Source organism: Sciurus vulgaris (assembly GCF_902686455.1).
Source record: "Sciurus vulgaris genome assembly, chromosome: 5".
In the NCBI taxonomy this organism is placed as follows: Eukaryota; Metazoa; Chordata; class Mammalia; order Rodentia; family Sciuridae; genus Sciurus; species Sciurus vulgaris.
This window is the reverse complement of record NC_136465.1, coordinates 130,717,241-130,832,422: the sequence shown is the minus strand read 5'-3', so window position 1 is coordinate 130,832,422 and position 115,182 is coordinate 130,717,241. Positions and strand designations below refer to the sequence as shown.

The 115,182-nt window shown below is 38.3% G+C and overlaps 2 protein-coding genes, 1 long non-coding RNA gene and 1 pseudogene across 6 annotated transcripts; 1 reads left to right on the top strand and 3 right to left on the bottom strand.

The window, feature by feature from the left end:
- Positions 1-21,542: 21,542 nt before the first annotated feature.
- LOC306660745 lies at positions 21,543-28,058 on the top strand. Its single transcript, XR_013763728.1, has 2 exons — positions 21,543-23,839; positions 23,915-28,058. It is a non-coding gene; the product is annotated as an uncharacterized lncRNA (long non-coding RNA).
- On the bottom strand, positions 27,605-44,976 carry SLC35E3 (solute carrier family 35 member E3). 2 transcript variants are annotated; one of them, XM_079139182.1, is made up of 5 exons: positions 42,455-44,439; positions 41,463-41,573; positions 37,675-37,833; positions 32,245-32,327; positions 27,605-28,839 (listed from the first exon to the last, which is right to left on the bottom strand). In XM_079139182.1, the coding sequence occupies exons 1-5, from the start codon at positions 42,854-42,856 to the stop codon at positions 28,653-28,655; spliced, it is 942 nt and encodes a 313-aa protein (XP_078995308.1). In that variant the 5' UTR covers positions 42,857-44,439; the 3' UTR covers positions 27,605-28,652. The 2 variants fall into 2 exon arrangements, with proteins under 2 accessions (XP_078995308.1, XP_078995309.1); XM_079139183.1 differs by lacking the exon at positions 41,463-41,573 and having other exon boundaries at positions 42,455-44,976.
- A 5,355-nt stretch (positions 44,977-50,331) lies between these two features.
- Positions 50,332-92,425, bottom strand: NUP107 (nucleoporin 107). 2 transcript variants are annotated; one of them, XM_079139180.1, is made up of 28 exons: positions 92,289-92,425; positions 90,772-90,863; positions 90,207-90,293; positions 89,448-89,563; positions 86,517-86,661; positions 84,459-84,562; positions 83,247-83,374; positions 82,545-82,593; positions 78,013-78,084; positions 77,546-77,634; positions 74,989-75,067; positions 71,233-71,346; positions 70,225-70,315; positions 69,998-70,074; positions 68,228-68,287; positions 67,407-67,552; positions 67,224-67,272; positions 64,044-64,113; positions 63,598-63,716; positions 62,339-62,377; positions 61,568-61,718; positions 60,732-60,844; positions 59,650-59,752; positions 58,712-58,872; positions 57,760-57,885; positions 57,079-57,192; positions 50,966-51,133; positions 50,332-50,577 (listed from the first exon to the last, which is right to left on the bottom strand). In XM_079139180.1, the coding sequence occupies exons 1-28, from the start codon at positions 92,294-92,296 to the stop codon at positions 50,470-50,472; spliced, it is 2,778 nt and encodes a 925-aa protein (XP_078995306.1). In that variant the 5' UTR covers positions 92,297-92,425; the 3' UTR covers positions 50,332-50,469. The 2 variants fall into 2 exon arrangements, with proteins under 2 accessions (XP_078995306.1, XP_078995307.1); XM_079139181.1 differs by lacking the exons at positions 77,546-77,634; positions 84,459-84,562; positions 86,517-86,661; ... (2 more) ...; positions 90,772-90,863; positions 92,289-92,425.
- On the bottom strand, positions 73,081-74,721 carry LOC306661469 (neugrin-like; annotated as a pseudogene). The gene is made up of 2 exons: positions 74,569-74,721; positions 73,081-74,159 (listed from the first exon to the last, which is right to left on the bottom strand). The product of its transcript is annotated as a neugrin-like (transcript).
- Positions 92,426-115,182: the final 22,757 nt, after the last annotated feature.

The window sequence follows — 115,182 nt, the reverse complement described above, 5'->3', positions numbered from 1 at the left end:
AGAATTTTTTAAAAAATGTACTACAACAGGAAATGAAGATGAAAAAAGTGAGAAAGTTGAATATGAGCAGCAAGAGGGCCCAGGCTCTTGGCCACCTTGGGCTCTGCCTGGGCTTGTCCATCGTCGTATGTTGTAGTTCCGTCCCATGTTTTCTTCAAATATTTGACTATCTCAGCTTCCCTTATTATTACAGGGGGAAATGAAAGAGCAAGGACAGTTACAGGCTGAGGAGTAATTGCTGGGGTCAAAATGAGAAATCAGTGTAGAATGCCTTCTGTTTTAAAGGGAAAGCCTATGTGTTGCAACTTGCTAAATGACCAGGATTGTTGTACTCTGACCTTCAGACTTAATCATTTCTTTCTTTAAACAGCTCCCTCCCTGCTTTTCTAGCTGGTCATTGTGATGATAAACATAGCAGGGCCCCTCAGAACCTTGCAGAAAAGTCTGATAATGAATTCAAATTCTGATGAACAACATTTCTGAATGTTAAAATTTATAGGAATTAAATATCTCTATCTGTATCTGTCTATGTGTGTGTGTGTATATATATATACATATATATATACACATATATATATATATACATATATATATATATACATACTTTTTTTACTCTCAAGATCTTTTCTACATAAGGGAATTTACTGATCTAAAATGTAATGTTAAATACTCTTAACATAAATTCATCAGAGGCAATGAATTTGCACTGGGCTCAATAGATCAAACAGAATCATCGATCAAGTGATTGATTCATTACTAAGGATGGAACCCAGGGTGATTTACCACTGAGCTACATCCCCAACACTTTTAATTTTTTATTTTGAGACAAAGTCCTGCTAAATTTCCAAGACTGTCCTCAAATTTACGATCCTCCTGAGTCAGCCGCCCCAGTAGCTGAGATTACCATGGCACCCCACTTAACAGGTGGGATTCAATCTCAGTAACTGAAGTTTGGTTGGTTGCAAAATATTGTATAACCATTGAACTAGTTAAGTTGTATCCAGTTGACAGATTGTAGCCAATTAAGATGTTTTCAGTCTCTCCTGAGCTTTTCTGTAAACGCTTTCTACTCACTGGTTGTCTAGAGTTTTCCTTTTCACCAATTGCATTTGTTTGGTTTGGTTCAAATGAACTCTGTTGAATTCAAGTAACTTATGGAATTTTCCTTTTAACAATACTTTCGAGAGGCTTGGGTTATAAAGTGACTAAGCGCAAGTTTGTCTATAAATAGGTTTAAATTTTGAAAGCAGTGGCTCCACCTAACGACCAGAAAATGACACAATCTACTTGTGGTTTTGTTTTCAAACTTGGAAGCTGTCCTCTGCTTTAAAAAGTTCTCTGTAAAGCTCCATTTCATATCTTATCACCTGAGTTAAAAGTATCCTTGTCGTTTCTACATTAGACATAAATCCAAATAGACCACATAAAGAATGAACAAAATTTATTATTTAAAAAAGTAAATTGTAGTCTATTTTTAATATTTTTTTAGTTATTGATGGACCTTTATTTAATTAATTTATTTATTTATATGAGGTGCCAAGAATTGAACCCAGTGCCTCTCACATGCTAGGCAAGCACTCTACCACTGAGCTGCAGCAGCCTCTGTAGTTATTTTTAAAAGTGACCTGTGGCTATTATGTATACTGTTATCATTTTTACTGGTAATAACATGGAATCCCCCTAAAGGAGTTAAGGGTCACAAAGACCAGTTATCCAATCTGAACACCCTCCTTCTTGAGCCTTTATACAGTGAAAAATAAATAAGTTGTGGACTGGGGATGTAGCACTTACCTGGCATACAGCAGGTTGCGTGTTCAACCCACAACACCACAATAAATAAATAAGATTTTAAAAAGAAGAAGAAGAAGAGGAGGAGGAGGAGAAGGTGGAGGAGGAGGAGAAGGAGGAGGAGGAGGAGGGGAGGAGGAGGAGGAGGAAGAAGAAGAAACTAGAGTCTTGACTAGAATTTGCCCAGTAAAAATGAAACCAATCATCTTAAGCTCCATGAGAAACGATGAATCCTGTGTGACCACTCACATCAGGCGTATACCTTCAATCAGTTTCTTGAATTATTGCTACCATCCCAGGTATTGAAATATTTGAATCAGAAATTTGGTCCTGACCCTTAATTCATATATTTAACAAGTAATTTTTGGCACAGTGCAAGACATTTGAAATGTAGCCTGATTAAAACATACAGAGTCCCCACCTTTTTTGAGCTTCCAGTACAGTGAAGGAGAAATGTAAGATGCAAATAGATATATAATTGCAAACTGTAAAGAGGCATTAGAAGGAAAAGAACCAGTTCCTGAAAAAAGTAGTTGGTTCAATGAAAACTCTGATAGAGACACCATGAGTAATGGTCACTTGATTTCTCAGAGCCCCAGCATTCTGGTGTAGTTGATGGTATGGTAATATTTTGTTCATAGGGAACTCAATTCATACTGCTGACTGAATAAAGGACTACTTTTTAAAATTCTCATTAGTTGGAAAAGTCTCCTGGGTTAGATTGCTTCACCATAAATTTTGTATTCCTAGCATCTGAGTGCCTGATACAACCAGTGCTCAATGAATATTTGTTAAATAGTGAATAAAAGGTCAAATGAATGAACAGTTTTTTCACGGTACTGGGGTGTGTCCAGTCAAACACTCCTTGAATCATCCAGTCATTTAACAGATAATCACTGAACACACTATGTGCCAGGCATTGAGCCAGCACTGGGGATACAAAGGCAAACAGAAATGGGTTAGACCACGATCTTGTGAGGCTTATGGTCTACTAAGTACCACACAGGTCAGAGAGACAGTTCTGACCTAGCAGATCCCATGTCTTTATTGCTGGGAGGGAAAGGACACATGTCAGTGGCTTGATTCAACCATGTAACTTCCAGAAGCTTAGAGCAAGCCTCTGTAGTATATAAATGCTACAGTCTGTTATCAGGGTTGAATTGTAGGTAACTGAACCCCAATTCCGTTGGCACCCTGGTGACAGAATAACTACAATTTAAGGACTAAGTCTGACCTCAAGTGATAGTGATCTTTTGTTGTGCCCAGTGGCTTGAGACCCCACAAAGACCACCAGAGACCACGATCAATGCAAGCAACAAAGAGTCATTTATTAGCAAGCTCGAGCCTGGTCCTCCGCACACTCGGTAACCGGTGATGCTAAGAGGCCCCGAGCCCTTGCTTAGCAGGGTTTTTATAATGAAAGGCAAGCAGTTTTACAGTGTTCTTTTTAATTGGTTAACATATAAAATTGTATACAAAGCATGTTATTTTAAGTTCTGGGTCACCCTGACCTCCGAGAGGAGGGTTGTCATTATCTTTAAGTTTGCTTTTGTGCCAGCAAAGTTTGTTTTTGGGTCAGCCACCTAGTCTTTACAGATAAGATAAGAGATGAAAATTCTTTGTGGCTTTTATGAAGGGTTGAGGGCAGTTTGGGAAGAGCCTCCTATTTACACAGATGCGGGCTCTTTCTATCTTTACATTCCCCCCTTTCCAAGAACATTTAGAGAGCCAATCTTGGGTCTCTATAGTTTTAACCCTTGCTGCTTCATGGGCTGATATTGGGCCCTTAGCATCATAGCTGTACTGTATTTATTCTATCTTTAACAAAAGCAATTAACTTATTGATTATACAAGGTCCTATAGTTAAAGCTAGTAGCAACAATATTAAGGGTCCCACTATAGTGGACACCAGAGAAGTTAACCAAGGGGAAAAATTGAACCAGGATTCAAACCAGCTCTGACTAGCTTCCCGTTCTTTCTTTCTGTTTGTTAGTCCTTCTCTGACTTTTGCCATATTATCTTTGATTATTCCAGAGTGATCTATATAAAAACAACATTCTTCTCCTAGGGCAACACATAAGCCTCCTTGTTGTAAAAATATTAAGTCCAAACCTCTTCTATTTTGTAAGACCACTTCAGCTAGGGAAGTTAAAGATTGTTCTAAATGAGAGATTGAATCTTCTAAATGCTCTATGTCCACATCTATTGCTGCTCTTAGATTGGAATAATGTCGGTTCTGAGTGACTAAGGATGCTACTCCAGTTCCTAACCCTCCCAAGCTAGCCCCGAGCAGCAGACTAAGAGTTAGAGTGGTAAAAGGTTCCCGTTTTTGTCGAATGGGGTTCCGTTTCATGCCCCATCCTTGTTCAATCATAGTCATAAAACTCTGGTGCCCATGGTAAATTAGCCGCGGAACCAGTCTGACTAGAACACAGTAATCCTTTGACTGTTTTAACACACTCCAGTGGACACAGGGGGTGAGTCCAGAGGAGCAAGCCCACCAGGTATCATTGTGGGGTATTATAAAAGAGTTTTCTGCCTCAGGTTGGATTCCCCATGTTGAGTGACAGAGGGACCGGCTGGCATGGGGCACTGTTCCTAAACAGAGCCCTTGCCCTGACACTTGCTCTAGGGTTAGGGACTGTTTAGATCGCCAACGGCAATCCTGGAGCTTGGTGGAGATAGTAACATGCGCTTGTACTGCTACTCCCTCATAATATGGGGGAACAGTGTCATAGCAGAGCCAGCAGGACCTGGTCAAATTAGGGTAGGTGGCATTGAGCACCAGGAAGGACCAAGACAAAAGACTCAGAAGGGGATGAGCTTCTGTTTGAATTGGATCTATAATCGACTGTTCATGGGGTTGTGTAGTCCTTAAGTAGGGGGCACTTAAGGAGTGGGTGGTCAGTTGTGGGGTATTTGGGAAGCTAGTAACTGATTTAATAATTTTTGGACCTCGGGTAGGGAGGATGACCGGAATTCTTTGGGCTGGAGGGCGTAAAATTTGGTTTGGCCTTAATTGCTGGGTGAAAAGCTTTATAATCATCCGAACAGTGAACACAATCCCTAAATCAGGTCCCACAGCATAGAGGCGTAACCCCCATGATCGGGTTCTTATCCATTGTCTATCCCGCTTTCCCTTATCGGTGAAGGTGATTAAGAGGGGGCTACAATTGTTGTTACATGAAGCTTTTTTACCTCGCTTGACTTCAATTAAATCACGAGAGGCTTTTATCCAATAAGCCTGCCCTGTAGTTTCACATCCCCATTTAGCGCAGAAATAAGATTCTTCCCCTCCACATTCTTTCTGGTGAGAATAACCAGGACACACATAGAAGGGGAGACGCTGAAGTTCCTCCCTCCCACGAGTATAAGCACAGTTAAATTTCCTTGTTCTCCCACTAACTGTATCTGAAAGGGCCCGTTTACTTAGGTGTAATTCTTCATTAACACTAATAGTGCCTGCTCCCACAGAAAAAGCTCCATTTGCTAAAGTGCAAAGGTCTACTTGCAGTTCAGGCCACCATGTCCATAATGGGTGGTATTCAGTCACAGTCAGGCTGGGAACTCCTGCCGCCGGGTTGGTTACTTCCCAGGTGATTTCATAAGGCTGATGTGGGCTGAGGTTGGTGGCTCCAAAAACTGGAGCTACAGCTGCGGTTGTGGCCAGGGCAAAATAACAAAGCAAAAGTAAGAACATAGTCACAGTCTGTGGCGGCAAAGCTTGATCTTTAGCGGGTTGTCTTTGGACCTGTCCACTCTCCACGTAGAGTCGTCTAGGGCAGGAAGCACAAGGTCGGAAAGGGGTTCAGTCGGCTTGACGTGGGTGTGATGAATCCAGGAGGCGACGCCGTCAACTTTTAGCGCGGTGGGTGTAGTCAAATGACCATGTAGGGGCCCTTCCACCGTGGTTCCAGGTTACTCTGTCGGTGTCGCTTCACTAGGACCCAATCACCAGGATGGAAGTTGTGAGGAACAGGAGGCGGGCCTGACTCATACAGGCCTTTGAGCTTTGGCCAAACTTCTCTGTGGGCCCTCTGCAGGGCCTGGAGGGAAAATAAAAGTTCAAAATCATCTACATTTTCTTCTTTTAGGAGCCGCTCAGTCAGATCAGGGAGTATTGGAGGTGGGGTGCCAAACATGATTTCATAAGGGGTGATTCCCATCTTTTAGGGAGAATTACGCACCCAATATAGGGCATAGGGAAGGAGAGCCACCCAGTTACCACCAGTCTCCATGGTTAATTTAGTCAAGGTCTCTTTTAAAGTTCTGTTCATTCTTTCTACCTGTCCTGAGCTTTGGGGTCGATAATCACAATGTAGTTTCCAATTTGCCCAAGTACTGAAGCCAGCCCCTGACTTACCTGTGAAGTAAACGCTGGCCCGTTGTCCGACCCTATCATTACGGGAAATCCATACCTTGGCAGGAGGTCTTCTAAAATCTTTTTAGCCACTATTTGCGCCGTTTCTCACTTGGTGGAAAACGCTTCGACCCATCCTGAAAAAGTATCTACAAAGACTAATAGATATTTATACCCATACTTTCCAGGTTTTACTTCAGTGAAATCAACTTCCCAATATGCCCCTGGCCTATCTCCCCTTAATCTATTTCCTGATTCCCACTTACTATATCCTGCATTTGTTAACTTACAAACCCTGCAACTTTTGACAATCTGTTCTACCTTATTTTGCACACCTTTAATTCTAATTCCTGCTTGCTGCATCAAGTCCTGTAATTTTCTTGTCCCCATATGGGTGGTCTGGTGGAGCCTGCGCAACACTTTCTGCCCCATCAGTTCTGGAAGTATTATCCGGCTTTCAGAGTCTTTCCACCATCCATCTAAGCATTGGGCTAGTGGCTGCTGGCGAATCCATGATAAGTCCTCTTCCGTGTAGGTTGGGTCTTTTGGAAGGGTTCGTGGGCCAGAGTCTGGGAGTTGAGCAACCGTAATCAAGTCTCTCTGGAGGGCTATTTCTCGTGCCATCTTATCTGCTAAACAGTTGCCCCTAGATACTGGATCAGTTGGTTTTTGATGCCCAGGGTAGTGTACAATAGCCAATTTCTTGGGTAACCAGAGGGCGTCTATCAGGGACACAATTTCTTCCTTGTTTTTAATAGATTTCCCTTCTGCGGTTAGCATTCCCCTTTCCCTATAAATAGCCCCATGAATATGGGCAGTTGCAAAGGCATAACTGCTGTCCGTGTATACAGTCAATTTTTTGCCTTCTCCCATCATTAGAGCCTTAGTCATGGCTATTAGTTCTGCCTTCTGGGCAGAGGTGCCTATTGGTAGGGGCTCAGCCCAAATCACCTCTGTCTCAGTTACTACTGCTGCGCCTGCATACCTTTGACCCTGATGTAAAAAGCTGCTCCCATCTGTGAACCACACTGCATCTGCATCGAGCAGCAGATGATCTTGCAGGTCTTCTCTAAGCCCATGAACCTGGGCTAGGACTTCTGAGCAGTCATATACGGGTGTGTCCAGGTCAGGGTCAGGCAGCAGCGTAGCAGGAATGAGAGCTGAGGGTGCCTGAAAAATAATCCTGGGAGGGTTAAGCAATAGGCTCTGATAATGTGTGAGCCGAGCATTACTGAGCCTTCGATCTGGAGGTTGTCTCAGGATTCCCTCAATAGCATGTGGAGTGATCACATGTAATTCTTGTCCCATAGTCAATTTATCAGCATCTTTTACCACTAGGGCTGTGGCAGCAATCATACGTAGGCATGGGGGCCAGCCTGCAGCCACCGGATCCAGTTTTTTTGACAGGTATGCTACTGGTCTCCTCCAGGGGCCTAGGTATTGAGTCAAGACTCCTTTTGCTATCCCTTTACTTTCATCTATATAGAGAAAGAACGGTTTAACGACATTGCGGAGTCCCAGGGCTGGGGCTGACAAAAGGGCATCCTTGATTTGTTGAAATGCGTTATCTGCTTCTATTGTTCAATTGAAGGGCTGCTTGTCTTTTGTGGCCTCATACAGTGGTTTGGCTAATTCCACAAACCCTGGAATCCATAGTCGACAGAAGCCAGCCGACCCAAGGAATTCCCTTACTTGGCATGGAGACTGGGGCTTTGGGATTCTTAGAACAGTCTCTTTTTGGGCTTGAGTTAACCATTGTTTACCTCCCTTTAGGAGATAGCCCAAGTACGTTACCTCAGGTCTGCAGATTTGGGCCTTCTTTGCTGATGCCCGATATCCCAGGTTGCCCAGTGTCTGGAGTAAATTTTTTGTTCCTTGGATACATTCATCCCAGTTTTCAGCAGCTATAAGGAGATCATCTACATATTGTAACAAGGTTAGGTTGGGATGATTTTGCCTAAACTCACCCAAGTCCTCATGTAGAGCTTCATCAAACAAGGTAGGAGAATTTTTGAATCCCTGCAGCTATCTTGTCCAGGTAAGTTGTCCATTGATACCCATATCGATGTCTGTCCATTCAAAGGCAAATAGCTCTTGGCTCTTTTGGAGCTAGAGGCAAGCTAAAAAAGGCATCTTTTAAATCCAGCACCATATACCATTGTCTGTAAGGAGGAAGCGCACTCGAAAGTATATATGGATTAGACACAGTAGGGTATATGTCCGCCACCCTTTTGTTTACCTCTCTTAGGTCCTGTACTGGGCGGTACTCGTTTGAGTTGGGCTTCTGTATTGGAAGCAGGGGGGTGTTCCATGCCAACCGGCAAGGTCGTAGTACCCCTTGGTTCAGCAGTCGCCTTATGTGGGGGGTTATTCCTGTTCGAGCCTCCCTGGTCATGGGGTATTGTTTAACCCTAACGGGGTTAGCTCCTGGTTTTGTTTCTATATAGAGGGCGGGCCAATGTTTAGCTAACCCAATTCCCCCAGTCTCTGCCCAAGCGTCTGGGAACCACTGTACCCAGTCTTCAATGTTTTTATCAGGGGATTGCGGCTGCTGGTGTAGCTGATATTCATCCTCCAAAGTAAGAGTTAGCATAGGTAATTTTCCTTGTCCATCTGTTACCTGGGCGCCTTCAGGGTGAAAATGAATTTGGGCCCCGATTTTGGTTAATAAATCTCTTCCCAACAAGGGATAGGGGCTATCCGGTATGACTAAGAACGAGTGGGACACTTCCCATTCCCAAGTCTATTGTTCTTTTGGTCGTCCAAGGGCACTTTTTAAATCCCGTAGCTCCTTGCACCCATGAGGTGCTTGTTGAAATCTTTCCTTGAGGGTCAGTCAAAGCTGAATATTGAGCTCCTGTATCCACCAAAAATTGCACTGGAGTCCCCTCCACTTTCAGAGTTACCCTAGGTTCGGGGAGGGGTTCTGAACCCCGTCGCCCCTAATCGCGCATTTCATCTTGGGTGACCAGGACCGATGGTCTCCTAGTCATCCATTTACTATCTCTAGATCTATGGTTTCTTTTTTTAGGGCATTCTCTAGCCCAATGACCTTCCTCCTTACAGTAGGCACACTGATTCTGACCCAGATCATGTGCCCTGGAGTTCCCAGGTGGTGGTCGATTGCTCAGGAGTCTGTTTCTTTCTTTTTCTGTCCTTCCACCCTGCACTGCTACTGCTAATGCTTTAGTCATTTCCCTAGTAGCCCTAAGCTGTTTTTCTTCTGGTGCATCTCTGTTATTGAATACCCGCTGGACTATTCTCATTAAGTCTTGAATACTTTTCCCTTCTAAGTCCTCTATTCTCTGTAACTTATGCCTTATATCCGGTGCTGCCCGGTTAACAAAGCTCATTACCACTGCAGCCTGATTCTCGGGTGACTCTGGATTCATAGGAGTGTACTGTCTAAATGCCTCCATTAATCTTTCTAAATAAGCTGAGGGTGATTCCTGCCTTTCTTGCATGACTGAATACACCTTGGCCAAATTAGTGGGCTTATGAGCTGCTGCCCGGAGACCCCCCATTAGAGTCTGGCGATAAACCCGGAGCCTCTCCCTACCTTCAGCCGTATTGTAGTCCCATTCATCTTGTGGAGGCCTGGACAAGGGGAAAGAAGCATTAATTAAGTCAGGGTTTACAGTGGGTTGTCCGTTGTTCCCTGGGACCAACTTTCTGGCTTCCATCTGGATTCTTTCACACTCCTTGCTTGTAAACAGGATTCGGAGTAACTGCTGACAGTCATCCCAAGTAGGCTGGTGAGTAAACATGATGCTATCTAAAAGGGAAATCAAATCTTTAGGATTGTCGGAAAACTTAGCATTTTGATTTTTCCAATTATATAAATCGCTTGTAGAGAAGGGCCAATATTGAAGCCGGGGATTGCCAGCGTTGTCTGGTGGCCCAATTTCTCGGAGCGGCAGAGCGATTGTAGAATCTGGAGCTTCTGGTCGGGAGGGGCAGGCTGCCTGCTGAACTCGTCCTCCCGTTCTCCTTGCCGGCCCTCCCGAGCCAGTTCTTTCTTCTTCATTTGCGGCTGTGGCAGCTTCTCTTTCTTCTGCAGCCTCCTGTCCTGGGTCCTGAGGAGGAATAGGGGCTTGCATATAAGGAGGGGGGTTAAAGAAAAGGGGGTCTGGATCTTCCTCTGGGAGAATAGGATGAGGAGCTGTGGGCTTTTCTGACGAGTCTAACTTCTTTAGGGCAAGCATTTTAGTTGTGGGGGAGGGCGGTGGCGGTAGGAAGGGAAAAAGCCAGGTTGGAAGGTCACTGTCTACTAAGCTTTCCCAGGTTAAAATATATGGAATTTGATCTGGGTGTCCAATTTTCCCTGATTGGAAGATTTTATCTTTGACCTTTCAGATGGTTGGAAGGTTGAAGGTTCCCTCTGGGGGCCATCCCACTTGGAGGGTGGGCCAATCTGACCTGCAAAAGGTTATAAGTTTTCTTTTATTGATTTCAACTGACAAATTACGTGCTCTGGCTTGAACCTCCCCAAAGTGGCTGACCACTATGGCCAAAGGGGTACTTTGAGTTTGGCCCATCTCTACAGCAACTAGATAGCCCACTATCGAGAGGAGAAGAAATGTAAAGGTTAGATAAAAAAGAAATTGGACCAGACGACGCCGATGTGGGTTGGAGATGTCGTTACAGCAGAGAGCCATCGCTGGTTGGCTATCCGGCTGAAAACCTGTTCCCTGTATAATTCTAAAAGGATGAAATGAATTTGACCATTGATTAGTATTTCTCCTTTCTATCAGGAGATTTATAGACCTGTTTTCCTCCAGATTGGAGATGAGAAATTTAAGAATAAGAAACAGTGAGAATAGTAGCGGACTAACACAATGAAGAATTTAATAGGAGGCAAGAGTAAAGACCATACGGTATAATACACAAACAGACAGACATATAGCGCACTAGATCAAAATTGGCTAGTCGGTATTTTGTCGACAAAAACAAAAATTTCTGATTGCGACACAGAGTCGCCCAGATGCAACACAAAGGTTGCCCAGATGCAACTCAAAGGTTGCCCAGATGGGTCGAGGGGACGTCTCCCGAGACCCTGCTGGGATCCTATAGCGCGTCCGCCAGGACTTTACCAGCCCAGAACCAGAACCTGCAGGCAATCCAGACAAAAATGCGGCAATGCCTTACTCACCGGCCAATGATGTCACTTATGACTCTATGATCAGGTGTCTGGGTGGGCTTGGGGTATCCTGGACGAGCCCCCATATGTTGTGCCCAGTGGCTCGAGACCCCACAAAGACCACCAGAGACCACGATCAATGCAAGCAACAAAGAGTCATTTATTAGCAAGCTCGAGCCTGGTCCTCCGCGCACTCGGTAACCGGTGATGCTAAGAGGCCCCGAGCCCTTGTTTAGCAGGGTTTTTATAATGAAAGGCAAGCAGTTTTACAGTGTTCTTTTTAATTGGTTAACATATAAAATTGTATACAAAGCATGTTATTTTAAGTTCTGGGTCACCCTGACCTCCGAGAGGAGGGTTGTCATTATCTTAAGTTTGCTTTTGTGCCAGCAAAGTTTGTTTCTGGGTCAGCCACCTAGCCTTTACAGATAAGATAAGAGACAAAAATTCTTTGTGGCTTTTATGAAGGGTTGAGGGCAGTTTGGGAAGAGCCTCGTATTTACACAGATGCGGGCTCTTTCTATCTTTACACTTTCAAGCTAGGTGCCATCCTTCACCTGGTGCCTGTGGACTGGGGTGAGGGTGGGTTGAGAGGAAGCAAAGTAGTGAAGATTCCACAAAGAGCAGCAGAAAAATATCAAGAAAGCAACAGAATGGTCTTATTGCCCTTGTTTGGAAGAACATTGCCTTTCAATCAAAGCTGAGAGTTGGGTGGCCATACCCTGGAGTCTCAGGTGAAGCATGCTCCTAGAGAGGGAATTCTACCTTTTTCCTGTGTAGATCTGACAGTAAGGAGTTATACCTGGTTGTGGTTTAGATATTAAGTGTCCCCCAAAAGCTCATGTGTGAGGCAAGGCAAGAACATGCAGAGGTGAAGTGATTGGGGTTATGAGCCTTAACCCAAGTTACCACTGGAACAGAAGGCGGGTAGGGTGCGGCATTGGGGTGTGCCTTTGGGGGTGCATATTTTGTATCCGGCAAGTGGAGTCTCTCTCTGCTTTCTGATCATCATGTGAGTCACTTCCCTGCACCACACTCTTTTCACTTCGAACCCCAGGAATGGAGCCTGCTATCTATGGACTGAGACCTCTGAAACCATAAGCCTCAAATAAACTTTTCCTCCTCTAAAATTTTTCTTGTCAGGTCTTTTGGTTACAGCAGCGTAAAAAGTGACTAAAACATACCTTTGTAACCTAATTGTTGGACAATCACTGAAGTTAGAAAAATCACTCAGTGGCCAATCTATACTAAGAGAAGCCTTGTCACATGGTGGACTGCTCCGTTCTACAACTCTTTTGTTTATAATTCATTTAGAATCAGACAACAGCTTCAAAAAGAATCAATGCATTGTGATTGTGCAAATTAAATTTCTCAGGGATTGTTCAGAAAAATTCCTTTCCATTGAGTTATGGCTACTGTTTCTTCCCTCATGTGACAGACTCTGACGCAATAATGTGTCAGAGTGGTTTCAATAGTTTCCGGTTCTCCAGACCCAAAGCCACAAAGGAAAAATAACATACACACACTCTTCCCCACCCCTCACTCTCACACACACACACACACACACACACACACACACACACACACACACCCTTTTACATGCATTAACAAGGAATTTTTTTATCCAGGGAGTAATTTTCTCCAAAAGAGGTTTTGAGGATTATGAATCTAGCAGAACCTATGGCCAAACTTCCTTAGTGTTCTGACTGGGACACCAGTGTCCTCAGTGTGGGGAATGTAACAAGGTTGTTGAAGGATTAAATGGCTATTATGTAGACTGTTATCATTTTTACTGGTAATAACATGGAATCCCCCTAAAGGAGTTGTGGGCCACAAAGACCAGTTATTCAGTCTGAGCACCCTCCTTCTTGTCTCTCCCTAATGCCAAGCTTTTCCCTGCCTCAAGGCTTTTTTCCTTGCTGTATCATCTTTCCAGAAAACACTTCCTGGTTTTATGCAGGGTGCACCGCCTTGGTTCTGAGCTCCTGGCTCTGATGTCATCTCAAAGTGGCCTTCTGTAAAGCAGCCTCCCCACCCAGTTACAGTCTATCCCCTTATTTTCTTCATGGAGTTGATCGCACTCTGAGGTCATCTTGTTTCTGTCTTGTTATTTGTCGGTCTTCTCTAACCTATGTTCCACAGTCCGCAGGGACTGTGTCTTGTTTACCATGAGACCCTGAAAACCTAGAGCAGCTGTTCCCCAAACAGCCTCGGGCCCCTTGACAGCTTCTCCCGCAGTCAAAATTCTTTTCATACTAATACTAAGACTTTATTTGCTTCCCTTACTGTGTTGACTTTAGCACTGATGGTGCAAAAGCAGTAGTGGGTAAAATTTGTCACCTTGGCATGAATCAAGATTGTGGCTTTGTATGTGTACACAGGAAAATGATGTTACATTTACTGTACTGACCTTCCTATTCCTATCCCCCCTCCCTTCTTTTTGTTCCCCTTTGCCTAATCTACTGAACTTCTCTTCTCACCCACCCCCATCTTTATTGTGGCTTAGTATCCATATATCAGCAAAAAATTTCAACCTTTGGTTTTTTTGGAATTGACTTATTTCACTTAGCATGATAGTCTCCAGATCCATCTATTTACTGGCAAATATCATAAAGATGGTGTCCCAATTAGAAAAAGATATATTCCATGCTTGTATAATTTTGCCAAAATGGATTCTATTCTCATGTATAATTAAGAAAAGCCAATTAAAAAAAAAGGGGGGGGAGAACATCAGGTGCTGAGTGTCAGTTTGCCAGCTCCTTGTAAGCCCAAGGACTAGCTGATAGTACTGGGCCAGGTGTGACTCTCAGGGAGACATTTGTCTTTTCTCTACCAGCTAAAAATATTCATTACAAACTACTGATTGCTAAGATAGACTGTCTGCAACACACTGATCAAAACTGGAAATAAATTCTTAACAAATGCAAAAAATAAATAAATAAATAAATAAAGGTAAAAAAAAAAAAGAAAAAAGAAAAAAGATTATGGCTCCAATGTAATCCCCCTTTTTAGTCACAATGCACTCAACAGTTTTTTAAAAGAGCCAGTTGCACTTAGGATTCAGTTAGAATGTCCTTGAAGAAGACGTCAAAACAATTTTATTTAGTCTTGACCCTTGAGGGCACACCTTTTTAGTGTTCTGTCTGGTAAAATGGGAAGTGCACACATTGAGAGCACTTCTCCTGCACCTGGAGCTGGGCACGGAAAAGCTCTCTAGGGAAAGAAATGCAAGCGGGAGCAAACTGCTTTTTCTCATGGGATCATTTTTACTTGAAGAACAACCAAAAACCACAGACAGGAGTACAAAACAAAAGATGTGGTTTTGAGAAATATCACCTTAGAGATGATAGTGGAAAAAGAAAAAAAAATCTAATGTGTCTGACACCGTTTTACTCACTAGGACAGACAAGTTTTCTGCTCTCAGGGAACAAGTAAGAGATTAAAAAGGAGTAGAGGTCAGAGTCATGGTTGACTGAATACTGTGTTCAAAGCTAGGGGCTAGGAGGAGACAGGTCAAAAAGAAACACTCTAATTAAAGAAACATCTCTGCAAAGCAGTGTTGTTTATTATTAACCAAGCACAGTGGTTATGGGCTATCAGCCAAAATGTAGAAACAATTCTATTATGACTATAATGGTTTCATTCAGCAAAATGATATTCTACTTACACTAATAAAAGCCCTTACTTTTCTCCTTTTAGAGAGAATTCTTCCTCACCCAGACAATTTTCAGCAAAAGAACATTAAGAATTTATTGGTGCCGGGCATGGTGTTGCATGCCTGCAATCCCAGGGACTTGGAAGGCTGAGGCAGGAGGATTGCCAGTCCCAGACTCAGCAATTTAACAAGTATAAGCACAGGAGCGCACAAGTGATGAAGGGAGATGGGAAGCAAACCTCGGATCAGCAAGCTTTCCTTTATTCTGCAGTCGCGTCAATTCATCAGGCACAGGAGGGCTCATTTTCTGAGTATGGAAACGAGTCACAAGGAATTCAGAAGGACTCTGAGTTTTATACTTTACAATGAGGATTAATTAATCATTGGAGACTGCGGACATGCTGTTCAGTCAGGGACCTAGTTATGCATGTTAAAATTTTAACTCAGGAAGGCAGTTGTAAAAAGTTCGAAACTCATTGTCACTGGGAAGAGCTCACAACTCGGCGTTCACTGCTTATCTTCCTTCCTCTGGGACCTGTTGTTACCTAGAGCTTCACTATGCTTTTCTCCTCCCAGGACTCATCTGTAATGGGCAAGGGTAAAAGTCCAGGGCCCAGCTTTCAGTATTTGCCTCTTCCCTTCAGGATCCATTGTGGTTGGGAAGGGGTAAATGTTTGCTTTTAGTGGAGATGCTGGGGATGAACCAGGGAAGGGATGAAAGTTTTCTCTTTCCCTTTTGGCCCATTGTTACTGGGAAAGGATGCAGTGGGAGAGGTTTAATGTTTGATTAATTTCCCCCGGTTCCTCCTGAGCCACACTGTCCCTCTGTTTTCCCAGGAGGTGGGGGGTACTGTCTTATAGGAATATTATTTTCCATAATCCCTTGTCAAGGCCCTCAGCAACTTAGCGAGACCCTGTCTCAAAAACATAAAAAGGAAGATCTAGGGATGTAGCTCGGTAGTAAAGTTTAATCCCCGGTGCTAAAAAAAAAAAAAAAAGAATTAATTGGCAAGTGGTATTATCACAGATACCCTTAATTGTGCCTTGTCAAATTTACAGGAGTGATGGTTGATTTTTCATCCCTGTGTCTCATACACTGTTATATTCATCCCCGAGTAATTCGTTTATACTACAATCACAAATTTTATACCTAAAAAATAATGCTCTGAATAAGCTCAAACTAACATTTTCTCTTCCAAAAACATTTGTTACAACCACAGTTGAAACAAGCTTTTCCTATTTCCTCCCACTGTCCCCGCCCCGCCATTTTGCAACTGTGCATTCATTCTGCATGAGCCCTGAGCCCACATCTGTTCCTTCTGAATCAACACTCTGTCTAGAAGGTGGACATTGGAGAAGACAAGCCTCCTCTTTATAGGTTGGAGGGCAGCAAACTACATTCCTTCAGCCCCATGTGTGATGGAGAAAATTCTCCAAATTAGAAAGCAAGTAAGGCTTTCAAAATAGCATACTGAATTTTTTAAAATCTTTAATAAAAATGTGACAGTAGCCATTAAGTTACACTAAAATTCAAAACAAAATTTTAGGACAAATTTAATGTAAAAAAAGTAACTAATCTAGGATAACAGATGTCTTGAACTATGGTAAAAAACTTTCATTGGTATATATTAATTATATAGAATGACAGATTTCATTGTGGCATACTGATACCCTCTTATAACATAATTTGATCAGTTTCACTCCCCAGTACCTCCCCTTAAACCCCTCCAGGCTTCCTCTCCATTTCTTCTACCCTATTGTTATCCTGCATACTTTCTATATTATTATTATTATTATTTTGGTACCAGGGATTGAACCCAGAGGCACTTTACCATGAGCTACATCCCCAGCCCTTTTTATGTTTTGTTTTGGGACAGGTCTCACTAAATTGCTAAGGGTCTCACTAAATTGCTGAGGCTGGCCTTGAACTTGAAATCCTCCTGCCTCAGCCTCCCAAGTCACTGGGATTACAGGTGTTTGCCACCACACCTGGTGCTCCCTTCTACTTTCATGATGCCTTCTCTCTGTCTCTTTCTCTCTTTTCCCTTCTTTTCCTGAGTCTGGCTCACTTTACTTAACATAATGCCCTCTATTCATTTTCCCACAAAAGATATAATTTTGTTTTTCTGTATGACTTAATAAAACTCTATTGTGTGAATGAAACCACATTATCTTTATTCGTGCATCTGCTGACAGACACCTAGTCTGGTTCCATAACCTGGTTATTGGGAATTGTACTGTGATAAACATGGTATGCATGTATCTTTAAGTGGGCTGACTTTTAATTTTATGCCAAGGAGTAGTATGGTGAATCATATGGTAGTTCTATTTAGTGTTTTTGTTTTTGTTTTGTTTTGTTTTCTGAGGAAACTCCATACTGCTTTCCATAGTGGTTGTACTAATTTACATTTCCACCAACAGAGTATAGATGTTCTCTTTCACCCCACATTTTTTCCAGCATTTATTGTTATTCGTATTCTTGGTGATTGCCATTCTGACTGAAATGAGATGGAATCTCACTTCATTTTCATTTTCCTGATGGCTAAAGATGTTGAACATTTTTCCTATTAATTATTGGCCATTTGTAATTCTTTTGAGTAGTGTCTCATTTGCCCATTTATGAAATGACTTGGGTTTTTGTGTGTGTTGAGTTTTCCTTTCTTTTCCTTGCTCCCTACATTCCTCCCTTCCTTCTCTCTCTCTCTTTTTTTCTCTTTTGTTCTTTATATATTCTGGATACTAGTCCTTTGTTGGAAGAGTAGCTGGTAAAGATGTTCTACCATTTTGTAGGCTGTCTCTCTATTGTTTCCTTTGCTGTGCAGAAGCTTTTTAATTTGCTGTCATCCCATTGGACAGTTCTTGCTATTATTTCCTGAGTTATTAGAGTCCTATTCAGGAAGCTTTTACCTCTGCCTGTGTCTCCTAATAGTTGCAACGTTTCTGATATTATACCTAGATCTTTGATCCATTTTGAGTTGACTTTACAAGGTGAGAGGGATCTAGTTTCATTCTTCTATATGTGGATATCTGGTTTTCCCAGTACCATTTGTTAAAGAGGCTATCTTTTCTCCACTGTATATTTTTGGCACTTTGTCAAGGATCGAATGACTGTATCTGTGTGGGTTTGTCTCTGTGTCTTCTATTCTGTTCCATTCTGTTTTTAGGAAAATCTCTTACAAAAATATAGATTTTGCTTATAAAGTCTTCATCTCTAAATAGGTTAACTTAATATGAATTTAAAATAGTTATGATTATCAGGAGGCTAAGGCAGGAGGATTGGAAGTTGGGGCCAGCCTCTCTAATTTAGCAAGGTCTTCAGCAACTTAGCAAGATCCTGTCTCACAATAAAAAATGTAAAGGACTGGAGATGTAGCTCAGTGGTGAAACACTCCTGGGTTCAATCCTCAGTACCAAAATAAAAGAAAGAGTATGATTATTGTTATGTTTGAATGTAATTATGCCTTTTTTTTTTTTTTTTTTTTCTGTACTGGGAATTGAATGCAGGATCTCACACATGCTAGGCAAGTACTCTGCCACTGAACAACATCCCTAGCTCTTTTTTTTTTTTTTAATTTGGGATAGGGTCTAAGTTATCCATGCTGGCCTCAAACTTGTGATCTTCCTGCCTCAGTCTCCTGTTACCGATGTGACCAGCATTAGCCTTGAGTTTTAATGCTAGCTCTTTTATTTCTCCTTCTCTCCTTCTGCCTTCCCTCCTCTAAGGTAAACAGCAAGGGTTGGAGGATTCAAGGGAATTATTAAGAATGGTTGCAGGGAGATTCACTTGCTAATTCGCCCAGTATTTAACTGCCTGGCTTTGAACACATCAATGAATAAAACAGATTCCGACCTTTGTGAAGCTAACATTCTGAGGGGAGGAGATAGGTAGTAGACTGTACATATGTGTATGTGTGTAAATTAACATGGTACACAGCAAAAGTTCTATGAAAAAGACAAAGTAGAGCAGGGGAGGGAGACTTTAAAGTACTGGTAGTGACTGGTAGAATACTGGTAGCCGTGATTGAAAAAAAAAGAGAGAGTGCTGGGGATATAGCTCAGTTGGTAGAGTACCTTCCTTGCATGCACAAGGCCCTGGGTTCAATCCCCAGCACCAGAAGATAAAAAAAGAGAGAGATGTGGATGGGGTGTGGCTCAGTGGTAGAGTATTTGCCTAGTAGGCTGCGCGTTGGATCCCCAGGTCTGGGGGGCGCGAAACTTTTGAGGAAGGACTAGAAGGAAGTAAGAGTTAACCAAAGGAAGGACTGCTGGAGGAAGAGCTTCCAGGCAGGGCTTGAGCAAGTGCCCTCAAGGTGGGGGCCTGCCTGAAGTGCTCAAGGGCCAGCCTGGCTCAGCAGAGGAGACGGGGAGAGAGGAAGCAGATCCTATATCTGGTCCTGAGGTCACTGTGAGGGTTTGACTTTCTGAGTAAAGCAGGGCATCCATGTAGGGTTTTACTGGGGGACATAATGGGACCACTCTGACTGCTGAGACCTGGCAATCTGAGCACAGGCTGCTGGGAGCAAGGGAAACAGTGGGGAGATCCTTCAGGAGGCCATTGCAGTAGCAATGGGAATGGTGGGACAGAGGGGACTCTGGATGTTTAGAAGGCACAGTCAACCAGATTTCCTACTACATGGGTAAGACGATGTTAATGACCACTTGAAGATATTTAATCTGAGCATGTGGTAAGATAGTGTTGTGGATTGAGTGGGTTTGGAAGTAGGAGATCAGTTGAGCATGTTTTGAATTTGCAGCATCTATTAGACTTCCCATGGAGCTGTTAAGTAGGCCACTGGAGGAATGAGATGTGTATGTAGTGCCCCAATCTTATTGTCCCACCCATTCTTCTTGTTCTTCCACTGAACTCCAAGGCTCCAGGGAACTAGGGAAGGTCTAGAAGTTCAAAGTTCCTAACATAAGACCTGTTGTAAGCCAAGCAACCAAGAAGGCCAGGCTGACTCAACCACAAAACTCCTTCTAATCTACTCACCTTGTGGCCCAAGCTCTGGCTACCTCCCCACATGAATGGGGCAGCCCTTCTCAAACTGTCTGTGGAGAAGGATCAGTGTTTCACTTTCAACCCTTTCAAAGAATATAAAGTGATACTTGGGGAAAATATAAACACGTGTTTGGCTGTCATAGCAATGTTCACATGCTATAAAAGTTTCCTAGTATTTATTCTCAGTTTCTGTACTTAATCTTGTTTGAGTTGGTAACAAACTGTAGACTGATGCAGGTGCATAGGCCCTATCTTGAATGGTTCTGGTCCACAGGAATTTTATTAATTATACAATCCTGTAGTTTATAAAATTCTATGGTGATCATTCCTGGAGTGAGTGTTGTTTCTAGAAGGTTGCAGGTGAGAACTGGAACTTCCTGAGATTCTCTGACACTTTAGTTAGGGGAATTCATACTGTCCCACTTGGGCTGTACATCTTCACACAGGAAATAGGCAAATATTCAGATGGAACAGAGATTAACATGATGACATTCAAGAACACTGTGTGGCAGACAAGCCCTGTCATATTTTTCTGGAGTCACATGGTGCAATATCATGAAAGGAGTGGATATAAGTTGTGGCTCATGGCTTCCTTAGCCAAATCTCTTGAATTTCAGAATATTATTGAGCTTTTGGGTGGTTTGAGTACAAACACCAGATGTCCTCATAACGTTCTTTAAGATTTAAGAAGCAGTGCTGGGGAAATAGCTCAATTGGTAGAGTGGTTGTCTAACAAGCACAAGGCCCTGGGTTCAATCCCCAGCACTGCAAGGGGAAAAAACAACAACAAAACAAAACAAGACCTCACAAGATTTGAGAAGCAGCCTGGTGCAGTGGTGTACGCCTGTAATCCCAGCAACTCAGAAGCCTGAGGCAGGAGGATTGGAAATTCGAGATTGGCCTGTGCCACTTAGTGAGACTCTGTCTCAAAATTAAAAATAAAAGGAAACTGAAGAAGTAACTCAGTGGAAAGGACCCTGGGGCCTGGGTTTGGGCCCTGGGTTCAATCCCCCATACCATAGAACAAGCAAACAAAAAAATGACCCTGTATTTGGCTGAAGATCAAATATTTAACCCTGTATTTCTCTTCAGTCACTCCATGATAATCCACAGACATTTCCTCCCAACAGTTTCTCACCCATGTCCATAGTCCTGTGGTGTATGGGTGTTCCAGAAGAACCTGGTCCCAGTGAGAGCCAGCCACATAGATACCACGAGCCTGAAGAAAGGGCGGACAGAGCCTTGTACAGAATGTACAGAGTGCAATTTATTTGGGACTCACTGACAGAAGCATGGCCAAAGGGTGACAGTAAGACCAGTGGATCCTGCAATTTGGGTCAGAGGGACAGGGCTTATGTACTGGTCAGGACAAAAGTTCCTTTTGCTGAAATTTAACTGGTTTATCTGAAGTTAACATCAAAGACCTCGGGCACATTCCTGGTGCTGACGGCATGGGGTCCTGCCATAAAGTTCCACATACCACTCTCATAGTTTTGTTTATTTGAAGTGTTCTGAAAAACACTTCAGACTGTTTTCCCCCTGTGGGGGAAAAACAGGCCAGGGGTTACTCAAGAGCAATCATGGCTGTCAAAACTCAAGATGGCTGTGGTCAGGTCAAACTGGATCCCTACAGTGGGCACTGGGAAGCCCTCTAGTGCAGTGCTAGCCTTCTATGGTTTTATGGAAGTCCTGAAATATTATCAGAGTGGGTTTCTCCTCATATTGAATGTATGAAGAACTTCTACACTGATGGCCACTTCCAACACTTAAGCATGACCTCCCAATCATTGGTGATAGTGCTTTCGTGGTTTATTAGTCAACTTGAATCCAAACCAGGGAACTTCCAGGGTGAGGTGGTGACTGAATAGGAGCAAGGCCGTTGCTGGGAAAAGGGGAGTATTGGGTAATTGAGGATGATCAAAATCAGGGAGTACAAAGATGGTGGAGGAGAAGATAAGCCATCTCCCACTTGTTTGAAAAGTTCCTCCTGGTTGGAACTGATCTATTCACCCAAAGCCAGTAATAGTCCAGGTTCGGATTCCACCTGAGTTCGTGTCCACCAGACCCATCTCTCTCTCCTACCCATCCCATCACCCAGGGTTTGGTGCTCTATGGAATGGAAAAATGGCTGGGGTCAGGCTAGCCACTCTTGCTTTTAACCAGCTACACTTAGTAGTTGCTTCCTGGGTTCACAGTCTACCAGAGCAAGTCCTCCATGCTCACCCCTTTTTACCCCCAGATGTTCATTGGCATGCCTGTAGCCACAAGTAATGAAACAACTAAAAATGCCTTAACCAAATAGGTTTCACTTTTCATTTAGAACAGAAAGGCATCAGAGAGCATTGTTTTAATAGCCCAACATGGCTCTACTACTGATTAGGTTCTCTTCACCTCTCCTTTAGTCATAAGCCGGTTGGCAAAATTCAAATCAGGAAAGGAGGCAGGAATAGGCAGGATCAATCACATTCCGTTCTTTTATCAGGAAAGCTTCCCCAGAAATCCTCAGCAGCTTTCCAGTAATGTTTCACTTGTGAGATGTCACATGACTACCCTAAATTATGAGGCAACATGGTAAAATGATTAGCATTTCTAGTCTCTAGAGTGGAGGTGAGCAAAGAATAGGAATGTGTATTTGCCTGGAAAATCGACTGTCCTAAAACAGCTTTGGTTTTTCATATTGCTAAACTGTATACAATATTTTGATTCTAACAAATGTGGTTAATGAGTCCCTTCATAATTCTCTAAGAACTTCAATTCAAAGGGTTGGTCTTTCTTTCAAACTCTGGACAGAGAAAGGCTTGGAGAACCTGATCATTCCCACAGAAGGCCTAATTGTGGAGATTCCATTAGATTTCCTCAAAAGACTGACTGATTTCGGCCTCCCAGCTCCTCTGTTAGAGCCCACCTATTCCTCTCTTGCACCAAACTGATTTTAAACTGAGAAAAGAGGAACTGAGAAAACAGGAAACTGACCTGGGGGTAAGACAAACAGGAAAAGGAAAACGAAGACATATGGTTGATACAGAATGTTTGATTTTAAAAGGAAACTTTATTTTTCAAGTTTTTTTTTCCTCCTAAGAAATCCTTAGTCCTCCTGCTTCCTGACTGCCACATCCTGAGCTGTTTTCCTCTTCCACACACTCTGCCATGATGTTCCGCTTCACCTCAGGCCCAGAGCAATGGAGTCAGTCGTGTATTGACTGAGACCTCAGAAACTTTCCTCCTTTCAAATAAAACTTTGTCTCCTTTAAAAATTCTTCTTGTCAGATCTCTTGGTTACAGCAGTATAAAAGCTTACTAAAACAAAAATTGGTACTGTGAAGTGGGGTCATTGCTGTGAGTACCCTGACCATGATTCTGAAGTTTTGGGGGCTGGTTTACCAGAGGAGGAATTTTGAAACAATTAGAGATACAAGTTGGAAAAGCTTTGGAATGTTGTAAGCAGAGGTTAATGGGTGTTTCTGGGAGCTCAAAAGACCAGAATGCCAATAGGACTGTGGATAGAAAAGACTGAGCTCATGAGGTTTCAGAGGACTCGGAGGACTCGGAAATTTGTCTAGAGGTCATTCTTGTTATGTTCTGATAAATGTCCTGAGACTTGGGGAGGCTAAATTTAAAAGTGATGAATTAATTAATTTGGCAGAAGAAATTTCAAGGCAGCACAGCATTAAGGCAGTGGCATGGATATTGCTGGCAGCTTTTAGCTAAGTTTACTGTGGTAATCAGGAGCAGAAAGCAGAGTAAAAGATGTGTGAAAAACTTAGTTTGGCCAGAAAAGTGTGAGTAAAACTAAGGCTAAGGAGGTTGTAGTTGTTATACTTTACCCAGAGACAACATGAAAGATGGCTTGAGGGCATCTCAGGAATTAGCAAGACCACATCAATCTCATGTTAAAGGGTATCAAAGTAAAAATTCCTTTGAGACTAGTGGGACACCCTGCTTGCCCAAGGCAGGGGAGCGGATGGTGTTTAGGAAGTTGCTTCACCATGTTCAGCAACCTCTGAGTTTGCCATAGCTGCAGTCCCTAGAGGTTTGGCTACTGCTTGAGATGGTGACACTGACCTTAGTGGAAACCAGATGGTGCTGTTTCTGCAGGTATGCAGGATACCAGTCAGTCGTGGAGGCTTTCACCCAGATTTCAAACAAGGCCTGAGAAACCAGGCAAAGTGTGGCAGGATAAGAATTCCTGAGGGCTGCCCCTAAGAGGGCAATATGTGAAGATGTGAGAAGGAAGCCAAAGTCCCAGTAGAGACCCCAAGATCAAGAGATGCCAGCTATGTGGGATATCTGCTGAGGAAACTTCAGGAGTCAAGCAGAAAAAAGGAAAGATAGAGACTGCCTAGGCTGTGACCAGCATGGCCATAGGGATAGAGCTTTTCAAACCCTTTGGAGAGAACGTTACGCCTTGTGCCCCAGATGCTGGACAGGGAACTACAGGTGTCCAGCTGAGTTTTGGTCTTGATTTGGTCCCATCTCTTATTTCTATGCCCCTAATTTTCTCTTGTGCAATGGAAATGTTCACTCTCTGCCTTTATATATAAGATACATGTAACTTTTGATTTTTATAGGGGAAAACATTTAAGAGTTTAAGTCTCAGAGGAGACTTTGAACTTGGACTTTTGGGCAATCCTGGAACTGTTAAGACTATAAGGACTCTTGAAAATGGACTAAATGTATTATGCATTGTGAGATGGGCATGAACAATTGGTGTCCGGGAGCAGAATGTTATGGTTTATATATGAAGTGCTCCCCAAAAGCTCATGTGTGAGACAATGCAAGAAAGTTAAGAGGTACAATGATTAGGTTCTAATAATTCAAAAACCAATCAGTATATCAATCCACTGATAATGTATTAACTGGGCAGTAACTGTAGGTAGGTGGGGAGTGGCTGAAGGAGGTAGGTCACTGGGGGCCATGCCTTTGGGATTTATATTATTACCTGGTGAGTGGAGCTCTCTCTCGCTCTCTCTGCTTCCTTGTTGCTATGTCCTGAATGGCATTCCTCCATCATGCCCTTCCATCGTGATGTTCTGCCTCACCTCAGACCAAGAGCAATGGAGTTGGCCATCTATAAACTGAGACCTCTGAAACTGTGAGCCCCAAATAAACTTTCCTCCTCCAAAAAGAAAAAGAAATCCATAGTTCTAGCTGATTAAATAAATAAATAAGCATATTTGTTCTTGGGACATGCATAATATTTATGAGATATTTTTATTTAAGTAGAAAAATATAGATTATTATGGATTGGTTGATGTGCTATTTTCTAAGTTAAAAATAGCATAGCAAAAATATTCCCAAAATCCATTGAGTTGGCAATAATTCACCTAATGACTTCATATGAAGTATAAAGCAGCTTCGAAAAATCAAAAGAAATCACGTCTTCTAAAGAAATTAAATGAAAATAAATCACATTATTTTAGTTTTTTTCACTTACTTTCTTAAAACACAATCCATGAAAAAAAAAATGCACATGAAGGAAATAGTTATTAAAAAGTTCAAACAAAATCTTTCTAATCTGCTCTTAAACAAACAATGGGAAATGGTAATTTCTTGCATAATCATCCACCCACCAAGTATTTATTTATGAAGTAAACATGGAGTGCTTGATCAATGGTGTTCCTCTGAAATAAATTTTGACATTCACAATTTAAATATAAGAATTGAAAAGTACTTTTAAGAAATGAAACAAGAAAGGACTAGGGATGTATCTCAGTGGCAGAATGCTTACTGCTAGGCCTGGGTTTGAGGCCTTGGGTTTGATCCCCACCACCACCATACACAAAACAAACTGTCTAAAAAAGAAATGAAACATGTGAAAGTTTGCTTCCACAGAGAAAGATTTGTCCTTCAGGTTATTTTACAGAAGAGATGGAATTTGGCTTTGTTGGCATCTGCACATCTGGAAGTTGAACAGACTGACATTGCCCTGTGCACACACAGAAGCTAGTCTTCCACTGACTCTAAAATCCAAGACAAAAGTAAAAACAAGAGCTGCTCTTTATTTTTAATAGGTGGAACTTGAAATTTTGCCATTTAACATAGATGAAAAATAAGTTCAGTTACACTGGTAACAAAAGGACAGCAGGACAGCAGGCTTCCTTCTTATGTGTTTGGTCTGTCTCTGTGATTGGTTCCCATCATCTAGTGCACTTTTCCCAGGAATTTTTTCAATGTGATGATCATCTTCAGGACAAACACAATATCAGACTCTAGTTCTAGCAGTACATATTTTATTCATTTATACACAAGTATCCTTCACCTGTTGTGCTCCAACTTTGTCACTGCATTCCTATCAACACCATTTATATTATAACCTCACACATTTACTCTAACTACCCTCTGTCCCCAATTTTATTTGTGGGTAAAAACTTGTATATGGTACATATCAAAATTCAGTTGTTCTTAGTATACACAAATCAAATACTCCTCACAGTGATGAAACATTTTTCTTCAGCTTTTGGGATATAATTTATGTTCATTTAAACCTACACTAAGAACAATTTCTTAGATAAATATAATACCCAAGGTTCACATGGTAATGTGAAGTGCTCTGTACTTCTTAGCACAATAAAATATATCTTTGTAAAGTGAGAAAACCCCCAAAATATTTAAGACAAAAATAGAATACCACATATGCTAATAATACAACAGATCAACAAACTGAAACTTTCCAAACTAGATTTTCAGTGAGGCTTTTTATTCTGAATGGACCAGGAAAAATAATCCAAAAAATCTGTATTTTTTATTGTCGTAAAAACATTAACATAAAATTTATCATTTTACTGAAGGTATATTGTATACATGTGCTCTTTGCCTTAAGTAACTTTCTCACAGAAAATTTATAAATAATGTTTAGAAAAAAATTATTTTTATAAGAATGATCTATCTCAATTTATTGTGAGATTATCAACAACTGCTTTTAATGTTCAAATATCAAGACACTGGAAGGCAGGAATACATTTCACAATTAAGTATGTGGCACTATATTTGCTCAAGATTTCCCCAATACCTGAATTTAAAAAAGTTATTCCTTTAGAAACTCAAAGAACTAAATACTATTTTCTACTTTTCTTTCAAATCTTTCTGCATATTTTCACCAAGTTTGTGCCTAGCATTTGGAGAGCATTTATCCTCACTTGCTGCATTAAAATGAACCTTGATTTTATTAGAGGCAGGACATAATTCATTCCAAATTCTTCAATGCACCACAAAGCTCCATGGCTGCTGCATATGTAGGGGATAGAGAGTGATGGGAGGAAGGTATTATGAAATTACCAATACAAAATAAATGCTCATGGAGGTCAAGACAGCAGTTACCAGGAAAATTACTCACTAGTAGTCTTTGTTGTTGTTGTTCTTGTAGATTGAACATAGGGCTTCCTGTAGACTGATGGAAAGGAAAGCCTTATAATCTTTTCTTTGGGCTATTTAAATATGGGTTTATTGTTAATTATTATTATTATTATTTGGCACCAGGGATTGAACTAAGGGGCACTCAACCACTGAGCCACATCCCCAGCCCTATTTCATATTTTATTTAGAGACAGGGTCTTACTGAGTTGCTTAGCACCTTGCTTTTGCTGAGGCGGGCTTTGAACTCTCTATCATCCTGCCTCAGCCTCCCAAGCCACTGGGATTACAGGCATGCACCACTGTGCCCAGTTATTATTGTTTTTAACTCCACAGTAATTTCTAGAGTTTATTAAAAGCTCAAAAAGAAGACAAAATAGCAGTTTTTTTTTTTTTTTCATAAATGTATGACTTTTTTTTTCAAAGACAGGGTCTCCCAATACTGCCATAGCTGGTCCCAAACTCCTGCGCTCAAGTGATCCTTCTGTCAGCCTCCTGTACCAAGCCTGGTCTGAAAATGCATGACTTCTTCTTCTTTTTTATTGTTACTATTTTTTTAGTTGTCAAGGGACCTTTATTTTTATTTATATATGGTGCTGAGAATCAAACCCAGTGCCTCATGCATGCTAGGCAAGTGTTCTTACCACTGAGCCACAACCCTATCCCCAAATGCATTACTTCTTACATCAGTTTTCTACTAGAAAAGTAGTACTTTTAGAACTTGATTTGGTTTTTATTGCTGTTTTCTCCTTTACATTTTGCTTTTTATAAAAATTTCATTTCCAGGAATGAAATAACCAAAACATTGCACTAAACCAATTAAAACAGAAATGCTAGATTTACGTTCTGATTTGAGGCTGGGCTGGGGATGCAGTTCAGCAGTGCAGCACCTGTCTAGCAAGTGTGAGGCACTGGTCTGATCCCCAGAACCCCTTAAGCACTGTGAACAAAATTATAATAAATCTCATTGGGAAACCATCTACTAGCAAGTAGGAGTCCAATGCACCCTTCCTCAGAAGAGCATGAACACTGAAGAGCCGCAGCAGGTCTGCAGTGCTGGAATACAAATTCCTCTGTCATCACTTCAGAACTTCCAATTTCAACTATTTGGCATAACCAAACCATTCTATATATTTCACACAACCAACTTTGAAAAGAAGCATAAGTCATTTGGTTTTAGAGAATTAAGTTCAAAAGAAAGGTACTTAAAGAAAGTCATATTGATGACTAAAATTTGCATTACTATTTATTTATAAGTCATTCAGTGAATTTTGCACTGTAATTTTTTTTTTCCTTTTTTGAAAGTAACACACTTTGTTCTTTGTCTTCTTGAGGGCAACTTTCTTTTCTCCACAAAATCTCAAGGACGTTGTACCAGTTTACTTTTACTTCCCTCCTGTTCACTGAGTTTAAAGTGGGTATAAGCAAGAATGCCAAATAATGTACATAAAATGCCAAGACCCTGATTAATTGATAGTGGATCCTTAAATAAAACATATCCTCCACATAAAGTAATGCAGAACTTGAAGTGTCCGAACATGTTATAGCTGAGGTTTTTGGATAAGGATAAAAGGCAGTAATAAGCTAGATACTGGGCACACACACACAATAGGGGCTTCCCATGGCTGGAAACAACAGCATTAAACATGGACTAAACAGCAGCCGCTCATTTAAAGAACAGAAACTTTAGTGAGGTGCTGGGTCAGCTCTAGTTTCTTCAGGTACGTTTTAGCAACTTAAAAGTGACAAGATGGTGATGCTGTGCTCTTCTGAGCAGGTCCTAAGCACCTCTCCTCCCACCACGCACACACACACATGCAGTGTAAAAGACTGCCTCAACTGTTCTTGTTGACTTTTTCAAAGAAGAGCAAAGAGGTTACAATACAAGGTTAGGAAAGAAATTCAGAACAAGGTACAGAGAAGATATTTTGTACAACAGTTTATGGTTATGTTGCAGAGTGCATTTCTAATAAACCTTCCCTGGCAAATGAGGTGAGATGTGGAAGGTGCCAGGGAGGTGACTCGTTGCAAACACTTTCAGTATGCTTTCGGCTAAGAGGGAAAAGGAGAGGGGGAGCAGGAGTGATACTATCTACTAACCATGCCACGCTAGGCATTTTATGTAACACCATCTTGCCCACATTTACCTTCACTGCACTCCCACTTTACCCGTTTTACAACTACAGAGGCACAGGGATTTTAAGTAACTTGTTTCAGATCACAGAGCCTTAATGGCAGAGTCAACATCCAAACCTAGATGAATCTATTTAACTCCAAGCCCTAATAGTAAGTCCAAGCTCTAATCTAGTATACTGCCAGTAATTCCCCCTGGGATTAAGGTTTTTCCAAGTCATTCATATAAAATCCATGCACAGGCTTCAATGCTTTAGTTTTAAATTTTACTCCCCAGCCTCTCTTAAGCAGTTCATGATAGGTTATATATATTTATAAAGGGAAGGCAAACTTGAACTCTTCCGTGGCTGTCTTTATAATATGAGAGTGAGAGAGAGGGGGTGGGGCACACGCAGTCTAGCCCTGGTAGTCCAGTTCTCCTTTCCTCTCTCAATCCTCCACTCTGCTGCAGTCAGGCTTTGCACCACCCCTGGAGTGCCCCTGCCAGTGCCCTTCACCTTGGTAAGCTCACTGTTCCATGACCAGCCTTCCTTATACTTGACCTGTCAGTGACAACTGACCCCGTAGTTTACTCCTGCCCCTTCACCACTCTCCTTCCTTCCACCTAGTTCCGTTAAACACTGAAGTGCCCCAGGACTCAATCTTTGGACATGTTTGCTTGTTAATCTCAACCAGGCACCTATGCGCTACCAACTCTGAAATATCCCTAGCTGAGACTTTGTTCTTGAACCCTCAGAACCGTTTATCCAAAATTAAGCACCCTGCCCTCTTTCCACATCTCAAGTCACCTCTGAGCTGCTCTATCTCAGCCACCTTATCTCAGTCAAAACCACATAAGTCAACCTTGTTTCCTCTTTCTCCACATCCAACTGGTCAGCAAAACCTATTGGCTCTACTTGGAAATATATCCCAAATCTAACTGGTCTCACCATTCTACTGCTACCATCCTAGCAATAAACTACAGTAATTTCTAAATTAAAATATTGTAGTGGCCTCCAGTCAGTTTCCTTTCTTCTCTTAGGTCTTTTAGTCCAGTAGTTCTTAATCAGGATGATTTTGCAACATGAGCCATGTCTGGAGACATTTTTGGTTGCCACAACTGAGGGGTGGGTGTGCTATGGGCAGAGACTTGGCATGTGGTAAACAGCCAGGAACATACCAGACAGGCATCCACAACAAAGCACTGTCCAGCTCACAAGGTCAACAGCTCTGATGTCACCTTCTTGCTTCAAACTCCAATGGCTTCCCATCTCACTTAGAGAAGCAGTCCTTATGTGGAAGTCCCATTCAGTCTGGTTCCGTTACCTCTCAGCCTACCACATCCCCTCCTCTGCACATGCTGCTCCACTTGGGTATCCTTGTTCCTCGGGTCTCTCACCTGCTGTTGCTTCTGCCTGGAATGTTTCTCCCAATTTGCATGGAAAAACCTCATTTCCTTCAGGTCTTTACTCAGTCACCTTCCTGTAGAGGCCCTCTGACTACCCTTCCTAAAACTTCAATCCTGCCCCCAACATTTCACATCTACTTTCCTGCTTTCTTTTTTCTCCTTGGCACTTAACACTACCCAACACTGCATATGTATATTTAAAATCTTTTTGGTATAGTCTGTATTCCTCACTAGAATTTAAGCCTGTGGAGGCAAAGACTTTCTTCTATTTGGTTCACTACTGTATCCTGGGTGGCTGGCATATGTAAGTATTTATTAAGTCAATGAATGGTTTATAGTGGGTATTCAATAAATATTTGTTGAATGAATGAATATCTTTAATTAGAACGCATTCTTGGGTGCCTTGATTTGGCAACATGATCCACGTGAACACATGGGACTAGACTATGATTTCAAATCTGGACATCACACTTCTCACCTGCGTGGCCTTAAGTGAGTGAGTTATTTAACCTCTCTGTGCCTCTGTTTTCTTGTCTGTAAAATAAAATGAGAGAATACACTTCAAAGAGCTGTTGTAAGAATTAAAGGGACCAATATACACAAAATGTTCCTAATAGTACCTGGTATAAATATTTATTAAGAATTTTTTTTTAAAAAAGTGCCATCATTGTTATTTATTGATAACTTTATTTATTTATTTTACTTTAAAATATAAAAAACCAAACAATTACATAGCTATGTATTTTCTTCTGTTGACATCTCAGCATTTCCTCATTTGTATCAATCAGTATATTCTGATAAACATTACCAAACTACTTCTAAGATCTAGATCTGCATTTGCCTAGGAGTAGGGGCAGAATGAAATACAACAGAAACAGAATGACAAGTTGAGTGGTGAAAATGGGCAGCTAAATTTGACCTTCAACAAATGAATTCATTTTTTAGATAAAATTTTGAAATATTGAAAACAGTAGAAATACCCATATCCAAATAAGTACAAAGACACACTTCAAATCAGATGCCAGGAATCTGAAATTATCTTTTGTTATGTGGGTTAACAACTCCTCTACTTTATTACTGTATATAACTGAAAACTGATTGAAACTCAAGACTCCACCCTGCTATTCATTCAACAAATATTTAAATCCGCTATCCGCAAGGAATGGTATTCTGATTTTTGTAAGAGAAATGGTCACCAGTTACTTAAGAAAATTCAAAAACATTCATGCTACAGCAAGTGAACTCATTTCCTCAGTTCTTATTTCTTTAAAATTCTGAAGACTTTAGTGTGAAAATAAACAGAAAAAGAGTAAAAATAACCAACACTACTCAATTTAGGACGTGCATATAGTTAGTATAAGACTCAAAGGAGGTACTGAATGTGAATTTTGGAAACACAAAAGGCATTTGTAAGTTATTGTGAAAAGGATACGTGACTGGTGAAGTGTTTCCAATGATCCAATAAATGGACAAGTTCACCATGAAAGCTATTACTCCAGATAGCAGCACCATAACCTACAAATAAATCAAAAGAATCATTAATGTGAAGCACTGCACTATAATCAAGTAAAAATACATTTCATTAGGCATTTTAAAAACTCAAATAACAGGCTGGGAGACAGTTCAGTGGTGAAGTACTTCCCTAGCATGCACAAGGGCCCGGGTTCAATCCCCGGCACTAAAACAACAAACACGCTTCAAATACCAATCATTAAAAACAAGATTAGAAAAAGAGAATCCATATGGGAAACCACAAAAATTGAGAGTAGCCAAACACAGTGGCACATGCCTGTAATTCCAGTGACTTGAGAGGCTAAGGCAGAAGGATTGCAAGTTCAAGCCAGCCTCAGTAACTTAGCAATGTCCTAGGCAACTCAGCAAGATCCCTGCCTCAAAATAAAAAATAAAAAGGGCTGGGGATGTGGTTTCAGTGGTAAAGTACCCCTGGGTCAAATCCCAGTACCAAAAAGTTTTATAAAATAAAAAAATTGGGAGTATAAGAGCACAATGAACAGTATTTAAAAATATAACTGTCCACAAGAATCAACAGAAAAGTCTGTAATAACAGCCTGTCTCTGAATGTGAATTTTGGGTTCATTTTTCTTACTCATCTAAGGAAGAAAGATTTTGTAACTTTTTTTTTTTTTTTTTGTTACAGAGTCTTGCTTTGTTACCCAGAATAGCCTCAAAGGCCTGTAGTCAAAGAATACTCCTGGTCAGCGAATGGCTCACTGTAATCCCAGTGGCTTGGGAGGTCCAGGGACAGGGACTGAGAGTTAAAAGCCAGCCTCAGCGAGGTCTTAAACAACTCAGGGAGATCTGGTCTCAAAATAAAATATAAAAAGGGCTGAGCATGTAGGTCAGTACTTAAGCACCCCTGGGTTCATGGTACTGAAAAACAAAAAAACAACAAAAGAAAGGATCCTCCTGCCTCAGCTTCCCAAGTAGCTGGGACTATAGGCACACACCACCATGTCCAGGCATAATAAGTTCTTATTATAAAAATAATACTCATGTATTTAGGAGAATCAGAAAAAAAAAAGAATAATGAAGTCTTATAATTCCAACCCCTATATCTATAAATATTTTGGTATGTACCTTCTAGGTCTTTTTCTGTTGAATTGCTCATGTTTAGTCTTATTCAAATAAAGTTAATGAATATTCATTTACTATCAAAAATATTAGTTCAGGCCTTCTGAAAAACAAAATATATACAAAGTTCCTGCCCTCAAAGAGCTTGGAAACTGTAGGAGACATGATAATCAAAGTTTAAACTTATGTAATACTTATGTGACCAGAATTGTTCTAAATATTATACATGTATTAACTCATTTAATCTTCATAAGCAGCCATGAAATAGGTATGAAAAAAATATCATCCCTATTTACACATGAGAGAGCAAAGGACAGAAAGGTAAAGTAAAGATCACATAGCTAGTAAAGGGCAGCACTGAGATTCATACCCAGGAAGATTGGTTCTGGAGTCCTGGCCTTTAATCCGCTCTGCTATGCTACCTCTCAATCACATGAAAAATAGTGCAATACAAGATTTGCAGCTCATGGGATGAAATAAAACAAGTCTTGAGTTTTACCTCATTAGCAGGCAAAGAGACAATAGGTTCTACATAAATCTCAAGGAAGGAGAGGTCCTTCTGGGATGGGGCACACAGAAAAAAGCATGTATAGATTAAAGAAAGATCATAGGGTTCAAGCAGAGGAACAGTACAGGTCAAAGTGGAGTCATGAAAGTACAAGAGTATGCTCATGGGACAGGGAAGAAACCAACCTGGCTGAGGATAGGGGCTGTACCACTGTATACACAATAAGTGTTTTGTTCACATTTACCCCACAACTTTAATAAGTGTAGAATCATTTTCTCTTTCTGTATTTAGATAAAATATTAGCTATGATTTAAATTAAGAAGTTTAAGTTCATTCCAATGAAAATGCCATATATGAAGATATTTTCTGTCCCATGTAAATTTTATCAGTTTTTAAATCAGTATAGTTGTAAGATGACCAGGAGTTGAATTTGTGTCCTATTTAGGTAAACACCATAATACCTCATTTGATTTGATTTGTGATGTCTGCTAACAAGTCAAGTAGGAAAATGCACGTAAAATGCATCACTGTTAATTTTACTGAGTTCATAGAATGTTACACACCTATTTCTTGATGACTTGGCACATGATGAAAAAGACAATTACGTGTTCTACTTTAAGTCAATGATGCCACCTAGGGACATCAAGGAACCAAGGTGACCTTCCCTTATACTACTTAGCCTCAGCTGGCTGTGCTCTTAGTTTCTTTGTGCTTTTTTTTTTTTTTTTTGCAGTGCTGGGGATCGAACCCAGGGCCTTGTGCTTACAAGGCAAGCACTCTACCAGCTGAGCTCTCTCCCCAGCCCTCTTTGCGCTTTTTATGGACTTCATGCTGTTTTCCTCTTTCAAAACCTGTCAGGGGGCTACCATGAAAAGCCTCTCTCCTAGTTTCAAGTGTCTAAGCTGTAGTAGTTGAAGACCCAATAATCCAGATGGTAGAACTTTTGCAAAGTAAGAGGAAATACTATTTGAGAGATGAGCTAATGGCTTCTACTTTAGGAACAAGCATATATGCCAAAGTATATGAATTTATAATAGCAAACTATGATAGCAACACAACGGAATATTACTCAGCCATCAAGAAGAATGAAATTATGGTATCTGCCACTACATTGATGGAACTGGAGATGATCATTCTAAGTGAAATAAGCCAGTCCCAAAACCAAAGGCTGAATGTTCTCTCTGATATGTGGATGCTAACACAATAAGGGGGTGGGACAGAAGTTCATTGGATTAGACAAAGGGGAGTGAAGGGAAGGGATGGGGGATGGGAATAGGAAAGACAGTAGAATGAACTGGACATAACTTTCCTATGCTCATATATGAATACACAACCAGTGAAATTCTACATCATATACAACTATAAGAATGGGATCCTAATTAGAATAAGTTATATTCCATGTATGTATATGTCAAAATACACCCTACTGGCATGCATGCAGATATATATTTTGTTACACACACACACACATGCATATATGTGCGTATATATATATTTATATATATATTATAAAAAACCCAGTATATGAATTTGAAACATTATTGATCTCATGGGCAACACAGTAGAGTACTCAAGAATATGGAGATTGTGTGATACCTGCCTACAGTCCCAGTTAGGTAGGAGGATGAGGCAGAACACTGCTTGAGCTCAGGAGTTAAAAGAATAGCCTGGGCAAGAGCCAGACCCCCAATTCAAAAACAGGAAAAAAAGGAGGGGGACAAGGTAGGAAGGATTCTGGGAGCATAACTCAGGGGTAGAGCACTTGCCTCGGGGGGTTTAGTCCCCAGCACTGTGAGTGGGGTTGAGGTGAAGAACATGAACGCTGGAGTCAGAATGCATGGATTCAAATTCTGACTCTGCTGTGGGATTAGGCCGGTTATGTAACTGTTCCCTCAGTTTCCTCCTGAGTAAAAATAGTAATACTAGTATTAGCCTCAAAGAGTTATGAAGAGTAAGTAAGTTAACATTTGCAAAGTGTTTTGAACAGTGCTTGGAAAAGACGAAGGGCTACGTAGGTATTTGATAAAAAAGACATTCCCAATGACTGTTTCAGACGCTAAGGTTGTTGGAAGTGAAAGTTCCTGATAAGTAAGGTATTGTGGACTGTTTTGTTTCCTCCCAAAATTTGTATACTGAAATCTGAACCCTCAATGAGATAGCATGCGGAGATGACTAATCAGATTATAAGGGTCCTCACTAAGGGGATTAATACTCTTATGAGAAGAGACAAAAGAGAGTTTGCTTCTTCTCTCTTTCTCCCTGGTGGGGATACAATCTTCACTGCCATTTGTAAACAAAGAGAGCCACGTCACCAAGAACCCAACTGAGCTGGCACCCTAACCTTAGACTTCCAGCCTCCAGAACTGTGAGAAAAAACATTTGTTGTTTAAGCTACAAAGTCCATGATATTTTGGTAAAAGCAGTTTGAACTGACAATGGTGATTAGACTTTCAAATTTAAGTGTCCCTAAAGTACACTTGATCTGCCAATGCTCCTCCTAGGACTCTGTCCATAGGGGGAAAATAAAAAGTATCAGGGGATAAAATAAATGCCTAAGAATGTTTATTAAAACATTGTTCATAATGGTCAAGGACTAGAAAAAAATTGAATACCTAAAAGGAATTATTTATACAGACACTAAAAGTATGATTTGGAGAGATTTTCTTGATATTGTTAAAAAAGCATGTGCAGGGGCTGGAGGTATAGTTCAATGAGACAGTGCATGTTTCAGCTGGTTCAATCCCCAAGAACTCCCCACACGCCCCCCCCAAAAAGGCCAGTATAATTTCACTTTTGTCAAAAAACACAATCTGTGTGTACTACATCTTTACATGGGTATGTGTAACAGGGAGAAAGACATTAAAGAACACTAGGTACACTTGGGGAATGGGAATGGATAGGAGGGACAGGGAAAAGGAATCCAGGATAAAAAGAGAGTATGATATGATTCTATTAGATAAAATTACACACACACATGCATGTGTATATTAAGAGAGAGAGAGAGAGAAAGAGACAGAGAGAGAAAGAGAGAGAGAGAGAGAGAGAGAGAGAGAGAGAGAGAGAGAGAGAGAGAGAGAGAGAGAGACACACACACACACACACACACCCCCTCATGAAATGGTCAATGGTCAATGTAATATCTTAGTGTGGTGGGATGTCAGGGGGCCTCCACTTTCTCTTTTCTTTACACATTTTTATGTAAGTTCAAAATCCATAAAATGACCATGTACTTTTTACTTACTTATTTAAAAAAATTTTCTTTGGTACTGGGGATTAAACCTAGGAGTGCTGTACCACTGAGCTACAACCCCAGCTCTTTTTTTGAAATAGGGTCTCACTTAGTTGCCCAGGCTGGCCTTGAACTTGCAATCCTCCTGCCTTAGCCTCCCCAGTTGCTGGGAATACAGGTGTACTATTTATATTAAAACAAAGTCAATAAAATTAAATGCCCAAATTATTTGTTGGCTATAGCCTGGGATGGTCAGAACAGTAACCAGGCACAAGAAGATCTGAATTGTAATCCTGGTTTTGTCATTGACTGGCTGTTGGACCCTGGGCAAATCCCTTTACCTTTTGTGTCTCAGTTTTGTTGTCTGGAAAATAATCCTTACTCTGCCTTCCTTAAACAAGGGTGATTATGAAGATTAAACATGAGAATGGATTTGAGATAGTGCTCTAAAACTAAAAAAAAAAAAAAAAAAAGCATTAAAAATGGAGATATCATTACACTGCTTCTTAGGCACTGAAACAATTAGAACTTACCAAAGCAGAAACTGACCAGGGACCAAAAATTCCTCCCTCTCCAAACACTGGCTCAAAGAAGGGCACAGCAACCAGCAACATGGCAGATGACATTGGAGCCTGGTAGTACAGCAGCTGCATTGAGTTTACTTGCAATTCATGCTGTTTGGCTCCTACCCACTGAAAATCAGGAGATAAATAAGTCAGGCACAAGAGAAAAGCATCACTTAATCAAAGGTGCAACTCTAGACACACTGACAGAAACGTGGGGTACAGGCTGGGGGAAGAGGAAATGCCTAATTATTCTACAAGATTTCAAAGATTAGTAGGATATCTGAATGCCCTGTAAGTACCATGGACAAGAGGAGGTCTACACATTCAAATTCTGATGACCTATTTTCCTCTCCATTCCTTACAAGGAATGCTATCTTCCTGATCCTACTAAACAGGGAAAAGTAAATGGAAACAGGAAACCATATAAATCAGAGATCTTCGAAAAATAAGGCAGGAATGGAAATTTAGGGAATAAATAGGAATATAGATGCAGTGACAGACCTCATTTCTTTCATTTCTTTCTAAAAATGGCCAAAATAAAAAATTTTTAAAAGGGGGCACAGGGCAATTCAGAGACTAAGAGCTTAACCTCAGTTATTCCAGGTGGCTGCCAAAGTGTGTGGTTTTTTCAGTTCCTTCCTCTCTTTGGATGACTTTTCTGTGGGCAGTATTCCCCATCCCCCAGTATACCCAGGTATGCTGGAAAATCACAAACCCCAAAATACTGTCTTTCAGTAGAAATAACAACTCAAAACTTCAAATCCCAACAGGCCTCAAAATGCTTCACAAATATGACTGAAAAAGCTTTGAAGGACGCTCAGTGAAACTGAGTAAGATCTGGCAGGAACAGTCAGGTTTCGGAATAACTCCTACATGCCTTTCTCCTGCAGGTCTGGGTATCTTGTTACACAAACTCTTAGTCTATAGAAATTCACCAAGACAAAAATAGAAGAGCAGGAAATTTGAGCCATATTCCTGCTAGTTTTAACTAAGAGTCTTCTGTGAATATGGAGGACAAAGCATTGATTCTTCTGCTGCCAGCTACTGGGGGAACAGCAAGTAAGCAAACATGGATGGATGCAGAGCCACCTTCCCTTTCGCAGCCTCACTAGGCCGCATCAGGCCTCCACCTCTGCCACAGGAAGGCCTGGAATGGTGGGTCTTGCTGTCCCTCACTGCAGTGCAGTCTGGCTTCTGTCCACAACCCGTCTAATGGCCTCCCAAAGGGCACTATCATGTCTGATTGTCACATTCAAAGGACAACCCTGACTAATCTCTTTTCCTATCTGTTGACATCTTTAGCTCTGACCTCCTTCCTCTCACCTCCCACTCTTCTCACTCACTCCACAGTGTTGGGGTGGAACCCAGGGCCTCACACATGTGTGGCAAGTGTTCTACCACAGGGCTACACCCACTGCTTTCCTTGAGTATCTTTAACCTAGCACCTTCCCCAACTTTCTGGTCATTTTTCCTTAGTCTGCAGGAACTTCTTTAAAATAAATTCCTTCTGTCCACCAAGGAACTCCTCTTGTGTCACCTCAATGATTAATGCCATCATCTCCCCCAAGGAGCCGACGCCTTACTTTCACATTTAGTCAGATCCCACTGATACTTCCTCTCAAAGGTCTCTGGAGTTTCTTGCAGCTTCCCATTGCCTACCCAAGCCCCTCCAGCCTTCCCCTAGAAGAAGGTGTAGGTTCCTGACTGCCCTCACCCTTTCTCACCTCTCTTATGCACACTTCATTGCCACCAATGATCTTTCTTAAACACAGGGAATGACCAAGTTACTCCCCACCTAACTTCTTTATGTGGTGCCTGCAGAATGAAGACACTTCTTCAGCATGACATCAAGACTGCCATCTGATTTCACCCACTCCTCGGCCTCATCTTTCCACAGTATACCTATAGTCTAGCCTCACTCACAAATCGAGTTCTCCCAAAGGGCTTTGTACTTTCACACTGCTGAGCAAACTCCTGTGCATCCTTCAATTTAAACTGTTAACTTTCCCTCAGGTCTCGCCTCATCACCCTGGGTGTAGAGCTGCCAGTTCTCCTTGGTCTTCCTCAGGAATTGGCTCACATGCTGAAGTGACCAGCTGTCTACATGTGTTTCTATAATGACGGATTATAGCTGATGTTCATCTTTGTATCCTCAAGGAAGAGCATAAAGCAGAAAGATGTCAGCTGAGTAAATGAGTGAGTCAACTATTTTCTACAACTAACGTTAACAGCTCATCACTCTTCCTTCGACTCCTTTTAATTACCCCAGCAGTATAAGAAGAAATAACTTAGAACCACACTGGGATACAATGGGCAGAGAGAAATTTCTTTAAAAGGAATTTTCTTTGGGAATCATTATATTGCACTATATTACATCTACTATTTACTGATAATAGAACATTTACCCACTAGTTAATTTACAATCACTCCTTGGTCAGTCTCATTTCAAATATCTGTCTTAGAGATAGAGAATTCTTTGATTCTAATCTATAGTAGTTTTGAGACTTTTGTGAACAAAAATGGTCATAACGACATAGTGAGTACTCTGTACTGAAATTATGTATATGTACAAGAAATTCTAATATTCAACAAATAAAATTTCTTGCTATTATTTAGTAAATATTTAATCCGTACTAGGTGAAAATGAATTTAACAAAAATGATACATAGTAATGTTCTCTATGTCTAAGTAACAGAATTCAAACCCAATGAAGTGTACCCAAATACGATTTTTTTAAAAGAATGAAGCTAAACTCCCTTATCGTTTAGATCATTCTCTGTACTAAAACACAGCATAACGTGGGGCCAAGTAACAAAAGTAAGAGAGTGCTCCATCCTTTTATGCCACTGGTCTTGTCTTTCATTTAAATTGCTTCTCTGTCACTAAAAAATGTATTCATGACTATACTATTTTTTCATGACAATGCTGCTGAAATGATCGTTACCAGAGAATTTAAGATGCTAGGGCTGCAATACTGAACTCCTAACATTCCCAACAAGAATGCCTCCGTTTATAACCAGTAGATGTCTGTGAAAAAATAAAATTGGTTACACATTTTGGCTTTGATTCCCCATGTAGGCACACCCAGCAAAAAACCAAGGTTTTCAGTATAGAGAGAATACTGTTTCACTGCACTCTGTATCATGTTCTTTCTCACCACTATATGAGAAACAAAAAAAACCTTGTTGGGATTTTATGGTAATGAAGTAAGTGAATCCACAAACAAATTTTTAATGAATGCTACTACAGGCAAGACACTGTGCTTGAACAAGAAGTGAAATACCCATTGCTACAAAAACCTCAATTGATAAAAACAAATGATCAAAAGCCAATATTTACACTTTTTGTGGCAAAAAACATATGAAAGTAAAAACTTCCTTTCCTGTTCAGATTTCTGGAAGTGCACTCACTTCTTCACAGCAATTTTAAAATTAAAGAGTAAATAATAAACACAACCAATGAACTTAGGAAGTAAAAGTCTCATTTCACATGTTGTAAAGATTTCCCAGAAATCTCACTGCAAACTCACACTCCTAAGCATGGGTATTATACACTTACAAACAGGCAGGTATTTGGTGATCATCATACACCCAAGTTTCTCTGTTTTCTTCTCTTCACCTTGAGTCAATTTATACAATTATGCTTTCTTCCCAACAGTCTATTGTCTCTATACTGTATTTTCTAAACCTTGGGATACAGCTTCAAAACTTATGACATCTGCTAAAAAGGCACATAAAGAAAATAAAATTACCAACCACTTGATAAAGAGATGTAACTAAAACACCAAGAGCAGCAAACACCATTCCAAGGAAATTAAACTTCACATCGTAATAAGAATTTAGGATTACACCTAAGGTTATAGGAATCTGTAAAGAAAAAGAGGTAAATTCTGTTCAGATTAGATTCAAGAAACAAATTTAAAATTCCTTTCACAGTGTCTTACAAGGCTAATCATAAACACATAACTGGGAAACAATGAATCTATACAAATGTTTCTTTCACTTTTGAAAACTGTTAATTCCTTTTCCTAAATGTGAAATATGATACTTCCATGTTGACGCTCATATTTTGTTCTATTTTACATTTGGGGTAAAATAATGAGTCTATGTATTGTTTTGCAAAAAATACCACGTGCATGCATGCACAGGTAACTATATAGAATACAAAAGTAGTGTCTAAGCAACATGTAAGTGTAAACACATAACAATGAAAGCATTAAGATCTTAAGTATTAAAAGTTACTACGTGCTAATATTATTCTAGTGAATCTCCTTTGATTTAAAGATGCAGATGCCTCTGCAGTATGTCGCTGCAGTCATATTCTGAGACATTTTATTCTAGACCTTTTCACATTCATTATCTGTGGTTTGATTCCCCTCGGGAGGTGGGCTGGTTTTCAGTTTGAGTTTGCACAGATATCCTGATACACTGGACTGCACCACTCTTTACAGTTTTCTCTTCTTTACAATCAAAGAATCTAAAGATTCCACTAAACAGTAGTTGCTAAAACCCACACAAGCACACCCTTCTGGGCTAAAAGCCCAACGAAGGCTTTCTTACCCCGGATTTCCCAAATAAACACGAAGTTCACATGCTCATAGAACATGACTCATTTGATTCAAGAAGATGGGAAAGAGCGTGACGCAGGTTAAACAAAGTACATTCAAATTTCCCGGAAAGACGTCCAGGAGGTGAGGCCCAGGAGGTACGTGTTTAGGGATGCGTCTGGGTCAGCCGGAGTTACTCACCAGCGTGAGCTGTATCCTTGTGGAGAAGCTTTTCTGGTAGCAGAAGGTCTGGATGGCTATGATCACCGGCGTTGTCATGGCTTTGGCCAGCTGATAGGTGCCTATGGTGTTGTTCTGCAGAGAGAGATTGGTGAAGACCACAAAGCCACAGAAGCTAAGGGCCAGAAGGAGGAGCTTGGTGGGAGGCAGACTTTTGGGAGCAAAGATGTCCAGCTTCTGGCAGATGTACAAGCCCAGCCAGGTGACCATGAAGTGCACCAGGGTCAGGCTCATGTTGGGGAAGCCGTGGTGCACATAGATCCATTTGTTCAGGAACACAATGCAGATGGACACAAGCAGGTTGAACAAGAGCCCGGCGGCTATTCGCCCGTTGCCCCGTACTCGGTCCGCCAGCGATGCCATGATCCCCGCCGCTGGCTGAGCGGCAACCCCCGCGAAACCGGGGCCGTCCAGCTTCCGAGAGGGCTGCCCGGCCGGTCTCCGGCTACCCTTTCCCTCCACTGCCGCGTCCTCGCAGACGCCGGCCTCACGGTCCGGCCAGGCATTCACTAGTCGAATTCCGAGCCAGCAACAACCTCAGCAACTCACACATGCTCCGCAGCCGCCCAGTGAGCTGGTGAGGACGCGGCAGCTCGTCCCTGCCCCGCCCCACCTCCGCCCGCGGCCACGTGACTCGGGGCGCCCGCGCTTCCGCGGTGCCTGGGTAGGCGGAGCCCGCTCCACACTGCGCAGGCGCATTGGGCTCTGGGCGCGGAACTACTGCCTTTCGTTCCTATCCTGTAGGTCCCGCGCACTTTGCCCAACTCCAGTCTTGACTGGCCAGTCGGGACCCCTCTCTGACGCTTTCCCGTGTGTCAACTGACTGGAGTTGCTACATTGCTTCTCTCGAGCTTGCGGAGTGGGCTGTGCAGATATTATTGGCCAATTTTACCTATGAGGCAGGTGGTGAGCAATTTTGAGTCTTCAGAGGGAAAGCTTTACGTACTTGAAAGCATATTTTAAAACGATTTACTTAAAACATCCGAACATACAGAAAAGTAGTTTGATGGCCCGTCACACACTTATAGTGTAGATACAACAATATTTTGGCACATTTGCTTCAATTTTTTACTCATATACCAGTCTTTATTACCCTCTAATACTTCGGTGAGCCTAAAAAGTAAGCACATTTCTCTGTATTATCCCAATACTGTTTTCACTCCTGATGCTTAACAAGAATACCTTAGTAGTATCAAAGAGCCAGTCCAAGTTCAAATTTCTGGTTGTGGAGGGAATTTTAGGCTTTGGGTGTATACTCCCTAATTAGTCTCTAGTGTGTGTGCGAATTTATATCACACGGCTACAGTATAAGACTGATTTTCCTTACTGTCTGAAAAACCAGGTGTGATTTTTCAATATTTTGATAAAAATAGCGAGAAACTGTGCTTTTAATTTGTATCTTTTTAAATTTCCAATGACTTGAGCCGTCATAGGATTAGATGAGTTATGATAAATTTCTTGTTTCTATCTATCCTCTGCTCATTTTGTTGAGTACTTGGCTTTTTGTAATTGATGTATAAAAGGACTTTTATGCTTTAGAGGCACCATAGGTTCTTGATGACTTCTCCAAAGTCATGGTTAGCAAACAATTCAGAGTTCCTTCCACATTTTAAGTCAATGTTGAAATTTTATTTTTCTAGAAAATTGTCCATTTTACTTAAATATTTTAATATACTTGGTTAGAGTAGTATATAGTATTTCACCTGTTGTCCTATATCACTTCATTCTAAAATTACACATTTGGGTTTGTCCCTTGATTAGCATTGTCAATGCCTTATGTATTTCATTGGTCTTTTCTACTGATTTTGTTCCAAGTGATTAATTTTTTTGTAGTTTTATTTATTTATTTTTTTGGTAATGCGGAGACTGAACCCAGGGATGCTTTACCACTCAGCCATATCCCCAACCCTTTATTTTGAGACAGGGTCTCACTAAGTTGCTGAGGCTGGCCTCAAACTTTGTGCTCCTCCTGCCTGAGCCTCCCAAGTCATTGGGATTACAGGTGTCACAGATATTTAAAAAAAATTTTTTTTGTAGTTGTAGATGGACAGAATGCCTTTATCTGTTAAGTGGTGCTATGGATTGAACCCAGTGCCTCACTAGGCAAGTGCTCTGTCCCTGAGCCACACCCCATCCCATTACAGATATTTTTATTTAAATGAGAAAAGTTTGGAATAGCTTTGGCCACAGTCCTCAAATCAATGTAATATTTCCATTGTCTTTAATTTCTTAGTAGTTTGATTGAAGGTTTTAATTTTCTCTTTGATGTAAAAATCATTCAAATATTTATTGAACACTTGCTATGTATCAGGCAATATATCTGAACCAGACCAGACCCCCTTTCATAGAACTTGAGAGAAGATTGGTATTAAACAATTAGAAATTATAATGAGTGTTCTGAAGTAATAAAACATGATTCTAAGAGTATATAAGAATCTGTCCTAAACTTGGGGAAGATGGTCAAAGACTTCTTTAAGGAAATGGTTCTTAAGCTAAGAAAAGAATGAGTAAAAGCTGATTCAGTGTTGTCTAAAGTCTAGCTCTCCTTGATATATTCTATTGTGTGTTCTTCTTCCTGTCATCAGACTTTACTAATTCTTACTGTACTGCATGCCTTTTCCGTTGTATATTTTATTTTCATCTTTCCTTCCAGTTTGGAACAATACAAGCCCATCTGATTGATTTACAATGCTTACCCTTAGCTATTCCTTTAGGAGCCCAGGAACTCTATTCATTTAGTCACTTCAATTCACTTATCGTGATTAGAAATTTGGGCTGATAATCTTAGCATGTCTGACAAACTATATTTTTGTAATCCCTCTATTTCTAATATTTGAAACTACAGACTGTTATGATTTGGATATGAGATGTCCCCACAAAAACTCATTGTTAGATAATGCAGGAATGTTTAGAGGTGAAATGACTAGATTATGAGGCTGTAACCTGATCGGTGGATTGATCCATTTGATGGATAATTTGAATAGATAACTGGGTGGGAACTGCAGGCAGGTGGAATGTAGCTGGAGGAAGTAGGTCACAGGGCATACCATGGGGTTATATTTTGTCCTTGGCTCCTTGAGTTCTCCCTCTTTCTCTCTCTCTCTGCCTCCTGGTTGCAATGAGCTGAGTAGCTTTCCTCCATCCTGCCCTTCAGCCATGATGTTCTGCCTACCTCAGGCTGACAGCAATGGAATCAGCCAACCATGGACCGAATCTCTGAAATTGTAAGCCAAAATAGACCTTTCCTCTTCTACGTTGTTTCAGTCACAGCAATGAAAAGCTGACTAACATGAAGATGGTTCCTGGATTACCATAGTTCAATGTAAATCATTTGACATTTTGAAGGTACAGAAGTGCTAACACATTCAGCAGAAGTTATACTTCAAATTTTAATCCCCAGGACTAGCAATATATGATACAATGCTCTTCCACCATGCTGAGCAAACGGAGATCTGTAGTTCCTAGTCAGCCATGCAATCACAAGCAGGTACAACTTTACACTCCATCGTGTACAGTGATGGCTAAGCTATAATGTTCAGTAGGTTAAGCGTGTTAGATGCATTTTCAACTTATGGTATTTTCAATTTATGAAACTTTATTGGGATGACCTCCTCCAAAATCAAGGAGAATCTGTAGTTAAAATATGCACTCTGAAATTTGGGCTAAAAGATAAAAATATTAGGACTGAGGGTGTACCTCAGTTTAGAGCATCTGCTTAGCATGTGCCAGTTCCTGGGTTAGATTCCCAGCACAATGAAAAACGAAGAACAAAGCTATAGTGGATCTCAACTGACTTACATTTACTAATCTTGTTACTAAAGGCCTTCCTGAGTCTGTTAGTCAGTTTTGTCAATGTGACAAAAATACCTGAAGAAATAACTTATTAGGAGCAAAGATTTTGGTTCACAGTTTCAGAGATTTCAGTTCATCGGTCACTTGTACCTGTGGTGGCACAGAACATCATGGCAGGAGCATGTGGCAGAGCAAAGATTTTCATGTCATCGTGGGCAGGAAGCAAAAGAGAGAGAGTAAGCGGTCAGGGTCCCAATACCTACTTTGGAGCTTGCCCCAATGACCTAACTTCTTCCACTAGGCCGTACTTCCACCACCTCCCCGTTGTGCCATAGGCTGGCAACCAAGTCTTCAACACGCAGCCTTTGGTTGGACATTTAAGACCCAAACCGTAACATTAAAAAATTTTTTTTTGGTGGTGGTGGTACTGGGGATTGAACCCAAGGATACTTTACCACTGAGCTACATCTCCTGCCTTGCCCCCACTTTTTAAAAAATATCTATTATTATGTGGTGCTGAGGATCAAACCCAGTGCCTCACACGTGTCAGGCAAGCACTCTACCACTGAGCTACAATCCCAATCCTCCTCTGCCCTATTTTATCTTTTATTTTGAGATAGGGTCTCACTAAATTGCTCAGGCTTGCCTCCAACTTGGGATCCTCTTGCCTCAGCCTCCCATCACTGGAATTACAGGCATGAATCATTGTACCCTGCACCTTAACACCATTTTTGACAATCATCCAGTTTTTCATTATTTCTGAGTCTATACCTCTTCGGGCCAACTTAGTTGGTTAAGTATATTTATGTAAAGTGCAGGTGCCCTCATCCTAACTACAGTCCTGAAATGTGATTATTAGTCTCACTTAGGTATGTCAAAACAGTGTAGCCAGGCGGGATGTAATTCCAGTGGCTCAGAAGGCTGAGACAGGAGGATTGCAAGTTCAAAGCCAGCCTTAGCAACGGGTGAGGCGCTAAGCAACTCAATGAGACCCTGTCTCTAAATAAAAATACAAAATAGGGCTGGGGATGTGGCTTAGTGGTTGAGTGTCCAAGTTTAATTCCCCGTACCCAAAAAAACAAAAACAAAAACAAAACGAGAGTATAATCTTGAAGCTAGAATGGGATGAGAGTAAAATAACCCAAATCTCTGGTTCTACAGTCCACTTTCCTTTTCTTTCCTCTTTCTTCTTCTTCCTTTTTTTTTTGAGATAGGGATCTCATCACAGTTGCTTTGGTTGACCTTGAACTCCTGGGCTCCATCAATCCTGCTTCAGTCTCCCAAGGAGCTGGAACTACAGACAATCGGCACTGCACCCAGCTCTGTTAGTTTTTGTTTTGTGTGAACCCAGGTGCACTTTATCACTAAGCTACATTCTCAGCTCCCCCTTGTCCCTTGAAACAGTGTCTTGCTAATTAGCCTCAAACTTCAGCTCCTCCAGTCTTAGTCTCCCAAGAAGCTGGAATTATAGGCATGTACCACCATGTCTAAGTACATTTGATTTTTCCTTCCATTTGATTTTTAAAAGGTAAATTTACACTTAAACGTGTAAAGCATAACTGTTTGGGGTGGGGGTGGGGTGCTGGGGACTAACCCCAGGGTCTTTCACATGCTAAACACATACTCTACTACTGAGCTAAACACCCAGGTCTGAACTGTACATTTTTTGACAACTGATACACCTTTTGTAATCGCTATCAAGATTCAGGACATTTCCTTTACTTCCCAAAGTTTCCTATGTTCCTTCCCAAAAAATAGGGGTGTCCCTCCCCTGTAAAGGAAATCACTATTCTAATTTTTTTCACCATAGATTAGTTTTAACTTTCCAAGAACTTCATATAAATGGACAAGACAGCATGTAGTTTGGCTTCTTCTGTTGAATTTATGAGTAGTTATTTCCTTTTTATATTATTCAGTATTAAGATATCACAAGTTGTTTAGCTGTTCTTATTAATGTATATGTAGATTATTCCCAGTTTAGAGCTGTTATAAATAATGCTGTTACAAATGTGTGTGTGTGTATGTTGCTGTGATAGAACCAGGGCCTTGCACATGCTATGCATTGCTATGATCATTTTTTAATACGTGTTTTTGTGGAATTTATTTTCATTTCTCTTGGGTGTGTAGGTTGAAATTTCCAAGTAAATTACAAAAATGTTTGAAAATTTTCTCAAACAGGCTGACAAGCTAGTTCATACCTATAATCTCAGCTACTGGGGAGGTTGAGGTAGAAGGATCCCAAATTTGAGGCCAGCCTGGACAATTTAGGGAGATCCTGTTCTCAAAATCTAAAAAATGGTGGAGAGATAGCTCAATGGTAGAGGACTCCTGGACTCAATTTCTAGGCAGGGAAGTACAGGACAAATTTTCCCTAAGACAGTGTCATTTTACCTCCCTCTTCAGCAATGTATCAGTCCATAGTCTATTCCACATCCTTGTGTGAAGATTTGGTTTTATCAGTGTTTTGGGTTTTCGCCATTCTGATGGATATGTAGTGATAGTTCATTGTAGTGTTGTGTGTGTGTGTGTGTGTGTGTGTGTGTGTGTGGTGCTGGGGATTGAACCCAGGGCCTTGTGCATGCAAGGCAAGCACTCTATCAACTGAGCAATATTCCTAGCTCACTGTAGTTTTTAAGCAAAATATTCCATCTTTGAATCATTTTAGCTGGCATAAGTAAAACTTGAGATAGAGTTCCTTGCTTCTACACTTCTTTTCTATTGATGTCTAGAGGGCAATGTTGTAGAGCAAGTAGTGTTGTCTGCCTTGGGTACAGGAGGAATGCCAACCTATCTCTGATTTAAGCCATAATTCCCAAATGGTTAATTAGAATCACAAGTGGAATACTGTGTTTAAAAATACAACTTCTGTGACCCATTCCCAGACATCCCCAGGGTGTCATCTATAAGTAAATATTTAAGAAATTCAGATGACTAGTCAGCTTTGGTAAAATAGTATTCTTTCAGGTATCTCCCATTCATAAGCCACATAGTCTAGTTTATCTGGCCTACTTGCTAGTTTATAAATATGCCTAGCACTCACCATCTTTGGCTTTGCTTCTATTGATTTCCTAATCTACAGTGCCTCACCATACTTGCATTTTATCTTTATGGTTTTGTAAATTCAGTGCAATACCCAAACTTCAGGTTGCTCAGAGACTTTTTAACTGGAGACAGCTTCTTTCTGTTCAGATTTTTTCTCCCCTTGAGACATGATCCTGTTAGGTTTCCCAGGCTGGTCTTAAACTCTTGATCCCACCTCAGTCTCCTGAGTAGTTGGGATTACAGGAGTACACCACCAAACTATTTGTATTTTTTAATGGCACCTTTCTTTTAAAAATGTATATTTCCCCTACAAGAAGGACTTGATTAGATCTTACTTATTTTGTATTTCCCAATGTATTCAGTGCTTACTGTGTATCAGATACTATTTTTTTATATGCTCTTTCTTTTATTCTCCCCTAACTTACCTGAACAGCAGGTTTCTTAAGTGAGAGTTAGTAAACTAGAAATGTTTTCCAAATAAAGAAAATAATAGTATGTTGTTATTATTATTGTTGAAACATTTTTGCTATATTCATTTTAGTAACTGTAATACTTTTTTTAAATTACTGAATTTTATAATAAATGAAAAATTACATACCTGGCTTGAAAATGAATCTACTCTCCATCCTCTTTATAATTTTAAGATATTAAGAGTGTATAAGATTACATGAAAAAATTGGAATAAACAATTTAATTTCCTTATACATAAAAGAGATAATCTTGAAATTTTAAAGAACGGAATATTTTAATTTTTACATAATTCTATTAAAAAACATACTTAGGGGCTGGGGATATAGCTCAGTTGGTAGAGTGCTTGCCTTGTAAGCATCAAAGCCCTTGGTTCAATTCCTAGCACCGCAAAAAAATAAAAAAACACTTAGGGAAATAACAATAGAATACATAAGATTTTCAAAGTGTTATCATATTATTCTGGTTTGTTTTTATTTTTTGTGGTTAGCACTCTACCACTAAGCTTATACCCTCAGCAATAGTCTGAAAAGTACAAAATTCAAATGTCTAAATTTTACATTTTCCCTCAGAATAATGCAAAGAAAAAAGTCCAGTAATTACAAATAGGTATATTATATTTAAAAAAACTCCATTTATCATGGGAATTAGTAACAATACAAAGAGTGAATGAATTATGACTGAATTTCATATCCTAATGGGTCAAGTCCCTGGTCTAGAAGCATTAAAGAGGATTCCCTTAACTTCTGCAGCAATTTCCTTAGTTCTTCCTTAGAAAATACCTGATATTAAAAAAGAAAAACAAAATTAAGAATGAGAAAAAAGGGTATGAACTTGTAGTTACCTAATTAATCTGATGATTTTAATTAATATCAGAAGAAATTCCTCTTTATGATTTATATGAACAGAAGCTAGGAAACTGGAGAAGTTTAGGAACCTCAGGCTATTTCTCAGAGTTAGTCCATATATTTCTAACTGCTTATACATTCATATACATATTTAGAAAAAAAAAGTATATACATTCAAACTAGATTGTTACTTTCAGGAAATCCACGAACAACTAAAATCCAAAAACAACTAAAAATGTAAGTATGTCTTCACAAAATTAAGTATCACCACAGGGTATATCAAATCAATAAAATTCAAAACAGCAAGCAGTCTAGCACTTACCAGATACAGTTTATGGCGCTCAGAGGATACCATATCTGCTAACTGCAGGCATTCCTGATATTGACCAGTACTATGCAATATGGTGTGAAGCAGAAAACACAACATTGGCAAACATAGCTTTCTCAATAAAACCATCTGATGTGTTCTTTCGTGGTCTTCTTCAGCATCCTACAGACAGACCTCAAGTCATCATTTTAACAACTTTAAGCTAAATACCCTTACAAATGGATAAGTCATGTACAGTTGGTCCTGTGTATAATGGGTTCCGAATCTCTAGATTCAACCAATATTTGGGGAAAAAAAGTTGCATGTGTACCATGTATATACAAATTGTTGTTCTTGTCATTATTCCCTAAACAATATGATATAAAAACTAATTACATAGCATTTACGTTGTATTAGGTATTATAAGTAATCTACAGATGATTTACAGGATATGGGGGGGTATGAGCAGGTTATATAAAAATACTATGCCATTTATATAATGGTTTTGAGTATCTGCAATTTTATTATCCACAGGGATTTTGGAACCAAACCCTCATAGACACTGAAGGATGACTGTGCTGAATCAAAATCAAAACTGGTAGAACTACAAGATTTCATTTTTGCAGTGCTGGGGAGTGAAACCAGGGCCTCACGTATGCCAGGCAAGTGTTCAATCACTGAGCCCTTTTTCAAAAATTTTTTTATTTTGAGACAGGATCTCATTAAATTGCCCAGGTTGGCCTTGAATTTGTAGTCCTTCTGCCTCCACATCCCCAAAAGCTGGGATTATAGGTCATGTTACCATGCCTAGCTAAAAGGTTCATCTAAGGCTTATTTAGCTGTATTAAAAATAAAATGAGGCAAGGTTTTGATCATGTTATTTAGCAAACGAGATTTTATGCCAAGAAAGTGTGACGATGAACAAGGTATACTACAGAGGGTACAGTATAATGAAAATGCTATTGAATGTGTTTCTAATAAATTTAATATGTCTATAATAACATGTATAAAAGGAATAAGAGAAACTGAATACCATCAGAGCAAAAATCAGAATAGAAAGCATCACCATTTCACTGGATTTGTACAGATGTAATTACAGATAGATATAAGGAGATGTAAGAAGACACATCAAACTGATAGCAGTGATTATGACTGGGAAAAAGGGTTAGGATGCAGAGAGAGGTGCACAGGGAGAGAGAACTATGTGGCAAATTTCTGGTTTGTTTTTAAACAAGGAGAATAAATTTATGATTTTCTTGTATAATTTTTTTAGAAACAAAAACTGAAAAAACCTATAGTTACGAATAATATAATTAATGAGGGAAGAGAGATGTGAGGACAATCTTATGTAAAGAAAAAGTCTTTCAGTCCTTTTCTGAAGCAAAACTGCAGAAAAAAGTGTAGGCCTTTTACTGCCACCATGTTTTCTCACTACACACTTGAAAATTAACATAGTGAAAATAATAAAAAGGTACTCAAACACATTAAAATTTCTGAAAAAATCTTTAAAACAAGAAGGAAGGGCTGGGGTGTATTTCAGTGGTGTAACATGTGCCTAGCATGCATAAAGCCCCGAGTTTGATCCCTATAGCAAAAAGTAAAATCAGAAGGAAACCCACAAAACTCATAGTGTAAAATACACACAACAAAACAAAAAAGCTGGAAGAAGGTGAAGCAATAACTGGTCCTTTGAAAAGCTTAATAAAATATCTAAAAATATTTTCTTGGGAGAGGCTATAAAACTAAATTGCTAAAACATTTTTCAATGGGGTGTGGTGGCACATGCCTGTAATCCCAGTTGCTCGGGAGACTGAGGCAGGAGCAAAAGCGAGGTGCTAAGCAACTCAGTGAGTCCCTTTCTCTAAATAAAATACAAAATAGGGGTGGGGATGTGGCTCAGTGGTTGAGTGTCCCTGAGTTTAATCTCCAATAGCCCCCCACAACTCCCCCAAAGAACTCATTGTCAAATGTAGATATAAATGGAGTAAAGCAACAAAACATGGCTTGGCAATTCTACCAAGAAGTAACCGTACTAACTTAGGCTAAACTATCTAACTTAATGCCAGGCTTCAACACACAAGAAAAATTATCACCTATTAATCTTTTAGTCTTGTTTTGAGGTATAAATACATAAAAGCAAATATTAAAATGCATGCTTCATATTTTCTTAGCTTTAAAAATGAAAGGACTTTTCTCAAGGTGAGGCACTCACTGGGGAAAGAGGAGGGTAGGGAAATGAAACATACTGGGCAATGAGAATAATCAAATTATGTGTACATACAAATATGATTAATAAATCCTACTATTATGTATAATTACAATGCACCAAATAAAAAAATAAGGTACTTATTAGATTATCTAAATGTGTTAGATTTAAAATATAATTTAAAATTCTTACTCATCATTTACATTAGTGATCCCTATGCAGAACCTATTAAGAATGATGAGTACTGCTGCTTTCTGGGGCTTTCCATTTATGCTCTAATACAGTCTTTCCACTGTGCTAAGAAGGCAAAGTACCCCTGGTTCCTGGATTCCTTATTACCTAAAAGCCACAAAAGGCTTAATAATCTCATCTCACAAGATGAATTGTGGTACCTGCTCCTCCTAAATCCTGTGGTTGCTGCCACAATATTGGGGGGTGTTGCAAGCGATCTCTTTTCCTATTATTCCCATACCAGCAGACTACCTGCTATCAACCATCCAGAATCACACCAAACAGGCCCAGCAATTTGCCATAAGCTAAAAGAAATAAACTGCTGTACTACAACCTATTTCTCTTGTATGAATAATTTAAAAAGTTTTAAAATATACTGCAACATTTACAACAAAAATATTTTTACCAGGGGCATTATAGTACCTTCTATGTGAGAAAAACTCATTAACTGACACGTTGACAGAAGTTGACCTGTACTGACATTACAGAAATCCCTAATCTGAAGACAGTGCATTCATGCCAGCAATGCAGTACTGTTCATTTACCATGTGCTAGGCATTAATTTAAGTGCTAAGATCAAAGAAGTGAAGAACCCAAGGTTGCTCCCTTTGTGAAGGTTATACTGTAATGGGAGTAGACTCAAAAAACAGTACATATCAGAATGTGGTAGGTGCTAGAAAGAAAATTAATATAGGACAAGGAGACAGTGCAGATGTCTATTATATATGCTATATAACATAGGGTAGTTGGGCTAGGATTGTAGTTTAGTGGTAAAGCGCTTGCCTAGTGCATACTGGGTTTGATCTTCAGCACCACATAAACAATAAATAAAGGTATTATATCCATCTACAACTAAAAAATATTAAAAATAAATAAATAAATATAGCGTGGTTAGGGCAGGGGACATAGCTCAGTGGTAGAACACTTGTCTAGCATGCACAAGTTTGATTCCCAGCACTGCAAAAAACAAATAAGAGTGACTTGATGGTGGGGCAGAGATTCTCTAAGGAAACTGTTTGAGGAGACTGCTGAGAACATTAAGAAGCTACCCATGCAGATATCTTGGGGAAAGAGCATTCTAGGCAGAGAGAGAATAGCAAAGAGGCCCAGAAGTCAAGAACATGAGGGGCAGAAAGATATAAGACAAGGAGGTAGTTAAAAAAAAAAAAAAGGTATATGTACAGTTTTGTATGTCAAGAACAGAAACAAGGATTTTATTCAAGTTATAATGAGAAACTATCAGAAGGTTCTGGGTAAGAGAGTGACATATTTCATTTTTAAAGTATCACTAATTGATAAGGAAGGAAATATCTAGAGGAGGAGAATGGGAAGCAAAGGAGACACAATAGAAGCTTAGACTAGAATGTAGTAGAAAAAGAGGTAGAGATAGTTGTAGTAGTGGAAAGTAGTTATAGATGAACTGCCTAACTCCACTCCAGCTGCCACCTACCTCTAATACTAATGGGAACATTCTACAGCTACTCACAAATTTGAGGTGTTGCTATACAAAACAGTGTATAACGCCAGAGATATCATGTATAGTTGTGCACTATACAAGGACAGCTGGCCAAATGAGTGAGTGGAGCTGAAATCAGCCTATGCTCCATTCTACAGGTCATGTGCGCCTAGCGTGGAACCTATCTGTGTAAGGGAAGGGGTTCAATTTTCTAATTCATATACAAATAATCTATGTGATAGCAGGAGCCCTAGATAATTCCCTACTTTGTTGAATGTCTAGGAGTAATAAACTAAACTCAGTAGAGTAATTAAAATACCATTATCATCTGACTGTTAAAGGAATCTCCTTTTCTAGATTAGTTATGAAGAAATGACTGAGACAAACTACTGATTTATAAAATGCTCAAACAATACAGTATCATTTGTTGTCTGCCATTCCAACATCATTTTTGTAAGACTCCGCACTGTTTTGTGGCTTTCATTACTCTAAGACTAATTAATCAGCAAAGACTTATGCATCAACAAGACACTCAAGTTTTTTTTCAAAATTCAAGTGACAATTAGCATTTTGTAATAAGGAAAATTTTATTTTCACTAACACCAGCATGCATCAGAAGAGATAGGTTTATCCTAAGGAAACTGCTGAAGGTTTAAAACTAGTCAGGGGAGTTCTATTATGAATTTTAGGATTAAAAAGTGGACACTTTCAAGATCATTAATCTAAGCCAGGCACCCTGGCGTGCAACAAGCAATCCCAATGATTCATGAGGCTCAGGCAGGAGGAGAGCACGTTCAAAAGCAGCCTCAGCAACTTAGCAAGGCCCTAAGCAACTTAGTGAAACTGTCTAAAAATAAAAAAGGGCTGAGAATGTGGCTCAATGTTAAGTGTCCCCAGGTTCAATGCCCAGTAAAAACAAAAACAAAAACAAAAAAACCTTAATCTATCAGTAATAACAGCAAGCAGAAGTTCCAATCTAGTCTTCTATCCTTATTGCTTTTTGCTTCTGGTCAGAAAAGGGAAACTAGAGGAGAGAGAAATCTGTAGTAGCTAAAATTAATGAAAGAATAAGAGATAAATAGAAGAGGATATTAGGAGTGGTAAAAGAAAAAGTATCAAGAACACTGTTGTTCTCTGTTCAAAATAAATATCCAATAATCTAAGATTTCCAGTTCTCCTTGGATATCTGTCTATAGACGCAAAACTGAGCTACTATTCTGTTGTGTCCCAGAATCAGGCCTCAGTGTTTTTCTCTGATGTTATTATCATTTGTAGTATCCTTCTGTTTCCCCATTTCATCTCATCCAAATTCTACCTATTTGTTCCAAGATTCAGTTGAATGCTACAGCTCTCAAGCTTCCTGTCAGAGCCCTTCCAGGTAAAAAAAAAATCCTATTTTTTCCTTTTTCTTTTTTTTTCATTGTGTGTGGGCCTCACTCATACTAGATAAGCTTTCTATCTCCTGAGTTATATTCCCAGCTCAAAGCAATCTTTTCTTCACTTGAACTAAAAAAAATACTTAATTTGTACTATCTTTATGGCATTTAATACTTTTGTAACTGGTTCTCAATCTAGGTCACACATTATAAAATTTCTAGATGATTAAGAAAATAGTCCAGCCACCAGCTGCAGGGCACACATCTGTAATCTCAGCAGCTTGGGAGGCTGAGGCAGGAGGATCTCGGTTCAAAGCCAGTCTCAGCAAAGTGAGGTGCTAAGCAACTCAGTGAGATCCTGTCTCTAAATAAAATACAAAATAGACCTGTGGATGTGGCACAGTGGTCAAGTGCCCCTGAATTCAATCCCTGGTACACCCCACAAAACAAAACAACCAAACAAAAAACGAACAGTCGAACTCTGCCTCAAACTAATTAAACCATAATTTCTGGGGATAGACTCCTGTACTTTTAAAAAGCTCACCAAGTCGTTTAAATGGACAGCTCAGAAATGAAAGTCAATGCTTTATATGTGTCTTATGCTACTAGACTTATCTATCTCTAAATTAATACATGTATAATTAAAATTTTAGGTCCAGAATTTTTAAAAATGAGATTTAGTATCCTGGGTGAACATATTAAATGTGAAGTAATAGTTTACCCAAGAATATATGGGATATTCAGTCATAACTACAAAGGTTATATAAAATCTTTAGATTCTCCTATTCAGAAAGAGCACATCTGACCAAAAAAAGTATATGTATATATATTTAGGCTATATGCAAAACACACAGCTTACCTCTCTGACATCTACCATCCAGCCTCCATCAACAAACAACAAGACGTTGTACATTTTTTCCTTCACATCAGCAGTTAGGGCATCCAAATGCCCTTTCCAAATACCATAATCCATCTGCAAAACAAACACAAGGCAGACATAATGGACAAATATCAATGAAGAATGTATTTATAATGTACAGGCAGAAATATACATGTGGAACATCAATTCAAGAGTTGATGTTTCAGTAGCCAAATATCAACAGACAGCAGTTGAATAAAATGCTAAAATGTTAACTTTGTAAATGAATGCTAAAGATACCTGAAGGTATTTTTCAAGATTAATTACCCACAGAAAAGTAAGTAAACAGCTGGGTACAATGGTGCAAGCCGATAATACCAGCTACTTGAGAGGCAGGAGTATGATCAGGTTTGAGGCCAGTCTCAGCAACTTAGTGAGACTGATTCAAAATACAAAGTAAAAAGGTCTGGGGAGGTAGCTCAGTGATAGGGTGCCCCTAGGTTCAATCCCTGGTCCCAGGGCAGGGGAAGGGAGGTAACAAAAGAGATGACTTTTTTTCAAAGCAGAACATTAACACAAAGAGTACCTGTTAATATAGCTGTTGAAAAAAATGACCTTTAGAAATACTAACATACATTTTTAAGATGCAACGGACTCATTCTAGATCCATATTCAACTTACTTCATATTTCTTTTCTTTATGTTCATAAGCTACTTTCTCAGTAAAAGTTGGCTGGGGTATCAAAGTAGGTTTTTGTGGAGCTGAATTCATATGCTTAAACCATTCATTAAATGTTTCATGAGCTTCCTAAAATGTAAATTTAAAAAAAAAGGTTTCCACTTTTATTATTCAGTAAGGCTTTTAAAAAATGTGGTTATTAGAAATAATTTTGCAGCACCAGAACACGAAACTGTTCAATATGTATATTTTACACACATACACAAATGATTGGAACATATAAATGCTTTATGAAATGACTAATACCACCAAAATATAGTGTTTTCTAGCACCTACTCCTATCTCAGCATCCTAATTATTTATGTATCTTGACATCTCTCGAGTATGCATGTTTACTTATCTACCTTCTTTTGATTGGCCTACTGGTTATAAGAGGCAAAGATAAGAGTATTATCCATAAATTTAGCTCTATTACTTAGCCCACTGTAATCACTTGATTATTTGTTGAATAAATTTTGAATGAATAGGCTATTATTTTAGTTCCAACAAATACAGAATATTTTGCTATTCTAAGTTATTGCCAAAAGCAAAAATATTAAAGTTGAGACAAGCATTCACAGAATCTGTTTTTTCCCCAATCTCTTCAGAGCATTTACTTTGAAGCTAGAATCATGGCAGCTCAAAGGCACATGGTTTCATCATGACAGCATTCACAGAATCTTAATAAAAACATCAGTTCCAGACATCATATATACTATCTGATCTTGGTTGGTTAGCAATGAATAGAGAATCATGCTAATGAAGATAAAGTCATGATTTCAATTCCCTGTGGATCAGTCATTGCTATCATCACAAGAGAGATAAGATTGATCAGTCACTTCTGGAAAAAAAGTTAAACTCTGAAAGTGAATCAGAAAAGTTGTTACTAAAGTTGTGGTTTTCTTTTCAATCTCACCAAATAAGCTCTAATGCACAAATGTTCTCTGATAGCATTATCATCTTCAGCAGGAAGTGGACTTTCCATTCCTTGTTCCTCCCACTGATTATAAATTTCTGCTATAGAATCCTGAGGAATTTTCACAAATACTTCTTTTGCAGCTTCATGCTTTTTTGATGCTGTGAAAAAACAAATGTACAATTTTCACTATATATAAACTTCTGTGTAATGGTTTCTCAAAGAGTCCAATGATTGGTTTACAACTTTTATTGTGAGCTGCAACCAATAGAAGTACGGAAGTTACTTCTATTAAAGATCTTAATGATCTTTCTACCTAATGAGCTGGCTGTCTTCTTAGCTTCATGCAACAGTAACATAAAAGGAGATATTAAATGCAGTTAAATTTTTCAAAGTCTGACAGCCATGAGATTATGTGCAAAATTGGTTAGGATAATGAAAACCCACCATTAAAGGTTTTAACAACAACAACAAATATATATGGTTGCTGATGGGCCTTTATGTATTTTTATGTGGTGCTGAGAATTGAACCCAGTGCCTCATACATGCTAGGCAAGTGCTTTACCACTGAGCCACAAACCCAGCCCTTCCATTATAAGTTTTTATATAACGAATGATATATAAAAGAATAGGTGGGCCAGGCACACTGGTATATGCCTATAATTTCAGCAACGTGGCAGGCCGAGAGGCAGGAGGTCTGCAAGTTCAAAGCCAACCCCAAAAACCTGCAATACCCTCAGCAATGTAGTGAGACCCTGCCTCACTAAAAAATTAAAAGGGATGGAGATGTGACTCAGTGGTAAAGTGCTCCTGGTTCAACCCCCAATACCAAAAGAAGAGTAGCTGGATTTTCTCACCTTCAGTAAAGGATTAAAAAAACAAAAACAAAACAAAATTCAAAAATATATGGATCTGAACAAAGAATAAAAATAAAATACCTAAGAATTTTCTCATTATCGCATTGCCTTGTTTCAGTGCTTCTGCCCTCTGTGCTGGGTCAAATACCAACCAGTCGATTACATCAATCTTTAAACGGTCCTCCTGTTCATTTAAAGGGAGAAAAAAGGAAAAAGAAACACCAATTTTACCTCTACAATAATCTGCACATTGGTAGAACTTGTATCTGCACTTCTAGTAAACATCATTTTCCCTCGAATTATTTAATTTATTTTCCTACTTAACAGCGCTCTACTAAATAATAGAAAAAAATTCAGCGGACTGTGATATCTGGATTATATGCCCCACCAATTTAACCATATGATTTTTTAAAAGAGCTACTTTAAAATTATTTTCTTGTTGGGCATGGTGGTGCATACCTGTAATCCCAGCAACTTGGGAGGCTAATGTGGGAGGACCACAAGTTCAAGGCCAGCCTCAACAATCTATAGTCTAGCAAGGTCCTAAGCATGACCCTGTCTCAAAAAAAAAATTTTTTTTTTCTTTTTTCTTTTTTCTTTCTTTCTTTTTTTTTTTTGCGGTACTGGGGATTGAACCCAGGGCCTTGTGCTTGCAAGGTAAGCACTCTACCAATTGAGCTATATCCCCAGCCCCCCAAAAAAATTTTTTTAAAAAAAGAGCTGGGGATGTGGCTCAGTGGTAAAGTGCCCCTGGGGGGTTTAATCATCATGGGGGTATGAAAAATATAAATGCAATAAAATAGTTTTTTTATTTAGATATAACTTCTCTCCTGAAAATATAAGAGTTACTGATTTAAAAAATATCTAAAATAACCTCATGAACAAAAAGCCAATGCTCAGACCTGTTCTATTAGAGAAGCTTCCTTTAACATACTACTAAGTAGTATAAATAATCCCTTATATAAGACCTTAAATTTGTTGCCAATTTTTGTAAAATGCCTGGTTGACAAAGAAACATTCTTATTTAAGAAAGATTCTTTCTAGGGGATGGGGGTGACAAATAGAAATTAGTATATTTTAAAACAGAAATTCACCAAGGAACAAGATGAAGGATTATCAGAAGTTACAATACTCCTCACCCGCTACCCCATACCATCAATTACCTCAGTAGTGGCAGTATCTAGGGCTGGAGCCAGGTCATGGTGACTAAATTCACCATTATCTTTCTTTCGAATATTCTCAACTACAGTTTTTGTTATTGTTGCAACATCCAAATCTAAAAAGGTTTTTAAAGTAACAAGAAACACAGAATAATCATTGATTCTATATTCTCTAAATAGCCCCAACAGTTTGGTAAATCAATCCCCCCCCCACCCCCCCAACTAGGGATTGAACCCAGGGCCTTGTGCATGCTGGGCAAGTGTTCTACCACTGAATTACACTCCCAGTCTCTGGAACTACAATTAAAAAAAAAAAAAAAAAATTGGTGGCACATGCCCATAACCCCAGTAACTCCAGAGGCTGAGGCAGGATAATTTCAAGTTCAAGATCAGCATAGACAATTTAGTGAGACCTTATTAAAAAATAATTTAAAAAGAGCTTAGAAGTGTGACCTAGTGGTAGAGTGCCCCTGGGTTAAATTCCCAGTATTGAACAGGGATATAGATGTACACACATGCACACACACACACACACACACACACACACACACACACGTATATTTATATAAAGTATGTAAAATCTAAAAACATTATAAAAGAAAATGCCAAAATTTATAAAATTTACACATTACGGTATAAGTTATTTTATTTATAAAAGAAAATGCCAAAATTTATAAAATTTACACATTACGGTATAAGTTATTTTATTTATAAAACAGAACTTGACTGGAATTTTTATTCCTCCACCTCTCCAAGAGTAATATGATTCAAAACTTAAAGAACAAATGTTATAAGAACCAAAATGAAAATTTGACCAATGGATGGCTGAACCATTTTACCTGCTTCCTTAGCCAGCTCCAGGCAATGATGGCGTTGTTCAAATTCTGTAACACCTTCCAAAAATAAAGCATATTGGGCAACAGCAAGATCTTGAGGCAAATGACAGGTATAAAATGCTATGAGATTTGTATGTTTCTCATTTATTAAAAGCTAAAAATAAGAAAAAGATCAAAGTAGGTCAATAATAAAGTTCTAGGATCAACAATGCTTTTATAAAAGTTTACTTCAAAATTTCAAATGTATTTAGGAGAAAGTCAAGAGATACAGATTTGTGCTACTCATCAGAATAATTTTAAATTCCAAAAATGTATTCAGGAGCAGAGGAGGGGTGGGGAAAAGGGAGAAGGGAGGAGAGGAGGAAAGGGGAAGAAGAAGGAAGTGAAGTTGAACAAATTTTATACCATGTGCATGTATGAACATATTACAATGCATTCTACTTTCATATGTAACTATAATGTACCAATTAAAAGTAAATAAATAGAAGGAAGAGCAATAGAGCAGAGGAAGGGGATTGGGGAGGGAAAGGGGAAGTACTGGGGACTGAAATGGAGCAAACTATATCACATGCAGTAAAGGCTGTCAAGATGAACCCCATTATCATGTAAAACTATAATGTACTAATAAAGACATAAACACATTCAGCATAATTCAAAGTTCTCTTATGGATTCTCATGACTTTGCTACCACTGGGTATTAAAATAACATTCTGATTTTTTTGTTTTCATTACAACATTAAAAAAAGAATCAAGTTGTGGATTCTCATAGTTTACCTGTATGTATGTCTTTAAAACTTCAATAGAAACTTCTTCCTTCATAGGAAAAAAGACAATTCAGTTATGAACACAACTACTTATGGTACCAGTAATAGTTTCCCATAAAAATTCTGATATTAAATAATTTAATAATTTAAATATTTATCACTGAGGATAATTATACACCAGGCTAAGTGCTTGGAAAGGGTCATATGTTGCTTGATTTCATCCTATCATAACTTTTGGTGGGTAGTTACCATTATCATTCACATTTTACAGAAGAAACAAAGACCCAAGGAATTTTATTTACACAGAATAATAAAGGTAGAAGTTGCTGAGTAAGGATGTGAACTCAAGATTCTTAATCATTCTGCTTCTACATGTACTTCACCAAATGTTATCAAACATTCTGAAAAAAAAAAAAAAAAAAAAAAAAAAAGAAGCCAGATGTGGTGGTGTATACCTGAAATCTAAGCTACTGGTGGCGGAGGTGGCAAAGGGGACTGAGGCAGGAGGTTGCCAAGTTGAAGGCCAGTCTTGGCAAAAGAGGAGACCCTGTCTCAAAATAAAATGAAAATCAGGGCTGGGGGTGTAGTTCAGTGGTTGAGTGCTTGCACAGTATGTGTGAGGCCCTAAGCTCAATCCTTAGTACTGCACACACACACCACACACACACACACACACACACACACACACACACACACACACACGCACACACACACTCGGTGGGGCGGGGGGAGAAAAAGAGAAAAGAAAGGTTTAAAATCTCATATAGAACTTAAGACTGGTTCATTCAGATCAGATGGTTGATTTAAAGATGGATACAAGGGCATGGTGGTGCATGCCTGTAATCCTAGCAACTTGTGAGGCTGAGGCAGGAGGATCACAAGTTCAAGGCCAGCCTCAGAAATTTAGTGAGGCCCTAAATAAGCAACTTAGTGAGACCTTGTCTCAAAATAAAAAATAAAAAGGGGTAAAGTGCCCCTGGGTTCAAACCCCAGTACCATAAAATTAAACTTTAAAAAGTAAAGTTGGATACCATTAAGGATGAAGTTCTTAAAAATCAGTTAACCATCAGCATTGTGTGGCCACAGACTAGAACCCTGAGCATCACTCACAGTGAGTTATCATTGAATGGCCACATGAAACTATATGGAAGATTTCTGCACTTATCACCATTTCTAGAAAAAAGTAACAAAAAAGTAACGTGTTTTACCAATAATAGGTAAATAGCATCAACTCTTATAGTGAAGGATAAATCGTTCTCTTTTATTTACTTTGGTCTGCAGTCCCAGAGTGCGGAAAAACAAAATGAGGTGAGTCATAAAGCGGAGGAGGTGTCCAGGTAAATTGCTTCTGCTTTTGGAAAGCCATTTGCTAAACTCATCCATCAAACCTACAAGCCATCAAAGCAAAGATTCAACAACAGAAATAAAGTTGGGGAGAAATAAACATTATCAAAAAAATTTTATCTCACTAATAAAGTGGTATTAAGTCATTGTCTCATTGTTAGAAGCCATCATATAACTCTCTAAAACCCTCTTAAACAGACTGGGTTAAATACAAACTTTAGAATAACAAGTAAATAGTTGCATTCAAATAGGTGAATATTTTAAAAGATTAAAAGATGTTGTGAGTCGTATGCATTGGTTTGGTATCTTTTACAAAAATGACTATAAAAAAGTAAGAAACTCAGACAAAGTAGAATAAAATTATACCTTACCATCAATGTCTCCCAGGATAAGGAACTTTTGAACTATATGATAATGTTCTTGATTCTCTTCCAAAACTCTCTGAAAAAATTTTTTTATATTTTCCATTAATCTTTTAATGGTTGTTCTTGAGTATGTACTCGAGTTAAACTAAAAATGTCAAACTTTTGAAGGAACATACAAAAGTTGGAAATGAAGGGCCTTAGGAAGATTAAAATAAAATATAACATAGAAAAGATACTCCCTTTGGAATATACTTGTGGCTTACGAGTCTAGGACTAAATAATACCTTTGAAGGTAGAGAACTATGACATAATAATCTAATCTTTGGGAATGTTTTCAAATGATTATTCTTTATATTTTATTCCTGTTTACCTTGGCACTTCATGTGGATCAGAAAGGAAGGACACATGTGACTTCAGCAAAATAAACTACAAGATTTCTTTCAATGTGAGTAATAGTATTTGAAACCATTCTTTAGGTATCTTCTTCTGCACATGTCATCAGGAGTAATGAACCAAAACAATAATCAGGTACAGAGTAAACCAATTATTGTTACATGCAACCTGACTTTTGAAAATGGATCATTTATTTTTGTTAAGCATATTTTAGTTTTTACTTAGCAGTCAGTTTTCTTTCAGTGTTGGTTCTTTTTTATATTCACAATCTTTGCTCTGTTTATTGATTATATGGCAAGGGGTAGAAATCTAACTTTGTTTTCTTCCAGATGGAAAGCCAAGTATATCAGGACCATTTACCTTTGATAAACTATTTTGTTCCCTCTGAAATGAAAGGTCACCTATGACATTAAGCTTTCATAACTACTTCGTTCTAATTTGGACTTTGTGTTCCACTAATCTATTTGTTTCCCAGGCTAATGCTGTATTATTTTGTTGTATCTTATATTCACTCAGACAAGTACCCCATAACAACTCTTCATTTTCAAAATTTTCTGCCATTCTCACTTATTCTACTCAGGAAATTCCCATCCAGAAATAATCTCCAAAGCATTAGACTTGTATGTTAATTTTAGAATGACTGACATTTATGTAAGTCCTCCTATCCAAAAATTTTTAAAAATATTTTTTAGCTGTCAATGATCTTTTATTTATTTATATGTGGTGCTGAGTATTGAACCCAGGGCCTCACACATGCCAGGCAAGCACGATACCACCAAGCCACAACTCCAGTCCCCCAAGAATGTTTTATCTCTTTATGTCTTATTTTGTCTTCTAGTAAGATTGTATGTTTCTTTACATAGGTCCTGAAACTATTAATTGCTTTCATTCCTAGACACCTTTGGTTTTGGTCATTCATTTAAATGGAACTTTTGGGGGATGGGGAGCTGTATTCTTTTCTAATTAGTTATAAGAAGTAGAGAATGGCTGTTTTTTGGTAACATGGTCTTATATTTAGCTATTAACAAACTATTTTATCAATTCTAGTAACTTAGTCATTCTTAAGTTGTTAGACTTACATTTCTGTCATATGTAAATGTTCACCCCCTTTCCAATATTTACATCTATTTCTTTATTTTATTTTATTATTTATTAATTACCAAAACAATAGACCAGTAAAAACACTTGCCAGAAAAAGAATGAATTTCCTTACCATACAATAATAAGGAAAAATAAATCCCAACAGGAAAATAACTAAAAGATATAGACAAGAAATTCACAGTATATAGGGAAATATGTTCAGTCATAACAGACAAGGACATATAAGTAGAAGAGTGAGGGCTGAGGTTTTGGCTCAGTGGTACAGTGTTTGCCTACCATGTGTGAGGCACTGGGTTTGATCCTCAGTACCACATAAAAATAAATAAAAAAAAAAAAAGGTATTGCGTCCATCTACAACTAAAAAATATGTTAAAAAAAAAAAAAAAAGAACAGTGAACCCTTATTTCCCACCTACTCCAATAAACTGGAAAAAAATAAAAGGTTATGACATTTGGTAATGGTGAGAATATACAATTTAATAAATTACTTGTAGAAGTATAAACTAATTGCTATAATCTGGTAATTATTTTCCATTAAAATGTTTTCTTTTAATTTTATTTTTAATTGTATTAATTTAAGGTGTATAACATGATGTTTTCCAATAATTATTAATTTAGAAACATTGTATATATGTATGTACATGTATAAAGAGTATATATATGAGGCTGGGGTTGTGACCCAGTGGTAGAGCACTTGTCTAGCATGTGTGAGGCACTGGGTTTGATTCTCAGCACCACATATAAATTTAAATAAATGAATAAAATAAAGGTCCATACTATTAAAAAGAAAATATAAAAAAAAAAATAATAGAAGAGTATATTTTTACTCTTTAACTCAGCAACCCTGCTTTTAGGGAAATTATCCCATGGAAACAGGATGAGAAAATAAGTTCACACATGTATACAAAGCCATACCATATAATCATTCATTATAGCACTAGAAATTCTACAACCTAAATATCACCCAAAGGGAATGACTAAAAAAATTATACATCATTCTTCAGAATAGTATGTACCTATTAAATAGAATGAAAGGGTTAGGGGTGTAGCTCAGAGGTAAAGCACTTGCCTAGCATTCTTGATGTCCTGGGTTTCATCCCCAGAGGGGAGGGAGGGAGGGAAGGAGGGAGGAAGGAAGGGAAAGACAGGAGTGATAGACATAAACTTACAAAGAAAGAAAAGAAAAAAAAAAAAAAAGAAAATGGAAGAAAAAGAAAGAAATTTATAGCAACTTAGAAAGATACCATTAAATGAAAAAAAAAAACAAAAAACAAAAAAACAAAAAACTGTAGAGTAATGCAATGTGAAGAAAATTCCAAAATACTGTATTGGAATATCTGCATAATTTATACATATTTGAAAGATCATGGATCATTAGTTATTTTTGAATTTTAGATTTTTGGGAATCTAGGAAAAGAAAGTCTTATTATTAGTTCTCCATTGTATATTTCCAGTTTTGAAAAAAGGTGTTAAATGTAGCTTATATGCATGTATTTGGATGAAACCAATCCTAAACCAAAGAAATGATGTATCACTCACATGGTTAAGCTTTTTCCTTTTAAAAAATCTGCTCTTATTTAGATAACAGGCAAGAAAAAGCAGGGAAAGAAGAACAAAGCTCCACATATTTTCTTCTTTTTAACTATAACACCTTCTATTTCACATTTACTAGCAAGTTCATATTAACATTTACCTTTTTATCAGTAGCTTGAAGTTCCTCGAAAACCTTTTCTAAAGTCCAACTTCAAAAACAAAAAAAAAAAAACAAAAAGAAAAGGAATAGAATAATATTAATAATATGAAAAAAGTCCATAAAATAAAACTTAAAGGAGCGTACTACAAACCACTATGACCAGAAACTAACCAACACACTCACTTTGCTTCTAAATATTCTCTAGGGAGTTCTTCAGTTATATCTAGCGTCATTACTGATGTCCGGATCTCTTGTTCCACCAGACTGTCTACCATCACCCGGAAATAGGCCCATACTGTGTCTTCCCAGGTGTCACAGACAGGAAGAAGCTTTTCCCCCCAATCCAAAAGAGAAACACAAACATATTCAACAACAACAACAACAACAAAAAAAAAAAAAAAAAAAAAAAAAAAAAAGGAAAAGAGAAAAAGAAAAAGAATTACACCATTGATACGGACTAGACTAGCCACTGTATAATGATATAAAATATTGTGAATTTTTAAAAAATTATACCAAATATCCTTTTTCTACCAAACTAATCTTCTAAGAAGTCTGAACTTCTAACACTTTTTTTCATGACAAATTCACAGTAGCATTAATCTTACACGCTTATGTAAGATGGCCTTTCAATTGATTATTATAGCATCTCTCAAAATAGCTATACATATATAGGGTTATCAAAAACACATACATAAGACAAACCAAGCAGTCACTGTGACTTAGTACATTTCTGGATACAGTTTTAGGTATTAGAAGTCATCAATATATGTGTGTTGCAACTGACAATTATTAGTTATAACTTATAGTTTGATTTTACTCATTAAAATATTGTGCATGTTATGGGGTACATCAAATTAAGCAATACAAATAACTATTCTATTTCATGATTATCTCTATCCTTGCTGCTTTTAGAAAGCAACTTAAGTCTAGTAGGTTTGCTATGTATAATTATTAGTATCTGGATTTATTCCATAGAAAAAATTAAATATCAAAAGATTGTATACCTGCTTTAGATTTCCACTTAAAGCTGCATAAATCGCTCTCTCATATTTATTGAAGAGCTCCTAAAATACAATGAATAAACAGATTTGAAATAAATTGTTTTTCTTAGTATGTTAGTTTTTCTCATAATCTGGAGTTTTACAATTTCTTCTAGACAACTTATTCACTTGATGGTTTCTAAATTTTAGTGAAAGATTGAGTGGTATTATTAAGAAGGAATGACTTCTTAGTTTGATGAAATACTGAAATCTTTGGGGAAAAAAGCCAAACATTTAAATTTCAAATTCAGGGTGAAAGCAGAGCCAATTCTACTGGATGTTTTGATTATTATAAACAAATATTCTTCTATAGAACCTGTATAGGTATTTTCTCCTAAAATGTTTCTAAGTACCTTATACTTCCTTGATGCTGACCTAGGAATGGCACCAAACAAAGCAGGCATCAGTTTGCATCTGATTCCTAAGTGGAATTAATTATATTCACCTGATTATCCCATTTTAGTTTTAGATCACAGTTAATAGCAGTTCCAATTTCCTTGCCATCCAAACGAGAGAGTCTTCAGAGACTGTCACTAAACAGCTGAATCCACCTCTGTCATCTGTTTCTAGTCAGTGGTCCTGACTAGAACCACTAGTATGCTCCCTTCCTTTCTTTTCCCATCAATACTATCCTAGGACAAGCCTTTATTATTAAGAGGGCAAACATTTCTGATGCCTTTAGTCCTTTCAACTTTAATTTTATTTTCCACTGCCATGCTCATCTTTTTTTGGTACTGGGGACTGAACCCAGAGTCACTTAATCTCTGAGCCTCATCCCCAGTCCTTTTTTTAATGTTTTATTTGAGAAGGGTCTCGCTAAATCCTTAGGGCCTCACCAAGTTGCTGAAGTTGGTTGTGAATTTGCACTCCTTCTGCCTCAACCTCCCACATCACTGAGATTAGATTGCCAGACAAATCTTAAAACACTGCTACCATGTGCCCTCAAGGTTCTGCAACCTTTCTATTTTACAAGCAAATTTCAGTTCTTTTCAGGGTGAAGTTCCAAATTGATGGTAGTATTTATTTCTTAACTGTTTAACAGATGTAAAACTATGCTAACATTTTATTGATTTTTTTATCTTTGTTTCACAGATGCAATTTTAAAGTATTGTTCTTTTAACTCCATTGCGCCATAAGCCCTGTGGGTTTCTGCACAATTTTGCATGTTATAGTGATTTTTTGGAATGCATATGCCATGTCCTAATAGAACTGACTGTATTTCCTTTCATAAGCCTTCTACTCTAATCTGGTACATTTCTTGAGTTTCCAAACTACATGTCTACCTAGAATTCCTTCCTCTTGTTTTCATTACCAACAACCCAAATCCTACTGATTTTAAACAGTTCAATTCAGAACGAGGCTATAGCTCAGTGGTAGAGCATTTGCCAGCATGTATAAGACCCTGGGATAGATCCCCAACGATACAAAAAAAAAAAAAAAAGGTTCCATTAAATTGTCTCTCCTAAAAAGCTTTAAGCTTCAGCCCACTGTTTTTTTTTTCCCTCTAAGTTCATTCGGTACCCTTGATTTTGCAATCTAAACAGTGTTTTGTTCTTAGTACTTGGTATGTTAATAATTCTGATAAATATTTAATCCTATTTCTCAATTTCTGTAGAACTTATTTGAAAACAGAAACTTAATCTAATGCTACTCAGAATGTTTCACAGTCCTTCAATAGGCCATTACTTAATTACACTGGAACAAAAATCAGTGCAAGTGAATATTTTATCTTACATCTTCTGCCATTCTCCAACAACTAATTTTCCAAATGCGTCTATATGGATTCCCTTCAACAGGTTCTAATTCTGTTCCTATAAAAGAGTAAGAGAAATATAATTTGTAGTTTAAAATAAGATCTTATTTCAATCAATTCTAAAAAGAAAATCTGTAATTCACAAAGATTGGCATTTAGAGCTAAATACATTCATCCCTAACTCTCAGAATAAAATCTACTAAAATACCTCCATTAACATTAGGGTCATGATACAGTTTCCAGCCTTCAAGTGTTGCAGCTCTCCATGCTTGACCACAACGTTTACAGAGTCGTTGTGCCTTTGGGAACAAGAAAGAGCAGTTAATGACATCAGTAGTGTAGCACTGAACAGCACTTGTATCTTATAGTAAAAGTATAACAATATATGACAAGGTAACTTAATAGCACAAATGTTACAGAGGATGATGTAAGCAATTAGTAATGGCAATCCATTTTACCAACACATGTGTATCTTTCTGCAGTCTCTTCCTTTGTTTCTGTTTTTCTAATTGCCTTTCTCTTTGATTTTAGGCTTGTCAATATGTTCCCATGGTACCCATTGACATCTAATTCTGCTAGAAACAAATGGGACTAAAAGGCTGATGTCCCTTAATTAATATAAAAGTATTACAAAAATACTATTTGTCTCTATAATGATGAGAATGCTGTTCTTTTAGTTCACTGATGATATTTCCTCAGGTTCAACAAAATCAAGAATAGGTTAGATTTATTTTGAACTCTTAACAATCAGAAGTAGAGGTGGGTGCAGAGGTGCACATCTGTAATCGCAGCAATTTGGGAGCATTGCCAGTTTAAAGCCAGCCTCAGCAACTTAGCTAGGCTCTAAGCAACTTAGCAAGACCCAATAAAAATGAAAAGGAATGGGGATCTTCTCAGTGGTTTATGTGCTCCTAGGTTCAATCCCCAGTACCAAAAAAATGCAGAAGTAGAAGCTGAGCAGAGTGGCACATGCCTATAATCCCAGCAGGTTGGGAAGCTAAGGCAGGAGGATTACAAATTCAAGGCTCAAGGTCAGCCTAAAAAAGTAGCAAGACCCTGACTCAAAATTAAAAAATAAAAAAACAACAAAAACAAAAAAAGGCTGGGGATGTGGCTCAGTGGTCAAGCATCCTTGGGTTCAATCTTTAATACCAAAAAAAAAAAAAAAAAAAGAAAGAAAAAAAAAATTGGGTAAGCAGGGTATCATATGATTTACCTCTTCTGTCATTCCAGCACGAATTAGAGTGAAAAGATATTTGAGTAATCTAACTTCATCTTCTCTATCCAAATCATCAAGTGGCATTTTCTGTCTTATGGGAGCATCAGGATCCTATTAAAAAAAAAAAAAATCATCATCAACTATAGATCTTTCATTCATTCGTTCATTCATTCATTCATTCATTCATTTTTGAGGTGCAAGGGATCAAACCCAAGGCATTGTACATGCTAGGCAAGTGCTCTACCACTGAACTATAGTCCTAACCCTATACCTACATCCATTATAATCACCATTATGAGATAATAAATTGATCCTGAGTTTATATTCTGAATTTAATTTCTTTATAATTTAGTTAATAAATAAAACGAAAGTGTCACAAGCATACAAATAGTCACTCAATTGTCTGATGCCTCACTTAAAACAATTTTGGGCTGGGCACAGTGGTGCATACCTGTAATCCAGGCAGCTGGGGAGGCTGAGGTAGGAGAATGGCAAACTTGAGGCCAGCCTCAGCAACTTAGCAAGGCCCTAAGCAACTGAGTGAGGGCCTGTCTTAAAATAAAAAATAAAAAATTTGGGGATGTAGCTCAGTATGTTAAAGCATCTCTGGGTTCAATCCCCAGTACCCAAAGAAACAAACAAAAAAACAATCTTGGCTCACAATTGTGCATGCCTAGATCAGTTAATGTAGGATTATAACTAGCTTAGCCCCACTTAACCCAAGTTAACACTGGATGACATGAGCTTCACTCTATCATTGCACCTACATAGCCAAGGTAATTAAAATACAGAGGAAAAATTGAAAGAATCTATCTGACTCGTATTTATTTGGCACTTTCTGAGAACATATAGAAAGAGAACCTGTTAAATACACATTTGAGGATTAATGTCACGTAGAACACAACAATTTCCAATTTAAAAAAAAAAACTTTAAATAGTTTTCTAATAAGTTAAGATCCTCTAAAATGGTTATTCCTTTACTACATTTTGTATGCTTTTAAACACTGATTATAATATACTGCACTCACTTTAGCAGCAAACACCACATGATCTATATGATGAATTTCAAACGAAAATATATTTTAACGTGACTTGAGGTAATTTGTACTTTAAGTGTTACTGAGTATATGGTACTATGAAAATCAATTTAGAAAATGGAATGCATAACAGGTCGATACACAAATATTTTGAGGACACAATCATTTAGTTTTGGATCATGATTCTCTAGCAAAAGGAAATCACTACTTTCTAGCTATGAAGAATAAATAAGCCAGGCACAGTGATACATGCCTGTTTAAAGCCAGGAGTTCAAAGCCAGCCTTAGCAACTCAGTGAGACCCTGTCTCTAAATAAAATACAAAAGAAAGGACTGGGGATTTACTCAGGGGTTAAGTGTCCCTGAGTTCAATGCCTGGTACCAAAAAAAAAAAAAAAAAATTTTTTTTTTCAGCTGCTGCTTGCTGCAAAGTAACTTAGCAACAATTTATTTTAATTTATTGTTTGGGTAATTTCTAGACAATTTTCCTCAAAAAACATCTTTGTTACCAAATAGAATTTTATAAATTTTTCCAACTGCTGTTTATTTCTCTTGCTTATCACTATAAACATTTCACATATCTCTGCCAGTCACAAAGCTTTATTTCTGAAAGGGTTTAGCTCCTGTTCTTTCCAAATCCACTATTATTTCTATATCTCATATCCTAAAATAATCTAACCTCAAACTAATATACAAGGATCTGTTCTTTACCCTACTTTCTATAGAGAAGAGCCACTTCCTTACAGTTGAAGAGTCAAACTCTGCTGAGATCAAAATTAATTTGTTTTTTTTGTTTTTGTTTTTTTTTTTTCAAACTCCTACATTTTATTTTTGCACCTAAGGAAAACAAAACAACCAATTTACTAAGAGCTCAAAAACTGTTAAGTGTTCAATGATCAGGAAAAAAAAAAATGAGGTCAGAAGGCAAACTTTTAACTTCCTCCCAAACATATTATTGGCAAGTATCACAGAAACAATACTGATTTTCAGTATTCAAAAGTTAAGCAATAGGGGGAATACTGAAGATACAAAGACTGGGAGCAGTGATCCAACAAGCTTAAATAACCAAGCAGCTCTTTCTGTCCATATTCCAGGCTCATCAGTTCTTCTTATTCCAAAGTGGTTATCCACATACAGAAATCTTGGCATCTCCACAAGTCCAACTCCAACTCAAATTCTGTACAGGAAGTTCCCACTGCTGTCAAAGAACTCCCGTCCCCTCTGCACTACTCTGCTGCTGAAGTTCTGGTTTCCTAGCTCCTCTGTGTTCAACAGTTGCAGTTTCTCGTAGCTTGGCAATCTACTACTGTCAGTTCTTCCGGTGTCTGCGCAATCAGTGGAATACTTTTGCAGCTCTCTCTGATGACCCAAAGCTTCAGTGACAGGCATAAAGCTCTCCTTCTTCAAGCCCTGGATTCCTTTATTCCTTCCCTTTTGGCTCACTGCATTAGTACTGTGAGTTTTTGATTCTATCACTGTCAAAGCTGTACTGTGATGCTGACCTTCATATGAGGCTTCATCTCCTGGCATCAGCAAAGAGCTTGATACAGAGTGGTCTGTGGCAAGTGGCTTCAAGGTATTTCCAGAGCCCTGGAGCTGCAGGAGTGAGTGGGCAAACTCAGCTTTCTTAAGGACTTTTTGATCCTGCTTCAGTTTTTGTTCCAAAGTGGGTACAAATTTACTTTTTAAGACCTTTCGAATAACATCGGTGCTGACATTAAAACCTTCGGCCAACGTGGGAACTGACCAAGAATCTGCAAATTCTTTATGTAAATGCTGTATCTGCTCCATAGCTTCCCATGTCAGGGTTCTGGGCGGTGCACCAGGCGCCTCCATTTGCGTCCGAATTTTCTGGAATCGAATTGCTTTTTTCTGTCGTATCAGGGTGCTGGGGGAAAGAACCAATGGCAGAAGCCATGCGTGGAAGCAAGATGGGTGTTTGAAAAGTCTAGGGCTAACTCACCAAGAGCCCAGCCCTCTTCGGTCGGTAAAGGCCACCAGGCCATGGGGCCAGCTTAGCGCTAATCTGTACACCGCCCCCAAAATCTAACATCTAGAACAATAGTTGCCCGTAAGCATGCCGAACTATCTTAAAGGGTAATGAAACCTACGTCACTAGTGAAGGGACCTGTGGTTCCAAAGGAGCTGAACACCGGCCCCTACGCAGCTGACAACACGGAAGGAGTTCGAGCCACAATGGAGGCAGCTGAAGGATGCCCCGCGCCAAGGGGCCGCGGCCTGAAGAGCCGAGGCTGGAAGGCCAGCTTCAGGCTGAGGGCTGGGAAAAGAGGCGGTACCTCCGGACCTCCTGCAGCTCCCGCTCCTCCGGCTCCCAGTCGGAATCCGGGTCCGGCTCACCGGGTAGGTAGGGCCTGATCCCGCCAGCCCCCGGGTCGCGAACCTATAGCGAGCGACAGCAGTACCAGCAACAGACTGAGGGTAACCGCCATAGCGAAGCAATCCAGCCTTTCTAACTTGTTTTTAATGCTGAGTTTATCAGGTATTATCAGGTATATTTTCTGTATCTTCTTTTACAATTTACAGGCCATGGATACGTTCAAATACATTCCACCAAATTCAAATGAAACTTAGTTGTTTTAGGGTAAAATGTCAGTGCATACAAGCCTTTAGGAGACTAAAACAAGGATCCAAGAGAAAATTTTCAGCTTTAAAAAAAAAAAATCACTATAGACATCCTTCATTTCAAGAATACATACCAATTCAGTGACAAGAGGACGGACACTTCCCATGTAAGAAGCTAGCTGTCGTTGTTTTAAAGTATGGAGAGTATTTTCCCTGAAAGAAAAAAATACCAAATATTTTTAAAGAGGTCATTTAAAATAAGCCTATTTCTTAAAAAAACAAAGCAAAACAAAACAAAACAAGTCAAAGTAAGAAGACTACAAACCTAGGGAAAAAACATGCAAGAGGCAGTTTAACTATGACTAATGATGTTGAACATTTTATCATTCACCTGTTTTTTTTTTTTTTTTGTACTGTGAAATTGAACCCAGAGGCACTTTACCAAGAAGCCATATCCCTAGCTTTTTAAACTTGAGTCAGGGTGTCACTAAGTTGTTTAGAGCCTCACTTAGTTGCTGAAGCTGGCCTTGAACTTGTGATCCCCCTGTCTCAGCCTCCTGATTTGCTAGGATTAAAGTGTGCGGCACCATATCCAGCACCGGTTTCTATGAGATACTTTTTTAAGTCTCTGCCCTTTTTACTGGGTTATCCTTTTTAGTAGGACTGTATTCTTCATGAACTAATGTTCTGTATGTTTCCACCAATCTGTGGCTTGTTCCCACTTATTTTCTTAATGGTATCTTTAAGTGAGAAGCGTCTAACTTTGATGAAGTCAATATTTTCCCCCTGATAATTGCTGTCTGTGACCCAGAAACATTTGTCTATCCTTAGGTAACAAAGATATCTCCTTATGTTTCCATTTAAGTATCATGGGTTTAGTTTCTACATTTAGGATGATGATACATTTTACATTAATTGTTGGATACACTGTGAGGAACCTGCCAAAATTAATCCTATTTCACACAGATGTATTTTCTTCAGTTGCTGAAAAGATATTCCATTCCCACTGGATTGATCTGATGCCTTGGTTGAAAACCAAACTGCAGGTGGTGCATGCCTATAATCCCAGTCATTCAGGAAGCTGGGGCAGGAGGATTACAAGTTTGAGGGCAACCTGGGGAATTTAAAAAAACCCTGTCTCAGAAAAAAAAAAAAAAGGGTTGGTGAAATAGCTCAGTGGTAGAGCGCCCCTTAGTTCGATTTCCAGTATTGAAGAAAAAAAAAAAAATCATATAAGTGGGTATCTGTTTTGGAGTTCTCTGTTCTGTATAACTGATAATTTTTTAGAAAAGACTAGCTCATGAAAAAGTTGCAAAAACCTTAATGGGAAAAATCAATCAAAAAAAAGTTTTTCAAACTTTCTCTTCCTTTCAGAAAAATCACTACTCAAGATTTAATTTTTAATAAACACTGAGTAGTACTAATTTCCTAGTTAAGCACAGAAAAGAGCTATAGAGGCTATACAAACATGTTATTGAATTCAAGGGCAATCTGAACTTCTTCAAGCACTGAAATTGTCCCTTTAACCTAGGGGTGTTTTTGGCTTCCAGGTGCTATAATTTAGAAGCACTGAAGGATGTGGGAAAAAATTTTAAAAACAAAAACATAAGTAGCTTGAAATAGAAGTTATCTTCTTGATGATCAAAGTATGATTATTTTTAAAAAGCACCAAGGTGATTATTTGAACACATAAATTGGATCATGTGATTCTTTTATTCTCAAGGACTTCCATTTCATTTAGAATAAAGCCTAAAATCCTTATAATGGTCCACCTGTAAGTCTCATTTGACCTGGCTCTCTCCAATCTCATTTCCTACTCTGTTCACATTGGCCTAATTGTGCAATTATTTTTCCTTTTCAGGATCTTTGAAGTTTCTGTTCTACCTCAGAATATCTGTCCTCCAGATTTTTGCATGGCTTGTCTCCTTTCATCTCTTTCTTTCTTTTCATTCATTCTTTTTTTTTTGGTGATACGGGGGATTGAACCCAGGGCCTCATGTATGCTAGCCAAGCAAGCACTGAGCTATATTCCCATTTCTTTTTTCTTTCTTTTTTTTTTTTTTTTTTCTTTTTTCTTTTTTGAGGCAGGGTCTCACTAAATTGCCCAGGTTAGCTTTGAATTTGTGATCCTCTTGTCTCAGCCTCCTAACTAACTGGGGACTCATGGGCATGTGCCTATGCTCCCAGTCTCCTTTATTTCTCCCCAGCCCTCCTTTATTTCTTTAAAGTCTCTTACTATCTTACTATCTTGTTTTTTTTTTCTCCCAGGAGTGGGGGTAGTGGTACAGGGAATTGAACCCAGGAATACTTTACCACTGAGCTACATTTAAGACTAGCCTCAAAATCTGCCAAACTCCTGTCTTAGCCTCCCAAGTCACTAGGTATGTGCCACTGTGCCCGGCACTTACCATCTTTCAGTAAGCCCTTCCCTGACCATCTCTTCCACTTGAAATAAGACTCACTGCCATCCTCTAGTAATTAGGTCATGTTTCTTCCAAAGCTCTTAACTCTCAATAGGACATATATTTATTTGCTGCTTAACTCTCTTAAATAATTATAAATTGCATAAAGACAGAGCTTTATCTGTTTTGCTCACAATCTGAACAAAGTAAAAACTGAAAAAACATTTATTGACAGAAGTAAACAAAATAAACATTAACTGAATTCAAGAACAAAAGCTCAGGGACTTACCAATAAACTGATTTTGCATAAAACTCAATATTATCAGAAAAATCTCCAATTTCATCTTTGGCAATACTCTCCAACCAATCTACCACCAGCTAGGAAAAAAAATTTTAGTAATAACTATAAAATCTGGTGAGTGTTTCATTTGTAGTAGTACTCTTACCCTTTGTTTAAATAATTTCTGATTTCAAAAATATCAAGTAACAATTTCTCCAACCACTATTCTACTTCTTTAAGACAAATATTTTGAGAAAAGAATTAAAATTTTCTATAGGAACAATATAGTTTTTTAATAGGCAATTCCTGGAAATAAGATTGTTATTTAAAATTAAAGAACAACTTTCCAAATTCCTTTGAATTACAAATAAAAAGATCAAGTAGAAAGAAAAAGTTTTAAACTTAAAAAACTTCAGTAATTTTTAAGTCATTTACCTTTTGTCTGTTTCTTTAGAAACAAAATGTTCTAGACATACCTGACTTTGTCGAACAAGTGAATCTCTCTGAAATAATGCTTCCACAACTGTTTTTTCACTGGCATTAATAGCCTATTACAAAAATTATTTGAAGTACAGAAAGAAAGAAAAGAAGATGCTATAAGAATATTATTTCAACAGAAAAGTAAAAGTCAATCAGAAATAAGTATATTTAATTACCCACACATCTTACTATGCAGTAAATATGCAAATTCATCTGGGGATTGAATACAGAGGCTTGCATGTACTAGGCAAGCACCACTCCTAGTCCTGCACATTCATCTACTTTGGGGAGGGGGTACTAGAGATTGAACTCAGGGGCACTTGCCACTAAGCCACATCCCCAGTCCTTTTTGTATTTTATTTAGAGACAGGGTCTCTCACTGAGGTGCTCAGTGCCTTGCTTTTGCTGAGGCAGCTTTGACCCTCCTGCCTCAGCCTCAGAGCCACTGGGATTACAGGCATGTGCCACCATGCCCAGCATGTATATTCACCTTTGAAAAATATTTATAAATAAATTTTAACCTGCTTAGATTAATTTGTAGCTGCTCTTGCCTGGTATTTCAATTTGTTACAATTAGAATTTAAAAATTCTATTTCTCCAGATATGTTGCTTCAGCGAAAAATAAGAAAAATTAAATGGGGGGAAAAAACAATCACCAAAATGAACTTTAAAATCTTTTCATTAACATAGCAGAAGGTGCAATCCAAGGCTTTTAAGACTGACTTGAAATGACATTACAGAAATATAAGTAAAGTAATGCTAAGCAGTATATGAAAAGGATAATACATTGTGACTACTTCAAGCACGAGTCAAATCTATTAATCAATTTTATTCATGGATTAAAAGAGAAAAACTAAATTAACTTCTTTTTTTTTTTTTAAATAATAGTTCTGGCCACTGAACCCAAGGCCTCACACGTGCTAGGCAATCTCTACCACTGAGCTGTATCTTCAGCCTACATGAACTTCTTAATGCCAAATATCATTTGATAAAAAAATACCTTCGAGTTGGGCTCAGTGGCAAATGCCTGTAATCCCAGCTACTCAAAAAACCTGAGGCATGAGGATCCTAAATCCAAGGCCAGCCTGGGTAACTTAGCAAGACCCGGTCTCAAAATAAAAAATAAAAAGGGACAGGGGTGGAGCTCAGTGGGAAGGCACTTGCCTAGAAAGCACAAGGCTCTGGATTCAATCCCTAGCAATACACACAGTCACAATTCACAAATTAGAAAGAATTATGCAACAAACTGATTATTTCTAACTGTAAAGCAAAACACTTGCTTAAAATGCAGCAGACAAAAAGAAGAATCTGTATTATTCAACATTACCTAAAAAAATTCTAGGTATCATAATAAAGCCAGAAAAAGAACTATATACTAATAAGTACCAAAAAAGAATCAAAGTTAAAAAAAAAAAAAAAAAGACTCAAAGTCATTACTATATGTAGATAAAAGAATTGCCTTCTTAGAAAACCAAAACAGTTACTAGGAAAATATGAGTTCAATAAGTATCCAAATGTAAGTATCTTCCTAGTATATATGTTACTTTGTTGGTATTTGTGGAATAAATAAAGGGGTTAGAAAGATACTAAAAATATTTTAGGTTAAAAAGTAGTCTAGTAGATGTAGCTGAAATTATTTATTATAAAAACATATTTTTGTTTTTTCTTATATAGTTGCTTCAAACATCAATTACTTATGAAATCAAACTATAAATAATTAAACCCTCAAAAGGCATCTTGTCTCAATGTTTTTTTTTTTTTTTTAAATGGATTCTCACTAAATCATTGCTCATGCTAGTCTGAACACATGGGCTTAAGTGATCCTTCTGCCTCAGCTTCCTGAGTGCTGGGTACAGGCATTTTTTTTTTTAAGACTTCAAAGAACAAATAATTTTATATTCTTCAACAGGACACAAAAAATGATGGAAGATCTCTGAACATGTTCTAGAAAGCCTACTCTATACACCAAAACAGGATGATAATGTTACCAAAAAGAAAGAAAAGAAGAAAACATACTTAGTGGAGTCCTAAATAAAATATTAGCTAATTCTTAGCATATTTAGGGATATGACATGACTGAGAGCTTATCCTAAAAGAATCTGATATTAGGGAAACTAGTATTGCAAGTCATTGCACCAATAAAGCAAAACAAGTATCTTCAGAAGCCAAAAAACATTTGACTGCATTCAATACCCATTCCATCTCAGTAAATTAGGAGGAAAAAATATTCTTAATCTATGGGGAACCATCAAATGTAAAGATGAAAGAGAAGCATTCTTTTCAGAACAAGTGAAGAATGTCTGCTATTACTGATATAATTCAATGTTGTATGGAGATATAGCTCAGGCCCCCAGGTTTAATCCCCAGTACCAACAAAAACAAAAAGAAATAAGAGGGATAATGATCATAAAGGATTATGAGAAACTTACTATTTGCAGATGGTTACTGAAGACACAGAGTATCCAATAAAATCAAAAGGAAAAACTATTAAAGCTAGTAAAGAGAGTGCAGAAAGAATGCTACATATAAATCAGTAACTTTCCATTTGAGAGTAATAACTAATTAAAAAATATAAGAGAATCTATTCACAGGAGTCACAGAGAATTTTATAGAGAAGACCACAAGATCTACAAAAAACAAAAAAGATCTGGAGACTGGGGCTGTGGATCAATGGTAGAGCGCTTGCCTAGCACATATGAGGCACTGGGTTTGATCCTCAGTACCACATCATAATAAATAAATAAAATAAAGGTATTGTGTTCATCTACAACTAAAACTATATATATACATAAATATAAAAGATCTAAATGGAAAGAGATACCATTTTACAAATGGGAACACTCAACATGGTAAAGATGACATTTCCCCCCACATTAATTTACAAATTCACTATTATTTCAATAAATATATGATAAGGATTTTAAAAAAATGGCAAGTATAAAGTTTGGGGAAAATACTGTGCAAAAATATCCAAAATTGTATTCATAAATGGGAGAAGGGGACTTATCCTACCCAAATATAAAAATTCCTGAAGTTAGAGTAATTCATTTGTACAGTACTAGCTTTCAAATGAATCAATCAATTTAAAAAAATTCCATGTATAAATATGATTTGATATATATATAAAGTTAGCATTAAAATCAGAGAAGAAAGATTGGCTTGTTGGGATAAATGGATATTTACTTGAAAAATTAAATTTCTTGCCTACTTTATAGACAAACTCAGACTAGACAATAATTCAAGAGCTTATTATGTAAGCTGTTGACTTTTTTAAAAAGTTAAATTTAGAAGAAAACATTGCAACTTTTTTTGTGAGGTACTGGCAATTGAATCAGGGTGCTCAACTCAGTAGTAAAGCACCCCTAGGTTTGAGCCCCAGTAATACTAAAAAAACAAACAAGTAAATAAATAGCCAGGTGTGGTGGCACAAACCTGTAAACCCAGTGGCTCTGGAGGCTGAGGCTGGAGGATCACAAGTTCAAAGTCAGCCTCAGCAACTTATTGAGGCCCTGATCTACTCAGCAAGACCCTGTCTCTAACTAAATGACAAAAAAGGTCTGGGGTTGTAGATCAGTGGTTAAGCACCCCTGGGTTCATTCCCCAGCATCAAAAAATAACAAATAAATAAAGTAAAATCAGTAGAAAAAGCCTTCCTTAGAAGACATAAGATAATGAAAGCAAAGGAAAACATGAGAGATGTGATCAGATAAAAATGGAAAAATATTGCTAACATGTATAAGAAAGGATCAGTAAGAAAATAAATAGGGAAATAAGCAAAAGATATGAATGCAATTTCATAAATATAAATGGATATGAATGAAAAATATGACATTTCACTATGTTATATGACCAAGGATTTGCATATTAAAATGAGATACCTTCCCAGTTGGGACTATAAAATGATTGCAAATATGTCTTCAGAATAAAGATTTTCATGAACTATTAATGAAGAGTAAGAACTGGAATATTAAGTAATGATAATCTCAAATTCTGGCCCAACAATTACACTTTTGGAAATAAAGGAAATACTGGAATACATTAATAAGCATGAAGAATGCTCACTGCATTACTGACTACTACAGCAAAAATACTGGAAACACCCTAAATCTGTGCAGGAGGAAATCTAAAAACTTATGGCATTTTTATATTCTGATTTACTATGAAAAAATAAGGGAAACCTATATGAATTGACATATTTAAGAAATATCAATAAATCAAAAAAGACTATATGTTAAGAAAACAACTTATGTGTGAGTAAATGTGTACACACAAAGTTGCACAGAAAAATATCTGGTACGATATAAGCCAAATTGGTATGTTGAATAGTCAGAGAGATAAAGAAGGACTTTTACCTGTAGTCCCTAATATAAATCAGTATTTGATCATTTTACTGAATTGTTATCTTGTATATACTTGTAAAATTTTTAAATGTAGAAACTCAAGATGAGTACTGAAAAATCACATCTTATTACTAAGAATTATTTTAATTCTTAAGCCTCTATAAAGGAAAAATTAATATAAAACTTACGGCAATTGCAAACATATTTTCATCTTCTAAGGAAGACTGTATTCTGTCTCTAAGGAAAAAAATAACATAAAATGAAAAAGTCTAACTGAATGTATGAACTCACCTTGTAAGCTACTGCATGTGTACACTTGCATTCTATCTGTCATCAACAAATGAGTTTCCAATTAACTTAGTCACTGAACTTTAAATACAAGATACAAGTAGTAAATACTTCCTGAATTTGGTATTGACACCTGAACAAAACTGATATTTACTAAAAATACACACTACAAAAAGGTCTCTAATGACTACCTGCTAATGCATATGGAAAAATAAGAGTAATATGATTTACTCATCAGCCTGGAAAGCAATAATATAAAAGCCAAAACCACTGAGCATGAGAGATGGAAAACTTGGTTAACTTTTTCAAACTTCCATTGCAGAAGTCCTTTCAGTTCTTTTTCTAAATCCATTTTCACCTAAGTATTGCTCTATTTTTAGCACTTTCCTTAAGTCTTTATACATAGCCAATTTTTGTAGTCATCAGCTTTATGATATGAAAGCCTCTTCTTTTCTTATAATTCATACTTGACAACTATATTAGAAATGATAAGCCTCAAAAATGGCAAAGTTTTTTCCAAACTCATCTTACTCTAACTTATAATTTTTCTATTGATTCATAACCTTATGTTCATTTCATTGATAAGTTCTATACAATTTTACCTATACAAAGAAGCTAGTAGCCTCCATGTTACCATCTCCTGTTGAATAAGCCACAGCATACTGGCTGTTTTTGAAAACTTTTGCAGTCCAGGGGTTGCTCGGCTCACTATTTTACTCAGTATATTCACCTGAATTAAAAACATAAAACTTAAAGAGGTTAATTTTCTAAAAATTTGAGTTATTAGTAACTTTGTGTTAAGTACACAATGTTAAATGTATATATACACAGTGCAAATTTTTCCTATTCTGAATTTTCTTTTGGTATGGAGGATTGAACCCAGGGGCACTTTACCACTGAGTCAAATCCTAGTCCATTTTATTTTTTGAGACAGGGTCTAAATTGCTGAGGCTGGCCTTGAACATGTGATCCTCCTGACACAGCCTCCCCAAGTTGCTGATTACAGGCATGTACCATGAGGTCCAGCCTATTTCTTCATTTCTGAATTAAATGTAACATTCCCACTAGAAATGACCCAAATTTGGAGCAAGGTGTGATTATGTAAGTATATATAATCCAAGTTTAACAGTTTTATAGCCAGGCACGGTTGTGAATGCTTGTAATTCTAGCAACTTAGGAGGCTGAAGCAGGAGGATCACAAGTTGGAGGCTAGCCTCAGAAACTTACCAAGACCCTGTCTCAAAATAAAAAAATTTAAAAAAGGACTGGAAATGTAGTTCAATGGCATAGTGCTCCTTGGTTCAATTCCCAGTACTAGGGGGAATGGGGGGATTAACTTTGGATTTCAGATTAAACAACAAGAGCCAAGGGTACATTTTTTTAAAAAATCAATTGTTTTCTTATTGTTGAATATTGAATTTAGATTTTCTTTAAAGCACCAGATTTCTTTTGTTCCCTCGTTATGGACCTTTAATATACAAAAAGCAGAGATGCTCTTGCTGACCACCCCATCACTTCTGCCACTGCACCCCTAAAATATGTCTTTTGGTGTGTGTTACTGAGGATTAAACCAAGGGCCTTTTATGCTGAGGTACAACCCCATCTCCTTTGGAAATTTTATTTTGAGACAGGGTCTTGCTAAGTTTCCTAGGTTGGCCTTGATCCTCCTGCCAGAGCCTCTGAAGTAGGCATAAGACACAGCACCTGGCTCCTACAACATATCTCTTAAAATAGTATGGCAATTAACAGGATTATACTGTTCAATAAAACTAAAAGTCCAGAAGTTTGACCTCAATGCAGTAAAATTAGTTTACCTGACTACCACAAATATTTTCATACTCTTCCACAAGGTCAAAAACTGTAGTTGAAGAGTGCTTCAAAAAAGACTGCAGGAAATCAGAAAACATACTCATGGATGCTAAAGCACATGAAAAAGAAAAAGAACAAAGACAAGTTAACAAAGAAAAGGGACATACTTTAGGTAACTGTTTGAAAATGCAAACGTAATTTTTTATGCTATTAAATCTTTTTTTCTTTTTGAGGTACTGGGATCCAACCAGGGCCTTGTACATGCTAGGCATGTGCTCTACCACTAAGCTACATCCTAGTCTTAAAAACCATTTCAAATTTTTTTTTAGTTTTTAGTTGTAGATGGACACAATATCTTTATTGATTTGTTTACCTTTATGTGGTGTTGAGGATTGAACCCAGTGCCTCACGTGTGAGGCAAATGCTCCACCACTGAGCCACAACCCCACCCCCTAAAATACATTTTAATTGGTAAAATATACATTACAAACCCCCATCCTGTGAAGTCTGACTGCTCTAAGTACTTCACTGAAGTGGAATAATACAATACGTGTCTTTTTGTAACTGGTGTATTGCACTTAGTATAAAGTCTTCAAGGTTCATCCATGTTGTACTACGCGTTTTTCGTTTTTGGCTGAATACTATTTCATTTTATGTATGTACCATATTTTGTTCTTCCATTCATCCAAAATTGGATACTAGGGCTGCTCCTGCTTTTTGGCTACTATTGAAATGTTACTATACTATTTTTAGGTTTTTGAGGAACTGCCATACCATTTTCCACAGTGACTATACCATTTTACATTCATACCAATACAAGAACAGGACAGGAGAGTTTTGATTTCTCCAAACTTGTCAATAGTTGTTATTTTCTGGTTTTGATTTACATTTCTCTAATGATTGTGTTGATGTTGAGTATATTTTCACATGCTTAATGGCTATGTATATATCTTCTCTCAAGAATGTCTATTTAAGTCTTTTGCCTCTTTTTGGGGTTGTGGGGTGGTAATGGGGAATGAACCCAGGTCACATATGCTAGCAGAAATGCTTACACTAAGCCACGTCCCTGGACCTTTTTATGTTATTCTGGGACAGGTTCTTACTAATTGAGGCCCAGGCTGGCCTTGATTGTAATCCTCCTGCCTCAGCCTCATGAGTAGCTGAGATTACAGGTGTGCAACACCGTGCTGCCCAGATTTGCCTATTTTTTTTAGTTGAGTTGATGTTTTATTGTTAAGTTATGGGAGTATTAGACACACAATCACACAGTATTGTATAATATTTAAGGTATTGCCTTTAAAATATCATTCTTCTACTTTATAGATTAAATAGAAAGTGTTTTTGAGTCACTCAGTATCTGGGTACATATTACTGGCAAACACTACAAGAAAACAGTGGTTACCAAATTATTAAGAGAAAGGCTCTGAAATCTAACTGCTTAGTTTCAAATCAAGTTGCCATTAATTCCTAGCCAGGTGATCTTAAGCAAGCTAATTTAAAAAAAAAAAATTTTTAGATGTTGATAGACCTTTATTTTATTCATTTATTCCTATCTGGTGCTAAGGATTGAACCCAGTGCCTCACACATGCTAGGCAAGTGCTCTACCACTAAGCCACAATCCCAGTCCGAAGTGAGCTAATTTAACCCCTTTGAGCAGCAGTTTCCTTTCCTCTAAAATGGGAATGATTACTGTAACTCTTTAATGGACCATTGAAAGGACCATGGTATTAATGGTAAGCACACTGACTAGCATTCATCTATGTTAGCTTATGATGCTAAAATGATGAAAAACCTACATAATAATGTTATACACAGATGGAAGACTATATAAAACATGGGAGGAAAATGGCCACCTATAAGTCAAGGACAGAAAACTTAAAAGAAAGTAAACCCTGCCAACATCTTTGACTTCTCGTCTCCAGTATTTTGGGAAAAAAAAAAAAAAAAAAAATTATCGCATCCCCTCCCCCAAATATTTAATAATGTTCAGGAACAGGAGATAGTTTCCTTGATCTCTATGAAGTGAAAAGCGGCTTTGTCACAAAGCTCATAGCCATTTTACCAGCTTCTCCAGGATCATCTTCACGTAACATAACAGCACTGAGATTTACATCCTCTGTTACACTGTGGGGCTCTATGTTTGTGAAGAGCCCTAAACGCTGTGACGAGAATGTAGCTGCCCAGTTACTGTCATCCAGATTAGTTACCTTGAAAAAAATATAGAAAAGCAGTGGAGTTATTGTTATTAGGTGAAGAAATATTTTAATACTAAATAAAGTTAAAAAATTTTAAGCATTACATATATGATCTTCATTTTTAAAAGACAGCTAGCAGGCTTTATTTTGTTAGTCTATGGGTTTTTAAATTGTTTTCTTCAATGTACTATTTCATGCCTTAAAAAAAAAAAGCCAATTAAATTACATTTTACAAAATTTATACTCATATTAATAGGCTAAATAAAGTCCTACGTGTAAGTTCACCTTGATTTTTTTACTTTTGGGGACCTGTACAGGACAAATAACTCAGTTTCTCTAATAAATTAATGGTAATGAAAAAAAAAAAGATCAGAAAACTTAAAAATACATAAATGTCTAATGTGTTCACCTTGTCTGATTCTGACTTAAACAAAAGAACTTAAAAATTTTGATACAAGAGGAAATCCAAGCTACTTACTGAAATACATACTATAATGACTACAGTCAGTATTATATCATATATTATATATTATGCTCCACATAACATTCTGATCAATAATGAACCACATATATGACAGTGTCACACAAAATTATATCACCTACGGCTAGGGATATAGCTCAGTTGGTAGCGTGCTTGCCTCACATGCACAAGGAAGGCCCTGGGTTCAATCCCCAGCACTGCAAAAAAAAAAAAAAAAAAAAAAAAAAAGATGCTACAATGTCACTAGGTGATAGATAGATAGATATATATATATATATATATATATTTTTTTTTTTTTTTTTGGTGGTGCTGGGGATTGAACCCAGGGCCTTCCTTGTGCATGTGAGGCGAGCACGCTACCAACTGAGCCATCTCCCCAGCCCACATTGTAGCTTCTTATCTTAGTTTGTGTAAGTACACCCTATGACCACGACAACAAAACCACTCAAGCATCCTTATCATTTAAGTGACTAAATGGATATCTGAAATGATAAATTACTCTGTGTTGATTAGATGTGTTAATAGTAATACTAAAGAAAGTATCCTCATATTTCAGAGACAGGAACTGAAGTATTTATGGATGAAATAGTTATATCTGGAAATTTTAAAGTAATGTAGGGGAAATGCATGTGGTGGTACATGAATAAAACTGGCCATCTATGGGTGACTGTTGATGCCAAGCAATGGGCACATGGGGACTTACTATATTACTCTACATTTTTGACATGTTTCAAAGTACCCAAAATAAAAGTTTTTAAAAATTTACCTTTATTTAAAATCCAGGCATAGAAAAAAAAATGTCAAAATATCATCTTTAAAACACTTTCCCCAAGGAAAAAATGCAAAGATGAGTACTGATATTCATGAGGAAGTATCTATAGGCTTTGCAGAGCTTAGTTGCTGCTATTGGAGACTGATTACTAATTTGTTTCCTTCTGAGTACTTATCCTCAATAATATAAGAATCAAACTGAAAATCTGAAGTAGTAATGACATTTTAAGAAAGTACTTTGGTCTATAATTAAATCTTGGTAACAGACATATGGTAAAAATATTAAAACAAATAATTTTATTTAATTCAGGGAAATCTATACCCAATACTATCTCTCATGACATACAAATTGGCAACATCAGGAAAATACCTTTGACTATAAAAGAAAAAAAATTTTATTATTAATCTTGTAGTTCTGAAGCAGTACACTGATAAAAGCCATCTTCTTTTGCTTAAACCCAAAAACAGGAAATTCACTCAAGTTTTTAAGTGAAACGATAATAACAAAAAACCCAAACACTGTCAAAATAAACAAGTTTCATAAGCAAAGTATATTTTTCTTTCCTTTCCTTTTTCCTTTGTAGTGCTAGGGAGGACAAACCCAAGACCTTGTGCATGCTAAGCATACATTCTTCCACTGAGCTATATTCCCAGGGCCAATATAATCAATATTAAAGATAGATTTGGGGCTGGAAGTATAGTTCATTGGTAGAGTTCCTGCCTATCATGCATGAGGCCCTGAGTTTGATCCCTAGCACCATATTTAAAAAAAAAAAAAAGAAGAAGAAAAAAAAAAAAAAGATTAAACCTATAATAAGGAGATGTTTAACAGGAAAAACTACTCTTCAGAAACACCTTAGACAATTTAATGTGTGCATAAATATCTCTGTGCCTGGGCAGGTGTGGTGGTACTTGCCTGTAATCCCAGTGACTTGGGAGGCTGAGCCAGGAGGATTGCAAGTTCAAGTTTAGCCTCAGCAACTTAGTAAGATCCCCGCCCCCATCTCAAAATAAAAAATAAAAGGGCTGGAAATGTCAGTCAGTGGTTAAGCACCACTGGGTTCAATCCTGGCACAACAATTACAGAAATAAAAATAAAATTTCTGACCTGTTTAATAAAGCTCAGAGCCAAAGATAGGAGAATGATTTTTATCTTGTTTTTGGAATTAAATGTGCCATAATACTCTTACTCCACCAAAAACCTTCTGTTCCTTTCTTCTTAGCAACAAATTTTTAAATAGGCTATTTTTAATACCTAGGTGAAGCCATTCTGCACCATAGTTCATATAACATCTCTTCTGCTATTTTCAATACTATGACATTATGATTCCTAAAAAGCCATCCATCGCATCCCATTTTTCCAAAATTTTTTATTTTACCCCTAGAGTACAAAAACCAACTTAGTCAAATTCTCTTTATATACATATAACATAGATCACGTCTGTGACTGAATGTGTATGGGGTTTTCCCCCTGCCTCAGCCTCGTGAGTAGCTGGGATTATAGGAAGGTGCCACTGTACCCAGTTAGCATTAATTTTATACATACCATGGACAGATTTCCCAAGAACCCTGAAGACTGTGTATGCCGGGGAGACCTCCCTCCTGTTCCAAGAATGCAGGAAACATCTGGATGCCTTAGAAAGTTTCGGTTTGGTGGAGTAACTACAAACAGGAGGTTAAAAAAAAGAACCCAAATTGTGGGAGTATTGATTATTAAAACAAAGCAAGCAAACAAACGATAGAGAATAATTTTCACTTTTCAATTATCTGGATTCTAGCCAAATAAATATTTAAATATTAACACATCTATGAAAATTTAACTTATTTTTCTAAATTTGAACTTCTGATACTAAGTCTATCAAGAAAAATTTTATATAGTAGAGATATTTCATTATACTGTAACTGATCAGTTTAAAAAAAAACAAACACTAGTCAAGGGATCTTTCATATTCCAATTTTATAAAGCATACTGAGGCAGCACAATATAGGGGGCTTATAATTAAGAATAAACAAGACTAGCATTTCAATCTTAGTTCCATTACATACTGAAACTTAATACTCATATTAACTTCTCTATCACTTCTACTCTTCTAAAATAGACATAACAATATCTATGTCATAGTTATTGTGTATTTATGTAAAGAACAGTGTCTTGTACATAGTAAGAGTTCAACAAATAACTGTAATCATTATTATTTGTGCTTACTCAATTAAAACCAAATATTTATTATGTGCACAATAAATCCTAGATGCTACTTTAACTATCGTTATTATTAAATGCTTTAAAAGCAAAAAACAATCTTACAAGGCTGTCGAAGTGAACTGGGAGTTCGTGGGATAATCTGGTTTCTTGGTGTAGTATTTCCAAAATTTTCATCTTGAGAAGCCCGGACTTCAGGAAGAGTTAAGAAAAGTTTGCCATGTAGAGAAAAGATCATTAAACTAAAACTAACCACAGTTTTACCACACAAAATATATGAATACATTTTTCAAGAACATGTATTTCAGGGTTACCTTTTTTATGTAAAGTGTAAAGTAACTAATTTCCTCTGCCACTCAAATTCTGATGTCAGTCTTAGATAATTATATATTGATGTTATAGTTTGCAGCCAGATTTCAAATTAAAGAAGAAATTCTAACTATAACATCGCAGTAAAATAGAACATCCTTTTTATCAAGGAAGCATAAATATTAATCTCACTGAATTTCAGTGAGAGCATTATATTGACCAAATATCTATGGAGTGAACAAAACTAACTTCTACAGTATTTTATTACAGTTAATGTTTAATACCTCTCATAAGAAAATTATACAACATTGATTCAAAACATGCTACAATTGTATACTGATCCTTAAAATGCAAAGGATACTTAAGGCTCTTTTTTGTGCACTCTGCTTTCGGGCAGTCCGTGTCACCTCTGCCTCCCGGATCACAGGGGATGACATCTCTGCAAAGCCACTCCTAAAACAGTATAATTATATTCTTTTAATATAATATTTGCTGAAAGTTCAGGGGCACACTCCTGTAATCCCAGCCATTTGGGAGACTGAGGCTGAGGTTTCTCAAGTTCAAGATGAGCTTCAGCAACTTAGTGAGGCCTTAAGTAATTTAGCAAGACCCTCTCACAATTAAAAATAAATAAATAAAAAGAGCTGGGGATGTAGCTCAGTGGTTAAGTGCCCCTGGGTTCAACCACTAATATCTCCTGCAAAAACAAACAAAACCAACCAATATAGCATTTGCAAAAATCTTTACCATCATGACTGGTGCAAAAAATCCTAAGTCAATCATGATAAAAATCACTCCAATAGTCAAATCTTAGATCTTCTTGCCAAGAATCCTCTCCTGGCTCCAATTTCTGCTTATTTCTTATAGTCATAACTGCACAAAGATTTTGACTTTCTATCACTCAGGATATTACTTTGTCCCACTTCAACACTGGAATATATAACATTTATATAATCACTTCATGAAAGTAAATCTTTCTTCCCCTATTGAATCAAGTAGTTTCTTAATTGCAGAAATCTCTTTCTTTTGGAGGGTTAGGATTACTGGGGACTGAACTCTGGAACTCACACATGCTAGACAAGTGCTCTATCACTGGGTTATAAAACTCTAGCCCTTTTTCTTTATTTTTATTTTGGGACAGGGTCTCGCTAAATTGCCCAGGCTGTTTTCCAATTTGTGTCCTTCTACTTCACCTTCCAAGTAGCTGGATTACAGATATTCACGTCAGAGCCTGGCTTCAAGTTTTGGGTATTAACAATGCACCATCAAAAAAAAAAAAAAAAAAAAAGTTACTTTCTTTGAGAAATTTCCCGATACCCCTGTGACAGGGAGACCTCCTGGCTCCTTCATTCTTTTCCCACAGAGCAGTACAAAACTTATCATTTGCACTGCTACACTATAAATTCCCTGAAGGCAAGATTTTTGAAACTCTGAGGCTACTAGCATAATCACGAGGTCATTAGAAGGCACTCTATCTCATGCTTGCACATTTTTTAATCATAAAGTCCAGGCTGAGATCCCAGTACTGTCACTGACCGGCTCTGTGATCTCGGACTGATCACTTAGCGTTTCCATTGCCAGTCTACTACATACCCCGGCCCACCTCACGAGCAAACAAAGTTGTTGTGAGGAAGCGCCGAACAAAGCGCAGAGCAGCGGCACGAACGTAAAAGATTATCCTTATCGGTGTCCCTTTCCGCGCCCAAGCCAGTCTGTCCTTCATCAATTGCTAAATCTCCCAGCCCCGGGAAAAAGAGTCCTGTGAGCAGTCCCCCAGATCTCCCCGGCTTCCTCTGGAAGCCTGGTTTCAGTTATTCCGTTCCGCTAACAGGCAAGAGGGACAAGACTTTGGGCCCAGTCTTCACCATCAGGGCTGACCTGTCCATGGCTACTGTCTTCTCCACCCAGAGACTTGCAAATTTGGCTCCAGTTTAAGCACCGCGTTTCAGCCTTCCCGCTCTCCGGAAGCAAACCCTCCAGCCCGGAAGCACTCTCGTACTAAGCCAGCCCCGGAGAAAAAGGTTGGGAGAGAAGAAACAAGGTTCCTACCTGGCGCATGTGCGAATTCCGCCTACAGTAGCACGTCCATGGGCGCAGGCGCGAGGTTTGCCAGTGCGTGTCTGTGCGTAACTGGGCCGGGCCGGGCCGGGCGGGGCCTTATCCCGGACGCTCTATACCTCTTTGCCTCACCCTCTTGTGGGAGTGGTTCACACCTTGGGGTGTCCTACTGGGAAACATGAGATGTATTCCCGATCTGGAAGAATGTCAAAGTCGTTTCTGGTATTCTTCCCTAGAAAGAACTTGGACGTGGAATTTAGACGTGAGAGGCTTGTCCCACACCTCAGGAGTCCCTGTCTCAGGGCACTCACTCTGTTTGAATTGTGATTAACGCCAATGTACAGTTTTAAAAAATTGTTTTCCACAATTGCTTTTTGTTCCTTACTTGGTATTTTTCCTCATTGAGAATAGGATCGCTTATCTTAAAACGTCTAAAAGCAAGCATAGAAGCTAATGGTATTGTCCTCTATTATAAAAGTGCTGTCTAGTATATTCTGGCCCTGAAGGAATCAGTCAACATTTTGTTGTTTTCCCAGTTTGAAAGCAGTGACAGTTTATTAACTGACCATATTACAAAAATAATGGTAGATGTCTATCTAATAATAGTTCATCTAATAAACCTGATGTTATGGTGTTTCCTGTTGTATTTGTTAAAATTATAGGATGTCTTCGTTTTGGACTAAACTCCTGCTTTGGCCTCCAACCGATCAGACTCATCAAGAGTCACTCCTACTAAAGTTACATCTCACTAAACCAAAACTAAATAATTCAATCTTCCAAAGAAATCAGGACAGAGACCTAACAACCAAATTTTCCAAACAGGCCAGTTTTAATCTGCATAATAATGAAAATTTTCTATTGTTTTGAAAAATCAGTTATTTTCCCATTGTTTTGTCTCCCTGGCCCTTTCACACAAGGAAAATAACTGAGATGACCAATCCATTCTTTGTGGGTTTTTTTGTTTGTTTGTTTGTTTGTTTATTTGTTTGTTTTTTTTCTTGCTTTCTTTGGTCCTTTTCTGCATGTAAAGCCAACCTCTTCTGCTTAACTCACTGGAACACTTATCCCATCTTACAGTGTTGCCTGATTCTAGAATCACAAAGTCAGTTAAGATGTTTAAACTGAATCTATTGTAATTTTGTCTTTTAATAATATCATCTTCACTTACTACAAATTATACAAAATAAAAATAGGGAGTTTTTTTTTTTTTTTTTTCATTCTGTCTCATGGAGAAAATCATTTGAAGGATCACAAGAAGTTGACTTCTCTGAGTTTTCCAGCAGTACCAAGCTCATGAATTAGATCCTACAGTCAGATGATGCCATATTTATCAAGAGATCTAGCAGTCATAGAGTTATCAAAATAATTGGCTACTTATTGATTTCGCCATAATCAAACTACAGATTTTGCCATAATCACACATAGAGGTTTTGTTACCTCCATGTAAGATATGGTTCCACAATCCTTGGAATGTTAACTGAAGTCTCCTTGAGTTTAATAAAGGTGCCACAGAAGAGCTAGAGAAAATGAAGAAACTGCAACACATTTCAGATCTTTGGACTCACACTATTAATACCTTAGTACATAAAAGTTGTCACCTTTACTTGCCATCCTAGCCATTTGAATTTCAGTTCTGTACTTTCTGTATTCCTCTTGATGGTGGATAGCTTTTCCATAAGTACGACTTTCTCCTTGTCTTTCAAAGCATCTTCCAGGCAAACCTCTTTCTTAGATATTTGATCAAGAGCAGATATGCAAAATTCCTTTGCTTTTTCCTAAGGATTTTGGTCCAGCAGGAACCTTTTTTCTTTCTTCAGTACCCTCCTTGGTTTCAGTGGGAAAAGATGAAGTCAGTAACATTTTGCCTTATACATTTATTTACATTCTGCTCTAATTCTGGGAAACAGTGTTCTCAGAAAGGCCTCTTCATACCTTATGCACTAGAAGGCAACATGACATTTTGAAAAATACAGCTTTGGCCATGACCTAGGTTCAATCCCACAGTGCATGTGCAGATCCTTCATCTGAAGAATGGAGATAAACAATTCTTTTATCACAGAGTTGTGAGGATTTAAAATGAGACATCAAATGAGTACTGTGCCTAGTAAATCATCAAATATTTTCTTCCCTTTTAATAACCTTCTTGAAGAATAACACAATGTTGCTCTATTATTTTCATCACTTCCTAATTTTCCTGTACAAAGTACACTTGTTTTTATGGAAAGTGAAGTATAGTCCTAAAGAGTTTTGTCAGTGCCTTGCAAATGTATTCAAAGTGCAAGCTAGTAGTTCAGGTTCTTGCCATGTGTCCCTCAGCCCCTGAATTCCAAAGTGTTTTATTTATATAATAAGTGCTTTATTTATATAATGTAATTGAAGTGTGCATGAAGTGAAGACAAGAAGGTACAAAATAAGAGCAGTTTGGGGCAAAGGATTAATCCTATATTCAGTCATATGCAAAGAGAGACAGATTGTTAAAGTGCACTGGAACTCATTTGACAACAACTAGGCATGAACACCATAATACTCTGCCATATTTCAAGATATATTCAATTCAATTACTTTAAAACTATGTTGAATAAATCCCTTCTGCGATGTGTATTGTATGCATGCTAGCTTTATGTTTTATGGGTACAGGGTACCCAGCTGTAATGACAGAAATTCACCATGCCTAAAGAGAATTTCCTGGAAGATATAAAGAGCTTATGAACTTAAGAATCTGAGAATAGGCCTGGAGAAGCACAACTCCTTGGGAGCTGAAAAATAGGAAGCAGCCAACCCACTGACATTCAAAACCGTCTGACCCGGAAACCCTTCACTTCCTTATCTCCAATAATCAAGGATATCATTCATATGTACACACACACCCCCACACACACATATATATATATGTGTGTGGGGGTGTGTGTGTGTGTGTGTGTGTGTGTGTGTGTGTATATATACATACATGTGTGTATATATTTATGTGTACTTTTTTCCCCCAGTATTGGGGATTGAACTCAGGGACACTCTACAACTGAGCTACATACAAAGTCCTTTTTTATTTTGAGACAGAATTTCACGAAGATGCTTCCCTTATTGTGTAGATGAAATGCTTCCCAATTCATGGATCTTTAATAAAAGTAAATTATATCCTTAAAACATGTTGAAATTTTGTTGACATTTCCATGACAAGGACAAGATATTCTCCTATCTAGTCATAATAAATAGGATATTTTATATTGACAGAATATTATAATTAACAAATGCAAATTCCCCCAGGGAATGTTCTGATAATGTCCTTGATAACTATCCCCCTCAGATATAGGACCCAGTATAAGATCATGCATTTTGTTGTCATGTTGCTTCATTTTACTTTAATCTAGAATAAGCCTCCATGACTGTGTGTGTTGTATGTGTGTGTGTGTGTGTGTGTGTGTGTGTGTGTGTGTGTTGCTGGAGATCAAACCTGGGGCCTTGGGCATGCTAGGCAAGTACTCTACTACTGAGGCACATCTCCAGCCCTATTGACATTTTCAAGAAATTCAGATGAATTTGCAGACTGTCCCTGTTCCAAGTCAGGTTGGGCAACTTGGGGTGATCCTGCCACCAAAAAGATAAAAAGACTTGGGATGTAGCTCAGTGTTAGAATGCCCCTGAGTTCAATCCCCAGTACTGAGAGAGAGAGAGAGACAGAGAGAGAGAGAGAGAGAGGAACTCCACAAACATAAAAGAATCACCTATAGGGGAAAGTGTTGGGGAGTGGTATTGGCCAAATTACATCATTGTATTATGTGCAAATGTGTAACAAATCCCATCATTATGCACAATGATAATGAACCAATAAAAAACATGGAAAAATCAACTCATTACTAAATTCGGTTAACTCACGACATTAATAAGTATACTCTTTTATGCCAGTGCATTTTGTGGTGGCCTTTTATGTAGTGATAGATAATTGGAACAAGTGAAATTATACTATATACTTTTGCATAATCTATTTATTTGATTAACAATATGAACATCTTTTCATATAAAGTTATTAATCTACATCATTGGCAATTTAGCCAAATTGTTTGAAAAACATTCCTTTTTATTCCATTTTCATTTCTTACGTGGTATAATGCAGTCTGACTTCAACCTTCCCTGATAAATGAAAATTGTTCTAAACAAAGTCACCAATGATCTCTTCACCAGTAAAAGTTTATTTTTTTTTCATTTCTTATCATCTCTGAAACATTGGACACCATTGAACATTCTCTTCCTAGCTACTTTCCTGCCCCTATTTGTCATGACTTTATTGGAGGACTAGGAGAAGCTAATCTCAGTGTGCTCAAGAAATCTGCCCTTTCCTTAAATAATTGATCTTTTCCCCTGCCCCGGCCTGCAGGACATCAACGGGTACCTGGAGGGGGGTGCTGGGATTGAAAGAGACAAGAGACACGAGAAATGGAGGCAAGACAAAAGCCTGATCAAGTCTCGTTTATTAGAAGAATTAACACAGTTAATATAAAGTACAGAAACCAATCTGAGTAAAGCGCGCGAAGGCAAGACTAGTCTCGCGCCAGAACTCCAATAAGGAAGTGTAATTGTCCAATCATGAAGCACCACGCAATCTAGTGTGATGCACCTGGTATAGTCTGACAGGTGTGTAAACAGGTAATGGCACGCCCCGCCAGCATCCGGCAGGCGCCATCTTAGCTCAGCATGAGGCACGGCAGGGGGCGTGACCATGAGTCAAAGCACCTGACCTTGAGGCAAGGCAGGGTGCGTGACCTGCCGGCTCCGGACATTCCCCAGTTCGGACTTCAGGCCTTTTTTCTTCAACTCTGCACTATCCTCAGGCTTCAAACTACCAATTATCTCTGAATAGATCCCCCATCCTTAGTCTAGCCCATACCTTGATATTGTATTCCAAACTGATACACCCACTGCTTACTGGACCCATCAGATATAAGGCATTAGAAATTTATGATGTTCTAACTCTAAATCTGAACTCATGTCTGCCTCTTTCTTTGATCCCCATCAAATAACATAACCCTACCTTTGTGTTTGTGTTTGTACGTGTGTGTGTATGTGCATGTCTATGATGCATGCGTCCATGTGTGTTACTGAGGATTGAATCCAGGGGCTCATGCAAAGCTAGACTTTACCTGTGAGCTACATCTTCGACCCTTTAAAAATGTTTTCTCTTTTGAACTAGGGTCTCAATAAGGTGCCCACACCGGCCTTGAATTTGTAAATCTGTCTCAATTTCCTGAGTAGCTAAGATTACAGCCATGGATCACCATGGCAGGCTCTCCTATATTTTTTATCTTGGCAAATGGCCATTACTTACATAGGCCAAAAATCTGAAATTCAATCTCAGTAGGGCAAAATTCCAGAGAAGCAGAGGTTTTTGTTTTTGTTTTGTGCTATATCCCTCTAAATGTTTTTCAAGTGAATGATTGTCCTCTCATTCTCTATATCCACTTCATCACCAATCTTAAATGTTTTTCATTTCCAGTGTTACTTCTTAGTACTAACTCATCTCTTCACTGTATTAGGACTATACTGTCTCGTCCAGCGAGTACAATGAAGACTCGGCTCTCAAATGAAGTTTTAAGGTCTTTATTTTTATGGGAGAGCTTCTGAGCCGAGTGCCTGGTTCTTCCTCCTCCTCCACCGCCGCCGTCTTCTTTTTCTTCTCTTGTCACGCAGCTCTCTCTCTCCTTCTTTTCTCTCGTGCAGCTGTCACTTCTCTCTTCTTCCTCTCTCGTCGCGCCGCGGCCGCCTCTCTTCTTTTTTCGTCCCGCAGCTGCTGCCTGCCCTCCTTGCCTTGCTTGCTCTCCCCACCGTGCAAAGTACGCAGCTTTATGGGATATAACAGCCAATCACCTTAATGGGTCAGGCGTTTGGCTCGTGGAGACTTAATGGTGGGTAATGAGGACATGTACTGATCACGAGCTAAGCACGGACGCGGAGGAGATCAGTCAGCCAATAGAAAGTACTTGCAGCTGGGCTTCTCAGCGCCATAGGGCGAGGCCAGCCACCACTGAGGGCCCTACAGGGCAGCGGCCTCCAACATCTTCCCCTTTCTGTTTTATTAATGGCTTAGGATCAGGTCATCATGATAGCTCATGTGGCGAGCACCATCCTTACCCGTCATCGGAATTCTGACCTCCAGGCATCAGAACTCTGTCTTAGGTTGGTATGGGCCCCCATGAGCCTATCTGTGACTCTGGATCCCTGGAATCGTGCCTGTCTTAGGTTGCATAACAGCAGAACATATTCTTACCCATTGTTGGTATCTCACCCATCTTGGGATGAGGACCTGTCTTAGGTTGATATATGTCTCTGTTTGCTTACCCGTCATTGGCTACCGACCCAGCATATTTAGCCACACCTGGGGAGATGTGCCAGTTTTAAGCGCCATAAGTGCCATTTTGATGGTCTGACGTTCTCCCTGTTGTTGGCGTCTTACGTGCATAAGGCATCAGATCATTAGTCCAAACCCAGTACCATAAGTATTCCAAGAGCCATGATGTCTGCCCATGTTTCAGTCTCTAATCATAATTGAGTGGTAAGGTTATCAGGAGTATAAGATCAGTTATGCCAGCTTTTAAGTGGGCATTGATAACCTTTTGTGTTTGTAAAGCTGAGGCGGCTCTTTCAGCTATATTATCGACAGCTTGGGTTATTGGTATTGTAGTAGCTAATGCTGTCGCTGCTACCACAGCTGCAGCAGCAGACACAGCCACCGCTGTAACCACTGCTGCTGTAATGCTGAAGTCCCTTTTGTTTCTAGACAAAATCATAGGCAGCTCTTCATCAGTTATGGAGACTGGTTACTGCAATGGAAAACTGGGAGGCATTCCAACATTGTGAAAGGAAACAAGTTACGTTAGCATCAGAACAATTTAGGACGGTAGTACTATGGTTAGTTAATAGAAACATGAAAGGGGGTGACACACAAACTGGAGTGGGAGGAAAGGTTATGCTTCTATTACAGGTAAGAGACTGAGTAGCAGATAGGAAAGAAGAATTGTCCCAATTAGAGGAGTTCCACTGGCACAATGTATGTTCCACTCCCAGAAGACTGAAAAAAGACTGTATATTAGTATATCCTTTTGTGTTAGAAAGCAGAAGCCAGTTATCATAAAGATTGACACGTTTCATTCCTAACTGAACATCATCCTGGTAAAGAAAAAGATGTAGCATTAAAAGAACGGTCTGTGAATCAGAGAACTGCAGGCAATCCTGTCGAAGCATTTGTACTAAAAATAGGTGGAAGAATAGAAGAGGTATTAGTTAATGGTAAAGGATGATGACGTCTTAGATGCGGGTCTCGTTAATCTCTCTGGGATCCAGACTGGTGTTTTTTCACCCTGTGGGAAAACACATATGGAGCCTCGACTCCAGAATAACACTGGATCCGGGCCTCTCCATTGTCCATTGAGTACATCCTTCCATTGTACAAGGACCTTTGGAGCCGCTGTAGGATTTTCGTGTCTATCTGCAGCTATTTTTCCATCTTTGTCCAAATTTAAAAAATTTAAAGTAAATAATGCTATGTTTAGTTTATCTTTAGGAGACCTGTATGTGTCTCCTATTCCCCCTTTTTGTTTATTTAAAACAGCCTTTAGTGTTTGATTGGCTCTTTCAATGATTCCTTGTCCCATAGGATTGTATGGAATTCCAGTGGAATGGGAAATATCAAAGGCACTTAAGAAATTTTTAAATGATGCAGAAATATATGCAGGCCCATTGTCTGTCTTATATTGTTTAGGCTTTCCCCAAGTCGCAAAGGCCTGTAAGCAATGTGATATTACGTCTTTTATTTTTTTCTCCACTATGTAATGAAGCAAATATTACCCCTGAGTAGGTATCAATAGTTACATGAACAAATTTGAGATTTCCAAACTCTGGAATATGTGTTACATCCATCTGCCATAGATGGTTGGGCAATAGGCCTTTTGGATTAATGCTATTATTAGGTGAATTTATGTATGTTACACAATTATTACAGTTTTTTATAATGGTTCGGGCTTGTTCTTTGGTTATATTGAATTTTATTTGTAAGGTTTTAGAATTTACATGAAATTTACTATGGAAGTTTTGTGCTTCTTCTATTATAGAAAAAACATGAGGATCCCTTGTGGCTAGATCAGCTATATTATTGCCCTGTGTTAATGGACCTGGCAAGTCTGTGTGAGCTCTTAAATGTCCTATGTAGAATGGCTCTGTTCTACTCCAAATGAGTTTTTGTAATGCTAAGAGTATGTTGGATATGGTGGAATTTTTGTTGATTAGACAGGCGTCTTCCAGTTGTTGAACTGCATTAACAGTGTAATGGCTATCCGACAGAATATTTACAGGAACTTTATGAAAATCTTTTAATGTTTGTTCTATTGTTAATAATTCTATTTGCTGTGCAGAAGCCTTTGGAAAAAGAAATGTTTGTACCTTGTCTTTATGAAAATATGCTCCAGTACCATTATTGGAACCATCAGTAAACACTACCACTGCTTCTCTTATAGGTTCCCTTTTTGTAATTTTTATTTGAATCATTTGAATCACAGGATTTCTTAAATAAAATTGTATATATGGATGTTTTGGATAATGATTGTCAAATTGGGCAGCAGTTGTGAACATAAGAATTGCCCAATCATTGTTATTATTGCTTAAGTAAGAAATTTGTTCTGAATTATATGGGGTTATTATCTTGTCTGGAGATTTTCCAAATACTATGATGGCTGATTTTAATTCCTTGAATATTATTTGTGCCATTGCTTCAGGATAAGAAACTACTGTTTTTCCTGGAGAGTAGGGTAAATGTATCCACATTAAAGGTCCGTGTTGCCAGAGGACTCCCGTAGGGACTAAATTATTTGGAAGTACTATGAGTGATAGAGATGCTGACAGATCTATACGATCAACCTGTGCCTCGTCTAGTCTTTTTTGTACTACATTTAGGGTTTTTCTGGCCTCCTCTGTAAGTTTTCTGGGTGAAGAAGGATGAGCATCTCCCTTTAAGATATTAAATAATGGTCCTAAATCTTGAGTAGTTAATCTAAGGTAAGGCCTTATCCAATTAATATCACCTAATAACCTTTGAAAATCGTTTAAGGTATTAAGATGGTCGAGTCTAAGAGAAGTTTTTAGGGGTGTAATGACTGTGCTGTTTATTTTAGCGCCTAAAAATTCTTGAACTTGTTGTTTTTGTATCTTTTCAGGTGCTATAATAAGTCCTCTTGTCTTTAAATGACTAATTAGATCAGTAAATACCTTATCTAGTATTGTTTGTTCTGGGTGGCAAATTAATACATCATCCATATAATGATGTATAATTATATCTGGGTACTTATTTCTGATTGGTATTAAAGCACTATTTACGTAAATTTGACATATGGTTGGACTATTGGCCATCCCTTGGGGTAGGACTTTCCATTCATATCTGGCATCAGGCTGTCCATGATTAATGGAGGGGACCGTAAAAGCAAACTTTTCTATGTCGTCAGGGTGGAGAGGAATAGAGAAAAAACAATCCTTTATATCTAATATTATTGATTTCCAGTCCTTTGGTAATGCTGATAAGACTGGTAGGTCCAACTGAATTGGCCCCATGGATTGCATTACGGCATTGATGGCTCTTAGGTCATGTAATAATCTCCATTTACCTGATTTCTTTTTTATAACAAATATGGGGTATTCCAAGTGATGTGGAGGGCCTTATATGCCCTGCCTCTAATTGTTCTTGTACTAATTCCTGGGCTGCTTTAAGTTTTTCTGTAGTTAGGGGCCACTGAGGGACCCAGATTGGTTTTTCTATATTCCATTTTATTTTAATTATTTCATCAGTGGCCCTGAGGAAAAACCCAATCCCTGTCTATCACCTTTTTGTTTAATTGACATTGGTTCCGTTATGCCTTATTCATTGATTCCTAAGCCCTTTCCCCACTTGTGCCCTTGTTTTTTCATTATGTTTTGTGCTTGTTCACTGTATATTCCTTCTGTGGTTATTTTCATCCCCATTTGATTTAAAATATCTCTACCCCATAGTGTCACTGGGATTTGTTCTAAGACATATGGTTGGAAAAGTCCTTCTTGACCTTCTGGGCTTTTCCATTGTAGCCACATGGAATTCTTTTTTGGTTCTGTGGCAATACCTAATCCTCTCAATGTTTGATTTGCCTTTTGTGTGGGCCAATCCTTTGGCCAGTCTTTTTCTGCTATGATACTTGTGTCTGCTCCTGTGTCTAACAATCCATTTATAATTTTTCCTTTTACAATTAATTCTAACATAGGTCTGCTTTTTAGTTCCATAGTAAAGCAGGCCAAATCAATGCCTGTAGATCCCATACCCTTATCTCCCCTAAAACGTTGTTGTGATGGGAATGAGCCATGAAGACTAGGTAGTATACAAAGCTGAGCTATTCGGTCTCCCGGAGAAATGGAAATAATGCCCTGAGGTGATGAAGCAAGCACTTTAATTTCTCCTGTATAATCTTGATCTACGACTCCTGGAACTATCATTAATCCTTTAAGTGCACTGGAGCTTCTGCCTAATAATAGTCCCATGGTGTTCTCAGGTAGGGGACCCTTAAAGTCAACAGGTATGACTTGTACTCCCATTTCTAGCGTTAGTATTGCTCTGGTGGTAGAACAGAGGTCCAGTCCTGCACTTCCTGGTGTCGCTCTCCGTGGTCTGTCACTGGATAATGTGTCCTGGCCACTTTTTGAATCACCCCATACATTTGTGCCGGGCCCTGGGGTTGTGGGCCCCATCCCTCGTTTTTTGAACTTCCACGAGGAAGGATAGGGTTACCATCTACATTTATCATAGATCTACATTCACTAGCCCAATGATATCCCTTTCTACATCTTAGGCAGACTCCAGGTTTAGGCCTTCTCTGGGGTCTGTCTTGCTGTTTTAACTAGGGACATTGTTTTTTAAGGTATCCTTGTTGTTTACAGTGGAAACATGATCCTGGGGGTCCTCCTCTCTCAAAGTTTAGCCCTTGCATTCCTTGTGTTCTTTTTTCCTGTTCCTCTTTTTTCTCCTCTAAAATGTCCTCTCCTTTTTCTAGTGTATCTTTAAACGTTGGCCTTGGGTTAGTTAAGCACCTGCGAATCAACTTTCTAATTGCACTCGTGCCCACCGGCAATGGTTCGACTTTCTCCCTCTTTCTTAGATCTTCTCCTAAGTGATCCCACTGTGGTATGTTTAAGAGTCCCTCATCTAAAAACCATGGCGCAGCTTCCTCTATTGTTCTGAGGAAAAGCCTTGCAGTCTTTGTTTTTAGAGGTGTTCCATTTGCTTTTAATAAGTCTCTAAGTGGACCCTCCATTCTGGTCCGTGATGTTTCGCCGCCCATTTTCTAAAGCTTTAAATGCTGCCCACACTACAATGCTAAGTCACACTAAAACAACTAAAAACAGTAGCGCTCTGCAACAATACAATACAACCAAAGACACAAACTCTTGACAAACAACAAACACACAAAATCTTATTATTTTATTACCTGGCCAGTCCGCTGGGGGTTACTTTACCCAGCTCCCTGTACCTGGGGGTTACTTTACCCAGCTTCCTGTATACTGCTTTAACCTTTCTTAACTTATTTTACTTGACTTGTTTAGTTTTAACAGCTGTTTTACCATTACTTACCTCTTTTGTGGTGGTGCGAGGGGTCCCAGGTCTCGGCACCACTTGCCTCGTCCAGCGAGTACAATGAAGACTCGGCTCTCAAATGAAGTTTTAAGGTCTTTATTTTTATGGGAGAGCTTCTGAGCCGAGTGCCTGGTTTTTCCTCCTCCTCCACCGCTGCCGTCTTCTTTTTCTTCTCTTGTCGCGCACCTCTTTCTCTCCTTCTTCTCTTCTCATGCAGCTCTCTCTCTCCTTCTTTTCTCTCGTGCAGCTGCCACTTCTCTCTTCTTCCTCTCTCGTCACACCATGGCTGCCTCTCCTCTTTTCTCGTTCCGCAGCTGCTGCCTGCCCTCCTTGCCTTGCTTGCTCTGCCTTGCTTGCTCTCCCCGCCGCCAAGCAAAGTACGCAGCTTTATGGGATATAACAGCCAATCACCTTAATGGTCAGGCGTTTGGCTCGTGGAGACTTAATGGTGGGTAATGAGGACATGTACTGATCACGAGCTAAGCACGGACACGGAGGAGATCAGTCAGCCAATAGAAAGCACTTGCAGCTGGGCTTCTCGGTGCCATAGGGCGAGGCCAGCCACCACTGCGGGCCCTTCAGGGCAGCGGCCTCCAACACTATACCCCTTTCTTCATACTGCTAAGAGAATGATGTAAAGATGCAAATCTGATCACATTTTTCAGTTGCCTTCAAATCTCAATTTTAACTCTAAGCTACTTGACTCAACCTCAGAATTTGATTTATCTTTCTGGCATCATCTTTCCATTATCACTGCCTCAAATTCTGTATCCAGCTATATTCAACTAGAGTTCCCCAAACATTCTGTGGCCATCTGGCATATTTTCTCCACTCCTACCAAGCAGAGGCTGAGGGGAATAAACCAATGCCCACGTCATAGACAGCAGTCCATGTAGTTGTTAAAACATTGTTTAAAGAGAGAGAGGTTGTAAAAACTTGAAAATGTGTTTTACTTTAAATGAGGGAAGCAGATTGGCATAATATGTATACCAGTATGCTCTGAAACAACATAAAAATGCATTACATAAGAACTAAATTAAGATTATAACAAAGTTGATAAAGGTTGTGTTTGGTACAACATTGGATTTTGTTGATATTGTCTAGTTCACTATGACTTGTTTTATTTAAAACAATTTATTCGCATAGCATGTCCCAACTGAAATTCCAATAAATAGTTTGATCAGTTCATTAAGAATTGCAGTGAGTCAAATGTGAATCTAGTGATTTGTAGGTGCTTAAATACTTTTGCTATGTCTAACAATAGTTGAAAGGCTTTTGAATACAATTGTAGGATACATGGCAGCTTATATAAAACAAAAAGAAGTAGCCAAGTATGGTGGAGCACACCTGTAATCCCAGCAACTTGGCAGGCTGAGACAGAGGTATAGCAAGTTGGAGACCAGCCTGGGCAACTTAGCAAGGCTTGAATAAAAAATAAAAGGTGTTTGGGATGTAGCTCAGTAGTAAATTGGCCCCCAGTATCAAAAACCAAAAACAAGTTATTTAAATAATTAAGCCACTTAACAAACTAGGGCGATCCAAGATGGCGGACTAGAGGGAGGCTGCGTTCCTTGTCGCTCTGTAACGCTGGATTCAAGCAGAGGATATCTGTTTCTCGGTGAGGCAGTTTTTGCTGCTTATCGATCCCCTGGTGTTTACCCCATTTGTCTGCTGTGATGACCTGCAATCTGCCAGCATATCCACGCCTTTTTTGAGAGCAGATTGCTCACTGTCAGGTGTCTATCATCCGCCATTTGCCTGCCTCTTGCCTGTCCATCGCCTGCCTTACCCCTGTCCATCACCCAACGCTCGAGGATCACCTCCTGATCGTCCGACAGCTGCCAGCAGACTGCCGCCAGTGGAGCACCAGCTGCCTGCTGTCGCCTGGAAGTTCACTGTCACAGTACCTGCAGGTTTGATTACACGTGGCTGCCGCCATTTTGAGACAACAGCCAGGCCCCTTAGGACTCCTGGCCGGACTGACTGAGCCCCGTCTCCAGGATCCCTCAGCCCAACCAATCACTCCCTGCCTCTGGGGCCCTCACATCAACTGACTGCTCGCTGCTGCCAGGATCCCCAGACCAACTGACTGCGCCCTATCACCGGGAACCCAGACCGACTGATTGCACCCGGCCTCCAGGATCCCACAACTACACCAATCACACTGGACCTCCAGGACCCCTGTTGGACCAACTGCATCCTGTCTCTAGGACCTCCAGCTGACCATGTCCACCCCTGAGCTGCAACTCCCCATTTGCCAACACATTTTGAAGCCAGAGCAGCCATCTTGGATAATCCTGGAAGCCGTAGCTCCGATCTTCGAGTGGGGCAAATCCCATCCTGAGATGCCTGTTGGAGGCTTGAAGCTCATTGTCAGGTACCTCTCATGCATCAGGCTACTGAACACTGGGAGGTTTCATTAGTATATGACTGTTATACAATAGATTTTCTTTTTTCTCCTTTTTAAAAAAAATTTAAGTTTTTATTTCTTTACTTTTCTTGCTTTCTTTTCCTCTTGTTTACCTGTTCCCTCAGAGTCTCTTTCTCCCTTTTTTGCATGCTAACATCTGATTTCTTTTGATTACACTCTCACCCTTTCTATTTTCTAGAACTTCTGTATATTCTTTTCTTATCCCATTAACAGCCATATTCTACATCCCTCTGCATCCTCTTTGTCCTCCATTAGAAACTGCAGACCTTATTGCAAACCTGTTTGTTTTACCGAAGATAACATTTGAACTCATTTTGTTTATTATGACAATTTTGTTATTGTCCCCATAGGGGCTATTTGGTCTAGGATTGCATAGTGTCTGATTTGGGCACTGCTAATATTGATCTCCCCTTAAAGAAAGGGTTTTGGAAACCTATAGGGCCACTATAAGCCTATAGAGGGAAATCTGCAATACCCCAGATCTGCACTGCTAGAGGGGAAGATACATGAACAACATGAAAAAACAAGGGAAGAAAATGATCCCCCCCCCCAAAAAAAATCTAGATTCTATAGTAATAGAATCCAATGACAGTATGTTAGAAGAAATGTCAGAAAAGGACTTCAGATTATACATGATTAAGATGATTTGCGAAGCAAAGGATGAGATAAGAGAGCAAATGCAGGCAATGAATGATAATACCAATAAGCTGAAAGAACACCTGCAGGAAGCAAAAGATCATTTCAACAAAGAGATAGAGATTCTCAAAAAAACCAAACGGAAATCCTTGAAGTGAAGGAGACAATAAACCAAATAAAAAACTCAATGGAAAGCATCACCAACAGACTAGACCACTTGGAAGACAGAACCTCAGACAATGAAGACAAAATATTTAATCTTGAATATGAAGTCACCCAGAGAAGATGGTAAGAAATCATGAACAGAATCTCCAAGAACTATGGGACATCATGAAAAGACCAAATTTAAGAATTATTGGGATTGAGGAAGGCACAGAGATACAAACCAAAGGAATGAACAACCTATTCAATGAAATAATATCAGAAAATTTCCCAAACCTGAAGAATGAAATGGAAAATCAAATACAAGAGGCTTACAGAACACCAAATGCACAGAATCACAACAGATCCACACCAAGGCACATTATAATGAAAATGCTTAACATTCAAAATAAAGATAGGATTTTGAAGGCCGCAAGAGAAAGGCATCAGATTACATATAGGGGGAGACCAATACGGATAGTAGCCGACTTCTCAACCCAGACTCTAAAAGCTAGAAGGGCCTGGACCAACATATTTCCAGCTCTGAAAGAACATGGTTGCCAACCAAGAATCCTATACCCAGCAAAACTCACCTTCAGATTTGAAGATGAAATAAAATCCTTCCATGATAAACAACAGTTAAAAGAATTTACAAATAGAAAGCCTGCACTACAGAATGTTCTCAACAAAATATTCCATGAGGAGGAAATGAAAACCAACAATGGAGGTCAGCAAAGGGAGGAACTACCTTAGAGAAAAACCACTCAAAGGAGAAACCAAGCCAACTTAAAAACCAAAAATAAGCCAAATGACTGGGAATACAAATCATTTCTCAATAATAACCCTGAATGTTAATGGCCTAAACTCCTCAATCAAAAGACATAGACTGGCAGAATAGATTAAAAAGAAAGACCCAACAATATGTTGCCTGCAAGAGACTCATCTCATAGAAAAAGACATCCACAGACTAAAGGTGAAAGGATGTGAAAAAACTGACCATGCACATGGACTCAGTAAAAAAGTGGGGGTTTCCATCCTTATATCAGATAAAGTGGACTTCAAGCCAAAGTTAGTCAGAAGGGATAAAGAAGGACATTTCATACTGCTTAAGGGAAACACAAATCAGGAAGACATAACAATAGTAAATATTTATGCCCCCAAAAATGGTGCATCCCTGTACATCAAACAAATCCTTCTCAATTTCAAGAATCACATAGACCACAACACAATAATTCTGGGCGACTTTAATGCACCACTGTCACCACTAGATAGATCTTCCAAACAAAACCCAACCAAAGAAACCATAGAACTCAATAACACAATCAATAACCTAGACTTAATAGGCATATATAGAATATTCCATCCATCAACGAGTGGATACACTTTCTTCTCAGCAGCACATGGAACCTTCTCAAAAATAGACCATATGTTATGCCACAAAGCAGCCCTTAGGAAATGCAAAAAAATAGAGATACTGCCTTGTGTTCTATCAGATCATAATGGACTGAGAGTAGAAATCAATGACAAAATAAAAAAAGGAAATTACTCCAACACTTGGAGACTAATATGCTATTGAATGAAACATGGATAACAAAAAACATCAGGGAGGAGATTAAAAAATTCTTAGAGGTCAATGAGAATGATGATACAACATATCAAAATCTCTGGGACACTATGAAAGTGGTACTAAGAGGAAAATTCATTGCATGGAGCACATTCCAGAAAACAATGAAGAGTCAACAATTAAATGACCTAACATTACAGCTCAAAGCCCTAGAAAAAGAAGAACAGAATAACAGCAAAAGTAGCAGAAGACAGGAAATAATTAAAATCAGAGCTGAAATCAATGAAATTGAAACAAAAGAAACTATTCAAAAAATTGACATAACAAAAAGTTGGTTCTTTGAGAAAGTAAACAAAATAGATAAACCCTTAGCCACACTAACAAAGAGAAGGAGAGAGAAGACTCAAATTACTAAAATACATGATGCAAAAGGAAATATCACGACAGACACCACTGAGACACAGAACATAATGAGAAGCTACTTTGAAAATCTGTATTCCAACAAAATAGAAAGTACCGAAGACATTGACAAATTTCTAGAGTCATATGCTCCTCCCAAACTGAACCAGGAGGACATACACGATTTAAACAGATCAATATCAAGCAATGAAATAGAAGAAGCCATTAAAAATCTACCATCCAAGAAAAGCCCAGGACCAGACGGATTCTCAGCCGAGTTCTACAAGACCTTCAAAGAAGAACTCATTCCAACACTTCTCAAAGTATTCCAGGAAATAGAAAAGGAGGGTACCCTCCCGAACTCATTCTATGAAGCTAATATCACCCTCATACCCAAACCAGGAAAAGACACATCAAGGAAAGACAATTTTAGACCAATATCCTTGATGAATATAGATGCAAAGATCCTTAACAAAATATTGGCAAACCGAATCCAAAAACATATTAAGAAAATTGTGCACCATGATCAAGTGGGGTTCATTCCTGGAATGCAAGGATGGTTCAACATTCGTAAATCAATAAACGTAATCCATCATGTCAATAAGACTTAAGGATAAGAATCATATGGTTATTTCAATTGATGCAGAAAAAACATTTGACAAAATACAACACCCCTTCATGCTCAAAACACTAGAAAAAATAGGGATAGTAGGAACATACCTGAACATTGTAAAGGCTATTTATGCTAAGCCCATGGCCAACATCATTCTTAATAGAGAAAAACTGAAACCATTCCCTTTAAAAATGGGAACAAGACAGGGATGTCCTCTTTCACCACTTCTATTCAACATTGTCCTCGAAACTCTAGCCAGAGCAATTAGGCAGACTAAAGAAATTAAAGGTATACAAATAGTAAAAGAGGAACTTAAGAGGTCACTATTTGCAGATGACATGATTCTATATTTAGAGGATCCAAAAACCTCCTCCAGAAAACTTCTAGACCTCATCAATGAATTCAGCAAAATAGCAGGCTATAAAATCAACACACATAAATCTACAGCATTTTTATACGCAAGCGATGAAACAGCTGAAAGGGAAATGAGGAAAACAACTCCATCTGCAATAGCCTCAAAAAAAATAAAATACTTGGGCATCAATCTAATCAAAGAGGTAAAAGAGCTCTACAATGAAAATTACAAAACACTGAAGAAAGAAATTAAGGAAGACCTTAGAAGATGGAAAGATCTCCCATGTTCTTGGTTAGGCAGAATTAATCTTGTCAAAATGGCCATACTACCAAAAGTGCTATACAGATTCAATGCAATTCCAATTAAAATCCCAAAGATGTACCTCACAGAAATAGAGCAAGCAATCATGAAATTCATCTGGAAGAACAAGAAACCCAGAATAGCTACAGCAATCCTTAGCAGGAAGAATGAAACAGGGGGTATCGCAATACCCGAACTTCATCTATACTGCAAAGCAATAGTAACAAAAACGGCATGGTATTGGCACCAAAATAGACAGGTAGATCAATGGTACAGAATAGAGGACATGGACACAAACCCAAATAAATACAATTTTCTCATACTAGACAAAGGTGCCAAAAATATGCAATGGAGAAACGATAGCCTCTTTAATAAATGGTGCTGGGAAAAATAAATGGTGCAACAGAATGAAACTAAACCCCTATCTCTCACCCTGTACAAAACTCAACTCATAATGGATCAAGGATCTTGAAATCAGACCAGAGACCCTGCATCTTATAGAAGAAAAAGTAGGTCCACATCTTCACCTTGTTGGCTTAGGATCAGACTTCCTTAACAGGACTTCCATAGCACAAGAAATAAAAGCAAGAATCAACAACTGGGATAGATTCAAACTAAAAAGCTTTCTCTCAGCAAAGGAAACTATCAGCAATGCGAAGAGAGAGCCTACAGAGTGGGAGAATATCTTTGCCACTCATACTTCAGATAGAGCACTAATTTCCAGAATCTATAAAGAACTCAAAAAACTCTACACCAAGAATACAAATAACCCAATCAACAAATGGGCTAAGGAAATGAACAGACACTTCACAGTAGAAGATGTACAAGCAATCAACAGATATATGAAAAAAATGTTCAACATCTTTAGTAATAAGAGAAATGCAAATCAAAACTACACTAAGATTCCATCTCACCCCAATTAGAATGGCGATTATCAAGAATACAAGCAACAATAGGTGTTGGAGAGGATGTGGGGAAAAAGGTACACTCATACATTGCTGGTGGGACTGCAAATTAGTGCAGCCACTCTGGAAAGCAGTGTGGAGATTCCTTAGAAAACTTGGAATGGACCTACCATTTGACCCAGCTATCCCACTCCTTGGCCTATACCCACAGGACTTAAAATCAGCATACTACAGAGATACAGCCACATCAATGTTCATAGCAGCTCAATTCACAATAGCCAGACTATGGAACCAACCTAGATGCCCTTCAATTGATGAATGGATAAAGAAACTGTGGTATATATATATATATATATACAATGGAATATTACTCAGGTATAAAGAATAATAAAATTACGGCATTTGCAGGCAAATGGATGAAATTGGAGAATATCATGTTAAGTGAGATAAGCCAATCTCAAAAATCCAAAAGAGGAATGATCTCACTGATAAGCGGATGATGACACATAATGGGGGGTGGGAGGGGGACAAGAATGGAGGAAAGAGGGACTGTATAGAGGGAAAAGAGAGGTGGGAGGGGTGGGGGGGAAGAAAAAAATAACGGAATGAATCAAACATCATTACTCTATGTAAATATATGAATATGCAAGTGGTATACTGTTACTCCATGTACAAACTGAAACAACATGTATCCCATTTGTTTACAATAAAAATAAATTTTAAAAAATAAATAAAATAAATAATTAAGCCTAGGGTGATGGTGCCTGGCTGCGTTGGCAGTAGCTCAGGATCCTGAGGCAGGAGGATTTGAAATTTCAGGCCAGCCTGAGTAACTTAGGCCCTTTCTCTTTCTCACAACAAAAATTTTTAAAAAGGGGACTAGGGATGTAGCTCAGTGGTTGACCACTTGCATTGCATGTGTGAAGCTCTGGATTTAATCCCCAATGCCACGCACACACAAACACAGCAAAATTATTGAAAACTCATACTTCAGGCTTGGATTGCCTGGGGTCACAGGCAATGTCACCTGCCTCAGCCTCTTGTCATTTTTAAAAAATCAGGTAACTTATCTATTCAAACATACATAACTGACATGGAATACATAAATATTTTAAATCAGTATTACAGATACCAAATAAAAATTGCCCATTGTTTTCTTAAAAAATTCTGACTTAAAACCTATTAAAGAGGTAAAACTGTAAACATCTTACAAATAAATATTAGTGCTTGGTTGGTAATGTATTCTTTTTTCCCTCTTTGTGATGACCATTTATTTTCTTTATAAATTGTGGAGATGTGTGTGTGTGTGTGTATGCATACATATATAAAATTTACAATTTTAACTATTTTAAATACACGGTTCCCAATTCAACTTTTTTTTTTAAGTGCTGGGGATCCATCCCAGGACCTTGTGCATGCTAGACTGTGATATACTACCGATCCTTAAAAATTTTTTTTGAGACATGGTCTCTCTAAGTTGCTCAGGCTGGCCTGTCTCAGGCTTCTGAGTAGTTGGGATTAACATGTGTGTGCCACCATGCTGGGCTCAACCATTTTAAAGTGTGCAATTCTGTAGCATTAAATACATTCACATTGTTGTACAGGGTAATGCTATTTCTTAAACATCAGTGATATGAAACAGAACTGTGAATGAATTTTTAGAAAAACCTATAAAATAATGAGTTTGGTCTAGATAGAAAAAAATATGGAAAAAATGTTCATGAGTCAGGGGAGAAAGAAAATTGAGCATGGAATATAAATTGTGTGTGCCCTCAATCTTTCAGGTGTGTTGTCTGAACTGTGGGTAGATGAGAAAAACTAAATGAAGGACTCAGGGAGAGACTGATGGGATTCTACTATGGGATGTGGTTGTGGCAATCATAATGGGAAGCTATTGAGTACATTGTCTTTTTGGCAAGGGAGGTGTCTGATTTGAAGAAAAATGCACTACTCTGAGAGGAAATGAGGTCTGAGTTTAAATGTGGAGTCTGGTTGTCATCTTAGTGTCTGTCTTCCCAGGTAAGCAGTGTAGTGTAGTAGGAAGATTGTCATTTCATTTTGGGGGTTATTTTCTCTCTCTCCACTTAAGTTTCTTTCATCTTCTCTAAAACTGCAAGAATAAGAATATTGTCCTGAGAAGTTTGCACTGGTAATTAAATAATATTTATATAGCAGTTGGGAGGTGGTACAGAACATAGACTTCTTGAGTTAGATCCTGGGTCCCCCACTAACTCAGTGGAACTTTGGACAAATTACCTTTCTATGCCTCTATATAACAGAAATAATAGTACCTACCTAATAGATTTACAGTGAGGATTTAATGTGTTAACATACATAAATCACTTAGAATGCTGTTGGCATGTAACAATAATTCAGTAAATATTGGCTGATATAATTCACAACATATAGTAAATATTCAAGAAGTTTCCGGCATTTTATTCAGCTCCAAGAAGTCTGGGATTGTATCTACTTTATTTACTTCTACCTGTGTTTAATGATATTCAATTTTGATTGAATGATTTTCAAATTTTCAATCAGTATAATTGCACTCAATTCCTTAAACAACATTCTATCAAGAATATCCACATAAGTATTATCAGATCGCAACTTATGTTGATTTTCATTTTATCTTATACAGATACTTCACAATAGTCTGTACCACCTCAAATGTCTTTATCATCTCACTCTTGTCCTTGAATGTAGGAACTCTTAAATAATTTATTCTATATTTTCTTTTAATTCTTTTGTGTCTTTTGTGTTCAATTTGAAGAAGAAAGCAGAATAGTGAAATATAAAACTTTTAAATTTCAGATTATTATTACTGAATTATGATGTTTTACAGATAAATAGGAGCAAGAAGTTCTAGTGGGCTATTTATTGCACAGTAGGGTGACTACAGATAAAATGATACACTAATAGAATAGGTATTATATATATATATAATAATAATGTATTGTACATTTCAAAGATCTAGACAAAATGATTTTGAAATTTTTCACCTTAAAGTAATGATAAGTGCTTGCCAGATGTGGTGGTGCACACCTGTAATGCCAGGAAGCTGGGACAGGAGGAATGCAAGTTCCAGGTCAGCCTCAGTAACTTAGGGAAGGCCCTGTCTCAAAAGGGGGTTGGGGATGTAGCTCAGTGTGAAGTGCTCTTGGATTAAATCCCCAGTACAAAAAAAAAAAAGAAAGTGCTTGATATGTTTAACCTGATTTAATTTAAACACTATACTATACATACATTGAAACATCACATGGTACTCCATTAATATGTATAAAACAATGTTTTATGTATCAGCTAAAACATTTAAGTAAAAATTAAATAAAATGCAAGTGTAAAGAACTGAAATATTTTTAATGAGATCATAAATATATTATTGCTTTTTAGAATTCTAACAGTAAAGTATTAGTTCAGTATAGGTTTTCATTGTGACTGTGCTCCTAGTATCTTAAGCGTAGTTAGTGACATTTTCGAGGCAGTGTGAGTTTGCTGACAAAGCTTTGCCAGACAAATAAATCAATTGCAATGACTTCATTAGAGACATCTCAGGCCTCGTCAATAGTGGAAATGATCTTGGGAGCAACTGAAAAACTAAAATCATTATTCTCTGTTGATACAGGGCATTCTCCAGCTAAACCACAAAACTATTATTGCAAGTAAAGCATTTTGCTTTCCTGTTTCACATAACTTCTCTGCTTAGCATAAAAATTCTGTAAACCTGATACATTTCTAAAGAGT

Bases quoted from the DNA above. Each gene is read 5' to 3' on its own strand.
- SLC35E3 (XM_079139182.1), bottom strand. From the start codon at position 42,856: ATGGCATCGCTGGCGGACCGAGTACGGGGCAACGGGCGAATAGCCGCC. The intron at 41,574-42,454 runs GTGAGTAACTCC...TTTTCTTTACAG, and splicing joins CAAGGATACAGCTCACGCTG to ATTCCTATAACCTTAGGTGT. The intron at 32,328-37,674 runs GTAAGTTCTAAT...ATTTATTTGTAG, and splicing joins CCTGGTCAGTTTCTGCTTTG to GTTATGGTGCTGCTATCTGG.
- NUP107 (XM_079139180.1), bottom strand. The intron at 71,347-74,988 runs GTATGTATTCTT...TTTTTTTAATAG, and splicing joins GTCCTCTTGTCACTGAATTG to GATCCTGATGCTCCCATAAG. The intron at 70,075-70,224 runs GTATTTTAGTAG...ACTCTTTTATAG, and splicing joins TGACCCTAATGTTAATGGAG to GAACAGAATTAGAACCTGTT.